At 43.2% G+C, this 144,179-nt stretch overlaps 1 protein-coding gene across 1 annotated transcript; it reads left to right on the forward strand.

Annotated features, from left to right (window-relative positions):
* The first annotated feature begins 9,217 nt into the window (after positions 1-9,217).
* ARID5B (AT rich interactive domain 5B (MRF1-like)) lies at positions 9,218-117,042 on the forward strand. The gene is made up of 8 exons (XM_010567902.1): positions 9,218-9,441; positions 45,270-45,500; positions 80,883-80,995; positions 87,478-87,682; positions 90,009-90,061; positions 97,649-97,746; positions 110,484-110,682; positions 114,634-117,042. The coding sequence occupies exons 1-8, from the start codon at positions 9,333-9,335 to the stop codon at positions 116,782-116,784; spliced, it is 3,159 nt and encodes a 1,052-aa protein (XP_010566204.1). The 5' UTR covers positions 9,218-9,332; the 3' UTR covers positions 116,785-117,042.
* Positions 117,043-144,179: the final 27,137 nt, after the last annotated feature.

Genomic DNA, 144,179 nt, shown 5'->3' on the forward strand with positions numbered 1-144,179 from the left:
TTGCTCATACAGAGGAGAGGAGAGAGCTAGTTTCCTGTAATTATTTCTCTAGCAGTATTTTGCATTTTCAGACTAATTGGGGGAAAGAAAAAAAAAAAGAAGTCACTCCATAAATGTATGTCATTTGTAACTTTCTGGAAGCATCTCTTCTGCAATTAAGGGAGGCATTGGGTTTGTTCTCTCTTCATTTCGGGACAGACGCTCGCAGCATCTCTCAAAAGCCCGATTCGTTTCCGAGGGGCTCTCCATGTGCAGAGTTCCTACCCCAGTGCGTAAAGGTAGCACAGGCTGGCCCAAGCGTGGTGTCTTACACCGCTAGTGCTTTATTGCCACCACCCTTGAAAAATATGCTACTCCCTTTGCACAGTAATAGATTTTTTTTTGAGAGATGTGGGAATCTGTATGCTCTTATCTGAAATGAGAACGGCCCCGTTTTAGTCTCTGTGGACGGTGTGTGCCTTATGCTCGTATCTGTCAACACTGGTAATGACAACACGTTTCAAACATGCAGATTATGATTATTAAAGGGTGCTTTAAAAATCATGCTAATAGCATCAATCTCCAATGTACACTTGCTCAAATTAATTCAGCTTTGGAAATCAGGCGCACTGTAATAGCAGTGTTAGAGAAATGGCATTTGTCATAAAATATCATGGTTTTGGTAATTGCATATCCACTCTGTATATTTTTATCTCTCACCACCAGTAGCATGTGCTGGCAAAGGAAGGAGAGGGCAGTGATATTACTCAGAGAAGCCACATGTTGCTAGCCATTAGCCAGCAATCTGGCATATCTGGTCACTTAAGGCAGATTCGGTTTTTTGTTGTTGGTTTTTTTTTTTTTTTTTTTTCCCTTTCCCCTTTCCCTCCACTTCCCAGTGCATTCAGACTGTAAAATACACCCACTGCTCTCCGGAGTTGCTGTTCCCAGTCTGATCAGTGGCACTAAACATTAAACTCTTGTCTTTGGAGAATAATAGGCCTCACATGGTACACCCTCAAGCATGTTGAGATACTGTGCAGGCTGGAAAATAAAAATGTTCTAATTGTGTCTTTTAAATAAGCATAGGAGTGAATTAATTAGACTATATTTTGTCTTTAGTTGCTTAGTTACACAATAGTATTCCTAAGCACAAGTAAGATAAATTGGCTCTTTTTGTGCTGCTTGTCCCTTAATCATAATTACTGTATTGCTCAGGAGAGTAACGCATACATAGATTTTGCATTTTTAATAATATTCAAACAATATGCGAATGATATAGAAAGTATGTTCTGATTCAAGCTCTTACATGCTTTTATTCGGGAAGAAGTTCTACTGCTGTGGGAGCAATATTTGCATTAGTTGCTCAGAGATGTAGTTCTGGGAAATACATAATTGAAATATTCTTGCAATGCTTGTTCTGGCCCTTTCATTCGCATTCAAAATAACAATGCCTTAAGTCTCCGAACAGTCATCCACTCTTGATTTAAGAGCTTTTTTTCTTTGTGTGTGTGTGTGTGTGTGTGTGTTTGTGTGTGTGCAGCGTGGGTTCACACCCAGCGTTAACCCTGCAGAGCCTAGACGCTCGCGTGATTCATAGTCTCGTATCAAGTTGAGCTTTTTATTTTGTAGCTAAAATGCAGTCAGAAGGTCAGATGAACATCAGCATTTTATGGCATTAATCCAATGACCTTAATGCTTGGCAGGCGTCCATGTTTCTATGCGAAGGTGCCAGGGTTATAGATAATAAAAAGAGTTTGTTTTCATTTTCTGGATATTTTAATCTTTCTTTGCAAAGCATAGCCTCGGGTTTGGGGGGCTTGAGGCTGCTCCCGGGGGCCAAAACTTTAATGTCTTCCTGGGTTGTTGAACGTTAGCTGCTAATGATGGGCAGATTGATACAGATACTGAACAATGGAAGGTTCTGGCAAGAAACCCCCTAGACATGCTCAGTGGATGTATGTGAAAATTGGCTCCATTGTTCTGCTGTATGAAAAGCAAGTAAATTATTTACAGATATTTGCTAATTAAAGCACATATTGTTTTACTAGCACAATAGAACACAATATAACAAAAGACAAAAGAATAAGCTTGCATAATTTAAACCTGCTAATGCAATGTACTCCTTATTAAGAAAAATATAATTATGTAATCTATGAGGAAAGCTTTTCTTACTGTAACTGTAGTAGGCAAAATTAGGAATGAATTGCTTGTCAACTTGCCTAAACTAAAACAGCTCTTCAAGATCTGTGAGCTATCTGACGAGAAAACATTTTGACTGAAGCCTATTTTCTCTTTGGTCAGAACTTCTATCTGGAATGACAGATATAAATTCAATTTGAACCTCTGCTCAGGAGTGGGAGGAGGGAGAAAAAAACCACCCCAGAAATGAAGGAGGAGGCTCACAGTAGAAATGTCAAGTCTAGCTGCTCACAGCCGTCCCTCTGTGTGCTCCACCTCCACCCCACTTCTGGCCCAGATGGACCAGTATCCCACAAAGCATCCTACAAAAACACGGTGCTGCCCTGCCCCAGGACATTTCGCGTGTCTCCTTTCGGAAATACCAAGCCACGCAGAAAAAGCTGCTTGCTAATACAAAGGAAGGCAAGTACCACAGGACTTCGTCTGCTTCACCTGTGTCCTTAATCTTGGTCCCTTCTTTGGGGTTTTGGCCCCCGGCAGACTGGATGAACACGTCAGGAGGTAGCGTTCTCCGTCGGCATGAGTTTCAGACAGCTATGCGCAGCTGTGCTTAGGCTGGGGAAATACCTGTCACCTGAATTTAACGAGATCATTATAGCCCTTTAAAGTAATTAGCGAAGGATTAACAGATGAAAGGTTCTGCCTTGGCCTCTTTCAAATTCTCCCGTGTGCCAGGTAAACTCCTAGGCTGTGCGTGTGTCCATTCTCAAGGCTCTGCCCATAGGTTTACATACAGGTGGAGAGCAGTGGTCTCTGTAGGTCCCTGCACGCTGACATCTTTGGGGAGCGTTGCAGGCCCAGACCCCAGTGGTCAGTTCTGCTCCACGCATCCCTTGGGACACCTCCATCTGTCCCATGCTAGAGACGCACGAGGAGACGGCACCAAATGAGGCACTTGGGGCAGGGAAAGGGGAAAAGAAAGCTACCCCTGCCCATGCCACATGCTGGAGCCTCTTGTGAGGCTTCCCCGTTGCTGGGTGATCCCACCTGCAGAACGGGAGCAGCGGTTCCCACCAGGCAGAGCTCTGCCCTGGCTCCCCAGGTCTGCAGCCTGCTTAGGAAGGTTGTACTGGAAAAGCAACATGTAATAAGAGAGTGGATGGCAGGAGAGTCCCTTGTGTGCCTCGTCAGGAGGCTGAACAGGGCAGTTGCCAGAGCCAGACCTTTTGTATGACGCAGCAACAGGTTTTTAGCTAGTCTGTGATCCTGCAGTCTTAAAAACCCCTACGTATACCCCCAGTCTACAGCAGGCAGCAGGGACAGGACCTTCTTACTCTGGAGAAAGTCTCTGGGAGCAAAGCAGTCCTGTACAAACGTTCTCTGCCCCTTTAGGCCTGAGCATGGTCCCTGGAGGAAAGCATGGGTGACATGCTGCTTGTAGGAGATGACTCTGGAGACCTGGGTTCAGGTCCCTGAGTGACTTTTGTCAAGTGCGTTAGGGCTGAATTGAGATGACCTGGTTTCCACCGCTGTCCCAAAGCCCTGGTAGCATCTGTAGGGCAGAGAATTGCTCTAGACTACAGACTCTGCCAACAGGGCCTCTTGGTTTGACGGTGCTGTCAAGTAAAGGCAATGGTGCTTTCCTCGAACACCCAGGTAAAAGCATTGCTGCAGGAGAGGTGCTTATTGGAAATAAGCCCCCTCCTTTCTTTGCAACATGACCTTCCGCTCCTCAAAGGGATCTAGGGCAGGGAACCGGATTCCTGGGGCGAGAATTGCGTTGTTGTGCAAGGTACAGGAAGGTCCTTTTCACCTAAATTGCAAAAAACTAAAAAATACATGGTTTGTAAAAAAAACCCCAGAATAATAGAGGCCTTCATGCCCAAATGAAATATGCAGTTCTATTATCCTCGGTGAATGCAGTCTGTAAGAGTCGCACTGTATTTTTTGCTCCTGTGGATGAATGTGTTTTCATCGGCAATCTACTGGGTTGTAAAATATGCATCCCCAGCTATCTACTGTGCTAAAGGTTTCAGTAAAAAGGCTTGAAGATGTTTTCTAATGCAAATCATAGTGATCAGATAAATGACACGCAGTGTCTCCTGTAATTATCGGCAAGAGTTTTTACAGTATGTCTCCTGTTTCTCTCTAGGCCACGTATTTGATGTTAGGAGACAGCCAAGCAGGTGTTCGACTCACTCGTGCCCTCCAGAATTCCTTAAATGACCTCTGGAAGCACTGGAGTGAAAACAGTCTCAGCATGTCAAAATTTTGAGGTATCTCAGTTGCCGTAATTCTTTTAAGGCTGCCTCGGCGTCTCTAAAATATAAATCTTTCCTAGTTATTAGCAATGAGTGAGGAGTTGTGACGTACCATATGCGGGTGTGCAATCAAGATGTACGACCTCCCTGTGCTGCCCTGTGACTCCCTGCCTTGTAAGAGTTAATATTTCTTCTAAAAAATAATTATCTACTTTAAACTATTACAACTACCTGACCTCTTTCCCTGAATGTATTTCAACCATCTGCTGAGTCAGGCAATATAGCATTCTGTGCTTTCGGGAGGCTGTGATGGTTGCTTAGACAACAGTGACATAATATTTAAGCATAATGGCTCTTGAGAAGATGCTGTCCCCTTATCCCTGGACAACTTCTCTGAAATGCAAATCTGATATGCTCTTAAAAAAACGAGAGAGGGATGAGAAGGGTTTGTATCACCATCTTTCTTAACCATCTCCCCATTTCCCACTTGGTAGGTGAAAGTATTGTACTTTGCTCAGGAGTCTTGTAAGATGTGCTAAAATTATAGGCTGACTAGATACTCGCTTTTATAGAAACAGAAGAAAAAGTGCCTTTTTTTATAGTCAGTGCTTATTTCAAGATTTAGACAACTTTGTGGCTGGGAAAAGCGTTGCCATTGGTTGGTCAGCGTCCAAAAAGGCCCATCCAAGATAAATCTCATTGCTGAGCAGAGCTGAAATCGGTGCTGGCTGTTTTGTCTTGCAAACCTCATCTTGCTGTAGCAGGAAAAAACTACAATTAAAGACTTAACCACCCAATGGAGACCTCATAAACATATCACTTCAGAGCATAGCTAATACGCAATGAGTTGATTTTTGTATAGATATATATATATGCACTGTATGCGACGTGGGTGGTTTTTCATGTTTACACAGAGATATAATTATGAATGACATGAAGGTTATACAGCAGATTTCTTTAATCTTCTAAAGGTTTGTTAGTCATGTGTCACGGTGTACCTGTTTTTTATTTATTTAACATCTGTATTCCTTTGTCATCTCATTGAAAGGGTTTCTCTAGAAGGGCTGTGACAGTAGGTGCGCAGCAGTTGATACCGAATGGCTATGGGGGCTCCTCTGGCTGGCAGAGCCCTGCAGATCCTGAAGCAATTTTTGTCGTAACATGGGGCTGTGAGACATTTTTGCTTAACAAAAAAGGAGAGGGTCACCTGCTGCTCCAAAAAAATAATACACCCCCCCACCCCGCCCCCGACTCATGGTTTGGGTCTGAGCACTTGGAAAGGTTGCTTAAGGATGTGCGAAAGCTTGGCAAGGCACATCAAAATCCCAGAGCTGATGAAATAGTTGGGTGACCTCTGTTTGGGTGGCATTGGGGCAGATGACCTCTTGTGTTAGCAAACTGCCGAGATGGGGGGAAGACAGCCTCTCTGGAAGCTGCCTGTGGCTCGGGCTCCTCAGGAAGAAGGGGCTGAAGCTACCTGCCATGTTTTGCTGGGTGACAGGCAGTGTTTGAATGATGAGGTGCTGGGGTGAAGACATCTCCGGAGATGCAGTCTCTCGCTGGCGAGATCGACGTTGGCAGCGGCGCTTGGAGGAGGACCGCGGTCCAACCTGTGACTGCTGTGGTGTGTGGGGAGTTGAGGAGGACGTGGCCGGTTGTCTCTGAATTGGGCCGAAAATGAGCAAGAGCTCAAAAAACAGGTGGAGAGAGGGAGAGCAGGTCTACCCAGTCCCACTGTGAGTAGGGCAGGGTGACCCAAGTCAGGCGCTGGAATACGTAGGGTAATTTTTCTGTTTTCTGGCTAAAAGTGAACTTGGCCGTGTTTCCCTGGTGCAGCCGTGGTGATCGCTAGCGGTACAAGGGGAGGGCACAAGGCCGCTGCTGGTGTGGAGGATGGCTGGGTGCTCCTGGGCGCTGGAGAGGCGGCACGGCCTGACCTCCCTCACGAGGGGCTCGTCCTGCAGCCGCCGCCTCTGCAGGCCAGGCCTGGCCTCGGCCCCGCTTCCTTTGGGGCAACCCCGAAACCCCACAGCGGTGTCTTTAATGTTGGCCACGGCTCTGGCTTTTGGAGGGGTTGACGGCAGCGGAGCTGCAGTTACAGCAGGTGCGAGATGGGCCCTCTTGGCCTGACAGCCGTAAGGTGGGTGCTGCCGCTGCTCGGCGGTGGCACAAGGTCCAGCTTAGCGGCCATGAGCATGAGACTTTGTGTGGTCAGCCACCCTCCTCGGGGCATCCCAGCCAATTTGGGGGCCAGCCTGGTGGCCCTAGGGATGTGGCTGCCGCAGGGGTGACAGGGACCAGGTGCCCTTGGGGACACAGATGCTGCAGGGTGACACGGGGCCGTCGCCTAGCACTGCCTGCAGGGAGGGGGTTCATCCCACAACCTCTGTCACAGCACAGTGACAGCCTGAATTTGTTTTATATTCATGTGCTCTATTTGTGTGCTCAGCTGCTCTGCGGTGCCATTCTGGGCGCCCCTTTGCGCCATGGTGGCTGTATTTAGAGACCCAGTGCCGTTTTGTGAAGGGCTGAGGCGAGCACACAGTGGTCTTTTTGCAGGGTCTTTTCCTGGCCCCTCACATCAGTGCGGAGATGCTAAACACCACATGTTTTCGTGGCCATGGCCGTGGTGCTGCCACAGAAAGCATATGGCTGGGGTGTGCTCTCCCCTGCCCCCCGAAAGCTGCCTCTCCGGTTCCCCTCCATGGCAGCCTGGGCAGAGCCAGTGAGTGCTCTGGCATTGCTTCACCCTTGTTACAGTAGGGTTTCTTTTTTTTTCTTTCTTCTTTTTTTTTTTTTTTTCCCCTCTGTACACATCATGTGCGTGTGTGCGAAGGTTGTATTCTCAAAAACAAGTTTATTCATTGATGATGTAATAGTGATTGTACTTTTCTTTTGGTTAATAAATTGTCTGCTCAGCTTACTTTGTATGCCAGCCAAAATTAGTCATACCAGTTCTTGGAAAGGGTATGAAGAAACTAGTAATTGAAATCATAATCATTTGATCATGAGAGCTATTTGGAAAATAATATTTTAACCAAAACCACATCTGATCTCCAAGTCAAGTTTTTTTTAAAACTGCTGCTAAATAGATTTCTCTAGTGTTGAATATTAGAAATTGTGTAGTAGCTGGTGATGGTATTCAACATCCTAAAAGAGGACTTCATCCAGAAATTGCTGAGACTGTCTGCAGGCAGGCTGATATTTATATATATGTATTACTTTTTTTCCATCCTGACATTTAATAATCACCATGTAATAGCTATAAAATACATAGCAACTACAGCTTTTATATTTCACATGGATGGTGTAATGAAATGGGGTGAAACCATCCATTGAAATTGTACTTTGTAATACCCAACGCTTGTTTACAAAGTATTGACGTTTGTCATAAACAGAGATTTAAAACATCACTGTTATTGTTTGTTGTTCGGTAGAAGCTCTTATGCTGTGCAACGATAAAGGAAAATATTTTATTACAAGCTTCCTTAGCATATAAGCATGCAGTTCATTTCTGACCAAATATTTGTTATTGCACTAAACATAATGAAGGTGCCTGCTTATAAAATGATTTTGTGTTATATAAGGGAGAGTGGAATATCAGATCTGCTTTTTTACTAGAGATACTTCAGGTTTTGTATTGTGTGTAACTTATCACAATAAAGCTTTTTTTTTCCCCTATTGAGCAGTATTTTATTTCCTGAGGAATGTGTTCAGTGGAAAAAAAAAACACAGAGAGAATCAATCTTGCTTTTCTCTTTGTTTAATAACTCAAAGAATTTCTCTGCCCTTTGCAAATACTTGTGTTGATTTGAGAGAAAAATTGGATTCCGGTTTATTTATTTCAAGAACCTGTAACCTTATTCAGTGCTAGAAATGTATGGTGTGCAAGGTGTGGTGTGCAGACAGCTCTCATTACAACATAAATTATTTCTGCTGTTTTAACTAAAAATCTGGAGTGTATCTTGCTGGATATGTGTGTATGTTTGTTTGGGGGTTTTTTTGAGGCTTTCTTGAGCCCCTGCTCACTGGAGTCAGCTATAAAACATTCTGCTTATTCATCATGACTGAGGGGACTTGATTGTTTCCTGGAAGGATAAAATTCAGCAATTAGAGCTGTTTAATTCGAGTATATGTTCTGGAGGCTAAACTAAGTTTAAGTGCTTTTCTTAGAATGTATGTTTAAGAAGGGAAAAAAATTACAGTTCTGATCTTGAAAAAGGTTTTAAGAAACATGAGAATGTGCAAGTTTCTTTTGGTGGGAAGCACATAACATTTATGTAGTATTTCTTTTGGGATTACATCACAGTTTTATTTAATTTTTAGGACAAAAGTTAAATTCAATATTTGTGTATAAGCCAAGGGAAAATGTACCATAAACATAGGAATTTTCTGGTGAGTCAGAGTTCCAAGAATCTGAGATTTACTTAGTCCATTTATTTCAGGACTAGCTATAACCATTAGTCATCCAGCCATGAATTTTTACATTTGCAGCTAATTGCACCTAAAAAACAAACTTTGCCTCAAGGCTTTGGGTTATACAGAGTGTGATTTGGCGACCTGTATTTCGGATTCATTTTAGGATCATTGTCCTGGTCCTAGAAATTGTCTTTAGATCATGTGTTATTTGCTTCAAGTAAACAACTAATATTTCCACTTAGGTGGCAGGAGGAAGAAATTAAGTACTAGCTATTCTGTATTTCAGTAAAATTAATCTGCCAACAGCAAGATAGGCTTTTCCAATAGCCTGTGTGAGGGGTGGCGTTACGGGTTTTTCAGTCATCGTGTAGCCCCACGTGACGTGTCGTATTCTCATTTGACCGCTTCTTGCAGGATGAAGTTATTGCTGTTTCAGAGAAAGTTACTGTGAAGCTTGAGGACTTGGCAAAATGGGCACAGTCCGATTTCTCCAAGTGGAAGTGTGGTTTCCGGGCTGAGCCAGTCAAGCCGATGGATGTGGGGAAGAATGGGCAGAAGGAGGCCTTGACGAGATACAGACAATCCACACTCAACAGCGGCTTGAACTTCAAAGACATCCTGAAGGAAAAGGCTGACCTTGGTGAGTATCCCTTCTTTTCCCCTGGGGGGGGGGGGGGGGCCCATGGGTGAGAGTCTTTCGAAGACAGATGAGCCCGATCCTGCCGAGCCGTCGCCGATTCCCAAGGTACGTCTGTGCTTCAGGCGGAGGCGTGGTGAGGAGGTACCCGAGCGGGGATGGGTGGTGGTGGTGGTGAGCTCATCGCAGGCTCCTTTGAGATTAGCATGGGGTAACTCATGTGATACCTGTCTGCTCTTTAGATGTGTCCCTGAGCACTAAGGCTCAAACCCTGAAGGTGCACATGCAAATAATTGTCAAGGGCTCTCCCTGGGGCTCTGGAGGCCGGGGGACCAGGTCAGAGCTGTGGGTTCTGAGGAGAGGAGCCTGACACATCTTCCTGAGGCCTCCTCCGACGGGCAAGGGAGGGCAAAGGCCTTTAATTTCTCCCGTCCCATCTTCCAGAAGTGCAGCATTGTCACCTGTGTTCGGTGCTTGTCCTGTCTCCGTACAGTCAGCTTTGTGTCTTGTTTGGTAGGGAGATGTCCCTTCCGTAGCCTTCTATGGCATTCCCTTGTGAGCTTTACGTTACTATGTAGCATAGGCCTCTGCCAGCACCCCACTGTTCTCTCCAGATAGACCTGTGCTTTCTTTCCGTGTCCATTTTTAGAAAGGGAAACGATAGCTCTGCTACTTTGGATGGTTGTAGACAGGCTTGCAGCTCTGGGGCCGCTTTGGTACGCAGACACTCACACCTCTAAAATCCGTGGTAGGGGCTCAAGGTCGACAGGTCTCCTGTTGGTAAACGTGCCTGCTTGTGGTATTAGGACCTCGGATGCGTAATAGCCGTCAGAGACGGTGCTTTGAAGTGCATCCCAGGGATATTTCTCTGTTGTACCAAGCTTTTAACGAATGTTCCAGGTTTGAAGAGCATGAAGTTTAGGCCATAATGGCTGGAAAGCTAAGAAATTAAAAGCTAAGGCTGATGCATGTGAGGAAATGCTTTTGTACCTACGTGAACAGGAGATGCAGGGCCAAGTTCAGTTTTATAATGGCACGACTGTGTTGGCATTGAAGCCAAGTGACACTAAGCTTAAGATCTGTCTTGGAGGATTTATCTTCTGCATCTCGTTTTTCTGATCTTATCAAATGGTGAAGTGATTTTGTCAGTCTCACATTTTACTGTTAGATACGTAGGTTGGAAGATTAAAGTCCAATTGGAAGTTGACCTTATTTTTCATTACATGTCCAGGAAAAAAAATAACCCATGTAATTCTTTCTTTTCCTTTGCTTTTCTGTGTGGATTTTTCTGGTTCATAATTATGTGCAGTAATTTTCTCTGCTATTGCCCTGGCATCTTCTTTACGCACTACATTTATTTGCATTTGTTTGTTGCATCAGAAGAATCTTAATGTTTTTCAGACAGGACTTTGTGTGTTAATGTTTTCTTGTTTTTGTTTTTAACAAACAAAAAACCCCTTGTGGTAAGTTACGAAATGGCTGTTATCTACCCTAGGAGCCACAGAAAATTATCTTTAAGCCTAAAGCATATAGTTGCATGGTAAGCCTTTGAAAGTAGGGTTTATATGGAAAACGCTTATGGAATGCAAACTATATGGTATAATTTTGATAACCCACATTCTGATGTTGTTCATTTTCAGTTGGTGGCTCTGGCTTTATTGTTGGGTCTTTTATTTTCAGTAGAAAAGGGTATTTTGACTAATGTTTGATTATGATTGCCTTTTTCAGCGGGAGTGAAACCAAAAGTTCAGGAAGACCTGTAGCTGATTGGGACATTGATACAGACAACTGATCTAGCCTATGAAAGGCAATCAAAGAAGTTCCTTAAATCTAGTACTAAGATGATTTTTTTTTACTGTTTGAAAGACCCATTAATTTAAGCATATTTTGCTTCCCGGGTCTGAGAAAAAATCCGAAGATCAGTGATCTTCACTGCTTGTGAAGCAGCCCTATTTGGTTGTGTCCTGTAGGCAACCCATGAGCTCTGGTGTTTGGCTTAACTATGGGATGAAGGTTTAACACCCACCAAGTGAAGAAGATTTACTTCTCTCACTCTGAGTGGTTGGTCAAGGTTGACATTGTGCTCTGGGAATTGTCATCTCCCTAGCTGTAGGCAAAGGCAGTAGCATAACGTGCAGTGTCCAAGGCATAGAGATTTGAGCTGCCAGTGTTGTATCTTCTCTGCTGTCAAAATGATAGGTTTACTGCCTGTTACGACGTGTGCCCACAGACCTTTTCCAATACTCAGCATCTTGCCAACAGAGCAATGCTCAGCTGCGGTGACCAAAGATTTATTAGCAATAACTTCTGCAGCAGGTCTCCAGCACAGTGGGATGGGGTAGTTTTTCTCTTAAAATGGGGTTGTAAACTGTGAGGGAGTGTGGTGCACTGTCATGCAGACGTCCCTCTGGTGAGAGCATCAGCACAGCTATATTAGCAAGGCTAATCAGCCCAAATGGAGAGGCGATCTCCTGCACATCCACCACTTCCCACCACTGCAGCGCGGTTCTCCTCCTAATCAGGTACTTAGTGCTGCGCTGATGGGGATGTTTCATGGAGGTCTTCCCCATCGGGCAGAGTGGGGTGGCTGTGACAGGGCAGACCACTTTGTACAGAACTTGGATCTGAAGGGAATAAATCCCTTCTTGTGCTAGTCTGGCGGGCCATGCATGAGTCTGTAGTGATGCCCATGTTTAACCCTGGCTGTAGACGGGGAAGTTGCTGAACCAGGTGTTGAAAAGGCCTAGATAAACAAGGTGATCTCGTGGACCCCTTTTTTTCCTATGAAGCGGCATGTTTACATTACAGGAAAATCCCATACAAGTGAGTAGATTCTGAAATTTTTCCTACTAGATGTTTTTGAACCGAGCTGTAGAAGGTAATAGGAAATTATATCCCTACCAAAGAGCTCAAAAAAACTTTACAGAAGAAACAAAATCAGTTTTCACACACTATCCAGGAGTAGTGAAGGGTGAAATAACCCGGATGAAATGAAAACATGGCTGGTACAGAACCACAGAAGAGGCACTGCGCAAACATACTTAATTAAACGTGTTGCTGCTGGGAGCAGGGCAGCTTTAAACAATAACCAGGCAAAGTGGGACCTCGTGTGAGCAGCATATACCCTGTGCCATATACTCTGTGGCACTCGCTTAGCCAAAACTAAGGCGACACCTGGTTAATCCACAACCCAGAGAAACCATGCACCTACAATTGAAAGTTGACCCTAATTCAAATTTGGTAGTTCTGTCTCCTTTTTTGTTCTCTTTTTTCTCTTCTCTTTTTTTTCCCTCTTATCTTTTTTCCCTCTTGTCTCTTTTTTCTTCTTTTCTCTTTGGCTTTCTTTTCTGCAGAACCTGGGTTTTTTTCTGTAAAATGCCATTGTTTTTATCACTAGTGAATTATGCAGAACTTTTCCTTAGGACTGTATTAAATAAAAGATCTAGCAATGGCAATTTTGTGTGAGCTTCAAGATTTCAGCCTGAAAAATGATTTTTAAGAATTATTTCTTTCTGCCTGTTGAGATATTTATGTTATACATTCTGTCCCTTTCTACAAATATGTCAATATTGAATGCTAGCAGTTTATGTCTTAAGACTATTTATAGCTTTCTGAATATTTCTTTCAAATATTGAGAAAAATAAAGAATAACAACAATGCAGCATATAAAAATAGAGTTGCTCGGAATGTATTATTCATAATGAACATGAGAACCTGTTTTTCCAGAAGAATTGGTCTGATTAAATCATTCACTACTAAGGCCGCTAGTTATTTATTTTTGTCTTTAGAATTATTTAGGGGATTTTTCTTTGTAATAAATGGACTTGTATACCCATATTTGGTAAACCAGTGGGAAGTCACTAAATGAGGAATTATTTCATTTTACAAAATTTTTAGCAACTAAGCAACGTAAACGCTATTGGTTAAATATGGCAAAGTTGCATATTTGTATTCCTTGGGCTATAGTTTGAAAAAAATTCAAATTATTTTATATAACACTGCTTCTTACAGACTTCCTTTAAGTGAAGTATGAAAGCTGCAGTGTAAGCTTTATTGGCCTATAAATATGTCATTATAGTTGGACTACATTTATATGCTTTGGATTGTTGTTTAAGCCAAGAAAATATGTCTCTACAGGTTGACTTTTTATTGAAACCCTTTGAGGCATACAACAGAATGTATTTTAGGCCAAGGTTATTAAAACAGCATTTTCATTTTTGCAGCAGACTCATTGTCAATTATGCTGCCACAAACTGTCTGTGGATAGGCAGTTATGAATGGTTTCATCTCTAAATGTGTCTTTAGAAAAAGAAATAAAAGATAGAGGAGTCAGAGCTGAAATTGAGAGAAGAGACTGAGGGAAAAATGACTGAATTTAGTGCTCACTGGCTCTGTTGGTTTGGGTTAGGCTGGGCTGCGGCGCTGCCTGGGTTTAGCTGAGGAACAAACAGCCCCTGTGCCTGTGCCGGGCCAGGGAGGTGGGAGCCGCTGCTGCCCCAGCCAGGCAATCTGCATCGCTCTGGCTCACAAGTCTGTGATGGCAGAGGTCTGGGTTTTGTCCCCAGACTGTCATTGCCACTCTTTTTACCCGTCCTTTATAAGTCTTTATCGTGCCAAAATGGATGGTTGAGGTTGCCGCGTGGTGGGCACTCCCTTTCCTGCACTGGCACCGTTAGTAATGGGGATGAGCAAGTTCTGATGCTTACTGAAGGGCTTTTTGGGGCAGTTACTGCTTACCTGTTTGGGTCCAGTGAGGGGGAACCCAAAGAAAATTTAGCAGTCAGTCCTGTCCTGTCTTTTATTCACCATAGTCATCCATTTGGGGATATAGAATCTGGATCTTTGTTCTCTGTGAAATCCAGGAAAATCAAGTACTACTTCTAGTTGAGGTTTAGATTTTAGCAGTCGCCCTTTTCTAGTCCATAGGTTGTTTTCCAGCAGTTGTTTCCTTCTTTGCTTTTTTGAACCCTCCAGTGGAGCTTGCCAGGCAGGGGCTGGATGCCACAGGACTGGCTCACCCTCTCATTTCCTTCTCTTCTTTACCAGTCTCATAATTTGCATAGCTTCACCTGGGAGATTGCAGCTCCTCGATCTTGTGTTGCCATATAAATTGGCCAATCCATGGCAAATTGCAGTGTGTTTGGAAGGAAAAGCAGAGCAGGGATGAGCTATCTTGCAGGAAGGTGCCGACCCCTCAGTGCCCAGGCAGCCACAGTGCCTGACCCCAGCAGGCACTGGACTGTTGCATGGCCTTTCTGATCTCACTTGTCAGTGGCCTTGCAACAGGCATGACTTCTCCAGATGAAGATTATCAAGTTGTAATGTAGTCAAATTGTAATATTATCGAAACTGATAATCTGCAGCTGTAGTGCGCTCAGGTACTTGCGGTGACTTCTGAACTGACGCCGACTCTGCTTTTTCATTGTTTGTCATGTGCTGCTGAGTTCAGGCTCGCCTGGCTTAACTTGATGCAATAATTTTCTGACCAACTAATTGTTAGCTATTCAGAGTACAGCTACTTCAGATACTTTGTGCCTAAGTCATGCCTCTCTCTTCCCCTCCCCTCCTTCCCTGTTTGTCTGCAATCTTTGCCTCTTCCTTGTCTCTTCCTGTCCCCATTGCCCTAGCTGAATGCCATTTTGGTCTTGATAAGACCCCTGTAAGTGTCCCATTATCCCATATTTCCCTCTCTGCCCTTGTGCACCGTATTTTTTTGTCTCGTGGGTCAGAGTGACCTCTCTAACTCATTTTAACCAGCCCAATTGATACAGCTCTTTTGCCATAGATGAGGCTATTACATGACTTGTCTGTTGTGCTCCATGGAGCCTGAAGAGAGCAGGATGGCTCCCTTAGGGAAAAAGGACTGTGGCCTGGCATTTTCTTCTGTGTTTGTGCAGCTCCTAGCAGGTGTGGGCACTGCTGCAGCAGAAAGAGAGCACCAGCAAGCTGCAGAGCAGCGCTGTTGGGATTGCTGTTCAGAAAGGCTGTGGAGCAGGAAGGCTTCCTTTGGCTGTACATCTTCTTTTGGTCTAATTACCGCTTACCTTTAGTGTTGACATGTTTGGGATCAGAGATAACCTGAGGTGCTGAGCAGACAGACAATTTTGCCTGGCCTTGTGTGAAGAGGGCAAGATAAATGTTTATTTTATTATTTGTCGAGCAGTTGGTTTAAGATAACTAATACCTGTTGGCTTGTTGGCTTCAGTTGCTGGCTGCCTTTTAAATGCTGAAAAGTGATGCTGTACTTAGGTGCGGTGTACCCCCAATAATCCTATGATAATGACATATTTTCTCCTGGAGGTGACCCTATCTCCAGTAGCATTTGGGGGCTCCCCCTCCGCACTTGCTCCTCTCTCTCTCGAGCCACTGCTGCTCTCCTCTGCACCTTCCCCAGCCACCCTGGGCAGAGGTTGGCAGGGTCCTTGGGAGGTTGTCTGTAGCCATCTGGTCCTTCCCAAGGCCACATGTTTGCCCAAGCAATGCTGGGATGATTTAAGTGCTGTTAATTTCTTCCTTTCTCTGGGGACAGCCTACTTCATTACAGAGGAAGTGTATGGGGGTGACAAAAACGTTTTAATATGCAGCACTGGCTATGGAAGCCTTTCATTTGCCACTGGATTGTGTTGAGCCTCATCTATTTGTGGCTCTTGAAAGGAGTGTTAACACCACACATCTCAAACTTCAAGCATGCCTTATCAAAGAGATAAAATTTGGATTGCTTCTCAAACTTTGACCTGCCTTTGAGCTCTTATAAAAGAGGGTGGTAGCGTTGCCCCTGGGAATTGAGGAGGTGGGTATTTTGTTCTTTGAAATGCAGAAGATCTGCCAAGAAATGTAAACAAAATCCCACGTAACTTCTCTCTAGGTAGCCCCTAATCACAGTGCCTGTTCCCCACCCCCACCGGTTCCTGCAGCAGGAGCAAGCTTACATGATTATCAGAATTGTGCTGATAGCAGTTGTCACTGTGTCAGCATTTTCAATTATGTATTGGTATGACAGGGCACTTTGTCGTTGGTATAGAGCACAGCCATTTGCAATTGCAGTTCTGGTCTATTCAGAAACATCAGGGAAGGAATCAGTGCTGCAAATCGAGAGGAGGAAGAGTTAAATTTTACTGCCTTGTGAAGCTAGAGGGAACTGCTCCACGTTCTCCTAAAGCCGAAGTTGCCGCAGTTTGCACCATCAATAAGAGTTTTGTTGCAGCCTCTGGTTGGAACAGGAGTAGCCTACATAATTAAAAAATAAGTAGATAAAAAATAAGGACCATTCACAGACAGCGTCAAAGCAGCCAGTGTGGGACAGTGTCCCTTTAAAAATGTTTGACGGCTTTTTTTATTTTTGTCTGTTTTTAGCACCGAGATTGACCTTGCCAGGCTGTGTAATAACCCACATGTGTCTGCTCTCCAGGATTTTTTCCCTTCTAGTCACTTTTGGATCACGCATTTAATTCTTACTGACCATGAGGTTTTGTTCCAGTAACTGGAAACGTGTGCCTCCTGGTGCAGCGCTGCTGTGCTCTGAATCTATCTCAATGTCTGCCTTTTTTTCTTTTTTAACTTCTGGGTTTAGAGGGTGCTGTTTTCCTCCCCAGCCTTCCCTCTAGTTTCCGTCCCTGCCCATATTGTTTCTGGGTCCCAGGGGGACCCAGTTTGGGATGTCTATTGTTTTGTGTCCCTGAGCTTCCCTTGCCCAGCGCCGTGGAGGGAGGTGGTCAGTGGTCTCCTCTGTGTGCCATGGTTACTGGTTAGAGCTGTTGGTCCCTCATAGATCATTGATGCCTTCTTCCTGCCTTCAATCCTTTCCACGCAGCCAGCCAAAATTGGCTGAGCACCGAGATCTGTAAACCAAGCACCTATATAACGTGGATTTGGGTGGGCCCTGAGGACGTCCTCTTTTTCCTGCCTGGCTGCTTTCCTGTGCTGTAATTCTGCACTGCTGGAGTCCAGGACTTGGAGTCCTTTGGTCATCTTTGACTCTGAGCGCTCCGTTACTCAAGTCGAAGCTGTCTTCATACCAGCTAATGAATCATTCTGGCTTGTGACCTGTGCTGCTGTGCTGAGATGCTCAGGCTCTTCTGTGGGTGCTCTTGACACCGTGGGCAGACCTGGGTGTCAGTTCCCTTCCTGGGGGGCGGAGGAAAGCCAAACCCAACTTATCCACCACCTCCCTTCCCAGCTGCTCTTCCGAGTTGCTCTTCGTTACTCCCATGCCCAGAAAGACTACGTGCCTTTTGTTTACAGGCACCCTGTGACGTGCCTGGCCTGTCATCATGTATCTTCCTAACTATCTTAGTCCGGTTCTGCCTGCCATGTTGCAGAAAGGCTAGTGCTTGTTCTCTGAGATACAATATTCATCTTCTTATAGATGACCAGTCTTGTGCCATGGGAGTTTGTCAGAGAAAGCATCCTTTGTGCATTTGAAATTGAAGGAGGAGACTTGCTTTTTCTCCCCCTTCTCCTCTTTTCACAAAATCATTTGCTAGGACAGAGGCACACAGGAGCAAAGGCCGGGCTACCGCCCAAGCTGTGTGGGGCTGTAACGCCAGCGAATGGCCATGTGTCAGCATTTATGGGGACCTCAGCAACAGGAGGTGATGGGCCCTCAGCTTGCCAAGGTGGAGTTTTGCTTGGGCAGGCAAGGGAAGGTGGGAGGTGGGTAGGCTAGAAAGAAAAGGCAGGTGTCGGGGAAGAGTGTGGGAAGGGGCTTGGCTCCAGCAGCTGTGGGCAGCAGCAAACCTGCCTTCCCAATGTGCGCAGCCCAGGGATCTCCCACAGCGTTGTGTGTCACATCTGTGAGCACCAAGAGAGGCTGTCTGGGGGCACACAAGAGAAGACTGTGGTTCTGGCATCATTGCCCTTGTTAAACTGAGTTGTAAGACTGTTGGTATCAATATTCTGACGGCTTAATCTCTTCTGGTTAATTTGGTTCATGCTTGTCTTTGCTGACTTGGTGATCCTTGCGTGATGAGACGATTGATAGATGAGGGTGTTTGGGAATGGAAGGGTTAAACCTAATACGTGTATAAATTCAGTGCAGTTTGTGGGAGTGAGTGATAGGGAAGGCGTATATTTAAAAAATGTAACAGCATGAATTGTAACTTACTTGGTAGGTTTTGTATTGGAGAGGATTGTGGCAGAACCTTTATTTACTTCATTTAGTAAAATCTGTACCATGTAAAATAAGTTCCTCCTTAATTTTACTGCTAATAATAGTTTGCTTGTAAAAATGAATCCTCAGCACCGTAAACCTTAAGCTTGGGTGTCTCTTGCTCTGTTACATTGTGAAGGACAAATAGTTAATGCCACAAAGAAGTTTTTGTTAGTGATAGATAATGTGTATTATTTTAGCAGGAGTATATTTTAGCAGCTTGTGAAAAATCAAGGTGAATTTCTACATCTGCGCGCTGCTGCATAATTGATATGTGTAGAAGCTGAAATTCAAAATAAGCTTCCAGAAGAGCACACATTTGATTTTCCTAAACATTTAAATATATGTATCACACCCTCATTTTAAGATGCTGGTTAATGACTTTATGAGCATGTTGGCAGCGAGAGCATTACATGTGGTTTGAGAAATGTGTCTGGATATGCTTGGTAAGCAGTATTGTTCTGACAGTGTACTAAAGGCCATCTTCAATTTGACTGTGCTCTACTTTGTTATGCTGTGAAAGAAAAAGATAATTCAGCAGAGCATTGTGCTGTCGGCTGGAGACGCCACACTTCAGAATACAAATATTACTAAGGATAAATGAATCATTAAAAGAACAGTAGCATAAAATATCTGATGAATGAACTCCAGGAGTCTCTGCTGGAATAAATTTAGCATTCACGGGCAGTACCATAATATGTGAAATAATAGTATCAGTTCTACATTCAGATGCCAAAAACATTTATGGACCCAGAATAATTGTGAATTACAAGGCTATAAATACATAGAGGGGATTTGGTGATATCATAATAAACCATGAGAAATTCGCTAGGCTGGTTTCTAATGTTACCAGAACCTTGAGATATATTTACAACCTTGTTCACACTCCTGCAGTTTTAGGGGGCAATTCTCCTCTCACAACACGTTCGTCATTCCCATTAGTGCCAAGGGGAGTTATGCATGTGTGTCATGAGTGGAATAGATCCCCGCGTGTTGTACAGTTCAAGGATCCTATAACAAATCGAAAATCTAATTTAAGAAAAAGGTGGGAAACATTCCCTCTCATCCTCCTCCAAGTTCCCCCATGTCCTGTTCTGCTCCTGTGAACAAGGCTAGTGAAGGGTAAATAGGTAAAGGATGACAAGGTAGCTGCTGTGTTCCTGAACGTTTTATCCACAGCTGCATTGTTTTTTTCACTCTTTATTACTGAGAAACAAAACAACCAAAGCCCAGATGTTCTGGTCCCAGGTTTCTTTAAAGTACAGGCTAATGCATTTTAAAAGCATGTTGTAAATACCCAGGGACGGCAGGGATTGTCAGCCTGTCCGCCGAAAGGAGGCTTTGCTGTTGTGATACCAGATCCGTGCCTGATAGGAGCAGTTCATTAGGAACTGGGGCTGAACCTGACGTGATATTCCAGAGCATGTTCAGCTTTCAGCATGTGCCATGTCACCTGTTTGTAATTAAGCCTGGTGTCCCCTGCCTTCCTGAATTGGGGCGGTGACAGAGTCTCCACAGGTACTTAGTGTCGGTTCACACGTCTAATATTAGATGGGTTACAGCCCCGGCGCTGCAGGACCCCTTCCCCTCCTAGCATCTTCCCCCAGCCAGCTGTATGGTGTTACTGGCCTCATCCTTCTTGTAAGTCATCGGCAAAATATGCACGTTTAGCGTGGTGCAGAGCAAGTCTGCTCAGTAATTCCACATTCCATAGTGTTGCAGGAGGTCTCTCAACTGACCAAGCTGCAGCCTTTCTGCTCATCCTTCTCACAGATTTACGCTCCTGGCTGTACATCCAGGTCTTCCAGGGCATTTGTGGTACTTGCAGTGGGAAGGGTCTATGATTTGGTTGACGTCCCTCCACACGGTTCCTGTGTTACTTTTTGTGTCTTGGTACACTAACACCCTGATATCAGCAGATGAATCGCATCCTTGAGATACATCCTGGACCTTCCATCCTTGTCAGCTGATGAAGCAAAGAGAAGATAATTACAAGACCCAAAAAAATAGTGAAGTGGTCGTCAGCAAGAGGGGCTTGGCAGCCTTTTATGTGTCTTGTAGGCTTTAATGTGTGTCAGTGATAAGTCCTCACCCAGCTGGTCACTGAGCCTGGATTTGCTTCGATCACTGCCAGTTTATTTTACTATCTTTCTCTCCTGAATTCATGCATGTTTTTGCTATGGCAAGGTCATGGGATTATTGATTATTTGTTTTAGTTAATTACTAGTGACTTTAACTTGATATTCTTAGCAATATCTGTGTGAGCTCTCATGGCAAACCCAGTAGACAGGGTGTAATGCAATCTTAATGCATTTTTTTCTCTTTAATTATTTTAAAACCACAGTCTCCACTTTCTTTCACACTGAGTATTTCCAGATTAAAAGCTTTGTGGGATGAAAATTAAATGATAAGGCACTATAAAAATCTATTTCAAGAATCTCAAATGTTTCAGCTCCATCTTTATTTTTAGTTTTCTTACTCCCTGAATGACCCTTACTTGTGACCGTCTTTGTCACTATACACTTCTACTTTTGTTGCACAGAGAAAACAGCTGAAAAAGTCCTTTTATGCTTGTGTTTTTAATCCTCTGTTCAGATACATAAGAATGTGGCCCCATAAGTTCTGTGGTACAGTAAAAAAAAAAAAAGACCCAACCCAAATAATTTTGGCAGTTCAAATGCAGAAACTAAAAATAATTTAATCTGCAGTGTGAACATAGTTTCATATTTATACTCGCATCTGGCCTCAGGAATTGAATACTCCATTCTTTAAATAGCTTCACTCTGACTCTTGAATGCTTTGTGACTAGAACATTACCCTACAGTCATACACCTTGTTTACATATTTCTGTTAAAAGGCAAAAGAACGTACAGTACTTCAAAACATCAGTACGAGCTCCCTCCTTCCCTCTCGCCTTGCAAAAGAGAAGTTAAAAAGAGAAAAATGAAAGAGTGGTCTGAAAGTGCATTTTAAATTTAGTTCTCTCAATTTGCTGCTGGGTACATATTTTACTGTCATTTGTATAAAAAACTGGAAGAAAAATTTTCCAAAGAAAATGTGTGCCATTCCAGATGCCCAACAGTAGTCAAACACATTATGTACACTTTGTTTGTATGTTTGTTTTTAATCTTGCAAATGTCTTTGTTTTTAAAAACACTTTGCCTAAAGGCAGTGGATCTTTTTTGTTACCCATATGGTAGAAATAAGGAGTAGGTCCCTGCGAAGGAAAAATACCAGAATAATGTAATAAAAAGGTAAACACTATAAACGGGTGGCTAATGATTAGCTTCTTGTAATCTTTAGGGACAAAGTATCTTTTTATAGTTTTATGATCCTTTCTCAGCCCGACTTCAGGAGGAATTGCATTTTCAGAATTATATATTTGAAACTTCAGCTAAGCTTTACAAATTTAGTAGATCCCTATTTAGTGTCTGTTGGTGAATGTAAGTCCAGCCTAATAGTCTTACTGCTATTTTTTCATTCACATGTCTTGAGGTGAACCTAGGAGCAGAAGAGAAAATATCCCATTTTTAAACCTTAATCCAGAATCCATTCGTATGAGTCACTAAAACAAAATCATAGTGGTTTGGCTAAAAAAGGCTTCATGTCCAAAGGGAATGTTCCTTAAAATGCTGGCACATTTTCCACAATGTTTCTTGAATGTGTTTTTATATGTTGTCTTTGTGCTATTGTAAAACATCAAAGATTAGATCCTGTAGTTTTGTGTGTGGGAGGCTCCTGGTATTTCAGTGGACCGGTCAGCTTGAATGAGGGCAGGGGGCTTGCTCCCTTGAGAAGTGTTCAGCCCCATCAGCTGCCTGCTCCACTCCTCCCTTAGGGAGCCTTCCAGCTTAGGTAGGGAGAATTTGAAGGAGCATTTCTTTTTCTTGTGGTAACTATTCAGTGATGTACCGCAGGCTTAGGCTTGCTGCTGTGACGCTCAGGAGCAAACCTTGCAGCAGTGTGAGTGGCAGGAAAATCGGGTCCTGTGTGCCTTTGTGAAAAACTTCGAGAGAGTGAGTTGTTTTTGTTTTTCCTACGCAGCTATTACATCCCTCACAGGAAAGAGCCTCCGGGATAATCATCCCACTCGGGTTTTGGGTGGTCAGTGCCATTTTCTTTAGGCTTCAGACTAGCCTGGGATGCTTGAGAAGGTCGGTGCTGAGGCCATACTCCACCACGACCTCCAGCTTTGATCCTCCTGTGATGGTACAAAGCTGGAATGGGAGCAGTGATGAGGATTGCTGGAGATAGCAATACGGGCTGCTTTGCTACCTTGCCACTGGGTTTTTTGGTATGCGTGACTGGGGTTTTTTTGTTAGGCTTCCCTGCAGGGAAGGTTGGTGCTCAGCTTTTACTTTGTTTTTTAGACCTGGGCCCTCTGACTTGCGTATAATGAATGTGAATGGTGCAGGATTTAGCCTTTGGTGATCTCGGATACCATGTGATTCCAAAGCACAAAACATGTGATTTATTGGGTAAACCCCATTTAATATCTTAAAAGCATAGAGTAGGAGATCAGATGTGAGCATAGGAGCCTTAAAATATATTCCCTGACAACATACTTAAGAACGTTTAGGTCTATATGAAATATACAGGAAATGAGGCCAATTTTGTCCTTGCTATTTTGATGGCAGGGTGCGCAGGAGAGACGGAGAGAGTGTGGACAGGAATTCATGTGTTTGATAACATGAGCCCAGCGTATTTGCACAAATGGAATAGGAGCGTTTTTCACCCTCTGCAGCAGAAACTCTGTCGGTAGTTTCTTTGCCTCATTGAGAGATTTTAACTGATCAGATATACCAGCAAATCCATATAAGTTAATATGAAGAGTCATTCCCTCATCTCTGGCCAGTTGTGTGCAGTGTTTGCACAAAGCAGTACCTCTTTGCCATCTCTGTTGGCTTGGGGAAGCACAGGGAGCTGATTCTTAATAACCAGAGTTGAAGAAGGTCTGCTATTCTGTATTAGACCCTTTTTCCCTCATCACTTTGTAGACGAAGTTAGTATAACAGTAAGAAAAGTTTTATGTACTTTTTACCAGGACAATACTTGTTAAGTGTTGTTTCTAAAGCAAGACCTTCGTGAACAGTGAAGCAGAACAGCAGTTGCCAGAAGGACCTGTAATGATTTCTGATCATGCTAATGACTGACCATTGTCTTCTGCTGAACAAATGAAATTTTCTTTCTTTTTCAAACAATGTCAGACTACTTAGTGTATGGCTGGTTTTCCTAAGTAAGCACTTCACTTTCTACTTTTTAGGAAAACAATGCAATTAAAGTTCTTATTTGAAGAGGAAGACTGTGATAACAGTGCTTGGAAATTTTATTGTCCCATCTCTGAAAACATCTGGAGTGCGTTTGTCTAAAAGCGTTATTTATACCTTGCTGGGCATGTGGCAAATTTCTTACTTAAAGTCATGTAACATTTTTTGGGCAGCAGATATTTTTAGTTGGGCATATAACTAAGGTTTTGCAAATGTTTGGTTGAGTGAGTAGAAACTTGAAAAATACACTGTGGTTCAGTTTTCTCTTGTTTTACGGTGGTTTTGTCACTTGTGCTTCTTAGGGTCATAGCACATCCAGCTGGAGCACAAGCTCTCGGGAAACAGAAGTCCTTGGGCCCAGTCCCACAATGTACTGAGTGTCACAGGTGGTGTAAGGAATGCTCTGAGTTTGATGTGGCTAACAGGGCACTTCGTCTTCATCACTGAAGGTTATCAAGATGTGACAGAATGGGATCGTATTTATAGAAAAAATGGGACTGCGGTTTCCATTTTGTTGCTCCTTTTCCTTCAGAGCATGTCTGCATGGACTGCGTGTAGGACTGGAGTTTTGTGCGTGCCTCCTTGAGATCTTTGCCCCAACTATCCGTAAGAATTTCCTGCCATCTCCATTTTCCAGTCAGTTCACTAGCCAGATTGCCCAAACCAGAATAGGACACAAAGCCCCTTGGAGAAGTAGCTACAGCAGCGACTTTCTTCGTCCTGTGCATTCACTTTCACCAGATGAAGTGACACCAGTTCCATGCCAATGACTGCTGACTCTAAAGCCAAGAAGCCCTCTTGTGTGTGACAGCCCGAACACAGAGACCAGATTTACACCAGAGTGAATCCTCCGTTTCATTTGGTGCAGGAACTGTTTTGATATCTCTACCTAAGACGCAGAGGCGTCATGGTACCAGCAACAGAGCTATAGTAAATCCCTGCCATTGCTTCCCCCATTTGCAAACTTGTAGGGATAATGGGTACCTTATGGGTACTGTCCTCACAGCTGTTCACAGTTCCTTCCGTGGTCAGAAAATGCAGGTGTTAAGCACAAGAACATAAACAAGAAACAAGAAGTACTCATCTAAATGGAAGCACGTTTTGACATTGGCATGCGAGATGGCCAGGTCTGGTGAGGATAACAAAGATGCCACGCTCTTGGAGCAGACTGTCCTTTCATTCCTTTTTTTACAAGGTTCCTTTGCAGCTTTTTCTCTTATGCCACCTCATCTGTCACTTTGACCAGAAGACAAGAGGTTCAGGTACCTAAATCTGAACTCATCTATACAGCTTTTTGCAAAGATGTGATGGTGCTAAAACTTCACCCAAAATCTGTCTTCAGAATGGCTTCAAGCTTCCTTTTAAAACAATTAGTTTACCTACATGGCTGGCATCAGAAGAAATGTAATTGCACATACTAGACTTGATTTTCCTTTCCAGGATCAAAATGTTGAGCTGACAGTCACTGCTAGGCAGTCTGAAGCCCAAGCCATCCTGCCACAGTGTCTCGAAATGAATGTCCTGGTCTATCATTACGTGTTGCTGGCTAAGTGTTGTGTAATTCCCACTGAGTTTGGAGACCTGCTGCAGCATAGCTCGGGTGATGTGCTCTTCCATTATCAGGAATCCACAGAGCAGCAAAGAGCAGGTTCTCCAATATCGTTCGTGGACTTGGCTGCGAGGTTGGGAGTTTGGGAGAGCGTTTTTTCAATCACTGTTTAACTGACAGAGATACAGCTTCTTTGTCCTATCAAGTGGAAAGGTGTGGCTTGGCAGTCACAGTGAGGACCTTGCTGTGGTACACACTGGCTTGAGTAAGAAGAGATCAGTTATTTGCCCTTCCCCTGCTAACTGTGACTTTTCCAGATTTTACTCTCTGGATACCATCCCTCCCTGTTTTTCAAAGCCCTCTGATATCGCAGGCTTGAACTGCTGGGGGGCTGTAGTGTCCCCAGGCTTGTCCTGGAGCTGATGGAGGAGGAAGCCCGTGGGCCAGCAATGAAATGCTTTGCATCTCTCAGAAATTCCCATCTCACTTGCATCTGGCATAAACGCACCCTGCAATTTATTGAGTTGCTCATCATGAACGCTGTGGTTACTGTGCGATAAGTAAATATTCTTTTGCATATTCTGTTCTTCCTGGGCATTGTAGGGATTAGCACGTCAGTTGAGTACCGAGGAGAATGAGTAGACGAGAGTGAAATGTTATGGGTCATTAAACAAACAAACAACCCCACCTTCATTTTATTGAAGGTACCTATAAATCTCATCAGGTTTTTTTTCTTTACAGCTAGTTGACCCGAGGATCTGTGTGAAAGATCAGGCTGTTAGCTTAGGCAAGTTAGATTGCTTTAAGCAGCTGTGAACTAGTTTTATAGCGCTACCAGCCTATTTTGTTTCCAGAAAGTGAAAGTTTGAAGTAGGTCCCAAATCTGGTTTCTCACATACGAGATCATTTTGCTACCCATGACCTAGAAACCAACAATGAATGTATAAATTACAGGCAAGAAGAAAATTCTGAATTGACTGTAAGGTGAATGGAAGTTGAATAACTCCCTGAACTTCAACTGGGAAAAGAAGAAAAGATCACTGAATTCTAAAACAGACTTCAATATAGACAAAGAAAATGTTATTTTAGTATAGATTAAACTTATGACTGAGATATAGAGGGATTATTGTGTCTGTTTCAGATGTAATTTCATGCCTGAGAATTTACGTTGAAGGCAAACTGGTCTGGATCACATTAGTAAGGGCCCTGTTTTGCTGTCAGTTTAATTAAATGGAAACTGCTGGCAAGGAGACCCGAGTAGGTTTATAGAAGCAATACTATTTTCTATGTTGGAACAGGAAACTGTTAGGTCTTCCAGTTTGAAAGGGACACAAAAATGAAACCTGTGATTCATTCTTGTTTACAAACTCCCAGCTAATATACAATGACCTTAGTGATAAATTAACCGCAATTACACGTTGTATGTAGTGGGCTTTACAATAGCTGCAGACTTTGTAGTTATGAAAACCATGACCTTTGACAGGGAGGTTAGAACATGAAGTTTTTCCAAGCAGTGCCTAGCTCTTCAAAAGTATTCACTTTTCCTTCCCTGTTTCATGCGAGTGGATTGACAAGATGTGTAGTGAGTGTTCTGTTTGCTTGCTGCAAGATTGTTGTCAGGCAGAAACCCCCCAAAACAAAAAAGCCCGCCCTTCGGGAACATTGATTTATCTGTTAACTGTGCCTGGCATGCTGCCTTTTGGCTTTGATTTCAGAGAGAAACATGTTTGGTTACTTTAATAGGCAAAAGCACTGAACCTGACTTGTAGGGGAAAAAATTGTTTTCTTTCCCTTTTTCAGTTCTGTTTATCGTATCCTGACGTTCTGTATCGTAATTGTGCAACAGTTCCAAGTTGGAGTAAAGAAAAGTAGAACTGGATCTCAGGCTCCATCAGGGTCATTATTCAAGAGCCAGCTTTTCTGGGTGACTCAGTGGGACTGAAAATGAATGTTTATGCTGGTTAATAGCCACCCTGTGACACCATCTCTGATTATATCAAGTGCTTTTTTGTTCTCGAGAATTGTTCACATCACCTATTTATATCTCCTTTTTTTATTTATACTTGTTTTTATCTTCTAGAAATTTTTGCTGAGCTTGAGTTGTCTTGCTTCTTCCTTCAAAATCTGTTTGTTCACCCTTTTTTGCTTCTTTTAGATATATTGAAAGAGAAGAGGTTTTTCTTCCTCTTATTCTTTGACTGAGGAAATTCAGGTCTTACCTATTTTCAGCTACTTCTCCAATTTATGATGTCACAGTGTGCGAGAGTAAAAGTTGAGAATTTGAGAAAGTGAGGTTTTTAATCATGTTACAGTAATTGTATAATTTATTCTGTGTGTATATACATGTAGTCATCTACAGTGAAACTGCAAGTGTATGTGTGTGTGTATACACACAACTATATGTTGCTGAGGTCTGATACCCATAAAGCACTTGGCCAAAAGAGTATCGTTATGAAAGACTTAGCATTCCTCACATAAGTATCAGAAGTAACAAAATACATTGTTTGAGACCTACAAAGATCAAAAGAGAAAGAAGGGAGGAAAAGAGATTTTAAAAAAACTGTAATAGCAGCAAGTAAAACAGAACAAGAAGGTTCTTGGAGGTCTCCGTCCCTGTGAATGCAATGATTTTTTTCAGTGAAGCTGTAGGAGGAATCCATATTTTAATATTAACTTCAGTCATGCCGTAGCCCAGTGCCTCCAATGAGCATGAAGCTTTGCATGGCTGGAAGGTAGGTGGGGATGAGATTTGGAGAACTGTTGCGTAACTGTAGGTGAGGGGAGGGAAGAAACGCCTTAGCCACCGTCAGTGCTTTTGCCTCTTACAGTAACACGATGCAGTCTGTCCCAAAGCGCTTTGTGGTGTTTTCATATGCTGGGGGGAGGCACCGGAGAGCATGTGTGCTCACCTCTGCTCTGTCCTCTGCCTCAACTGGGCGATGGTCTCACGAGGGCCAGCTCCTGATTGCAGTTGCTTAGCAATAATTAAAAATAAACCAACAGGCAGCAAACCCTCTTCAAATCCAGGGGCTGTCCATCAAAGCTGCACCCTGGCTCTTGCTTATATGTCTTGGGGGTAGAAGAAGAGCAAGAAAAGGGTCAGTTGGTTTTGATCCCGACTGTGGTGAGGTAAGAAGTGCAGAGAGGTCAGGAGGAGTTAGTAAATTATTTTGTGCAGATGAGTAGCAAAATATTTCACAAGTTGGGACAAAAAATGCTCAGTTGACTCTGCTTCCACAGCAAGGAGGGACTTCAGCTATCTCCCTCTAGGGCTTCTAGCATGACCAACGGCCCAGCAGCGACGGTTGATACTCGGCCCCTGAACCTGTGGCCCACCAGGTTTTTGGCTGGCTGTGGGGGGGCTCAGATCGCTTTGTCTCTTCCAGCCCCAGCTCCCCGTTACCCTGGTCTCAATGGCTGCAATGGAGATGCATCCATCATACTATGAATTTGCGGGATTCCTCGGTGCAGGCCTGCCAGTTGTGTTGGAAAGCTGTAAGGAGGCAAAATCTTTCTTGGAGGAGGTGCCTTTCAAGGCAACCTAGAAAGGAGAAAGACTTTCCCAGTTGTAGTGGTGGTAAGACTCAAATCCGGTAAAAACTTTCAGTCTCTAGAGAGTAAAATGAGATTCTTTACCAGCTAGTTTATTTTAATTTTTCTTTTCCTGTTCTCTTCATGACAGAACTTCAAATAATTATGTTGATTTATGCTTACAGGTATTTTAAAGCTGTAGTATGCTGTAACAAAGCAATGCCAGCTTATTGTTTCTGGCCCTATCCAATTATACAATTGAGTTTAGGCATGTAATAATGTTATAACAGAAATATCCATCATGATGGATTGAATTTCATGAAGTACAACACAAGAATATTTATAGCTCCATTCTTAAAGCCACTTTTGGGTCAGAATATGCCTCCTTGGTATGGCCTTTAAAAACAGGAGAAAATCTGAAACTTTTCTCAGTCCAGCCCCAAACCTACCACAACCCATTGCCTACATAGGGAGGGGGGTGTAGGTTGATGGTAAGCAGAAAATGATAGAATAGAGTAATTATTTCCGCTAGAAAATGAGGATCTGGCATTGTTTGTACAGTAACAGAAAGTCATTATTTGGCTATGCCACTGTAATGAAACAATAAAGATCATACTTAATTTAAGTATCATCTCTCAAGAGACTTCTTGCTCTCCTTCTACCATTTTGGCTATTAAAACAAATTTAGATTGCTGGTCTAGTTTCCCACTGCTTTTTAGAGAGCGGGGTGGGCAAAGCCTCCCCTCCTCCCAGCTCTGTTTAAATGTAGACCTTTGGCATTCCAGAAATCTGACCTTGTTTGTAAGGAATGGCTCATTTTTCTATAATGTAATATGAAGCACTCTTGTGTTTTGATTCCATGAACTAGAGTTTAATGTTCCAGCTTGCCATGATAAGGATATGATCTGGTTGAGATAGAAACACTAAAGGAAATTAGCTATTGTACTATTCTTTAACATATTGTTTCCCTAGCAGTTTCATTTAGAATCATTTGGAATAATCTTGGAGTACCTTTTAAAAAGGATTTTTTTTTTTTTAATTTTTTTGTTGTTGTTGTTGGCCCAGATAAAAAGTGGGGCTTTAAGATATTTCTCCTAAAATAAATGTGAGGCCGCCTCATTTATAGTCAGCATGCCTTGATTACTTGCAGACATGCTGGAAATTTACATGCGCTTTTCTCCATTATAAAACACTGATCTGTTCAGATCATTAGCTCCCTCATGACTAGAGTTTGGCAGCAAGCCAAGGCAGGCTAAATCTGTAGCTGTAAATCGTGAGTTGAAATAGCAGAAAGTGGATTTGTAACTTTAAAAGTGTAAACAGTTTGGAAAATGAAGTAATTTTAGAGTATGATTGATTGCCTTAAGATTGCACTTTAAATTAGCTTAGGGTCTCCGATGCAGATATAGGCACTAACTGCTCATTATATATTTTCACTTTTCTTTGGAACAATAGCATTGTTGGTAGGCTTCTAAACAATGTATGCTTCTCCTAGAGTGACCTTTGAGGAAATGAATAGTTTTATTGTGTGTCCATTACTTTGCCTGAAACAACATTTTTGAGTTATTAATTTGCCGTGGTCTATAAATAAAGGAATCAAAATGCAAAGCAGCTGTATTATGCTGCATGTAGTTCATCAAACTTGTGCTTAAACATCACCATTTGAGATTGATAATGCACTGCATAATTTTTTTCCCTCTGAAAAATAAGTAATGTTTTGCATAGCCTGTAGTTGGTAGGGATTGGTCCTTGAATCCTGTAGAAGCAAAAATTAAGATTATTTTTAGCACAAGCAATTAGTGAACGTTCTGGGGGACCAGCACACTGCGTTCACTTTTTCAGGGACCCTGGTTCACTTAATTGTGTAGTTGAGAGTCAGAAATGGACTGACAAGTGTGTCTGGAATAAGAAACGTGGGACTTGTACGGTCAGTACTGTTATTCTCTCATCTCCACGTGGATCTTGGGTGTCTTGCTGCTCTCAGCACCTCTCTGGAATAGGAGCGGTCAATGCAGCACCCTGCACTGCAGGGTCCTCTGTCCTGGCCGGTGCTGGGCTGTTACACGGGGGAAGCGTCGCTGGCCTGCCCGTATGAACAGGGGGCACATGCCAGTGTAGCCATTCCCCTGGCTGAAATGGGAGAAAGGTAATCCTGCTTCCTTGCACAGATGAGATTAGGCTCTGCAGCCTGTGACCGGCGGTCATCAGTCCAGGTTTCTGAGAGGCAGGCATGCCCAGGGAGCGAGAACCGGGCCGCAGCCGCCTGATGCTGGTGATCCCCGGCAGTCATGGCCGGAGAAGAAGAGCCCAGGGGCACGGGGACGCGATGTGGTCATGGGAAGCACAAGCAGTCAGTGGGACGGGGGGCTGCGGGCTGAAGGGGAAGGTGTCGCTGAGAGGCATGTTCAGGAATGTGAAAAGAGTGTATTAGATTTGGAGTCTTAGAAGTTTAGGGCATAATCTGCCCAGCTCGCTCTGCACTTGTCGAGAGGAGTAAGTAGTGGGAGATACAGCATGCTGTTGGTTCGACGAAGCATGTGCCACTTAATATCTGGTGTCTTGCGAGTCCTGGCTGTTCACGAATGGTGGCTAAAAACATTTGCTGCTCTTTCCGAATCTCCTAAAGAGATATAAAATCCATCATTTATGTGTTCCTGCCTACCAGGGCAGCGTGGTATCTAAAGCCACAAAGGTCTCTAGCATGGAACAACACCTCGGTGTAACTTTGTGGGTGTGGGCACATAACTTACATGTATGTACTAAGCATATATATTCTGCGTGTCCAGGACTGCTGCCTGCTGCCCTCATATGTTCTTTAACACTTGTGGCCATGCTAGAAATTAGGAGTCTAAAACTATTTAACTGACACTAGCAGTGGTTACAAATCACAATAGATAGCTATGCCTGCTTGAAGAGAATACATAACAAAAACTCTTACAATTTTGTATCAGAGTGTGCTTTTCATCTCTCTCCTTGTCCTAGATTTGGTATCTAGCGTTCAGTAGATACAAGGCTCTGTTTTGTTGTTCTTCTGGAAGCTCCGTTCTCAGAGAGTATTTTTTCCCAGTGTTATCACCCCTTCTTGATCTTCTTTCCTCTCCCCTCCATGTTTGAAATGAAGATTTTGCACTTGTGAAAGAGGTATGGCTGAGAGGTCTGAGCACAGGTCTGGGAGCCAGGACCTGCTGAGAGCTGAGCTCAGTGACTCATTCGGTGGCCTTAAGCAAGTCAGAACATCTCTGATGAGGTTATTTCATATGTAAAACAGGGGAAATAATACTTATCTATCTACCTGCTTCATAGGAATGCCCTGAGGACTAATTAGCGTCCATTAAGTGCTTTGAAATAGACAGTGCTATCTATTATTAGAGCACGCTCCAGACTAGTAGATAGTATGTTAGGATTGTTTTCTACTTGGGAGCCTTCCTCTCTGCTGGGTGTGGAACAGAAGCCCATCAGGAGCCAGGCACAAGCTGCCTGGTGTTTTCTGGAAGATTGGCAGTACTCTGCCAGGCCCTTCCTGGGCAGATTCACTGCAGACTGAAGCTCTCGCTGAAAACTTGGAAAGAGAGATTGCCTAGAGAAAAGAGTGGGAGGATACTTGCTTTTTCTCCTTAGTTCATAGGCATAACTTATCCTGAAATCCTTTCTCACCCTGCCTCCACCTGAGGCCTTTTCAGATAATTCAAGTAGCACGGTTTCTCCTCTTCTCCAGGAATGGTTTCCTGGTCCTGCAGAAGAGGAAGAGAAATCCTGTATTAGTTCTCAGGAGGAGCATGGGGCTGGGCTGGTAGGTTCCCATCGCAGGGAGCCCTTTCTTATTCAGAAGGCCATTCCTCTCTCTTGAAGAGCAAGTGCTTACATTCTTTTTCTTCACTGGGTAACAGACTCCTCTGCATAGTCCTTACAAGGCAAAATCTAATTTTGGGGATAGGATACTAAACTCTGAAGGTGTGTGTCTGCTGAAGTCTGGGAGTCTTTTCATCATCACAATGAGGAGGGTTGTCATCTGACCAGCAGCTCCTTTTGTTCTCTGGTGCATCTTCTCTCACTGTATACTTTTGTACCTCTCTTACAGATGCCATAATAATCTAGTTCAAAGGACCAGCCCTGTTCTCACTGAAGCGCACAAGCCAGGTCTTTCTTACCAGTGAGACTAGGACTCGGTCCAGAATAACTGGAGAGAAGCTTTGTTTCTCTCCATTTGCTCCTCGCACGTCTCTCAGGCCATGAGTAATGTGCAACGAGATGGGAAGGCCTGTGTGAAATTTTCCAAGGGAATTTTCTATGTTTTAATAACGTTAATGATATTTCTTAACGCTTCATCAGATTTTTCAGTGTATGTTGCTGGGATTTTGATGCCTCCCTGTTTGGGCACTTGGACTTTTCTTCAGTACCAGAAGACGCTTCCCTTAGAAATGGGACTGAGGGCTCATATCAGCATTTGGTCCAACAGTTGAACCTTAGCCCTGCAGAAATCTTTTTGGCACAGGCATCAGTAGATACCATTTTAAGGAGGCTCTCTGCACCTCCTCTTGTGCCTTCATAAAGGGGAGGGAATCAGGAGCAACTGGCCCACAAGCTCTCACATGCCTGCAACTAATTCCTTTTCCAGAGAAATGATGCTGTGCCACAGAAGGACCTAACAATATGACCTTGGTCAAACAGGAAGGCTCTGGCATTGCGGAACTTCAGCACAGTTGGTTTGTTCATCTTCTCCTGCAGATTGCTGAGTTTTTGGTCCTTGTATCCTAGACAGGAGAGTACATTAGCTCCCTTCTCCTTTACACCTTCTTCTTATTACTCCTTTTCAGCTTGAGTCTGCTTTGTTGTGATGCAGAATTGGATTAAATGAGCAACCACAGAGTTACTCATATACCTGTAACGGCTATTGAAGCTACGTTTGGTTTGTTTTTCAGAGCAACAATTTGGTGCAACATGAGAAGTTCAGTTAGGAGGTTAGACTCCGCGAGTAGCTGAGGGAGCGTGGTGTGGGGGAGTTGGGTCCGTTGCCTGGATTTCGGCAACTCCTAACTGGTCTTTCCTCATGATAGTCCTCATGTTGAGTTTCACCTTGTCACCAGGAAGGAGGGGAACCAGAATAAGGTTGTATTGGGGAACAGGTATGTACTACATTAGGATGAGATAAAGGACAGCAAATTCCTGGGGAAAAAAAATAAGGTGCTAGCAGTTTTGTAATTGCAATTTTTAGGGTTTTTTTTAAGAAATGGCATCATGCTAATTCTAATTCTGTGCCACTCCTGGATTTAAGCACTATTACACTGCAGATGATAACACAAGTTTATCTGTAAAATTCTTTAACTGTGGTTTTCGTTTCCCAGCTTGACTTCTTTTTCTCTTCTTGTCTTTGATTGGCTTCCAAAAAAGTTATTAACATGTTGCAAAACAAATACAAGGGGCCACTGAAGCTTATTAAAAATGGTTTCTTTTGTTCGTATCTGGCAGTTGACAAATTGTCTTGTGCTCTATCTTACCTGCTCCCATGTGAAAGGTTACATGAGAAAATGGCTGCAAATAAATTGCCATTGAATGTTGTTGAAGACTAAGCATACAGCTTCTCTATTAAGGACCTCTTTTAAAGCTCTCTATTCAGGCTCCCCCCTGCATGTCTCTCTAACACTTGTCTGTTATATTATGTTTGGCACAGAAGGAAACATTAAATAGAAAAGGAACGTCTGACTGTGGTGTTTCTAGACCCTATTATCCCTCTGTCAAATGTCCACATGAGAAAGGTAAAATTTTTGTCCATATTGATGATGATTTCTGAAGGTTTTACTAACCATCTTCAGAGTGAATTGCTAGAAACAAATGAAATCGAAAAGCATATTTTTGCAGCTTTGGAAATCTTACTTAAATCAGTGTAATGAGACGCACTGAGTAAAATGTAATTATTCTCACTTCTCCATGTGTCAAAGAAATCAGCAGTATGGTTAGGGAGCGGAGGGTTACAGTGAGCTTGTTATTTTTATACAGAGCCAGATACTGCTTGTGTGTAGTAAATTGTAAATAGTAGATAATGCAGTTTTTATGTGTACTAAATACCCTGCAAGAATTAACGGGGTTGTTACTTCATTAAGGGTTTCAAAGAGGGCATAAATGTCAAAAGCAGAGCTCGACTGTTTAAATCACTGGACCATTTCCACTCTCCACCTCTCATGTCACAGCTCTGAGGCCGGCTGCTTCTGCCGTTGCTATTTTGAGGAGCGTGCAGTTCCTCCGAATTTTCAGAATGATAGTGAAAGTTCCCTGTGTGAAACACCAAGATAAGGCTTTTGACTCATACTTTTGGGGGCAATGGAAAATGAAGGCGGTTGATTTTGCCATGTGGAAGAGGTGGTGTAACAGTCCCTTACAAGTAAGGCTGCATATGCTTCTCTCTCATTTGTGTTTGAATGGTGTGCGGAGGTGAGAGAGGAGACAACAGGAGACCTGGTTACTCTGGTATTAAGCCCAGTAACTCAGTTTAACTATCAGTGGCTTTCCATTCTTTTTTCAGTTTTTCATGCCTTAAAATTTTCCCAAGCAAGTATAGATTTGTTGCGGACCTCTTCAGCACAGAGGGCACACAACAGACCACAAGTTTAAAACTCATCGGACCACAGAATATCTTCAGGAAAAAAAGACTCAGTCTTGAGCACTGGATTGGAGAACCTGTTACGTCCTTGAGCTTGTTGTTCCAGTGGTTGTCATCACTGTAAGAATGTGTGCCCCTCCCTTGCAGGTGGCTCTAGTTGCGTGTTTCTCTGCTAGAGTTTTTCATTCTCCAGTATTCTACTCTGTGCAGTGCTACACTTCAGAAGAAAGGGAGACCAAGGCAAGTAATCATAGTAATAGTAATAATAATAATAAAGATGATGAGAAGGTGGTGTAGGAGAAGTTACTGAATGTGACCCGCATCACGAAGGTGCTTCAGGGAATGTGTAACTTCAGCCACAGAAGCAGTGGAAGTACTTATGTTTGTAGCATAACTCCCATGCTCAAGTATTTGCAAGATCAGGCTTTATGTGTAAGTACTGAAGTGTAGTTCAGTGGTATGTTGGATGGTGTTCAGAGATTGCTGAAAACGGTGCATTAAATAGCACTTTGAATTGCAAAGTGCTGGTTCAGTTTTGTCTATGAGAATGATAACACTTATTATCTGATTGTTCCCTGTGCAAATCTCACCTCAGGAAAAATTAAATTATGTTTGAATTCAGCTAAAGCAAAGTATATCATTATTTCCTTTCGTTATTAAAAGGGATTTTTACTGTTTGTTTGTTAAAACTGAAGCAGCTGCCATGTTAGAGCCTTAGATATTTAAAAGCAAATACAGAGGCAGAGCCATTTACAGTACAATTGGCTTGTTTAATGTGATTTAATTCCTCTTCTTGGCTTCGTCATATTACCAAATTACGTTTTCAGCCCTCCTCCCCTTTTTAATTCTTTCTTCTTTTTGTTATCAGCAGAATTGAAGCTGCTTATCAGTAACCACGACAACCAGGATAAATACTTGTTTTAAAGCTTATGCACATTCAACCTGAATGGTCCACATGACCCAGAACATTCAAGAGGACAGGCAGCACGTGCACCCTTCTGCAATCAGTCTCCCCCTTCCCTCCATCTCCATCTGCTTTAGAAAGCTAATAGGGCAGTTTAAAAACCTTTTATATCAAAGTGGTTTTCTGTAGCCAGCCGTGGCCATTTGGACATGGGCTGACCCACGCCTGTGACCTGAGGAGTAAGGAGAGAAGGAAATTCTGGGAGGCAGGGAGGCGATTTCACAGCCCAGTTCTGAACTTGGCCACATCCCCAGCATCAGCTCACTTTTCTTGTGCTCCTCCAGCTATCGCTGCGGCAGTCACCTGCTGTTCGGCGGGAGGGCACACCGCTGCTTTGCAAACCCTCCATGAAGGGGGAAGGTAATCCCAACCAGGCAGCAGCTAAATAAAATGAAGGAGTGACTGGGATTGTATGGGACAGGGAAAATGATTGTGGCAGGAGAGAAGCCTCAACACAGAGCCCCTGCTTGGTCCATCCCCTGCTCTGGTGGAGGCAGGCAGGCTGGCTGGGGTGGCTGGAGATGGCCACTTCCCTTTTGAGGAAACAGGAAACTCTCACTTACCTAGAAATCCCCCCGACAAGGATTTCTGCTTGGCCTGTTTGCTCTCTCCCTTGCTCTCCAAGTTGCCTGATGCTGTAGAATAAATCCTTTAAGCTCTCTCTGTCTCAGTTTCTCTCTCTGTGTAATGGGGATAATAATTTTTACTCACCTCCATAAAGCAGTTTGAGGCCTGTGGATGGAAGGGTTATATAAAAGCTGGAAATGACGATTGTCAGTCACTCTTCTTTTGAGTCTAGAAACACCTCATAAACCCGCTTCGTAAGGTGCAGGAGGATCCTGGGAGCGCAGGGTAGGAGCTGCAGTTATGAGGAGCTGAAGAATTAGGGTCTGAAAAAGGTTGTTGAATGGCTGATTGGAAACTTTTTCAGTATTAGATTTCTTTTGTCTTCTTCAAAACTTGAATTTATGATTCAAATTCAAAGTGATTTAACAAGATAAATATTATGGAAGATTTGGTTATGTGGACATACTGTCAGTCATTGATCAACATACTTGGTTTCGTCCCCGTTAACTAGGACTAGAACAACTCAGATCCAAATCACTGACTGTAAAATGTTCTTCCACCATGTGCTTTAAGTATGTATTAGGTGGTGCTGTCTTTTTCCTTTTTTTTTTTAATGACTGTATTGGTGTTGGGTTGAACAGTAGTTTCAATCTCCAGTAGATTTGTAAGTATTCTCTTTCTTTCAAATGTTAAACTAATCTTAGGAGTTCTTTGAATGGCTGACGCTCTGCTGGCACTGTGACAGAAAACGGAGGGCTGGGGAAGTGGCACAAAATTCTCAGAATTAGCTCTGTCTCCTCCTTACAAGGGAAGAAATATCTGATACATGCAGAAAGGCTGTGTGTTTTATTCTGTATATTGGCAGAAATGGCTTTTGCCTTTTGATAAATGTAAAAGCAAAATCAGGCAGGCAAAAGTCCACATAAGAATTACAGGCAACATGTTAACATCATCATTATCTGGTAAACATAGATGTAATCACTGTGTTCCATATCCTGCAACATGTTGCCTTTGTTCTTGATTACATTAGCATTCAAATAGAGGGGGGTTCTCAAAGCAAGGATGAGTAGCATGGGTCCTGCCAATGAAGCGGTATCCCTGTTGTGTCAATAATTTACCCAAATTTATTTAAACCCAAAACCACAGATTTCCTGTCCCATTTCATGGGGCTAAATCATTACTGTATTTGCATTTATCTGTGAGAGAAATATGATTCCTGGATTAATATTTTTAGGTCTTATGATTAATTAGCCAGCCAAGGCACACGGAGTGGTGTTACTAGAGCGAACAAAGACCGTGGGAATGAAAAGGCAGGGGGGATTGGAAGAGCTGTGTTTGATAAGTCTTCCCTAATCACGGGAGAGAGAGTGGATTGCTGTGCTAGAGCATGCAGAAGTAGTTTCGTGACGAAGATGCAGCTACTCCTCAGCTGTTGCTCCTAGATCACAGCAGCCTGGTGCAAAGGGACGTGGATTCCTACTGCGGTTCTCAGCCTTGTGTCTGCACAGAGGATTCGATGTGAGAAGTGGTCAAGCAAGGAGCCAGACATAATTCTCCCATGAAGGTTATTTCACTGGGAGAGCCATCCTTGCTTTCAAAGGAGTACCCAGAGATGTAGGTGATGATTGTCATTGCTTCTTGGCCAGCTGCAGTTATCTGGGTGATGATTTGGGGGTGTTTGGCAGGTTATGACTAGATGGTGAATTGGGAACATGTTCTCATTGCACAATTCCTCTTAAAGGTCTTTAGGTCATAAAGACCCAGTTTCTTCTTCCTCCTTCTGGTTACTCTTTCATCGTTCTGCTGTTTCTGTTGCTTTTGGACTTTCTGAAAGGTTCAGAGTTTTTAAGTAGTCATGTAGTAAGTTCTCTTCTGTGTGCTGGAAAGCTGTGCTATCTCCCTTTGGGTTGTTACTAGAACAGGCTTTGGGTTGTTATTAGAACAGGTAGCTTTGAGATGTGCTGCCTGACCTGCAGTCATTGGTTTTGAAGGGTCAGCTACACATGTCTTTGTCCCATCTACACCTGTGTTCTAATACCCGTACTGCAGAAAGTCCTTGCCAAAGGAGTAGGACGAGGGAATCATAGAATCGTAGAATCATTTAGGTTGGAAAAGGCCTTCAAGATCATCGAGTCCAACCATCATCCATGCCCACTAAACCATGTTACTAAACCACGTTATGGAGTACCCCGTCTACACACTTTTTGAATACCTCCAGGGATGGTGACTCAACCACTTCCCTGGGCAGCCTGTTCCAATGTCTGACAACCCTCTCAGTAAAGAAGTTTTTCCTACTATCCAACCTAAATCTCCCTTGCCACAACTTGTGGCCATTTCCTCTCGTCCTATCTCCAGCCACCTGACAGAAGAGACCAGCACCCACCTCACTACAACCCCCCTTCAGGGAGTTGTAGAGAGCGATAAGGTCTCCCCTCAGCCTCCTCTTCTCCAGACTAAACAACCCCAGTTCCCTCAGCGGCTCCTCTTAAGACTTGCGCTCCAGGCCCTTCACCAACTTGGTTGCCCTTCTCTGGACACGCTCCAGCACCTCCATGTCTTTCCTGTAGCGAGGGGCCCAAAACTGAACACAGGACTCAAGGTGCGGCCTCACCAGCGCTGAGTACAGGGGAACAACCACCTCCCCGCTCCTGCTGGCCACTCTATTTCTGATACAGGCCAGGATGCCCTTGGCCACCTGGGCACACTGCTGGCTCATATTCAGCCAGCTATCAGCCAGCAAGTAGAAGGAGAACTGGATCCTATCTTAAGAGCTGGAAGAGCCAAAGTCCACTGCCATAGATGAGATCAACCTTTTTTATCTTGATGGCAAGTGTATCAGCTGGGAGGGGATTTTTTAGCATGCATTTGGACCATCGCTTTGGCATAGGGCAGACTTCTTTGTCACTTACGTGGAATTAATTTCACTCACTCAATTTGATCTGCAAGTTAAGCCTCTAGACTAAGCTAGGTGTCATTGATGAGGGAGTAGTAGCTCCAGAGAGTGAGGTGATCCATGTCTTGCAAAACAGCAGGTTGGAAGGAGAGATCTCTGACTACAGAGGGATCTACACAGCTGTTGTCGACTAAAACTGCATTATTAGATGAAACGAGTCCCATTGTGTGCTCCAGTGGGTTGCTGAGGGTCTTGGGAGGGCAGTGACACCTGAACGCTGCCCTGAAATAGTCAAGAGACATCCCATCTTGGGAGTCACAGCTGTGTTCATTCGGCACAGCTAACTCTCATCATTCCCAGTCCCTCCAGACATCCAGATGCATCCTCCATTACCTCTGTCTCTGCTACATATTGATGATATGGTCAAAGCCATGCATACAAGCAATGATAAACTAATTATGATATGTGCATCCTCTGGGAGACCCCCTTAGTAACTGAGGGTAATGAAAGAAGGCGGAGTAGCAAGGGCACCGTGTGGGAGAGGAGCCTGACGGACAGAGCCCTGCAACTTCATTTTTGCTCTATATTCCAAATTACTCCCTTGCTCAATTTGCTACCCACACACCAAAGGCATTGTCCCATTTTATCTGGTTCCCCTGATACTTCCACTGCTTATCTTATGAAGATCTGTGTCAACATTTATCAAAACAAATGGCAAGCCTGGGACCTTTTAAGTAGTTTTTTTAGTTAATAAAACCAATCTTCTACTTCTGTTATGTTAAAAGTGCATTATCTTTTTATTACAAACTCTCTACAGCTCTGTCTGTTTTCCTTCTTGGCAATTTCATGACTGCTCCAGTTGATTGCTGTATGGAGAATTACAAAATCATTAAGGGTGGGGTTTTACCAGCTGACTTACAGTACAAGCCATTTCTCAAAATAACCACAACAGTGCAATACTGATGTGTAATTTACGTCACAGTATGTTTTTATGAAATAGTTTGTGGCTTATTCATTTAGATTTAGAACTGAATATCTCTTCTCTCACTTTTTAATCAAGCTTTCTTCTTTCTTTTTTTTTTTTTTTTTTTACTTTTTAATATTTTCCACTCCTAGGCTTGGCTTGCCTCCAATTTACCAGCTATACTGAGGAGGAAAAAAATGTGGGTTGTTTTTTTTTTTTTTCTTTTGCCTGCAGTTTAACTGCAAGTGTATTTTCCTATTCAATCTATATATTTGTGTTAACTGCCTTGAAAGAGATGGTAGATTTGTGGTAGAATATATTGCACAAAGGTAGAGCAGAGAATTGATAAAAGAGATGCAAAAGTTTGGAATTTCAAACCATACCAAATGAGTGACGCTATTTAGCCTCCTGCTCTAGTACATTTCCTTTTTAAAAATTACTTTCTGTATAATGTCTTGTAATTAGAACAGGAAATCATTGAGTAACTGTAAGAAGAATAAGAGCACTTAAACTGAAAAGAAAATTACCTTCCGAGAAATTATATTCACGATTTTTTTTTCCTTTAATTTTTTTTTTTCTTCCCTTCACATTACTGTGTTGGTAATGATAGTAACAGATGTACGTACCCTTATCTGCATCATTGTTCTGTTTCTGTTTTCTGGGGGAAAAAAATTGTTTTCAGTAATACAAAAAATGAATGGACAGAAAATGGGAAATGCCTAATTACAAAAAATATTCTGTGTCACAACAGAGTAGCAATTAAATTGAAACTTCAATATAATTATCAATAACAGTCGAGCCTGGAAGGGTGCCAGGCGCGTAAAGTTGGTGCTCAGCCTTTATGTGGTTGCTAGGAGCACGGCGAAAAGTATAAAGCTTAGAGAAAGGAATGTCTAATGTAATAAAGTAACAGAAGGTAGCATAAATCATTGTGAGAGCAGTTCATATTGACATTATTTTACTTAAATTGGGTCGAAACTAGACATTTACTCTTACAAGAGGCACAAATTCATATTTCTTCCGCAGAAATACCTCTGTGCTTTCTGGGAAGAAGTGGAGTGTGCTTTTCTAGCACCAGCCTCATACATATTTGGAATCTTTTAAGCAAAAATCTTTAAATGTTTGTTTCTGTTGGCATCCAAATGCATTTGCACTAATACGATTAAAAGAACTAAAGGGCAAAATACTTGGCAGCTTTTGCAGTTGAGGTAATTAGGTACAGGAAGGAACATGCATAGTTTTTCCATCAAGCTCTATAAAATCCTGGTGTGAAGGTCTTTTTAAAGAAAAAAATGCTTACTGATGTTGAGAGTAGATTATGGCAGTTAGCAATAACATTATAGGCTGATGTTTCCGAAACAAGCAAACAAAAAGCGAGTTACAGTTTTGTATTTCTCTGCTCGCTCTGTAAATAGTTCTGGATCTAGATGGATTTGTTAGGAATTCGTGCTTTTAGCGGGCTTTATTTTTTTTTTCTTTTGGGGCTTTTAATTGTCTTGCGTTACATATTAAAAATGGTTGCGCTGATTTGAAAAGTCAGTTCTTGCATAGATTCATTGTGTTTGGCATTTCATGCATCTCTTACTTACAAAGACAACTTGAAGAACATGTAATCCAACATAAATGCCAGGCTGTGCCAAATCCCAGCTCTCTTTACCCCTCACAAAGGGAACTGTTGGATTACATCTATGCATATATAGGCAGCACTTGGAAGGCAGGGGTGGAACCTAGCCTTCTAATTACAGTTTCTCTGTTTTCAGCCCTGAAATATATAAATAAATGAAAAATTGACATTGGAGGGAGTTATTAAAACACACAATTATGATATAAGCATGGGATTAAAGTAATTTCAGTTGAGCCTTACAACTGGCATACTGTAGGTATTATCTTTTACCATGTTCTCTCTGTTGAAGCTAAAATGAGATTCAGAAATACAGCATCTCGGTTTTCTGAGATCTCAGTCAAATGTTTTTTGAAATTATGTTGTTTTTCTTGATTTTAATGGAATGTGATCCACATTTTGATCTCTGCTCCTCCTGAGACTAAACTCTTTCTGATCATATTTATGAAAAAAATTCAGCAATATACACTAAGCCCACCATTAAATGGCACGTGTTAGATTTTGCTAGAAGGAAAAAATAGTTCTTCTTTGGGCTTGCACTTTATTAGGGATTTGTCTACTTTTATTTCTCTTTTCTCATGTGGGCGTGGTTGAGAAAAAAAGTCTTTGTTCCAGGAACACTCTGTTTGTCTTTCACTAAACAAATCTTCAGTTTATTCAGCCTTTGTTCATTCTTAGATTTATCTATTGAACCTGGAGTGAATAAGGAAGGGAAGCAAATGCATCATAAAGTACTTGTTGGAGCTGCACAAGTTTGTATAAAAGTGGTCCTGTAAAAAATGACTTGATTTTAATTTATGCCAGGGGTTTGAGTTAAGCCGTCAGTTGTCAGGGGTAGAAAGTTTGTGTAATTCTGCACAGGGACTTACAGCACATTTGTCTAGAAACTAATGGTTTACTACAAAGGCACATGGGACATACATTTATATACACCCTGTTTAAAAAGCTGACCACATCCTGGCATAAGAAAAGTGCTGTCAGATCAACAGATTCAGCTCACCACTATCTACACAAAGGTATAAAGTAGTAATAACTGTCAGACAGGCATATATGAAACTCTCGAAGGAGCTGAAGGATGGATCATGTGCTTGTTAATTCCTAGAACAGTTTTCCTGATCTGATTTTTAGAGTTTCCTAATAAAGAAGAGAGCCTTATTCCCAGGAGCAATTGGCTCAATCGTGCTGTTGTGTAGGCTTATGGAATACTTACTTGTTGAAAACAAAGAAAAACATGACCACATCCTTATTGACCAAAGGAGGTTTTAGGCCATAAATTTTATTTTCTTAGAAAAGTAATGAAAATGCTGTTTACCAAAATGTATTACTCTTACTTTTTTACACAAATTGTTTGATCTCCCCACCTACATCAGGGTAGTGGGGAAAGTTCTGATTTTTTAAAAGTGATGGCTTCAGGAGCTACGCTTGTAAAATCAGTACTTCCCAAGTCTGTCTGCCATGTTGATTTTTTTTTACGGCATTGCGTTCATCTGTAGTGATGACATTCTAGGTGATATATCTGCTTCCAGAGACTTCTTAAAATTTAGCCTTTTATGTGTCAACATTTCCATTGCCTCACGCGACTCAGGATGAGTTGTGCCATCATATTTAGTTGGGGAGAACTGATCTGACATTTCTTTCAATATCTGAAGTGATTTTTACTTCAAAGGTAAGAAAGATTATTTCAGTGTTGGTAATGGGATTAAATAGTAGACCTTTTGTCTCTGACAGAAGAAATAGCTGAGTTATTCAGTAATCAGAGTACAGCTTGAAAACGTAAAGTGAATGCTCTTGCTTTGTCTTCATTGGCATGCATGGAAAGCCATGTTCAGTTACCCCACCTGAGGAGATAAATGAGCATAAAAAGAAGTGCTGTTAAGTACTGGCTGCATACCTGCAAATGAATAATTTCTCATGTTTGTGTCTCTGGTTGGGGTTCTTTTGCTGTTAGGTTTCCTGCTGGTTATCATATGATGAAACTTGATTGTGGTATTTCAAGATCTGCTGCCCGTATGCCTACTATCATCTAAAACCTGGGGGAATGGAAAAGTCTGAGCTCTAGATTGCTTTATATTTTGGGCCCACATTTCAACATTATGAGCAGTTTGAAAATTCATTTGCTCGTTGTGCTCTGCAGGTGTTTTATTGAGTCCTGATGCATTTGCAGTTAATGTGAGGAAAGTTATTTCCACCTGTTGGGGTAGCTCAGCATCAATGGCCAGGTCAGATCAGTCCACCTCCCTGGCCCAGGGACTCATTGGTAGTTGCCAGTATCAGATGCTTCAAAGGAGAATTAATAGCTGTATGCTCTGGGGCTTGTATATTATCATTTTTAAAAGACGTTAGCTGGTGTAAACATGAGTTCAGTAAGGTTGTATAGGGAGCTGAGATAATGTTTCTATCAAAGCAGCCAAGTTGGCAAAGTATGGAGAGCACTTTGATTCAGACCATTGGCCAACTTCTGCAGAGCGGTGTTTTCTTACTCATCCAGGTAGAGTCCTTGTGGGTGAGCATGGGAGGACTGAACAGAAAGCCAGAAAAGAAGCTGTTTCAATAAACCTTTTTTTAAATTTCTGTTTTTAACCTTTCTTTCGAAAACTACTGTGCCGTAAAAGATCTTGAGAAAAGACTGAACCAGTGGGCCATGGGTTTTCTGAGATGCTCGAGTTACAGCTCTTGTTCTGTATTTTTTCTGACATACTAAAAGTTGTTTGTTTTTTTTTTTCTTCTTCCAGGTGAGGATGATGAAGATTCAAACCTGCTAATTCTCAGCTACCCACAGTACTGTCGATATCGTTCCATGTTAAAGCGCATTCAGGACAAGCCTTCTTCAATACTAACAGACCAGTTTGTTTTAGCTCTGGGAGGCATTGCAGTAACAAGCAAGAACCCCCAAATCTTCTACTGTCGGGATACATTTGATCATCCTACTCTAATAGAAAATGAAAGTATATGTGATGAGTTTGGTGAGTCATCTTTACAGCTATTTTCTTTTTCTCACAAGTAGAGATATTTTTCTCCTTTTTAAGTGGCCGCTGATTTCCAAGGGGAAGATGTGATTCCTTTGAAGTGAACCAATGCTATTTATGTTTGAAATGTTAAGTACCAAATGTGCTCTTTCCTCTGTGAGACTGAAGGCTTCTAGCCACTGATGATCTCGGTATTGCAACTTGAGTTTATCACAATCAAAGATAATGTTACATGGGTAGAGTGTGTTGCACAGTTACTTGGTATGAGTGAAGGGATCCCTTGTCTGGGTTTGAAATTTATCTACCTTAACCATTCACTTATAGCCTATGTCATTCCAGAAGCTTTACAAAGTGTGTTGGGTTTTTTTAAAGTTGTTGGTGCAATATGCTAACAAATGCAAAATAGGAGAGACTCCCTGCGTGTCCCATTGCTGTTGCAGAGCACTCATCAACTGCACGTATGCTCCCAGGGCCCTGAACAAGTGTCAGCTATAGCTGGTGTGTTTCTGGCCTTCCTGGAATGTGGTTTTTTGCAGCGGGGGCTTTGCCAGTGCTAGGAGCTTGATTTTACAAGTGCAGAGGCACTTCTGGGAGGTGACCTCTTAACTCAAGGGTGTAGAGAATACTCTGCAGCTCCGGAGGAGTATATAGCCCCTTAGAGCTGGGAGAGAGGGCTGCAAGATTCGACTCCTGATAGCTGCCAGGTGATTTCACAGCTTTTTTTTTTTGGTGTCAGATCAACCCAAGGGCAGCGGATGTGCTGCTGAATGTGTGGCAGAATGTATGTTGTGTACACACCCAGGGTAACTCCAGTAATGGGTCCAGTGTAATTTCCTTAGCAGTGTACCTATGCTGTGAGAATTAAGTTTTATTACCCATATCACCAGATGGATGAGCGCTGCGGCTAATGCTAGCAAAGTCTGTTTGCATAGTGGTGGGTACACCTTTGCTGTGCAAGACCCCTATGTCTCTGCAAGGAAGCTCTCGTGGTCTCTTAGAGAATTTCTGATTATGCATTTAATATATAATAATGGGAGTGATAGAGAAGGGGTTCGATGATGCCTGTGATGGCAGAATCATCTCCCCCTTTTTCCTAACTCTAGCACACTGGCTTTGATCTTGGCAGCCAGTCCAGGCTGGCAGAGAAACACTGACCCAACTGGTATCACTGGGGCATTTTGTGAGGTGGTGCAGGACTGCTCCTCTGCTGCTGCACCGATCAGCTCCTGACTGGCAGGAGAGATGATTCCTCATGTGCTGTCATCACTGGAGCACATTACTGCTGTGAATAGTTTTAATTTTGTGATGTCAGGCTTTTGCAGGATCAGGCCCAAACTGTCAAGTCTGCTCACGCTCACACAAAACATTACCGGTTTTGAGTGAACTATGAATAAATGTGTTGGTTGCTCTTAGGGCGTGGGGGTGGCAAAAAAAGTGAATGGAATGCCCTGGAAGTTTGGTCCAATAACACAATAGTATCATGTTGATTTTTATTTACTCTGAGCTCCAGCTCAGAATATAAAGTTCAGTTTTAATTGGCTATCCTTTTTATATGGGAAAGGTTATTTTAGGCTTGAAGGCGTTTGATGAGCATACCATCTGCTTTCTGTGGAGTATTTTATTCAGGGTCATTCCTTGATTACAGGTTTGTTGAAATAGTTGGATCCATAATGTAAGTGTATCATGGAATATTAGTAATAGATGAATCAAAGAGATGTGGAGTGATGCAGAAACTACGCTTAGTGAACCATAGCAAGTGCTTTGTTCAGTCTCTGAAAGCTAACTATGCCATTCTCTTGACCTTTGCGAGGCAATTATCTCATTATCAAACCAGACCCACAGAAATCTTAGCCATAGAAGTTAATAATGTGTATTTAAAATTTAGTTTGGTTTAAGAAGCAGATTTTTTAAAATGCCTATAAAAACAACAAAAAAAATTGCTACTCTTTAAAAGCATTTCTTATGAAAATAATTATGTGGTAAAATTTGCAAGCCCTGCTGTGTTAGGAAGAAAAAAACGGCCAATGTATGGTTCCGTTTCTGTATTGCAAAATGTATGGTGTCAATTATACTACCTTTGTTGAAGGCAACAGGCACAATGCTATTTTATCCTTCTCTTTGCTGGCAGGACAATAAAATGTACAACACTTCGTTATACAAACAGTTTACATTGATATCATGTAGATTGATGTCACATGTGGAAAGTGATGACTGCTAAAGCTAAACAGAGGCAGGGTGGTACAGCAGATAAATGGATTACTCAAAGGCACTGGTATTTATCAGTCAAATCTGAGGGGAGACCAGATTACAGAAATGTGACTAAAATTCTGAAAAGGTGTCTATAAGGAGATCAAGACACATTTAATTTGAAGGACTTGGCTATTTCTTACCTTGCAAATGAAAGAAATGTGCAGAAGGAGCAAGATAGGAACGTGTATTTCCCCGTCACCTGAAATTCTCCAACTCTAAAGCGAGTACAAAATTTGGGAAATACAGTCTACTAAAGTCTTTATGTGGGAAGTGCTGGCTTCTGATACGGATGCCAGGTCTTCTTCAGAAACATTGCTGTCGGGGAAGATGTTACAAGTTCTCTGCACGTTGGGCTACTGTGCAACAGACATAGCATGTCACAAGTGAGACACCAGAAGCACCTTTACAAAGAGCCTCATTCACCACAGCGTGTAAGCTGTTGTCCTTGTTAGGCAGTTTTAATAGAGAGAAACATTTTTCCAGGAAGTATTCTCTCTACTTCTATTATACATTTATAACAAAAACATTTTGTTCAGCTCTTCCTCCTTCTCATGCTACCCGCTTTCTTTCCCCATTCTGTAGGTTTTAACAAAAATAAATAAAGCAGGGAATGAGGAAGAAAAATCAAGTTTTGTTGACAATAAATAATGTCTTTTTGGTGTGGGATTTTTTTTTAAGTAGAGGAGGTATGTAGATGCTGCTGTGAGCTCCTGCAGACATGGCTGGAAGAGATGCTTTGATGTTTTGGGCAGTCCCGTGTGGACGGCCTCTGTATTTCCATAGAGCTTCTGTAAGGTTTAGGTTGCGGTAAGCTTCTCCTCCAGCTTCAGCGTGGGCTACCACAGCCAGTACCTGCTGCTGCCGCTGCCACTGCCTGGGTCTGCCTCTGTCCTGCCTCTGCACTGCTGTGTGGCACGTGCCCGAGTGGTTTGAGCAGGACTGTTCAGGACCGATCTTCTTGCAGAGTCCTTTTGTGATTCTCCTCTAACTTGGTGCAGTGTGCCACAACGTCCTGTCAAGGAGGCCACTGGAGAAGCGGGCTGCTGAGGAGTAGGCTCGGCAGCTGGAAGGCTTAAACATCTGCATCTATTTCTTTGCAGCCTGCCAGGGAAGGACTTGCTCTCCATTTACAGAGGAAAGACCGCTGTAAGTGGGAAGCCTCCTGCTCCCATTCTTGTTGATATAACTACTGATTAGTTAATCTAACTGCCTTGGGGGGTTCCCCTCCAGAATGCAAATAGGCTCAAAAGCTTGCTTCTGTTCAGAAGGCAGAAGACATAAGCTGTGCTCGGATGTCTTGATAGCCAAAGTTCATGGATATGACCACAGTCAGACTGTATACCTCTTCCCTTCCTGAAGTAAGAGCAATTAACGGTCCTCACCAGCACAAAACAGTCCAGGTGGATAATGAAATGCTGTTCCCAGGTGTTGCCGGCTGGGAACAAGAAATCTGAGATTTTGAACCTGCACAGGGAGGCTGCAGTGGAGTTGTCCACAGTTGAACTGAAGCACAAAGGCTTGAGCCCTGCCTGGCGGTGCTGCCAGCCAGTGCAGGGCTTGCAGGCGGCACTGAGCGAGGGCCATGGGGAGACCTCGGGCTGGCCCCGGGCAGCAGTGGCAGTGGCGTCCCTGCCGCGGCCCCACGGGCTGTGTCTGCCTGCCCAAGGGAGGCACTGGCTGGACGCAGCGGGGTGAGCAAATGGGATCAGTTCTCTTCAGTCTTGTTTTAGTTCTCTGCGCAGACCAGAGTTCACCTACGCATTCCTTTATCTAACTGCTCCTATTAATTGGCATGTGGAAAAAAAACGAAACCCTATTTCCTCATTCCCCTGCTCCCTTAAAATAAAAATAATACGCGCCAGCTGAACAATTTGTTTCTCTTCAGCTTGAGATCATTGGTGAAGACATTTTTCAAAATCTTTTTCATTTATCAGCCTCTGGGGTTACTGTTACTGAGTAACTTTTGTAAATGCATAAAATTTACTGGCATTTGCTGTGTGGTCATGTATGCTACAAGAGAGAAGGAATGAAAAAATAGGGATCCTAATAGTTTTCATTATAGACCAAAGAGATCTGGCCGGAGGCAAAGCTGCCTGTGCAGTGTCCGGAAGGTGTATCTGAGGATCGCAGGGCAGAAATCAGTGTGCGGTTGTTGCTGGAGCAGCACACATCCTTTGCGTTTGCTTGTCCAGAGAAGGTGACTTGGCCTTCTACCCAACTTGTGCCTGCTCCGCCACATGGAGTGACTTCCAGGGTGCATCGAGGAGCGTGGATCCTTCTGTGACCCAGTTGTGGGCTGCATTGCCAAATGCATACAGGCCCCTACAGCAAGAGAGCGCGCAGATGTGTCTGTCACCTTCTCCAGGCTTGGGGACTCACAGGGTGGCAGGGACAGGCACGCAGCTTAGAAGCAGGAGGGTCAGGTGCTTGGGTGACGGTGGATTTCTACAGCTCCATCAGCTTCGCCAGGTGAAAATCTCGCACAGAAGGATTTGTCATGGTGCTTTGCTAGATAAATATTATAAATCCTGCCGGCTAAAGATGAACCAGAAGGGTCTCTTTCATTTTGTGAGCATGGGGTTGCTTTTTCTAAAAACAGGAGTGTGAGAGAAAACTGAATACCTTATTTCTTCTCGATTTTTAAAAACTATTTGGTAAATTTTAAATCATTCTGGATTATTTTTATAGCATGCTGGGTCCAATATGCTGTTAAACAAGCTGTTTGGTCCCTGGGGTACTGTAAACACTTGTTGACCCCCAAAAGAAGGTTAAAAGTTTTATTTTTGTGTGTAAAGGCCAATTTTTTATAAAACATTTCATACCAAAAAGTGAGAGAACTACATCCTGCTGTTGTATTAATATCATTTTTTCTCTGAAAAATGGAACTTCTTCATTTTACCATAACATGAGCAATGCAGAGGGCAACTGCTCATTGAAAAAAATGATGTGTGAAGGGCATAGCAGTCCCCACTTCCCTCCCCTCCCCTTTCCCCCCAAAAAACCTTAACGATATATTGCTTGCATTGGGAAAAATCATCTACATTAAAAACAAAACAAAACCCAAAACCTGCAACAGCTCAGATCTCCCTGTAAAACAATGCAGGAAGCAGATTCTCTCACTTCCAGGGCTGGCAGGGAGTGGTTAGGAATGAGGGGCGACTTACCCATCCTCCCAGCCACCAGGGTTTCTGAGCCAACAATTTCAGAAGGACTTACCTTCCATCTTGTCATTGATCAGCGAAGCCATGGCAGGACAGTGCTATGAAGAAGGGACTTTTTAGGGATAGGTCATGTGCCAGAAAAAACGTGTAGGATGAAAGCTGATGACTTCAGGGTATAGAGTGGTAGCATTACTCCTGGTACAGCTGAAATTTGGTCTTTGCTTTTGTTATACATCTCAGTTTACAGAAGTTTGTGACTCAGATAAAATCAGTTGTTTAGGGGAAAAACATAACCAAACAAAATCTTGGCAGGGAATGAGACTTAAAAAAAAAAGGGGGGGGGAAGAAAGAATGTTTCCAGTCTAACTGAAATACAGTTTTTCTGTTGGTGACTTTCTTTATTTGTGTGAGTCAAAGCTGGCTTTTCTTTTTAAACCAGCTCCACTACAAAAATCATACTTAGGCCTGAAAGGGTGCGTTTTTTAATGTTTTTCAGCTGATATAAACTATCAGCATTATTGCTATTGACTATTTTGTCTACCTGCAGGATAATTCATGTCAGTGAAATTCAGAAAACCCTGAAGCTTCCAGATAGGTGCTTTGGGCTTCTTTGTTTTAACACAAATGTGATGTTAGAGTGGGATCTTTGTTAGTGCTCCTCTGCTAAGACTAGAACGTTTAAGCCTTTAGAAATGCAATCGAAAGAGTATGGAGGCTTTTTATTAGCATGGATACTGGGACCTCCTTAGATGGAGCTTTATGGTGGCATCTCCAACAGTCTGAAAAATATGCAAATCTTTTCCAAGGTCCTGAGCAGGGTAGCTTAGCTAAATATTTCAAATTTTAACTCTCTCAAAACAAAAACAGGACATAGCTGGAGGGGAAGTAATGATTAATGCATAATAGTGCTATATACAATATAGATAAATGTACATTTCCTCTTCCCTCCCACCCCACCTCTGCAAACATAAGCTTTTAGCTTGAAAAAGCAGATCTGGAAATGTTCTGGATTCTGGTCAGACTTCTTTCTTATTTTGTTAATTCAACTGTAGAGTAAGATATTAATGATCCCCAGATGTTGTTTATAACGATTGATTTTTCAGTTGTGAAAAAATACTTGCAGGTTTTTTAAACAATTGCTATTTTCTAGTGTGCTCTGCAGCGTTTGAATAAAATGGCTGAAGGCAGAGCTGTTTATGTGCCCAACATAATTGCTTCTGTTAAGTGATTTCTTCATTCTTAACATTTTTAGCTCTAATTGCTTTTTCTCCATACATCTAAAAATAAATATTTGCAAGTTTTGCATTCTGTCACTCATTGAAATGCATAAAATATTTGTATACTCAAAGCAAAAAGGCACTGATAAGGGGTCACATTCTGTCTCACTTAGTGGCGTAAATCCAAAATAACTCGATCCACTTCAGTGGCTCTTACTCAGGATTTTCACCAGTTAACCAAGGGCAGAATCTCACCCAATGTTAACAGCAAGCTGTTAAGTGAACATAAGTAATGTGTGGTAAAGTAAGATAAAATACCTTCCTGTCTGCAAGAACTTCAACAGAAACAAATGCTGTTAGCTTCTACCTTTTTTTTTTTTTTTGGTACATTTTCACTAGCAACCGTAGCTGTAACCAGGATAAATATTAAGCTAGATTATTTTTCACTTTATAATCAAAACTTCTTTACTGGAGACCGCTGATTTTATTCAGGTTGCGTGTTCCCGCTGCCCTCGGGAAGGCAGCAGATGCTGAGCGGAGGGGCGGGTGCTGCCTGAAAAGCTGCTTCTGCCCATTCCCTCTGGCCCCTTGGCATCACTTCTCAGCTGGGGCTGGTGGTGGTCCTCTGTCCTGCGCAGAGTAGCGGGGTAGCCGCCCAAGAAGCCTGCAGCGGCCGGCCGGCACGGCTCCCGTGGTGAGGGCGCTTGGGAAATCGGTAGGGCTCCTTGCTTCTTTGGGTGCCCTCGGGTTGCAGTCCGGGAGAGGGAGAGCCTTACGCCGTGAGCGTTCGGTGCCGCCTGCCTGCAGCGACTGTGTGGCTGCGACACGGCTGCTTGAGGAAGTGTCAGGGCTGTGAACTGTGGGGTGGCTGGTACGGCCTCCCTGCTGGGACAGCCCAGGCTTTGGGGCTCTCACGGGCTGGGAGGTGAGATATCCTCCCTTCTGCGAGCTCCCGTGGCAGAGCCGAGAGCCTGGGTGTGCCCGCTTCCAGTCTGGCACTTTTAACTTCTTCTCCTTTCTAATTTTGAATTGAAGAATGAAGACGTGATGCTATTGTGGGGCTTACGTGTTTTATCAGACGGAGTTTGGCAGAGAATTAATGTGTAGTTCCAGCAAACGAAGGGTTAGCAAGTGAGCTGTTCTTCTCTGCCTGATAAATGTAAAATTATCACGTGTATTTTGTCATCTGTTGCACATGTGTCTGTTCTATTGGTGTCCGTTCACTAAATGATTGTAGATAAAAATGACTAATTCCTCCTATGTAAGACTTCCGCACAATGGCTAGTTTTATGATTCAGCTATCAAAATCACTTTTTGTCATTATAGCGAAAAGTAAGCGTTCGTTGTGAGTGTGAGCCATGTCCATCATACATGTTCTCATTTCTGGAGCCATCATCTTTGTTTGTTTGTTTTGATATGCCTTCAGTAGAGCATCCTCGTTTGGTTGTTCCCCTGGTTTCAGTGCCTCCCTTGGACCACCAGGCCTGCTCAGACTCTTGAGTTTCGTCTTGGGAGAGCTTTCAGTCCACCAGTGTCCCAAGCCTCGTGAGCAGTGTCCCCAAGGTGCCGAGGCTCAGCAGTGACCGGCAGCAGGGAAGACCTTTGCGGCCAGGGAATGGCCCCTGTTCCCGCGCCCGTACAATGGAAAAGAGAAGTGGTTTATGTCAGAATATGGTCACATTCTTCTGATTAAACCCACTCAAAAAAGACAACATTGTAATATTTTCCAATGACTGTTTATCATGAATTACGTCAGCCTTAGTTTAAATTGCTATTATTTCTCCTTAATGCTTCTTGGTGCCTGCATAATTTACAGCATTGGCAGCTGCGGGACTATGAAATAACCTTTCACAACCACCATACAATAGTAAAGAACATGAAGTTTTTGTTGTTAATTATTATGGGACTCCTTTAACTTTTTTACAAAGTGACATAAAATATTGTTGAGGTATTTATGGTTAAAGCTACTTTTACATGGATCTATTTTGCTTCTGGCTAGTTCTTAACTAAAGCAGTCATTTGTGGTTATTATGCCTTGGGAGATATTATGTCAGAACTGGTTTAAGAGTATTATTATGTATCACATGTCATATATTACATGTCAGCACTTGAGGCTGTCTTTCAATAAAAACAAATGTAATTTTAGTTAATGGTCTTTTAGTTATAGGCCATTTGTAAACTTACCTGAGTTCATTTGAAGGTATACTAAAAAGCTTTGTTCTTCCAGAGTGCACTTGAGTAATTTCACTTTGGCTTCAGATGCAATTTCCAAAATATTTATCATTATTTCAATCAGAGGGTGCTGCCTCTAAAAAGCAAATAGTTTCCCAATACCGAGGTTAATGTACACATTTTAAGGAGCTGTAACTGTTACTCATTACTTTGTTTACTTTTCCCCCCTTCCGAGCTCGCGCTTCCCCGGTTCCCTACTGGTCAGGCTGATAGTAGTAACCCAGGCAACTAAACCACCTAATGGTGATACTTCACTGTGCTGCTTAAATGAATAGTTTATACCTTCTAGATAATCCGTGGGTGAAGGGATGTATAAATTAAAGGTTGCAGGCGAGTTTTTTCCTTGAAGTTTCATTTCAAATCTGGAAAACGCAAACTTACACAAAGCAAACTTCGAATTAATATGTCATTCCCCTTGGTTCCAAATACTGTGCATATTTTCCAGTACTTACTTATTTAAAGCAAGAAATGAAGCATATAGGGTGTGCCAAAAGTTTACAAAGAGTGAAAACACATAAATGACTCATGTGAACTTTTTCTGATTTTTTTCTATTTAATGTGTAATTAGTTAATTACTGCTAGGCAAAAAAAAAAAAGCATGATTTCTGTGTCCCCCCCAGTCTATGTTTGAGCACCATAAAAATGATCAAAGCCTCTATTTGTCTCTAGTTACATTTTCCTCCATGGGATTACTGGTTTTGGTGACTCTACTGTAGGGAACGGAAACCCTGCTGGTCAAAAAATCAGTCTCTATGCCCCCCCCAAATGCTTAGGCTGAAGATGTGAAGATGCAAACGTGAAATTAAAAAAGCAAGCAAAGAGCTGGGTGAGCATTTCGTGTGTTGCTAAGTTGGAATTTAATAAGAGCAACATAAAATGGAGCTAAACTTGCCTGGATGCCGTGAGATTTTTTAATATTAGGCAGCATGCTTGATTTCCTTGAAATGAGTGAGCTATCTGAATTTAGAGTTGTTTGGAGGGGGGAGGGGGTGTTTCGTTCTCTTTTTTAATCAAAGGCATTTCACAAGCCAATTGCTAGTGAAAAGGGGAATCTATCATTACGTAAGAATGTAGCAAACTTTTCCGTTTAATGAATGAATATTAGGTATTTCAGGAGCAGATAAAAGATGGTAAAAGAGGGAGACAGAGCTGACGTCTTAGAGATTTTAATAAAGATTGAAGTTAGTAGTGAAAAGGTCAAAGTGCCATTTGTTGAGCCCCTGCCTCTGGCATGGTTTCAAAGCTCGCAGTGCTGACTGGGGGGCTGTGATGTGTGTTAATGAACAGTTGTGGCACTTAACTGAGATCATGGGTTGGTCACATGAATATATATAAAAGATATGAGTGAAGATTCCCCCCCCCTTTTTTTTGCTGCAGTTTGGCTGTTGGAAGGACTAAACAATTAAAAGAGATGTTTGAAATGTTTGAACACCACATTAAGTCCCCTAGTCTGTAAGGAAAATGAGCTATGAATAATAGAATACTGCTCTAGTTAAATATAGTTATTCAAAATTGTTTTTAGCTACAGATGTTATGCCATTTTAGAAACTTAGACTAAATAATGTCAGATCTTATTTGCTTTTTTAGTGTGTTATTCATTTATTGGGAAATTCAAAATTTAAAACAGCTGGGAAGGGGTTTGGTGTTCACTAAGTAATCTTTAAAATGTGTACATTTCAGACTTACTCTTATAGAGCTGTTTAGAAATGACTGAATTGTATATTATAGTTATAAAGCTCTGTAAACATGCTCTACCATGTAGATGACAGGGAAACATGAAATGGGAAAATGAGATAATTCTGGAGCCAAATTTTATGTATTACAGACTTGATAAAACAGAAATGGTTTTCTCAATTTAAATAATTTGTAACTTTCCAGGAACATGCATGGGTGTTATGAACAGTATGTCTAAAATAGCAGCGGAAAATAATGTTCATTCTCCTTTAATTTTCCCTTTGATGTTTACGTCAAAATGAAGGAATTAATTTATCTAAGAGTTTCACTGCATGAGTTGGACTGTACAAAACCAATCATGTAGAAATAATAGACTACCATTGGAAGTGCTGTACTATTGCAGTTTTAATAGCTCTTCAGTTCTGCTCAACAATTAGTCCATACATTTTATAGCTGTGTCTTTAAGAAACTGGCACACTCAGCAAAATCACAGTAATTGGGAGATGATGCAATGTGGAGAGAAATCAGAGGAAGAAAATTAATTGAAAAATAGTGTTTTGTTCGGGTTTGGGTTTGTTTTCTTTTAAAATTTGAAACACTGCAGTAGTAATTACTGGTGGGTGAGACTTCTGCAGAATTTAAATTCCATGTGGCTGGGTTGTTGTGAATTTGTTTTTAAATCAAATTGCAAAAGAGGCAAAATAGGGCATTAAAATTCTTGCTATAGTTTTCTCTCTCTGAAATCAAGTGAGAGCATTAAGGGTCATCCAGAGGAGGGGGTTTTCCCCCTCTTGACACTAGTGCTGTTTGAGTAGGTTCTCATTACCTGTCAGCATAAACCTGATCAGACAGATCATGGACAATATGTGAATTAGTTTATCATTTACACAAACAGCTAAAGAGGCCTCAGCAATCCCTTTCTGCTTGTGTCCACTGGAGAAGGTACCAATGCATTATACTGTGAGCATCCATCTTCCCAGAGATAGCCAGGGGATGCTAGTAGTTTCTTCGTAGGACCTTGGTTTTATGCATAAGTACTGAATAGGAAGGCAAATAAAAAAAAGTGTTGCTTTTTCTTGTAAGTTTATCACTGGCAATTAGGACTTTGTAATGTTTTTTAATTGATTTATTGTCCATTATGGGCCAAAGGCCAGTGAAGCAGTGAGAGTTTACATTTCTGCTGAAGTTTGAGCCTTGGTATTATATAGCTGTATCTTGGTCTTTTAGTGATCAGACAAGCATTTCCTTGTGCCTCAGGGCTGTTGTGTTGGTCTTAATGCCATAAATTACTTGAGGGTAATGATAGATAACCAACTGAATAGAGTAGGAGAGCAAACCTGGTTCTTAGATGAATAAGCAGGGGAATAGTGAGAAGAAATAGAGAGGTGTTACTGCTGGTGCATATAACGCTAGAGGAAATCATTATCAAACCCCCTAAGAGCTAACATTTTTGGTAAGTCAGTCAAATGATGATGGCTTTCTGCAAAAATGGTGATACAATTTCATGGGATAACTGCAGTACTAATACACAAATGTATTATTCTGAACTATGGGCTGCAGAGGAGCATGGAAGAGCAGGAAGAGTTTATTAGAGAGATTTTTCCCCACTTTCAGCTTTGTGCCTGATTCTGATGGCCATGCTTTGCATATTGTATTGAAACACTGGACGGGGTTAAGGAAGGACCCAAAAAACAATTCATGGCACAGAAAATTTGCGTTCAAGTGAAAGACTAAAGAATGTCAATCTGTTTAGTGCATGGAGCAGAAGACTAAGAAAGGACTCGATCACAGTCTGTTAGTATGTCCATGAGGAGAAGACCTGTGATGGTAGAGGCGTCTCTAATTTGGCAAACAGACACATAGCAGGACCCCAAGCTTCAAAGCGGAAGCAGATAAATTAATGCTGAAACTAAGGCACAATTATCCAGCAGCGAGGGGTAATTAACCATGGGAACCACTTAGCTAGGAGTAACATTGATTCTTTATTACTTGAATTTTTCAAATCAAGACTGCTTTCCAAAAGACATGATCCTTACTCAAGGAAGAGATACTGTCTTCATCCAGTGGTTACTGACATTGTATAGGCAGTATTTGCAGAAAGTAAACAAGGTGCTAACATACTACCCATTCATTCTGGCCTTAAAAACTGTTACTGTGTTAATATATGTAATTTGTAGCATCTGGACCAGTAAACACTAGATTGTGCTGGATCTTGTGTCCATTATACAATAAAACAAAGCTTCCTAACATTTGCTTACATTCTTGAGTAGACGAGGCAGAGCTTTGCATCTGCTGTGTGGACCGAAGGCTGAGGAACAGGGTTATGGACGAAGCTGGAGCGTTAGAAGCTAAATGCCAGTGTCTTCACGTTGGTGGCTGTTGGTACTCCGTGTCCTCTTTGTTCTCCTTCCCAGTCTCCATCCACCATGACCAGTTGCCTGTCTTGAAGCACCAACTGGGCAGCGTGCTCCTCTGCTCTGGTCTCTGAGGGCTCATCAGTCCCTTGCGTGTTCTCTGTTGTGGAGATCAGCTGAAGGAGAACTGGATCTGGTCCATTTTAGGCCACTTCAGTAATTTCTACAAAGAGCTGTCTTCTCAGTTGAAGTATGGAAACTGTAACTCAATAGCATCTCCTTTAAATGTGCAGCGATACACTGAGACATCATCTGCAGACTTACTGTACCGACTTCATGAGTCTTCCCTGGTGGGTCCTTCACAGACATCTCCAGTCACCTTACGTGTTTGCGTAATAGCTTTAAAGAGCATGTTAATTAAAAAGCAGGTGTTAGCAACAAGTGAGTAATAAAAGAGGAGGAATTTATTTGAAAACAGCAGTTTCAGCCCACAGAAATGATGAGAGAATATGTGAAAAGGCTAATGGTAATCATCATGCTAACATGGGTGACATTCGCAGATGCTGCTATTGCTTCGACAGAGAGGTACTGTGTAACCTTCCAGCTCTGTTATCACCCTCCTGTGTTTCACTCTGGATTTGCAACTGTCCTAGAAGTTAAACTCCCAGTGAAAACAGCTCTTTGCTGTGGGGTGGCATGTTTACTTTTAAATAGGTGTTGATGATTCTACTTCTCACTTCGCTGATTAAATAAGTCACTTTATCTTCATCTTAAAGTCTTACAAACCTCAGCTGAACTTTGCAGAGATGAATGAGCCTGTGTCCCATTACCTACTTCCACAGAGGTAGAGCACAAGTTTGAAAAATGGAAAAGATTATTCCCAGGGTCTTCAGCAGCTCTTAGCTCAGAATACCATGTTCAAAATTAGCAGTATAGTTGCCCTCATTCTTTTATAACATCCTGATTTTGCAATGAACCATAATCATTTGACTGATTTGCCAAAAAAATGATGGTTCTTCAGGGGTTTTTTTGGTGTTGATTTTTTTGAAAGGCAGCCTGTAATTAAGATGAGTACATGTACATTGTGAATGTTTAGTTACGGTAGAGATGGGTTTGTTATAAAACAACAACAAAAAAAAAAAATTACCTAGCTGCAAATCCTTGCAGTTGTTTAGTTTGGAAGTTTAAGTCAATTTATGGAAGTCTGTGTTTACTGTCTTTAGAGCTTGATCATGACATTGGAATGTATTTTGGAAAAAAAGACCCTATAAAATGAAATCCACATTTACGGGTAGGGAGCACAGAGCACTTAGGATCAGCAGTGAGGCTACAGTATCTCTTTGAAGTGTAGTGGAGTACTTGGCGGTGCCGTTTTGGGTTTAGAAGGTAATGAGCTGATACGCTGGGTAAGTTCTAACACCATCTGTAACAGAAGCTGGACCCAATGCCATTAATTTCATGAAAATGTAGACGGTGATATCCCAATGACAGCAGTCAGAAGATAAAACTAGATCTGAAGCACTTCATTTAAAATAAAACTTTATTATAAAGTCAGGTCTCCTAAGACGTTTCTTTTGTGCTGCATTGCATGTGAGTAATCCTGGTGACTCATCTAGCCTCTGACATACTGCAGCCATCAACATTCCCAGCCACGAGTGTTGCCCTTCATAAAGGAAATATCCTATTTTGGGTATGGCAATGTCCTCAGTTTTAAAGAATTTTCCTCTTTTAAAGTGCTCAGACAATTAATGCCTCATGCATGTATTCAACAATAGTTGCCTAGCAACCATCAGAAATATTCGGGAAAGCAGAGGAAGCTGAGATGAATGAGCAGAAACATCAGCTCCCATTTCAGGTGAGCTGGAGAAGGCATCAGAGCTGTGCTGGCTGTTTGGGTCTAAGCATGAAGATCCATGAAAATCGGACAATCCCGAAGTAGCAAATACAAGCTCCAACTCGCAGTCAGTCAGGTGCAGAGACAAGACGAGTCACGCTGCCAGAAGCAGTTGCGGGAGGTTGCAGTTGGTTGGGCTTTCTTAGTTTCGGAAGCCTAGACCAAAACAATGTAACAATAGTTAAAATAAATTACAGAAAGTCAACAAACACTCCTTAACGGCTGAGGAAAGTTTTGCCACCTTGTGTTGTATTCCACCTGCAGCTAGAGAATGGGTAAGGTTTCCGCTTCCTTTGGTGGAGGTTTTCAGGCATGGGTCGAAGTGCCAGGCAACCCCCTTCCACGGGGCTTAGCTCCAGCCCTTCTCTTGCATTGCCACCTGGTTCCCACTGCTTGTTTTCCGTTTTAATTCTGGCATAACTTTTACCTTACAGGAGGTTTTCTCACTCTTCTGAGTCAAGTCGTTGATGCCTTTTTTAGCACTAGAAGATACCATTTGAATGAAATGGAAATATTTTTCATAGTAACAGCCCACACCACTATATGTGTGTTTGGATTTTGGTCTTTTTTCCTTTTTTTTTTTTTCCTTTTTTTTTTTTTTTTTAAATCAGAAAGGTTGAAATGAAATGCTTGGTCTAGGGTTGGAAGGACTGAACTTTATCATGCTGGGTTGACATACTCTTGGGCACAACTCTGCCACAGCTATGCTAGTGTGGCCACATCCTTTGCCCATCCCTTTCTCTGGATGAGGTTTGGTGCTGCTCCACAGTCTCCCCAGTGGTTGTACCATCTCAGCGGCTCAGGGCATTCAGTGCTCGACACAGTGGAGCATGGGAGCACAGCGCCCTGGGACCCACAGTTTGGTGGGATGCACTTTAATGTCAAAACCATTTGAGACAAAAGTGTTTTGAGCTGTAGAAGTACTTTCAGTTGATTTCTTTTCATTAGACACATTAAAATTAAAGAGCCTGGTAGTTACCCTCTAGTGTTGCTCAGAACTTTTTTGACTGCCTGTCCCAATTTGAAGAAAACGATGAAATTCTGACATTTTCCTGTTGGATAGAAAAATCGGATTTATGACCATCTGTACTTCAAAGGTAAAGGTTAAGACCAAGATTATGATCTCCTTTCCACTCATGTAAATCCACAGGAGTCAATTACTTTGGATTGACAGTGATGTGATTTAGATCAGAATCTGGCATTAAAGCTTTTTGGGGTTTGCTCCTACACCCATCGACTTCAGTACTACTTGACTGCCGACTCTTTGCTTTTGCTATGTGGTGGTGGTATTTGCATGTGGAAGTGCCTCAGGGGCCCCGCATAAAACATTGGTTCACTAGCTTTAGTGGGGTTTTTTAGATTAGATGTTAAAATGTTGAAATCAAAATATGTAGGGGGTGGTTGGGAAGTAGCAGACTCACAATGGTAATCAGAATAATGTGATTTTTGAGGTTGATATCTCATGACTTAGAGCTGAAAAAAATCCCTTGTGTATCTCGGAGGTCTGAGGCTTTTACTCTTTCTGATTATAAACGGCATTTATTTCTGGCCTTGATGGTTGATGAGATATCAAACTTAAAATATGCCATGATCCTATAGTCTGGTAGTGTTTTCTGGCACTGGTCAGTGACTAAATATAGCCAGTTTTGAACCACTGTGATAAACCTGGAAATAATGTTCAGCAGAAAATTCTCAGACAATTCCATAGACAAATGTGGAATATGAAATGACTTTTCTGGATCGCATCTGGTTTGTACTGTATATGCTTTTGTGCCCTGTGTCTCTCATCCCCATGTTTTCCAACTGCTATCCTATAAATGTTTTGTGGTGCAGATAAATCTTAACTGAAGCACCTCAGTGGTTCATGTTGGTTCATGCTAAAGCAACAAATAACATAAAGAGTTTTTAAACCCCATCTATTTCATGCATTCCTTTTGGCTTTGTAAACCTTTTTGCCTTGTTTTTACAAAAAGGAGGTGTATTTAAAAAAAAAAACAAAACAACATGCGTTTCCAAAAATCACTGATTGTCTTCAAACGAACATAGTCCAGGAACATGCAGATTCTTGCATTGTATTATGGGATTAGTGGTATTCATCTGTCAGGCATAATATGAAGGTGATATTCAGAGGAGGAAAAGAGCCTTTTTGAAAGGTTTTTTTTTCTTTTTTTCTTTTTTTTATCTTAATGATATACTCACATTTGTTTTCTTCTTATTTTTTTGTTAAACTCATATATACTTCTACCAGGCTATGTTTAATTTCAAGATGGTGTCTTTGCTAGAAAGATAATCAAATGTAATGTCTTCCACAACCTCTTCATATGCATGACTGCAAAAAGCTTGTGTAACAGTTTATTATTATAAAATTAGTATAGCATAGCATAGAGCAAACTGGGCCCCTGGCCAGATGAACTAGACAATGAATAGTTATATAAGGTTTTGAAGCACATGTATTAGAACACAAGCGCCCTGTATTTTCTTCTCAATTGTGTGCTGTTTGTTAATGTTTCCCTTTCGATGTGATTGCATCTCAATTTAATAGCACTTGCCATTTCAGGGTTTACTGTGCCAGCGCTCGCATAGTTACATCCCCTCTGTGCTGCAAAGCCTGCATGTATATTAAAACTGAACTAGGCATGGTTAGCTAATGGGTACTTCGAGAGATACGCACTTATAGAATTAAGTGATGTATGTAATTGTTAATTTTGTGTTAACAAGTATGAAAAATGTGTTTCACCAATAATGGTAATGCTCCGTTCTGTGCAAAGTGTGACATTTTAATTCTTGTTGAACAGTTTCCTACCTCTGCTTCGTGTTTTCATGGCAGGGGATTATTTTGCAATCAAGATAAAAGCATTATTTATTAAAGTTCTAAAATATTACATTACTGGAAGTTTTAAGCTGCAGATCAATCTCCTGTTTCATAAAAGCATTTCATTGATTTTATTTTTTTTAATTGGTCTTTGAATTTAAACTTAAGTTCCACATTATGGATTGTGTATGATTCCAGAAGCAGAGGGATGTTTTAGTGGAGACTTGATGCTGTTTTACAGGCAGCGAGGTACCTGTCACAGAACTGTGGGAAAGGCTTGCGTTTGGCATATGCATCTTTGGGACTGTCAGATCCCAGCCTGCTGCATTTTTGGCACAGGGAGCCCATTGACTTGGGCTGTGGGAAACCTACATTCAGCACTATCGGTCCTTGTGCCTTTTTCTGCACCTCCAAAGAACTTCTGTTAGAGACGTCATGTCTTTGGGAGTCAAATAAAAAGTCTTCCATGCTTTCAGTGGTGCAGGACAGCCTTTCCATGGCAAGAAGGTGCTCAGTAGCCTCTGGCTGCGGTAGCCCACATAGCTCCCGGTGGAAGGGTGACACTTGCACCTGGCTTGGTGGTGCTGGATTTATTTGCTTTCTGTGTGTAACCCAAACAGCCCAGAAGTCTGGCTTCCCCCACTCCCCATTGCTTCAGTCCTCCTGTTCCTCAGTTCCTCGTGCCAGGCGCTCACCTTTTGCCCCCCTTTGCTGCATGGTCCCCATCCCGGTCCCTCTTTCTTACTCCAGGATAATGCCATTTCTCTCGTGGCAGCCCTTGGTGGTTCATTCATGCCATTGCAGACGTGAGACCAAAGCCTACCTATTATTCCCTCTTGCAGAGAATAAATTAATTCTTCCATCCCTAGTAGGCCTAACTATGAAATTGCATAGGGTAAGGCTCACATTTTTCTTCCAGCTAACAGGGACTTTATTTGCACCTTCTGTGTCATCTCATCTGCAGAGTCTGACCTCATACAGACTTACTGGTTGCCAACCAGCGAGGGAAGGCAATTGAGAAGGGGGGACCACCGCCATCCCCCCACTGAGTTCAGGAGCAGCTATGGCTAGGATTTGACTTCCCAATAAAGTAAGATTTTCTCATTTGCAAGTAAAGATAAAGAAAGGGCAGGGTGGGAGGAGCATAATAGGCTCAAAACACAATAAAAATAGCAAAGGAAACAAACAGTTTGTGCCTAATTTGAAACCAGCTGATCTCCATGGTGATTGCAACAAATCTGTGCTATGTTTGACTGTTTAGTGAAGACAAAGGTTAGAAATAGGAGTTCACCCGCCATGCTAGACTATTTGAATGAACAGAGGAGTAGGGGGGTTGGTACCTTCCCGATCATTGAGTGGCCATATGAAGGTGCTGAGGGGAATTCGGGAAATAACCCCATTGAAACTCCAGAGGATTCAAGTGTCTTTCTTCCTCCTGCATCTTCAGAAAAGTCAGCATTTATAAATTTCCTGGAATTTTTGTTTTCAACAGTGTTGTTCTGTGGAAAGAAGAGTCCGTAGTGCTGTGGCTTCAGGCAAAAATAGCACGGTAGAAGACCTTCAGAAACCAGGCAGTAAGCTTGAAACCTTAGATAAATAATAGGTCTAATATACTTGCCACAGTAAATAATAGGACTATAACTCCCCCAAAACTCTTGATTGGCACTGTCTCAAAGTAATTCCTTATGTGAAATGGAAGCCTGAGATAAAATTTCAGCCTTACTTTACAGATATTTGAGATGGAGGGAGAAGGGAGTGTATTAATCCTTACCAAAGAAGAAATTCCTGTTCATGGTAATCTGAAATACTGTCATGTGATGAGTCAGAAAGTTTTTATTGTTCATGTCTTCAGAGGTCAGGGCTACTGAGTTTTGGCATGCGGACTGGGCAGATAGCATTTGCACATCAACACATCTCCTTTTGCTGAGGCCATAGGCACGGAAAGCTTCCTATTTGCAGTAGGTGTGTGTGAGTTTCTTTTTTTTAAAATATGAATTTTAGAAGGGAGAAGATTATACTTTTGAAATCCTTAGTCATAACAAAAAGATCTCCAGAGGCAGCTGATTAAGACATTCAGAGTGTACGTTACACTGCATCAAGATTTAGAGTTTCTTGAGTAAATATTGACCAATTTGACCTTTGCTTTTCCTCAGTCAATATTTATCTCTCGGGACAATGAATCTTCATATTCACCTTAGTTGAAGTCCAAGTCTACTTAATAGTGTACTTGTAAATCCAGGAGAGGCACTGGTTTGTCTTGGTGCTACTTTTATCTGTTTAAAATTAGATACACAGAAGGTTTGGCCACTCATGTCACTTTGTCAGGTTTCCTAAACAAAGCAGCGTCAGGTCATGGCTGGTGGGGAGGTTTCTAGGAAAAACCTAGATCCAGAAGCAGGCAGAGCGGGTGAGTCTGGGAGCGGAGCAATCCCTTTATTGGAAGTAAGGATGAGGATTCCCGTACAATGTGAAAGCCCTTCCAGATGCTATCAGGAGGAGGGGACTGATGAGAATTAGTCAATAAAATTCTTGCTGTGTATTTCATGAGGCAGAGAAAACAAGATTTTGAGCTTTCTGAACCTCCCACCGTCTTCCAGCAGCCTAATCCCACAGAGCACAACATCAGGTATTGTGCAGAGTTAAAGAAAGGCACAGCCCAGGCGAGCAGTCTGCAGGCAAGGGGGACCGTGGCTTGCCAGGCATCCCGACCTTCCCCTGAGTTACGGGTCTGGGAGCAGGCGAGCTCCGACACAGCCGGATTACGCTGGGTTCAGCAGCCAGTTGTGTCCCTATTGCAATGGCCTTTTACAGGTCAGTATTAAAGTCACTCCCAAACCTCTGTTCCCCTGCTGGGCTTGATACGTCCCCTGGCTTGGGAGCTGGGCTTGGAAACCCTACAAGCTTCCTGCAACTTGAGAGCCAGGGTTTGGTCACCAGGAGCATAGAGCAAATAGTGTAGCCCTGACCAAGCCCTGTCAAACAGGACTGTAATAGCCTCTTTATTATTTCAGTAGCAATTTTGGTATTTCGGGGCCCTGGCTTAGGTTGAAGCTGAGAGACAGCCTTCCCCTGAAAAGTGGGGTTGCTGGGGCAGTGCGTGTGGCTGGAGCCAGTGGGTCAGGGTCCCTGGACATGGGGTCTGGCACCTCCCTGCTGCTTCCTTACCCAGCTCTACCGTGTCTCCTCTTCACACTGTCCCACAGCATCACTGGGTGCTGCCAGCAAAAGCCTCCTGTCGCCAACAGGGGCAACGCTTGGGGTAGAAAGCACAATTACTGTGCTTGTGAGCTATGCTGTGAGAGCGAGAGCAACTGGAAAGTGCTATTCAGGCAGTGGAGAAAGGCGGTGCCTTACAGATACCTGCTTATGCAAATCAAATCATTTGTCTTTTCAAATGTTCATTTCACCTTTTCCCTGCTTATATTTTCTGAATTGCCATATGTACTTCTTGTGATATTTCAGTCTTGTCAAATTAAGAAGAGAAAGCCTTATAATTAACTTAGGATATATACCAAATAAAGTAATATTTGTCATTTTTACTGTGTAATCAGTCAATAATATTAGAGGTGGCCTGTAAGTTTCAAAAAAAAAAAAAAAGTCTAACATGGTTTTGTAATCTTACAGCTATCGAAGGTATTTGTTTGGGGAGGAGGCATTGAGAAAGAAGAGAATTTTAAAAATGCACAATTGCAGTTGAAAAAGACAGAGCAGGCGATGTCATGCATTTCTGAGGAGTACGCTGTTTAATTTTATAGTATCAGCGTTTTAAGAATGCTAATGGTACACAGGAAAGAAGTGAATAATTCTTATTGCAAAACCCTGATGGTTTGGTGCATTCAAAATGTTAAGACTTAATCAGCCCTGGACTTCTCTTAGGAAAAAACAGGACATTTGGAAAAAAAAAAAAAAAGAAACAAAAAAAAGCCGGCCGAAGCAGTAGTGATTTATCAAAGCAGCATTCGCATAAAATAAAGGTTTGGCGTCCTTACTTAGGATAGGCTGGAAAATGCATTTATGTTTTCATGTACCTTTTTTTTTTTTTCCTGATGTGCCTGATTGACTTGTTTTAATACCGGTGTTATTTACATTTCAGGGATGGGCCTCTATTATGCAGGAAATTGTCCAAACCCCTACAGCTGTATTTTAAATTGAAATTATTTTTTTTATGAAGTGATTGTGCAGACTTAATTTAGTAATCTATTATTAAATTTATAGTTTCAGGCTGTATAAAGTCTTTATATAGAATGAAAATGGGCACATATGAAGATCTAGGCTATATATACACCTGGTTCTGTATATTAAATCTTTTACATATGTTGTCCATTTTCAGAAACAAATAAACTGCTGCTTTTGAAAACTCAGCTTCTCTTCCATATTAGGGAATTCTGCAGACTCCCTATGTTCCTTAGCTTCAGTATAATGCTAAATCAGTTTGTACATTAGTCTATTTTTAGTTATGAATGAACTTTATGGAGTGCAGCATGCAGAGTGATTTCAGAGATTCTCGCTCATAAAACACGTGTGTCATGTGCTGCAATTACAGCAGTAAACATTATGCAAGCTCTGGGCTTCCAGGGGCCCAAGCCTTGAAATTTCCAGGAGGGAAATGCATCCCCCCTCACCCTTTTATACGAAATATTACACGTATAGTAAAGCTCATCTCATGAAATCAGGTTAAATTTTGTGACCTTGGCTGCGGCGAGCAGGCTGCCTGGCATGGCAGCCGGATGACACTAGAGGGCAACTGAGAGTTTTCTTTAAACCAACCAAGCTGGAGAGATGGTTTTAATATCAACTAAGTGTTTAAACTCGGTAAGGATTTATTTTCCTGTCTGCAGATTTCACATATGTAACCTCTGAGCTTCCATTGACAGCAAATAATAATCCAACTGAAGTTCTTCTGGGGGAAAATACAGCAGGAGCGGGTCAGAAGCTTGCTTTTGCCCAAATAAGGCTTTTTTTGCAGACCCCATGTGTTAGATAATGATCAACTGACAGTCGGTCATGAGTTAATAATGCTGGATGCTGAAATATGCATACCATGTGGTATACAACAGTTCTGCGGGGAGAGACAAACACAGCTATAATTAGACATCTGAAACACAAGGAAGTGTGTAAATTGTTTAATAGTCCTTCCACTTAATTCACTCAGATAATTTCCTAAGAACCAGTATTGACGACGAAAGAATATTGCACAACTGACTTCATATTTAGTTTAAACCCTTCCCTGCTCAGATAAATTAATGAATACGCCTCGGTTTTATTTGGATTTTTGTGAGTGCTAGAGATTTACTGGGGCTGTAACGCAGAGATGGGCTCAATTCTGTTTGTGTTGATGTTTCGGACAATTACACTGAGTTCACAGGGCTTGCACTCGTTTAAACCGGGCACGTGATCTTACCATCAGGACTTTAAAACCACCATTTTTCGTGTCCTTTGGTAGTTACATGGATTCCCTTTCTACTTGGAGACAACCTGACAAAGTTACCGGAGTTCCACCGCTGTGTTTTACCGGTGAAAAAGTGCAGATCCCTCCTCTGCTCAGCAACGCCAAGCAGCATCTCCTCCGCACCCCAGCATTAAACCGCTGTGTCAGGTGTGTGCAGGTCCCCAGGGGAGCAAGGGCTTTGGCCCAAGCTCTGCGCAGAAGCAGAGTTATTCCTGAACCTCTTCACAGCTGTGTGCACTGTGATGGGGTGCCCGGCAAGCCAACTGCTGCTGGTGAAGCTGGTGATGACCCAAAGAGGTGAATGGGAGGAGGGCTTAGGCTACGGCTGCTGCTCCTGTCTGCACCTAACGCACCGTGTAGTCCTCGCTGTGGTGGCAGCTGAGTGTAGGCATCAAGGGAGGAGCTTACTCTCTAGTTGCTGCGTGTCACTTTACTAATATCTTCATGCAGGTTGATTATGCCTAACATTTTGATTACTTCACAGTGCAATGATCAAGTGCAAAGAAAAAAAATGAAAGAAAATTATAATTCTTCCACTAAAAAAAAAAAATTTCTTTCTTATATAATCAGTTACAAATCAGAAATGCAAGAGATTTAAATAATATATTTGTCATTTTCACGTTGTGAACAACTGGGTGATCGTTGCTTCCTACCTGCTGTTGTCATTCCCAAAAGCAAGGTCTCAGGAAGCCATTCATTTTACGCTTCTTGCATGAATTTCTGCCTGTTTAGATTCATGCACAGTGTCCATCCTTTACGAGTCAATTAGCGCACCTCATCTGTCTGTCTACGTGGATGTGACTGGCTATGTATCTATTGTACTTCTGAGGTATGTAGGTCACGCCTCCATTGGGTACTGCTGACTCTGCTCGACAGCAATTTCACAAATGCTGGCTTTTACTGGAGAGAAAAGGAAATATTGCTTGGAAAGCCGCCTTAAGACTTGCCGTGTGTTTTTATTTGCCTTTTATTTCCTAAAGCCCTCTAATGGGAAGTCTACCTTGGGTGTTCTGCTGAGTTTTGATGAGAGGCTGACTTGCATGGGTTTGCTGTGCATTTTCACTTCTCGCTGCTGTGTTTGCGCTGCTTTTGCCTTGGCTATTACATAATCCGTTTGTGCCTGCTCACTCTTTCCTCTCTTTGCTTTTCCTTTTTTTTCTTTTTTAACCCAGACTATTCTGAGAAGTCAGATGTGCACGTCTTGAGTATTGCTGTGACCCTCCTACAGAAAGTGAAGCCCCTGTCTGCCGGGTGCAGCTTCCCAGGAGGTGACCTTTGAGGGCAGAGGGCTTAGAGGCTGGAGATTGACAGCAGATTTCTGAGGGAAAGGGAAACTTGATGACCCCATGTCTGATCCTGTGACGCTGCCCAAGCATGCGGTGTTTCATGATGAGATACGACGATTTCTTTGTTCAGGGCTTGAATGCTGCTTTCCTGTTAGTGACAGAGAGAGTCATGCTGGCTTGGTCGTGTTCGATGCTTAACACAGGCTCAGCCTCAAAGATGTGAATAGCCCCAGTGAGGTCATCAGAGGTCTTTGCATGCTCCAGGTCTTTACGAGTTAGGCATGTACTTTGCTGAATCAAGGCTACAGTTCTTCGTGTTCCTTGTCCTGCGTAGCACAGTACTTCACTGTATTTGATCCTATACTCATATGGTTTCTCACCAGAAGAACGACTGAGTCATCTAATCTGGTATGAACCCCCAGTAGTGGCTCATCAGCCAAAATTACCGGCAAATGCTTTCATCCAGTTCACCACCTTTTTTCTGAAGGAGAAGGGAAACAGCTGTTTGAGCAAGGACCACAGCCAGACAGCTGGACGCCTCCTCCGTGCAGCCAGCCAGGCTGCTGCAGCCACCCGCAGCGGCAAGGCTCTCCTGGCAGCAGCCTGGACCCGGCCCTCACCGTGGCTGAGGTGGGACGCCCAGCTCCAGTCTGATATGTTGACAAAGACCCTCAAATTGCACGCATTTCTTCCTGCACTGCACGCCAGCTTGTTGTGTCTGGCTCAGGCTTCTCCTGAAAGGTCTTCTGAAAGCTGGTCGTACACATGCCTCCGTATACTGGCATTAGATCATATATGTGGACTGCAGTGCCTAGGCATGCCTGGTTATGCCTCCTCGCTTCTGAGTACCAGCTTTTTCTCACCTTTGAGACGCTCGTATTACTCGGTGAAGTCACTTCTCAGTCATTTTTGCTTAAATCCAGCACAGCTTGAGTTATTCCGACCTCCTCCTTGAGGGCAGACCTCCCTTTGGCCACCACATCTTCCTGTCAGGGTATGTTGAATTTCCTGTGGGGGGTGGCCTGTGAAATGTCACCTTTGGCTTGGTCAATGGGACCTGTGGTCCTTGCTCACGGGTTTCATGCTGGAGCTGTACTGAAGAGCGTTGTGTTTGCGTGGTCCATTTTTCCTTCTGACTACTCGTACGTATGACCCAGTGTTAGCATTGTGCCAGTCCTTGTGGCAGCGTTAATGTTACTGTCAGGGACCTTAATTTTATTTCACTGACAAAAATGTTGAATACTAGCAAGGCTAAGAGCAACCCCTCTGGAATCCCACCAGAAATATTTTCATTTGATAGAAATTCCCTACTGATGCCTGCTTTTAGCTCTATGATTTAGCCAGTTCTTAATCCATTTAATATATGCTTGAATAAAATTATGTAGTGCTGTTTTTTAATCAAAGTGTTATCTAGTATTAAATCAACTGTCTTACTGAAATGCAGGTAAGTTCTATGCGTGCAGCTAGTTTCTCTAACCAAGCTTGTAGTTTCCAAGTATAAAATAAGGTGCTTTGTTTGTTTTTCTTTTCTGTTTTTTAAGATCTGGTTTCTGTAAAACCAAGTCAATTGACTGGCTTTAATTATATTCTTTTGCAAGCATATCATCTGGCTTCATTGCAAATATGGAACAAATATTTACCAAACACCTCTGCCTCTTTTTGAATCATTAATAACAATCCTGTCATCTGTAGCCAGTAATAGGCCTGCATTTTTTTATTATTATTTTAATTTGCTCTAAGGTCTACTTGAATGTCACGTATTTGTCAGGCATAGATTCTTCTCTGAAGTCTTCAGCTTCCCTTTTCAATTTACCACACTCCATAATTTCTAACACATGTATAGATTTTGTCCAAAAAAAAAACCCAACTTTTTCAATTTTTTTAAAACCCAAATTAGCAGGACATAAAGAAGCCCAGATCAAGCAAAAGTCTCCATTTCCAACCATGCTGAAATGAAGAAAATGAGACTCCAAGCCTCATCCTGAATCTTGTCCCTGTCTTCCATGGAAATGAAAAACATTCAATTTTTGGCATAATTAGCCAACCTGATATTTGCAATGCCTCTAAATTTTCTATTAAAAGCAATGCTAGTCTGAACTGTAATCCATGAAAAGTACCACCTTTTTGCTTTTTTCAGAGATTGTCTGGTCAGGAGGGGGGTCAAAACAACAGTCTGCAGCAAGTCATATGTCTCCACATTAATCCACACAAGGAAGTGTCTGTTTCACTTATTTCCAAATGAGGAATGTTTTCTTTAGAGAGGTAGCAAATTGATTTTCCCCACATGGAGCATGGGATATCTCATTTCCAAACCAAAACTTTCAGAAATGGCTACACAACTCCACTCTTTCTCCATGTGGGTTAGAAAGCAGCGTGGATCCTTAGTTTTCCCTGCAAGGTTGTTTGCTGCTGTACTCCAGAGTTTCCAGGTCAGGTCTGGCATGGTCAGTTATAAAGAAAGGAACAAACAAGTGTTTGCATTTAGAAAAAGTCTAGTAAAAATAGTTTTAATATTCAAATTGTTTTACATGCAGCTTGAGCAAGCAAGAGGTGTGTTTGAGGAGAGGCTATGTGACCTCCAGAGCTCAATGAGAGCTTTGGTTGTTGGTAGGTGCTCATCGCTGACTTCCATAGGTGTGCTTAGGATCCTGTAGAGAGATTCCCCAAATTCAGTTGATACTGTTGTTTCCTAAACAAAGGTCTGGGTTTTTTTAGTGTAGTCTGATCTTTTGCTGTGTTTTCTGGCCACTTTAATTTCTGACCCTTTGATGCAGTACTAGGTTGGTTGCAACTTGCTTCTCTTCACCAGCTCTGCTCAATATGCCTGGGCAGTAAATGCCTCAGGCCCTCCTTCTCGGACCTTGTTTCCATGAGGCAGAAGCTTTTAAATAAACTTTGAGGGGTGAAAGGAAAATAAATGAAATATAAGATCCTGAACTCAGGATGCAGAAAAGGGAATGAGGTGAAGGAGAGAAAACAAAGATGGAGGCAACAAGGAAATCAAGGAAGCAGCTGGGACTGCAGAACAGTATGCAAGATTAACTAACCTTTGAATAGTTTTTGAGACCGTGTTTAAATATAGCAATATGCTTTTCTTAACTTTCAGATATTGCAGAATGCCAGAAGCCCCCTAGAGGGGTAAGTGTTAAAACCATTAAAACTGTTAACTTTCTATTCATTACATTTTAAAAGGTGCAACATGTAAGCATGTTTTTCAGCCAAGAGCTAACTTTTACCGGGCTGCTTTAGGGGTGTCCTCAGCAACCAGCTATTTGCCACTTGCTAGCAGGCATGGTCAGTTCATGGATTTTCTGGAGATCTGGGACCATTCTTCTCACCTTGACTTTGATGGCCAGGCACCTCCATATGCCACCTCCAGCTTCTCTTTGGCACCTGAGTCATGAGTAGCTCTGCAATCTGACACATCCTGCCGTTTCCACCTGCCTAAGAGGGAAATTGTCCTAGTCTGTTCTGTATCTACTGATGGTTTTGCAGCTTAGGGCCAAGCATTCTGGTATCGCAGCTTTTGTACGTGTGCTGAAAACTGGAAGATGTATGAAGGACTGGCATAGTGCAAAAGGATTCTGTGAGGAGACGTTCTGCGAGGTGTCCTACAGGGAGGAGAGACTGTTGATGCATTTAGCAGGTGTGCTGCAGCTTGCCTCATGTGAGCACACTTCTCTTCTGAACCCAGCACTACAGTACATCCCTGTTTATTAACTTCTTGCACCTTCCAGTGCCCCACCTTAATCCTGGCTTTGTGATTACCTCCCTCTGGTGCACTCCCACCTCTCAGGTTTAGAGCTCACCTGACTGTGTAAGCCTACCTTAAATGTAGACCCAGATCTTCCACTGGCCCTTCTTTGCTGATGGCCCGGGACATTTTTGCAGGCTCGGGGTTTGGGGTTTTTTTGGGTTGTCATACTCTCGCAGTTGGCAAAAATGCTGTTGTTACATACTTTTCCTTCATCTTTCCACAGGACAGAAACACGGTCACAAAAACAACAGGCAGCCAGAATCTGGTTAGCAGTATAAGTTGTAAGTGCATTAGCAATGCTGAGCGGCTATCCTGGTACATTTCTCAGCAAATGAAGGCAATGGCTGTCCTTCCCTTTTCCATTTTTCTTTTTTTTCCCACTTCTGAAGTGTTTCTGAGAAACTGGAGTGCCAGCAAGCCAGAATCAAAAGTCATATCAGGAAATACTTATGCAGATCAGAGAGGCCTGGAAAAGGCAAGAACTTTGATCATGGGCATTACAATTGCTTAGATGTTCTCTAGAGTAAGTAATGTGGAGCAAGCAAGAAAAAGGTACATGTTTTAGGCATGAGTACAGTACTGTTTACTTACATGGTTTGTTGAGCAGCCAACAAGGTCCAAGGTTATTTTGGACTCAGCATGAGTAAGTGATCCAGGTATGACAAATGAGGTAATGCATTCCAGGCTCATTAAAAACTCTTGGCTACACCACTGATTTTGACAAAGTGCCAACATAGCTTGACCTCAGCTGTGTGAAGGCCACTGTTTTTTTTAACACCCTCCCTATAACAACACATCAGCCATACTATGTGTATCTAGAGAACAGTGTTATGGGGAGGGTTGAATTACATTGGACTTCCAATGATAATCAGACTCCTACAAAAGAGATAATTCTACTGTAACTAACCTGCTAAAGTCAGGTACCCCGAAACCACAGCTGTTCTCTCTTGGCTTATTTGTGCATCTAGGGGTGGCTGTGTTTTACATAGTATGTTGCATTCTTGGCATGGACATGACTCAAGTGAGGCTGACTTGGTAACAGGGAGATGGTAAGTGCAGCGATCACTTGCCTCCCTGGGGATGCAGGTAAAGAAGGTGGCTGGTGGAGGTGCTGTCTTCTTGTGGTAGCTTACCCTTTTCCACCATATGCAGTGTTTAACCATGGCTGACCTCGGCAGCTCCCGTTCTTGAGTACTTCTCTTTCCCCTGCACAGAACTTGCCGTCCTTGGGTTTAGCCCAGAGCTGGGAGTTGTACTAGGCGGCAAGGCTTGGAAATGCTCCTGTGTCCCTTGTCCTGCTGGGCAGACAGTGTCCCTGCAAGTTGGGCAGCTGAGAGTGGTAGTGGCAGGAGAGCAGTGGCCACAAGCTTGTCAATTTTCTGAGTGGGTGGGCAGTGTAGCCGTCTCCTTCCTTACATTCTGATCCTCTCCTGATCACCTGCAATGTCCTGATGCTTGCATAGACTGATGAGAGTGCTGGAGGGGAACATGTAATTTTTGAGCAATGATGCTGTTTTGTGGCTTCGTGAACAGAGAGGACCTCTGTCTTCGAGGAAACATCTAGCTGATCTGAGCAGCATTAACCCTGAGCTCCTCTGTCACTTGCTTTGTGGGTCAGAGCCTGCTACTGAGCTTATCTCTAACACCTGATCTTTAATTCTCTGGTGCACATGCCTCTGGATTGTCCTTGTTCGATTATGGTGGTCTGTAGGCAGCTCACAAGAACAGGCTTTGGGCTTCGGGATCATCAGGTCAGCTTCTTCCTGGGGTACATTTAGTCAGCGAAGATTTGCCGGTCTACATCTACAGATAATCTAACTCCCTATGCCATGCATAACACTGGGTTTGCATTTAACCTCTCAGGTGTGACGGTTTGCAATAAAAACACATAGGGCATTGCTGGTGTTTTGGCACCGCAGAGCTTAGCTACGGCTTGGGGGGAGTAGGCAAGGTACAAGTTTCCATCTAGGAAGAAGAAAAGAGTGATTAAATCTTAATTTCACATTACTGAGGGCAGTTATATTACATCAGAGACTAAATGCTTTCAGGTTTTTTAAGGCAGGTGTGCACGAGTGAGGATTTGCCCAGAGGAGGTGGCAGTGGCAGCTTCTGCACCTCACCTTCCCTTTCACTACCCACTTGTGATGACCGTGCCTGTGTGCTCCTCCTTTTGCTCTCCTGCAGGTAGGCAAGGAGTTTCAAGACAGCCCAAGGGGTGTTGGGAAGGAGCTCAGCGTGACTGTGGCCAGCAAAAGTTGTTTGCCCTACCCAAACAGAAAAAGCTGAGGGCATGACTTCTCCCCTCCCTCTTGCCCCAGTGAGCCACGTGCAGGGGAAGGAACAGCTCGGCAGGAGGATGGTGGCTGCCTCCTCCTGCACCCTGCTACCACAGCATGCTGGAGACTGGCACAGCATGGGGGGGCTGGCTGTGGCCCAGGCAGGTGTGGGAAGCGTGTGATTCGAAAATGCGACCTCTCCTGCCACACGGTGCAGAAGGAGCGGGCTGGGGGCATACCCCCTGCCTCTCCCCTCTCCGGCTCCCTGTCTCCCTCTCTCACTCCACTGGCACAGGGACAAGTTGTTTCCTCTTCTCTTTTCTCCTGCACAGTCTCCTTGTGTCCCGCTCGATCACGAGTTAGCGTCTGATGGTCTTCCAAGAAAAACCAATCCCGCATGTCGAATGGCAAGCAGCAATCTCGGTGTGATTTGCAGTGACTACCTATTTCCAGACAACACCCAGGGACCCTTTCAAACATGGAGGGGAAGAAAACATTCTTGTCTCTGGGCAGATTCCTATAAATAATTTTCTTTTCCCTGAGAATTCACAACCGAGATGGCAATGAGACGTATTCCAGAATGGGAAGAGTTGTTAAGATATGGTTGTCATCATGGCTTGTTGATATTCATGACATATCCATTTCACACGCTTTCACTTAATCGGGAGCACAAGACTTTTACCACCAAGTAGTAGTCAGCTGAAAAACAAAGTCCACACCACATGCATACTAGTTAATAATCACACCTTTTGTTCTTTATGGTTACAAATGCTTGCGTTTGAATTAGATCTTTGTTCATCTTGCATTCTTGCTTGATTCCTTGTGAAACCCCATGTTACAACCTCAGCATCCTCTGCAGTAGTGGGCAGCATCACAAATGGTGGTGGTTGCACTGCGGGGCCAGCCGGGTTGGTGGGCTCTGAGGGACAGGTTTGTTTAAACGACACCAGCTGGATCTGCTGCTCGGGGAAACAAGGAAGCAGCATGCTGATAGAAAACTGGCATCCAAGGAGTGCTGAAATGGTCCCTCTGAATTCCTGTTGATGGGTAAAGGTAGCAGCCACAATGATGACAAGTGTGGGAAAGATAACCAGCCCAAGGTGGGAAGCGTGCCCTTGTGCTCCTCCAGCTCTCCGAACACGAGGAGTGTTAGCTTGTACTGTGGGCATTTTGCAGCTGGCTGTGTTTTGCGTGGTCGTCCCTGAAATGTTTGCCAGGACTCAGCAGGTGAAGTGGCTTTCCCTGCTGGGCTCTAGATTGCTATCGCACCTACAGATTTTGCAGGGAAGATAATTTCTTGTGCGTTGCCATCTTCTAAATGCACTTGCCCTTTGTAATGATTAGCAAACTCGGGATGAGCCGTAATCTCAAGAAGAGGCTCCTTGAGTCAGCAAGGCACAGGCATGTTTGTGGGCAGGCTTCAAGTGGATCAACGCCCTTTTGCTTCCAAAGGTCTGAACTTGGAGGTTTAGGCAGTTTGTATTGTACCAGGTGTACGTCTCTGCTGACGGCCCTTCCATGCCTGCCTGCCGTGAACAGCAGCAGCTCTGCCCTCCTGGGGCATCGTCACCTGCTGATTGCAGGCATGGGGGTGTTCTGGTTCGCATCCCAAACCGCAAGCGTACAGGGCACCTATGCTGTGCTAATATTGATCCTTTGAATCACACTGAAGTAGAGGCAAAAAAAGTTCCCAGCAGCCCATCAAGGGTCCCAGTGGACATTCCAGTAGCTGAGTTTTCCCCTCCTTCAGATATATCAGGAAGCAAAAAGAAAGAAAGGAAGGGAAAAAAAACACAAACTGGCAAAAGCAAACATGTTGTCAAATGCACACAAAAGAAAGTGTTTGAACTGGTAGTATGTCGTATCTCTCATACTCCCGTTTCAGGCACTTAGACTAAAGAGGTGGCAAATAAATGCAAACTTTTTTCTGTACTTATTTATTAGATTTTTTACTTTAGTTTGCTTTGCTTATGTTCTCACCTTCTGGGAACGTACAAGTTTTCAGGTATCACTGCCACAAATGCTTTCAGAAAATGAATTTGAAAGCCATATGCACAAACATGAAGAAATTGAATTGTTTCAGATATTCTCAGGTAATCATGCCAGAAGTCCTTCTCCACCAGCGAGCAGAAAAAAACATGGGATATTCACTTAGCTGTCCAGTGCATACTGAACGTCCAATGTCATCAGGAAAACTGACTGGGACTAAGCCACAACATGTGTGTAAAATTGCTTTAAAATAATTATGAATAACAAATTCAAGAAATGTGCAGTGTGCTCATGAATATGTCATAAATTAAACAAAAAATGAATAAAATTAAAGCAAGTGTGTGACTTGTAAATTATTGCTTCGGTCCTAGTCATATTTCCTAGCTCAAGAGAACAAAATGGATATAGCTGAAATATAAATAATCTTCGAATAATGCATTTATTTATGATGATTTAGGGAGCAAATGTTAATGGCTTTGTTTCAAGTGTGACTGGAACTATTTCAAATGTTTTCTTTTACAGAGTAGATACTAGAGGCAGGGACCTTCTCTTCCGTTATTAATGCCTATTGATGCTTTCTTGTTAATTGTGTGTCTGATCTGGAATGGCTTAAAGTGATTTAAAGTCATACTGTGGGGCGTGTGGGACGGTCCTCGTGTGTGCTGCAGACAGACCTTCCCGGCTGCAGCTCCTGAGCCACGGGGAGAATGCAAATACCCCATTTCATAGTGGGTTTGTGCCAGTTCTGCTGTGGAAGGCTCCAATTCAAACAGTGTTTATATGCAAGCTCAATATACCTGGAATTTAGGAACAAATGCCTTCTTGCTTTTAAAGCTTTTAGCAAAACATTAGGAGTCCTTTACAGTGTCATACAAAGTACAGTGCCAAAGCTCAGGATAACAAGTATGTTTGGAAAACATTGAGCCTTGAACTAGTTTCTCTATTTATTAAAAAAGAAAGAAAGAAAAAGTAATTCACATGCAGGTGTATTTGATCCTAGCTCAACCACGTCTCTCTCCAGCCGTTGGCTGGACCGGGTCGGGGGATCATTGGTTAATGTTTCAACGCGTGTGCCAGGGTGTAGTAAATTGAGGGAACATTTCTATTTTCTTCAGTACCTTTTTAAAGAAGGTGCAACTGCTGAGGCTAACCATGGTCAAGAATCTGTCCATCCCATCCAGGTTGTGTGCAAAAAAAAAGTAGGCATCAGGAAGACATCAAAGGCGGAGGGATGAGCGGGGTTTATAAATAAGGCAGGGCGGCATGGCTGGGGCTGGCAGTCTGGCAGCTGGCGCTGGAGTCCTCGGAGCTCATCCCACGCTCCCGCCGAGTCGCTCATCTCTGTTTATATGAGTAATGGAGCGGCTGGGGGAGGGGATTTGTAAGCACGGAGCAAATACTCTTAGTGTTCATTTTGTGTAAGACTGACATCCACACCAAGTCAAGACTTCCAGCGACATAGTGTGCAGTCACATGCTGTAGCATTCATGAGTACAGATATAAATCAGGCAGATGTTTGTCGACTGGAATGGGTAATAATTTCTTTCTCTCTTTGTTTGATTTTGCATGTTAGCCTCAGATGACAATTTCAGAATTGCTTTCTGCAGTACTTTTCAATAAGCAGAATGTGCTTCACTGGAGATAGATGGAGATATTTCTATAGGGAGATAAACATATTTCTATATAGACACAAATATTGACTTACACATTTACGCACATGCATATATATATTTATTTATTTATTTATTTACCATGTGCCAGTGCTGGGGGAAGAAAAAGGATGTGTCTTTTGGACTTTGGGTTTTAAACCTACGGCTTTTCTTTTTCTCTGAACAGACCAAATATGACACTGTTACTCAAACTATAAAATCAAATTAGCACCCTTTATTGTGTTTGCAAACTAATTAAAATGTAAAATGTCCTGAAACCACTGGCTTACTGTGTGACAAATGTAAGATTAGAAACAATTAGAAGGCACTCAAGAGGTTTGTGGTGTTTAGATTTCTGACATTGTTCTAATCATCCCTTTAAGTAATGAAAACAATGGTTACCTAGAAATTAAAGGTTTAAAGGAAATTATCTTCTTCGGTTCCGTCATTAGTTAATGATTGTTTATCATTTTAAATGTTGCCATAGTAGTCGTAGGCTGATTTTTAAATCTGAAAGCAGGCAGGACACGTAATAATGAGCAAACATCTGCTTCATCTCTTATTTCTGTATGTGATCATAATTTATATTGTAATACCGCTATTGAAAGATGACTCTGATATTTTTTATGATGATCGATATCCCGTTCTACGTATGGCTCAGCGCGGTTAGGATTTAGTCACTGTGTTATTTCAAAGCTGTTTTATCTTAAGAATTGGACAAAACTGAAAGTGATTCATGTTAATTTATATGTGTGGTATGTAACCCTTATGAAACAATCAATCACTTATTTCAGTACTTGTCAACTTCCAGAACTAGTTGTTAAGGGGTTTTTTGATCCATTTCAGGACTTAGGGGTAATTTTTTTTTTTTTAACTTTTTTAAAAGAACTTTGACAAGAATGACAGGATATATAAACATTTCTTGGAGCTGTAAGGAATTTCAATATTTCAGAACATTTCCAAAACCAGATGTTTCTCAAAGTTGGAAGTAGTAGTTAGTGCTCTTACTTGAGGATTAGAAATAATAAACGCAGCAGGCTCATTAACACAAAGTTACCTATTAATATTCTATTTTGTTCTTTTTTGTACCATGGAGAAATATTTGTGCTTTCTCTCTGAGTCCTTTGGAGAACAGTGTTTGACTTTATATTAATTAGTTATGTAAAAGTAGAATAGATTAGCCTTGGGGGATATTCTGTAGAAATGTATAGTGTGTCAAGATGTAACCCATGGAGGATGGGAATCTCGTAATAAGCATTTACTGTAGACAGATGTGTACATTTCTGTGACTGATTGTAGTGGAATTATTTATTATGCTTTCAGCTGTTAAGAATCCAGTATAAGACAATGTGCTCAAATTGTTCTCCATTAATTTTTAGCGCCAAATCTTAAAGGCAGACCGCGCAAAAAGAAGCCTTGCCCACAGAGAAGAGATTCATTAAACGGCATTAAGGATTCCAACAATAATTCTGAAAGCAAAGCTGTTGCCAAGGTAAATCACTTACTAATACTCTTTTCAGTACACTCTCCTTTTTTAGGTACAGCCCTGCCTTTGTTTCTCAGCATGCTGTTTCAAATTTAGAATGTAACGTATTTTCTTGGGGAGATAAATGTATTTTTTTTCAATAGTTTTATTCTTCACTTTAAATCATGTCTGTGTTCAAAGTTACCAGCAACTATAATCACTGAACAACCTAATGCTATCAGCTTGTTGGTAACTGGTAGTGCTTAAGCTTTCTTGGCATCTAGTGTTAGTTTTCACATTCTGTGACACACAAACATAGTTTGTGACAGTATCTTCGAATTAAAAATAAACCTGGGAGCAGCTCACCCTGTTACAATGTACTTCTAAATATAAGTTTGAAGATAAACAGACTATGAAACAAGAGCTGCTTCAGTAATGGTTTCTAAGAAGCACGCACAAATGACATTACCCTAATGTTAAGATTTTGACTTTTTTTAAATTAGAAAAAAAAAGATAAAGGCAGAAATTCAATAGGAAAGCTTGAAAAAAAAAATCTGGGCTGTTTCTTTAATACTTAGTGCTGAGCTGCATGTTCCAGGGTTTGTTGAATAGTGCATGCTTTTACAGAGTCTTCTGTATGTGCTGCAGTGCTTAGCCCATACTGCAAGTAAAAATTGGATCACTGATTTGTGTTTATAGACTTAATCTTTTAGATATTTATGGGTTTGTATCTTTTCCTTAAAATATTTTAAAATGGAGTTTCTGTAGTGTAATTTACATCCTATTTTCTATGTTGTCTCTGTGGTTTTAAATAGGCATTTGGTTTTCTCTTTTTTAAAAAAAAAGCAGCACAAATGGCTACTTTCAAGATGATTTAATCTGAAACTGTAAGATGCAAAGATGGAAAATTACTTAAAGCAATAGTTGTAGATTTTTATCTGAGGCAGAACTTTGTGACTGTGATACTTTTGAGCTAAACAGCTAAACAGGTTTGTGTAGACTAATTTTTTAGGCCAACTCCTCCCGAATCCATTGTTTCAATAAATTAGATAGATGTGTATCTGAAAAACGATTCCATTGTTGTGACCAGCTCTTTAGGAAATACAGTGAATCTATAGATCCATTTGCATTGGTATTGTTGTATGCAGTGAATGTCCTGGGAGATTAGGAGGTTAAAGAGGTCAAGTGGAAGTGTTCTGTGCTCAGTTTCTCATAGGAAGGCAAATTAAATTCCACCTCCTCCTCCTCCCTAGGAGTTCAGTTAAAATTGTGCCTTCTGTTGATGATGATAAAAAAGGCTGAAGTTCATGATGAGGCTCTGCCTTTAAGTCACTGTTTCTCTTCTTTTTGTGCCCTATTGTGCTCAGTTGGAGTCTGTACTATCGTGTTAGACAGGCATGCTAAAAGGTGATGGAGCCTGGTGTGTTGAGTTGCGGGGTCCTGCCAGATACTATAGAGTTTGCCTAAATGTTTTTGGTCTGTGGAAGAACGTGCAAAATCCGTGGTGTGAAAATGTCTCAATTTGCCTCAATTCCCCCTTCCTCCAAGCCATTTTTTATGTTAAAATATTACCAGCAAACTGCAGCATAGACCGTGTTGTCAAAGCACCCCAGACTGTAGCATGAGTAGTTCTGCCTCTTCAGCACCTGATATATAGGTATTAGATAATTAAAAACAACAGTAACACTTCATACCAAATTGTTTATCCTCTCTGTTTATATTTGGGTTCACCCTACTAGTCAAATGGGAGGATAGTTCAGATAAGAAGTAATTCCGCCTATTTATCTAGTCATACTGTGCTCATCATTGTGCAGATATTAATAGCATTAATTATCTTGGCCAGCTTAATTTCATTATAAATAATAGACATGCTCATGATATAATGTCCTTGCATGTAGTCACACTGACTTCACTGTGGCTCTCCATATCAATCTGTGTCTCAGGGCTGAGGATATACTTTAGTAAGAGGAGGACAGTAAATCAGAAACCCTCTACAGCAAATGTATTGCACTTTTTACAGACCCGGCCTATGGGTTTCTGGGAAAGGAGAGAAAGTGTATTAGGGGAAGGGGGGGAATGGAGATCCACCTACTGTCTACTCATTGTTGGGAACAGTTGGGATGTCAAGTCATCATCTTAGGCTCCATGTTGGGCTTCACCATCAGTTTTCCTTCTCTGTCCGTGCTCCATCTCCGACTAATGCTGACAGTGGGTCCATGGAGAGCAGGGATGAACACTGCTAGTGTAAATGGGACAAATCCACTTGTGTCAGATGCTGAAACGTTTTGGCAGCGATCCTGACTGTATTCCTGTTCCGGCTAAAATCCCTTTTGTCCAGAAGTTATGCTGCTTTCACCCTCAGATCATGGCACCCAGCCTCTGACAGCAGCCGCATTTCTTGGGTGGCAGGGCGACAGCTCTTGACAGGCATGCAGTGGCTGTACAGTTTGGGTCAGGAACCGGCAGAAGTGGCATTCTGAAGACTGTGGGTTTGAGCCTGTCAGGACCAGCGCAAGCCACATGGTTGTAATGACTTGCTGAATTTCATGTTCTCCGCTGCCAATGACTAGAAAGCTTTGTACCTTCTTACAACTTGGTTCTCATTAGGCATGTTTACCTTAAACCCATCAGCAGATTGTTTTATAGGCTTTTACTGTTACCTGACACAGAAGAGCCTTTGGTTGAGTAGGAGCAGCTCTGAGTAAATTCCAGTGTAGATGGCTTGTTAAAAGTAGAGCGATAGTGGGACAGACAATGTGGTCCTGGACCTGCAGGTGGCGTGAGGGTCTTTCACGTACCACTTCTCGCTTTTGATCTCCTTGCTGGTCACTGCATCCATTTTAGTACCTCCTGGGGATGATCCCAGGGGAGATCCCTACCAGGCTGGGAATGTAAAAATCACAAGAACACAAGGCCATCTACTGAGGCAGGATCAGCTCTCCTGGAGAGGCATATATCAAGCTCTTCTCTCAAAACACTCCCAGGACTCTGGAGGCTTTCATACCTCGCGTGTCATTAGTGCTGGACCAGCTTTTGGGACTTCCAGGCTCCAGTGTTACCCTCGTCGTACCTGCTTCGTCCTCCCAAAGAGTGTTCCCGTTCAAAGTGTGCAGAAGTGCATTGTAAGGGTTTTTAAAACTGGCTGATCTGACCATTTCGAAGAGCTGAAAGGATTAACTTGTTAAACATGGAAATTGTCCCCAAATGAATCTACTCATTACATCTCCTAGTGCAAATGCTGAAGTAAATCTCTCACTTCATTTGTACAGCAAGATCTGGGAAATTAGTTTAAAAGTTGCCAGAATATGCTTTTCCTGTGGCCACAGGTGGCCTGGCATGCTCTCAGACCTGGAGATTTATTCCGAGCGCCTCAGCCATTATCTGAATGAAACTTTGAAACGCAGGTCTGTAATGGTCTGTGTTGTGTGTGACCTCTGGCAGAAGAAGACAAACACATGGACGTACCCATGAGTGTTCACCGGCCATTTGGTCACGGATCATCTGTCTCTGATGGAAGGCGGTCAGATGTTCCTAGAGCCCATCTCAGTACACCACCAGCTTATCCACGCTGTGGCGCAGGCAGCAGGGTTGCCTGTCAGGGCCTCAGCCCTCAGTTTCATTTTGGAGGTACTGTGTACATTTACTCACACTGCGGCTACAAATGAAGGAGCTTTAACTCCTGTGGAAACTGAACTCTCCCTTTGTAACGGAGTCATTCAGGCTTTCTGAGCAGACCAGAAAAGAGAGCGGAGCCAAGCAAAACTCCGCATTCAGGAACTTCCTCCAGATCTTTGCCCTCTAGGAAGATTCAAAACCGTGTTTTGAGAGAGAAGGGCGGTTTGTGGTGCCTGGTGCAAATACGACATCACTCTCACTGACTTTGATACTTTTATGCTGGATTTACACCAATGTTACCCAGAATGGCATTTGGCCCTTTTGGTTCTCATTAATCATTGGTCATGGCATTCACCTGTATCTCCTGTCAGATGGTGGGGAGGTTCCAAAAGTGAGGCTTGTGCCTTGAACGCTGAGCAGATGAAGCATTGCAGCCTTCATCAAAGCTTCGTTGAACCTGATGCTGCTTGGAGTCCATCCGTTGCATTTTAGCACCTTTGAGTTCACAGGTGCTTTGACCTTGCTTCTCTGTGCACTGGAGAGAAGGAGGTTGTGTGTAACACGGGGTTTGCTCACTCCTGGTGGCTTTTTTAATGTTTTTTTTTTGTTTTCTTTTGTCTCCTTGGGAGTAACATCCCTTGCCATTAGTTTGCTTGCATAGCAGTGAGCTTTGATTTCATTTAGCGTTTATGCCCAGGCTGTCTTTGCAAATACAGTTCTGAATTGTCCAGTTTGAAAGAGAAAATCCATTAAAAAGATTGATTGACTGACTTTACATAGCAAGTGGGTGACAAAACCGAGAAATTGTTCCCAGGTCCAGTGAATTTGTTCCAAGTCTCAGCTTGCAACAAATTTGCAGCTCAAGTTAAAAATCTTAAATTTATTGAAATCATGGGTTCATATTGGGAGTGCTAACCCAGTCTTTGGTGTAGCATTGAAAACTATGACAATGTAATCTAAACTTTATAAGGGGAAGCTGTTAAATAATTTTGTGAGGAGCCAAAGTAAAAAAAGTCAAGGGATTACAGCTCTGAACTGAAAAGTGAATGAGGAAATCCAAAGTTCATTTAATAGGAAAAAATCCCATTAGCTCCATTGAGTTTTGGATGAAACCCAGGATCTTTACAGAAGTTTAATCAATAAGCGTATCTATTACTAAAAGGCAAAGGATGGTGTCTTGTGCCATAGTAAGACAATATCTCTTTGAACCACGTAACCAGAGAATATCGAGCAGTATAGCGGACATACTTCAGCAGCAAGCGATCAAGAAAAATCCCACAGGAAGTCCATTTCCCAGTCCCTGCTGCATTGCCTGGGAGGAGTGAGCCTGTACCCTGCAGTGTCTAAGTGAGATTTTTCAGCAGCATCAATTACCTTGAAAAATTGTGGCCACTTCTCTCTGGTTAGGAGCTAGCGTTGCTTTGTCCAACATCTGTGGAAAACTATGGAGGCAGCTAACCTTAAGTCAGTGCTTTCTGCAGAGTTAATACCCTGGAGGAGTATAAAAGATTTTGCTTTCGCTGAGCCTGAGACACATGGTAGCTTTAATGAGATAAAATAAGCATATCATAGTCTTTCCAATGATATATTTGTTGTTTACAAGCACTTACGTAATGCTCTTCATAGAACTGACTTCCAAAATGTCAACAAGTACCCAGGCAGTACCTGGTTTAGAAGGGAGGAGAGTGAAGAAGAGTCAATAGCTTACTTGACCAAGAGCACCTGCCTTCCTGTTCAGCGAGATACCCTGCTCCTCTCTGCTGTCCTCCTAAAATACCAAATACTGGCTCTTACAGTCTCCCTGCTCCCTCTGGGAGCACAAAGGACATGTCTGGGATGGGGTATGGAGCTGCCAGAAGGCTACTCACAGCACTCATCATCATTGAAGGGACAGTGCAAATCCAAAACACATGTAACCATCTCCACTACCTTATATTAAAGGACTTCCAGGATTTCAGTGGAAATGTATCGATCCCTTCCTGGTCTTGGAGAGCTTTTCAACATCAGTTTGCAAGGTTCTGCTCTTTTGGGTTTTGTATACATAAATTATGGGAATGCTTGAGTTGTAATTTGCTTGGTTCAGCAAGAGGATTATCTTCAGGAGGACTGCAGGATTAAGCCGGTCTCGCTGGATATTTTTCCCCATGTTTGAATACCAATGAGAGGTAAAGTGGTTCCAATTTGTTGACTTCCTGACTGGCACACGTCTGCCGGGAGGCCAGTGGGAGACCTGGAGCTCTGGGACTCCTGTGCATTGGGGCTGCCGGTGTCTACCAGGAAAGGCTCTGGGTACCAGCCTCTTCCTTCTGCTAAATACTTAGGGCTGTGCTTAAGTTCAAGCAGATGCTCGGACCCACTTGACTTAAGTCTGTGGTGCTCGTGTGTGCTGAGAGTTCTGCCTGGGTAAGGCTTGCCAAGGTTTGCATCTATTTTGGTGGGCCAAAGGAGAGAAAAATGTGTCATTCAGAGCCGGCTGCTGAGCGTTCCTGGAAGGCACTGAGCACCCTTAGCTCCCAGGGTTGTCTATGGGAGTTGACAATGCTCAGTGTCAATCCTGGAATGAAGGTTATTATTAGACTTGCTAATGGCAAGTGTATGTGAGAGATGGGAGCTGTCTGTGACATAGCAATGTATAGTCATAAAAATGCAGATCTGGAGAGCATTACCAATGGGTTATAATGATTTAAAGATGTGGCTATTTAAAAATGTTGTGACTAAGATTCAGAACAAGACATTTAGCTCTATAAATAGCTTCCTTTGTTTTCCCCTCAAACACAGTTGCATGGTTTGGCCTTCATTTTTTCAACAATCCATTCTGCTAGGAGAGGGTGTTTATTCCTTAAGTGAAAATTAAAGGTTACCCAGATCTGATGTGACATCTTTTCTTTTCCCAGGTAAAATGTGAGGCTAAGTCAGCTTTGCCCAAACCCAAGAGTAACAACAGCAACTGTAAAAAAGGCTCAAGTGAGGATAAATCAAAGATTGCCGTAGGTGAAGAATGCAGAGCTGATGAGCAGGCTTTCCTTGTGGCTCTTTATAAATATATGAAAGAAAGGAAAACACCAATTGAACGAATACCCTATTTAGGTTTTAAGCAGAGTAAGTATCCTTTTTCTCACTTTCTTGTTGACATTTTAGAATGGTTTGGCTTCTCTGGAGAAAGCATTTGCACACGAAGCTTATTTTAAAACCTTATGGTTGGGGGGACCATGTTTATATCTACACATTTTCCAGTCCAGGCATTTCACTGTCTTATGCCTAGATTTGCATCTCTTCGTTCTGGGGTAGTTGCTGCTGGATATTTATAGGTTTAAATCCTCTGATTATGACTAGAAATAGGCATGTTGAAAACTCTGTAGTTTTCTGTTTTGTAAATCTGCAGCGTCTGTAATGCCTTTCTTCTGAGTTAATAATATGACGTATCTTTATTGTGCCCAGATGTTCTTTATGAAAGGACAAATATTAAAGGAAGACATTTAAAGGTGGTCAAGAAAGGCACAAAAGGGATCGTATTTTTAAAGCCCCCAAATGTGTTTATAGTTAATAAATTAGTGACTTTGGAGAATATAAAACCAGACTGTATCTGTTTAATACAGAATGCAATGTTTAGAATTGCTTTGGCATGTTCAGTTTGTAGTGCCACAATCTGTAAAGCAATTGTAGGTGGAGAAGATACAGTTGTAACTAAATTTTACATAAATATTGCAGTGCAATGTGGATCTTTTAGAGTTTCCAGCAAAAGCTGTAAATGGAGATATTTTTCGTTCTTATCTATAGATTGAATGATACTTTATTTCCTTAAAGGGAAAACTCCATCAATTGAAATATTATTTACTCTAATTTATCTCCCAGATTAAAGCCATGTGTTATTTTGATGAAGAATGTCAAACCTGTATGTTTTACATAACAATTTACATACCTAATAGCAATTGGCACTGATTGCAACAGGCCTCCAGCAGCCATTATAAACTTATATAACTCCAAATGATTACAGTGTTTGTCTGAAAACTGGCTGCTTGAAATGGAAGTAAAATTAATGTACTATGAACAGCTTCGTTGCATTATGCATTGATTCAGATTAAATCAGGGCCTAAGCAAAGCTCTTGATAGCTTTGAAACAGTACAAGGTTCAATGAGGCTTTCAGAATGTTTTTGTGTTGAAGACAGGATTTTTTTCCCCCCATTTTATTCTGCACTCTCTCAAGCATGGGGACATGGTGGGCTTGAAAGACAAGCTAAAGTATTATTTCTAAAATTCCTCGCCGGGGGTAGGGCCGTCTGCTAACATTTAGCTGAAATACCCTGAAAGTTGCCTGACATTCATTATAAATTAGGGGCCTGATCCAGCAAATACTTAAATGCCAAGAGTAAGTATGCTGAGAAGAGCAGAAATGTTTGCAGGACAGGGCTCTGTATTTGTCCAGCAAGACTTGTGCAAACATTGCCAGTATAAATAGGTTAGTGGGAAGAAGCGGTATGTACACTACAACAGAGCATCCCCCTGTGGAGGAAGAGATCCCATCCTCCGTGGTCCGCAGCGTTATTGCTGAGTCTGGCCTGAAGTATTTGTAGAATGTCCATGAGGAATCACTGTTTCTTGGTGGAGTAGTGCATACACCTTTCATAGACCTAAGACATCAATTTTTCTTGTAGCAATTAAAATAAAATAAAATAAAATACAGTGAGACACCAGCAGCAAGAGTGGCCCCATGAGACAGTGGGCCAGCATGAAAAGCATGTTGAGAGGGGAGGAGTTCTGCAGAAAGTAGCAAGCATCTCCCAACACATCTTTTGAATTGAGTTGCCTCTGTTCCTCCAACCCTACAGCCATGGGCAAGGCACAACCACCCATATCCATAGTTATTGCGGTAACTGTCACTTGTGCTCTCTCTGGGTTCATTCACACAGGACCTGTTAGAACGCAGCTTATTGTTTATTGATTATGGAGGCCATTATCTGAGCTGCAGTAAATATTGGTTATTTTTGTTTAATCAATAGGTTTTCTCTGTGAACCAGTGTGTGGCTCATGCTTGCTTGCTAATGAAATCAGTGTTAAACAAATAATTAAAAGCAACATTCTTCCCAATGAGTAAGTTTTATTGTCAGAGTTATGGAAACATGCTACAGGTATTATACCGTGCCTCTTATCAGCAAAGTCAAATGAACCCATTACCTTTGTCTTAGTGTATTTTTCCAGTCCTGTTAAGGCATCTAAGTGTGTTCTCTTATATGTAATTAAAAATATATCGTATTTACTCTTCAGATTATGTAAATACCTCTTTGGAGAATGTTTCACAGGAGCTTTTTCAGGGGCTGCAAGCTTTTTTTCTCTATTTTTCTTTTTTAAAAACTGCTTAATTTACATTTCTTTGAAATATGTTGGTTAATGCAATGCTTATCTAAATACTTATTGTCCCTCTAACAGTTAACCTTTGGACTATGTTTCAAGCTGCTCAAAAACTGGGAGGATATGAAACAGTAAGTGTTTAAGTAACTTAAATGAAATAATTGTGCAATCTAACTTTTCCCTGTTCAAAAAAAAAATGTAAAAGCAAACAATCATTTGCTGCATTTTAGGCTAGCTGTACACATTGTGGGTTTATTGGACCATTTTTGGAAACAGTCCCAATTAGTTCCAGGTTTGGCAAAATTGTAAACTTGTCGTAAAAACTACAAGTGGAAAACATATGTAACTCTTCCCTGTCAAGGAAATTAGTTGGGTCTGTAATTTTTTCCCATGTTGAGAAAGGGCTATTATTGTACAACAAGCCAAGATTGCATAAAAGAAATTTCACTTGGCAACATCCCTGACATCTGTTCATGTCTAATATGGGAAATGTATTAAAGGCTTTCAAAAGTAATCAGCATTGTCCATTAAGGAATAGTATGCTGCAGTATCTTCTCCTATTCCAAGTGTAAAAGATCTTTATTAGACAAGGGTCAGTACCACATAAACAGGAAGTTATCAAAGTAATTCAGAAAAGTCTCTGACACTTTTTATCAGCTAACCATGTCTGACAAGAGCAGTTTATTTTTAGCTCACAGGAAAATTTGATGGCCATGGATTTTACAGCATGTATTTTGAACCAATAAAATATTAGAGCAACAAACTTAGATTAAAATCTTGAAATGAGAAGAAAGAGCTGCTTTAATATGGCACATCGAGTTGACATCTGTAATAAAAACCAATTGACATAGGAAGATGTCATCATTGGAAATATTTTCTTTGCACACAATGATCAGATTAAGTTGTTCAGTTCCTGCCGCAGTTGGATGAAAGAAATTATTTTTGCTTTGTTTACAAAGTAATCTGGGACGTATCTGTGCTGTAGAGAAATGACAAGAAGAAATGCACTATCAAGAAACTGAAAGTCATTTGAACCAAAATACAAAACTCACTGTTTTCCTTCCATACAATAAAGCATATTGTTCTGTAAATCAGCAGCCCGGGTTGATTAGCATGGGTGTGGCTGGGATTTTGTGAAACATGAAATCTAACATTCTCGACAAAAATATATGCTTGATTTGGCTTTTATTGTTCCTCTGTCTTTCATTAATCAGTACATACCATGCTTACATACAGGGGTGTGCGTAGGTGTGCTCATGGGTATATATGAATGAATAGCTACCACAGATAGATCGTTACAGCAATTATGAGCCAACGGTAATTGCCGTGAGTTGTAAAGTGCAATGAAAATGAGGGCTAAAATCTTGAACTTGATCCAGAGCACAAGGGAAGGCCGGGAGGGAGATTGAAAGGAGAGTGGCGTGTTCGGAGTGCTCAGGGAGGCGCGTGATTTTCACAGCAACGTTTCAGATCTGCTTGAAGGGACCGAGTATAGAAGCAGGGATGCCAAAGTGGTGGCTTGCCGGAGAAATTTTGGTGCCAGAATGAGAGGGAGAGGGATGGATTTAGAGATGCCGGAGAAGGTGAACCTCTGTACCTGGGGCAGAACAGGAATAGGATGGTGAGTTTATGAAGACAAGGGCAGAGGTAGCAGAAACGTGAGCATCAGAGGGGGAGGATCACATATGTGAGAATGTCATCCAGAGTAGCATCAGTCCGCCCTTGTCTGAAAGCTCCTGCCCTTTTCTCAGTGACAGATGTTCTCTGTTTAGGGGCATTTGTCACCTTTGATGAAAATGTACCATGGCCCTTATTCTTAACAGAGAAGAAACTAAGCAATTGCTTGCTGGTCAGTAAGTGGCAAGGCAAGCATAGCTCATGCCCTCTGAGATACCTGATAGCCCAGCTTTGGTTTAAGGGTGACTTTGGCTGAAGTGATGGGCCTGATCCTGTTTTTATGATGTGAGTGGTGTCTGTGCTCTATGCAGAAGAGCTGAAGTTGGGAGGACCGCTGTGATGCAATTTAGGTTGTACACAGAGCATAAGGGTTCCTGACATCATTCTCTCCTGTTAACAATCTCATCCTCAGTATGGATCTGCCTTTGCTTTACATTCCCTGAATGTTAAACCAGTAGCTGTTGCAATACTTTGACCTGTGCGCACCCTGGTTTTTATTATTTTATGGCCAGTTGATATTCATTGAGTTTTCCAAACTGCATTTGTCTGTATATATTTTATCATGGCAAGCATTGCTGAGAAGCTTTTGTGTTTGACTCGTGTTTCATTTTTCAGCAAGGCAGTGGATGACTGGGGTGACATGGACCTCAGTATCAGTTCCAGAATTTTAGGCACGTCTGCTTAGATGTAGAAATTTTGAGTGAGTGCTGTAATTCAGTAACAACCAGAATCCATGACTCACACACACAGTGGCAATATCTACTGATGATGAGAAGCCATGTGCAGAGGAAAGGCTTTCTCAAACCTACCCTATTAATACACATTTATCTATATGGACCCTTCGATCTGACTTGGACCAGTCATTTGTCCGTTAGAAGGACTTCATCATCTTTACCTTGTTTTAAAGTTTCACAGGTTTCTGGTTTGTGCATTGAGATAGAAATGGGTCTTTTCTCTTGGAAGTGTTGTAAAGAAAGGAATATCTGAAAGTAGATATTTGGCTTCAGCATGTGACAGCCATTTATGCACAAGAAACAAGTAAAAGATTGGTTAAAATCACACATGGGAACTTAGAGTGGTCAGATGGCTAGTATTTTACTAGGAAGTGTAGAAACCTTCCCAGTTAAAGCAGTTGCAAACTTTTCATCCTTGTGTTTGGCAGAACAATGATAGTCAGCCCATTTTAAATTTCATGCCCTGCCCTGTCCACCTTGTCCATGTATAGATGCTTTAATAGGGTTTTAAAAACGTCTTTGAGAAACGAGCAGAGATTATGTGCGGTGTTTTCCAGCTTCTGCCCAGATTCACAGAAACAGTGCAAGACCTCTTGAGTCCAGTCCTGTTGGTTAAGGATCTAAAAGTGAATGAAAACAGCCAGGGATGGATATGAGATGCAAGGAACAACTTTCTTAGCCATCTGTCTGACTTTCCTTTATTGTCATGTGTCAGGGACTGGAATGGATCCAGTAAGGCTTGACAGAGAGTATTACCTGTACATACAGGCTATACATACAGGCTATCTTGTAGTGTTAAGTGATGATTGTGTGTCATATATAAGGGCTCTCCAGTTAGAGTACTTGCGAGGGTCATTTTTCATCTGTTCATTATCTGATTACTAGTTCTTAGTTAGTTGTCATCTATAACTGTGTAATGCCACACTCCCATGTACTTCTTATTGGACATAACACAGGCTTAATAAAAATAGCAACCTGTACAAATTGGCTTAAGTCCTTAACAGATGAAGCTGTCTCTTTGGAATGGGTGGGATTATGTTTCTCTTAAACAAAGATACATGAAATGATCATCTTTGTTACTAATAATAGGAGAGTGCATTGGAAAGCACTCTCGATAGCAGACCTTCACAGTATGAATGATTTTAAATGTCCCCAAATCCCTGGATGAAATACAAAACAATGTCACATTCTAGGGGGCTCAGCGGCAGTGGTATTTAACAGCCTTTGCCTGGAATTTTCTCAGTCACCCTAAGTCAAATGAATAAAAGGGTACTTTTATATACTGCAGATGTTCATAGATGGGAAACTTCCTGGACTTACCTAAAGAATTGTCCTTGGCAAGTCATGAAGTGGCATTTTTCCTTTTAAGCCAACACAAAAGGAGTGCCTTGGCGTGTTTGCAGAAGGCTGTGGTGCTGAATGGACTCTGCCTGGAGATGTCTTAGAAAGATAAAGGATAAAAAGAAAATTAGGTGGAGCTTAACCTTTGGTGTGTAGCAGCTTAAATTTTGCCGAAGGTCGGTGGGATCCCATTTAGCTGATGCCTCCTGGAAGCAACAATAAAGTGCTTTAGTTTTTAAAAATTAATGATTGACATGTACAGCAGTCCTGTGCCTGGGCAGGCCCAAAGAAACTGATGTATCAGTGGAATGCAAAGCTACCTGGGTTTGTTTCATACAGAGCTAATACCCAGAGCTCAGTTTTGAAGAGCATTGTGAATATCACATACCATGACCAGAAAATCCCCCATTGGATTTGCAGCAGGAAATAAGCAAGAACCCTTTTCATGGGATTGCAGTAGAGAAAACCTTAAGATTTTTCAGAGCAGAAGACATCATTAAAAGCATTTATATAAGCAGTCCTCTACTTTAGTAGATTAGATCATTACTTTTATTTGGTTGTTCTTGAATAACAGTCACTGCCTAATACTGTGCTTATAGGAACAAGTTCAGATATGCTCTTAGGTCCCTGGGCAGACCAATCTCTTGATTAACTCCAAAGTCTACTGATTGGAAAAGATGTCACAGAGGTTTTCAAAGCTCCTGGCTTCCAATGGGCCTAGCTCTATGATTGTGAAGCTGTAGGTTTGAGCCAATTGTAGGAGGGGTCTGCAAACGAGAAGACTACTTTAAAGCCAGCGTTGGAATGGGAAGCTGTCAGAAATTGCACTGGCCTGTGCAGTTGCCTTGATTAATGGGTGAGCCTGGAGCATCCTGACTTTTAGAAATGTGGCAGGCACTGGGAGGGATGTATATACTGGTAGGAGTAGGGAAAAAAAAATTGGAGAACTAAAGCAGCAAAGGTTCTTTGCTCAGGACATTTGTTAAAGCTTTTGCAGGGTCTTAGTTGTCTTATGTCACTATAGCTCCATGCCCTTAAAAAAACCCAACACTTGCTCCTGAGTGTTTATGGGAAATTCCCTGCCCAGGCAGCTAAAATATTTTACCACTTTCATACCTTTTGTTATCTGCCTTTCTGTTCCTCACATGCCCCGGTCATGAACATGTTGCTAACCGGGAGCACATATGAGCCCTTTCAAAGTTAAAACCGCTGTGTAAAAGCAGCCAAGGCAGGCATTTTTGGTAGGAACAGCAACCATAAGCAAAGCATGGCCAAGCACTGCCCTTTCCTGGCTCCTCAGGAAGTTCCTAGTCACTGAGGTGGCTGGGAGGGACTTGTATGAGAAAAGAAAGCAGATCTCGATTTGGATGTGGCCAGCGTGAGCATCCTGCTAGTGCTGCCCTGCGTGACAACCGTGAAGTCTCCACAGTGCAGCATTTTGTTCAGATTGTTTAAGAATGTAATTTATCAGTTACTTTAGTCCTTTGAAGTTTATTAAGCATAAAACCTAAACTTTCCAGAGCAGGGGAAAACTCAACCCCAGGCTTTGCTAGAATAACAATCGTTTCAGGGAATGTAAAATTTAAACTTAGCTCTGTATGTGGGAGGGCACAGCTCTGCTAATTGCTAAGGAGTTCTGGTCCATTGCAGAGGCAGAATTGGATAAAGCTGGGCAAATGTATGTGTAAATGCTGTTAGTCTAAGCAGCATAGAGGAAAGAGACACCAAAAATGATCCAGGGATTTCAAAGGGATTCACTTTTCCCCTTAAAGTTGGTTGTGTTTACTGATGTTCCAGCTTGAGTATCGACTCTTGAGTCAGCTCATAGTTAATGAGACTTGGGCTCCAAGGTTAACATTTTCCTTTTGAAAATGGAGACCATGCTTCTTAGTCACATCAGGATGTCTAAAAAGGGGAATTGCAGTAGTCCTCTTGCTGACTAATCCTTTGCTTTTGTTTATAGCTTCTGCACAGCATCACTGTACTTAGCCAAAGCATCAGGTCCTGGCCCACAGCCTGGCAAGCCAGCCAGGTTATGCTTGCCAGAGGGCCAGAGCACAGACCCCAGATTGGCTTTGTGCATCTTCATTCCCCTAGTCAGTGAGGCTGCCAGAGATTTGATTTACTATAAAGCCACTTACAGCAGTCCTCAGGGGATCTGTGATTTTGGGGAGCTACCAGAAGGCAAGGGCTGTCTGGCCATGCCTCTGTCCTTTGCCTGTCCCAAGGACCAGTGGAATAGGTGTGGGAGGCAGGACCAGCGGTAGCTTCCCATCCAGGCATTCCTCCACAGCAGGGTACGTGGTCCAATTCTTTTTTGACCTTTCAGGTTGCAGAAGGAGCATCTGTTCATATTCTCAGGAGGTGATGTTCTTTATGGCTCATTAGGACTCCAGTTCTTCAAGCCCTTTAGTAATAATAATGGTTAGAAGTGTGGGTAGCCTGGGGAAGAGACAGCATAAGAACTTAAACAAAATAGACTTAAAAAGAACCTTATCCTCAGATGAGTGTTTGATTTGTATTTAAATAATCCATTTGTGCAGAATTTATCCTTGAATTGCAGTTTCTCTCTTGTGCCTGTGGTCCTTGGGTTGGTTACAGAAGACAGAAGATAAAATTACTGAATGCAGTCAGTCCATTTTGCTTTAAATAAGGTTTACAATAAAATACTCCTTTTTTTTTTTTTTTCAAGTATCTATAGGTGCAAACTATGTACAGGTGCTAATAGTGAGTTGGAGATAGTGGTGTTTTCTAAGGAGAACTGTACAAACAATAAACTTGAAGAAATTGTAACATTATCAGATAATAAGTCTGCAGCCATGCTTTTGGCTTTGGAGAATAATTTCTTTCTTTGGAGAATAAATTTCCTTTTATATTGAGCAAAAAAGAAACACCTCTTACCCTGTAATATTTAATGACGGTAGCTATCTCCTCTTGTTTAGATTAAAATTACAGGCCTCAGATTGCAAGTTGTAATATTTGTTTTCTTCTGATTGCTGCCTTTAGCTCCTCAGTAAACACCATTGACTGCTCTGTGGGTAACTCCGAAGAAGCCTCTGGGGCTGAATATATTAAAATCCACAGCATTCCACAGAAAATGACAAAATTCTCCCCAAATTGCCCCACAATTTTCCACTGGCCTTCTTTATGAGCTGCAGGCAAAAGAGGGTGATCTGTTGTGCTTGTCCTATTCCTGTTTTTCTTCCTGTTTTAAATATAGCAGAATATATAAAATAATGAAGTGGTATTCAGAAACAATTCTTTTGCCAGGTCTTCCATCTGTTATTCTGTATAATCCTAATTTCTGTACAAAAAACCAGAACCATGGTATGCAACTCAATATGTTACAAGATGTTTATTTTCATCAGCGTGGTCCAATAAAGCACATAGCTCAAATATTAACATTGGAGTATGTTAAGATTTCATTACTATTTGATCTATATATTTTACTGACATAAATGGATAAAAATAAACAGCTTGTAACATATAGAGTTACGGACTATGCTTTTGTGGATTTACAGAATTCTGTGGTGGATTTGGGTTTTGCAGCAGATTTATTTTCTCTAATTCAGTTAAAATAACTATGTAATCATTATTTGTGCTGAGTATGGTTTGAGCTTCATTTTCATAATTTACTGTGGGATTTGTCTGCATAACTTCTGATGGTTAATGACCCTATATTGATTGAGATTCTCTTCTGTGAGGCCGTGTTGCTTGTGACTTGATAATGAATCAGTTAGATCGCTCCATTTTAGAGAGAAAGAAAATAGACATAGTGTTAACTTACCGGGGAAAAAAAAAAAGACACCCAAAGCTCTGTGCACTCTATATATTCTGTAGGGGTTTTGATACTGCTTGTAGTATATGCTGTTCTGAAAGTGTCACACATGCATTTGTTGTTGTGAACTCAAATGCTGTCGAATCTGTAAAGATGCAAGATTAAATTTTCCATTGCCATTTTTACAGATAACAGCCCGTCGACAATGGAAACATATTTATGATGAATTAGGTGGTAACCCTGGAAGCACAAGTGCTGCTACATGTACTCGCAGACATTATGAAAGGTAAGATAACAAATCTGAAATGCTTGTTTAATAATGAAAAAATTAATTTGGAGAGCCTTCAAAGTGTTTTATAAAGAATTAGAGAAAGAGAGAGAGAGAGAGGCTTCTTAAAGATATAGTAAATATTCCCCCAGCGGTTTAGTCAGATAATCCATTGTAATTTAAACCAGAGTGTATGTCTCCAGTGACTAAATAAATAAAACAAGCATCTTATTTCTCTTTGGGTACATATCTTAATTTTTACAACAGCTTTCCAGTTAAAGAAGCTGAAAAACTGAGCAAAACATACTCAAGGAAAAATAAGAAATGACAGCTAATTGATGCAAACACTTGTCTTCTGTTGTTTTTTAGGAATACCAATTAAGCAAATTGTGGTTGTGATCAAAATAATGGGGTGGCCCACAATGCAGGGTGCTGTTAACGTTGTAGGTCATGCAGAGCGTTGCATTCCTCTTCTTCATTGCATTCCTTCCCTCCTCCCTGCCTGCAAGCTGCTGCCAAACACTCTTTCTCTGCAGCCATTGTTGCTGGTCAGAACTGTTGATTTCTTATTCTTCCCATGTAGATAATAACTTCCAGGGCTTGTGAAGCCAGCACGCATTGAATAAAATACTGGAGCTGGAATGTTGTTTTGGTTTGGTATGGGTTTTAGCAACAACTCTCTTTTTTTTTTTCTTTTTTTTTTTTTTTTTTTTTTTTTTTTTTTTCTTTTTTGTTTCCTTAGACAATCAAATGTTAATAAAAGCTCTGCAGTTTCAGGCTCAAATAAGGAAAGTCCAGTCTCTTGTTCCTGGGCATAAACAAGTTCCTTTGCTGGGGTCAGGAAGAGATTGTGCTTGCCTGTGCACAAGGCAGCGCAGCAGACCTGTGCTCAGTGGGCAGTTTTTCACCTTCTTTTAGTGCCTTACGTGTTGGCCACTCCAAGGGAGAGGCTGCCCTCCTCATGGAGGGGGAGGTCAATCACCCTCATTTACAGGAGATATCTCCAACGTAAGGACTTGGGTGCACAAAGAAGTTGCATGTAATGCCACTATAAATGTTACAGTTAGAAGCTTTCTGGAGATAGAGCCAAGCAGCAGAGCAAATTGAGTGAGTTGCTGTGCATGTCAGATGGGGCTTTTCCCTCTGTCCTGCTTTCAGCTGGGGTAGAGTTGATTGTCTTCCTAGTAGCTGGTACAGTGCTGTGTTTTGAGTTCAGTATGCGAAGAATGTTGATAACACTGATGTTTTCAGTTGTTGCTAAGTAATGTTTAGTCTCAAGTCAAGGATTTTTCAGCTTCTCATGCCCAGCCAGCGAGAAAGCTGGAGGGACACAAGAAGTTGGCACAGGACACAGCCAGGGCAGCTGACCCAAACTGGCTAAAGGGGTATTCCATACCATGTGATGTCATGCCCAGTATATAAACTGGGGGGAGTGGGGGCGGGGGGAATCACCGCTCGGGGACTAACTGGGTGTTGATCAGCGGGTGGTGAGCAATTGCACTGCGCATCATTTGTACATTCCTATCCTTTTATTATTACTGTTGTCATTTTATTAGTGTTATCCTTATCATTATTAGCTGCTTCTTTTCTCTTCTTTTAAACCGTTCTTATCTCAACCCACGAGTTTTACTTCTTTTCCTGATTTTCTCCCCCATCACACTGGTGGGGAGGAGGGTGAGCGTGGTGCTTAGTTGCTCCTGGGATTAAACTGTGACACCCTGCCTTTGCATTGCGGACAAATGTTATAGATTGTTTTAACAGACTCATCAGATTGTGGGTATTCAGCTCTTCCCTCCATCATTGCAGCCCCGAGAGTCTCGGGGCTTCCTCTTGCACCCAAGCCAGCTGATGGGTTTCACGCTGGCAGTCTGGATCTTCCCTTGCCAGATGGGCTTTGTAGGATGTTGTTTATTTGACAGAGGAGACCCAGGCACACGTAAGAGTTAGGTCTCTGTGGGTTTAGGTCACGCAGGGAGCAAGCATTGCTGGGCTGTGTTGAAATCCTAGAGTCACCAAGAGAGCGCATCTCTTGTAGTTGTGGAAAAATAAATGAGCCATTCACAAATACTCCGTGAACCCCTGTCTCTCTCTTCTGCTTTCATGCTAGTGGGGTTTTTTTTTTACATGCAAAACCCTTGAATTGCACTCCTGTTCAATGCATAGAGACTCGTCCGTGTGACTTCACTCAGCAGTTACTCAGGGGTATGCTACAAAGTGCCACAAAGTCCATTGTGCTCACTAGAAAACCTGAGCAGACTCATGATGCCTTCAAGATTGAAAAGCCTTTCCAGGCTACCCAAAAGCAGTTCTGCTTGCCTTGAGTGCCTTGAGCCAGTCTGAGGAAAGACTCTTTTGGTTTATGGTTAGATTGGTCTTAGCGCACCAAAGAGCTCAAATCTGAGTTCTTGGATGCCAGTCTGTTGTGTAGTTCTGGGTTAGGTCTGCTATGAGGCAGCGTGTATTTTCCAGGTCTCTAGCAGGCTGCCAAAAGACGGCATTTGGAGGAGAAGTCTTGTAGGATTTTTAGGTTAGCCCTGAGGTTGCCTAAAATACGCTTTACCCAATCTGGTCTGAAAAAACAAAACACGTACACAAAAAGCCTCAGTGACTGGTTCAATCTCTAGATTTCTAGTGTTAGACACTTTTTTTTCTACCACAGGAAAGCTGTATTAAGCCTCAGACTTGGAAAAAAGTAAATGAAATTGTCATGGTTTGTTTCAGCTGGTAATTCTAACTACAGCACCTGTAAATGTAATGCTCATTTATAGCCAAAGTGCTCAGATGACATTTAATCTAAAACTAGAACTGCAGTGCAGGAATACATGTTCGTGATTCAGGACACACATACATTTTCTAACTTGAAGGTGAGCTGTAAAGCTAAACTGGAAATTGAATTTAGCCGGGAAGTAAATGCTGAATAAACCTCATGATTTTTCCTTTCTGAATCCCACTGGCCTTTCCTTGCTTACCGGAGGCAGAACAGGCAGTTCCCTGACTTCACTGATCCTGCTGCTGTTTGTCTTAGCCTTGCCATTCATCTCTACAACTAGATCTCAAGGGCATCCATGTTGTGTTAACTAGCTTTCTTCCAAGATGACAGAGAAGCTACTAGCTGTTTACACTGGCTTTAACATATCGAGGCTGCTTAGGTGGCAGTGACCTTTCAGTGACATCATTAGGATGCTGAGGAGTGGAATGGCACATACGTCCCATTCAGGTACTGCATCCCACCTTCCTGCCCTTGCCAAGTTCCCCTCTGCAAGGTGGAGTTTCACGCACAACTTCAAAGGCAGGGAAAAAAAAAAAGACATGGAGGAGGCAGAATTGTGCCTCTGTCTAGCAAATCCCATGAAGAAATGTTGCTTTTCTCAAAAGGTGCTTATAACCTTTAAAAAGCCAGCATGTTGCTGCAGTCCCATGGTACCAAGGATGGCAAAAGCTGAAACAAAGCCAGATTTAAAGGCTGTGGGGAATGCTTTGCTCCCCTCTCCACACCACCCTGTTTGCATGAGGGTATGTCATGGTTGCTGCTGCAGTGCTGTAAGTAGGCAGAGTGCTTCGGTCGGTGCGGTGTTTGCTTTGTTTCCCTGGTAAAAGGGAAAGAAAGATTTTGTGTGCATTACCAACTGATTCATTTTTCATGTAGTACTGTCTGTGTTTCCAGTAACTGGTTTCATTTTAAAACAAGGCGAGGCTGCCAGTGTTTCAGTAAGTGTTATTTGTATATTAGTTAGACAACTTTTGTTTTATTAATGAGTATAATAATGAAAGTGCAGGTTGCTGAGTAGAAGCAATGGGTGTTTTTATTTAAAGCATAGCAGGCATCGTATAATGCCAATGAATGCGTTATTGTCACTGTAGGCATGGCTGGTCTGAACCTGCCTCTGATTGGGTTATTCCAAATAGGCCCAAGCAGTTCATAAAAATGTCTTTGTCAGCCTAGTTTTCCTTCCAAACCTATTCATCTCTGTCAGTTTTTAATATTAGTACCAGGCTCTTGGCTATAGTCCATTAGTACTGTACTTAATTGCTCATGTTACAGATGATTACCAATATAAAAAGCATTAGTGTTTTCCCATCGTGGGGCTGTTGCTCTGTGCATGACTCGGACTGTACAGAGCTTATGAGTTGTTGTTGTTTTGGTCATTACTTTCTTCATTTGCGCTCCTTTAATGCACTTACCTTGCATGATCACAGAAAGCTAGAGGCATGTGTGGTTGGTATTCGCTGATTCAGCCTGAACCTTTCCTGTGAAACTCTTGCAGCCCTTGTCAGTACCCTAGATCTCTCTCTCTTATCAAGAAACCCTCAGAAACGGCTACTTTTCTGCGAAACACTCTTCTCCATGCTGCGTTCCCCTAATAATGCAGATGTGGTTTTCACATGCTGGGTTTGAGGTTTCTTTCGCTTTTACACAGAACACATCATCGGCAGCTTTAATTTTCCAGCGTGAACGATAGGCTGTGTTTCTGCAGTGCTGATGACGTTTTTGTTAGGGATTTTTCATAAATATTACACCACCACTACCCCCAAAAAAAAAACCCCAAACCAAAAAACCCAACCTGCTATTTTGCAAGGTATGTAAAGTTCACAATAAAATGCATTTAACAAAACAAAAATATGAGCAATTGCCTGTTGGGGCATTTTTCTGCCTCCAAGTCTGGCTGTGATTCATCTTGGCTTCCTCCGAAGCAAGCTTTGTGCACGAGCTATGCACAAACACGCACGGGCCGGGGAATTGTGGTGTGCAACAGCACGCAGTAACACTCCTCAGCTGCGTTGGTGGACAGACATGTTGGTGTTCAAAGGTGTCGTGGCAGGCAGCTGGACGGTCCCATACTGCAGTAGCCCTCCTGGCCTCTTTGGGTGCTGCAGGGAGCCTGGTTCCCTTGGGGTCTCCAGCAGGGATGGACCCAGAGCATCCCACAGGCCACGTCCTGGTCTTCAGCAGTGTGTCTCATATCCTGGCCCTTGCGCGTCACTAGCACCTTGAAAACCAGACTGTCCAGGTCAAACCCAGCTGGAGAGGGGTTTATTGGGCTTCATGCTCTCATCAAATTCGGGCGGCTGAGTGGGAGAGTGTTCTGCAGAGCCACAACCACCCGGGACTTGATGAGGAGCAGATAGGTGAGATGGGTCCCCAGAGTGGGTCGTGGTTCTTCACAATCTGGCAGGGTGACTGTGCCCGCACTTTGGACACAGACCTGCAGACGGTTTTGTTGTGGCTCTGAGTGTGGCCCCTGGGCACTTACAGAGCACCCTGCACGTCTGTCCCTTACCAGGGGACTGAACCCCAGGAAATAGAGTGTCTTGTACAGTTCAGAGCCCATTCTGCCATTTTTCTGCCTAAATCGCTGACATAAATATTATATATTATCAGAAACACAAGGCGGGTCAAAGTAAGTCCCTTACATGGTTTCCCTTTAACAGCCGTAAAGTCTCTCTACCCTAAGGATATTGTGCAGTAATTCAATATGCAAGAGAGCCCCGCATTCCATGCAAATGCTGTTTGGTTTTGTTAAAGCATTTGGATAACTTTGGTAGTGTGTAAGCATTTCAGTGGAGTTTTGTAGGAAATAGCAGCCAATCTTTTAGAGGGAACAAAAAATAGGAGGCTGGTATAGCATCTACATGAAAATGCTTACGGTTATCTTTTAATACACATTGTAATTATTGGAAGGTTTTGATTTACACTGTTAAGTGTGAAAACATCCCCAGGCAAAAATTAATCAAATGTTATGTCATGCTGTAAACTACAGCTAGCTCTTTGTTTGACCCAAAAATCTTGCCAGGCAGCAGTTTTTTCTTGTTGTACTAACTTCGTTGTTTTATTTTTGTCTTCACCCCACTTTCCTGCCCCCCTCCCACTTCAGCTAGTACCAGACTCCCGGAAAACTTCGCAAGTTGCAAATTGTCTCAATAGTTTTCCATCAAACACGAATTTAAGCCTGAAGATAGATGAGGTGTCTCACTTCTCTCTTTCTTTTCCTGGGTTTTTGGTTTGGTTTTTTTTCTTTTTGATAAATAACAAGAGGTTTCTACTTATGATTTTCTGCCCTCGGGGCTTTATCATTAAGATTAAATAACTGTACTCTCAAGCATACCACTGAACAAACATCTTTTCAATTATGTGAGTAACAGATGCTTTAACAAAGGAACTATTGAAAATTCAGAAAGCTTCCCCCCCCCTCCCCAAAATTTAAAAAGTATCAGATGACAGAGGAATGTAATTGTTTACCATTAAAACAGATCCTTAGCTGTCCATTCAAAACATCTGAGAACACACAGCTTTTTCAGAATTTCTGGGGTTTCAGCCTTGGAGACTTACTGGCCAGCACTAGAGTCAGCAGGAGTCCCTGGGTGCAAGAGTGCTGGACAGTTGATCACTGCCTTCCAGTGCGTGGAAACAGATGATCTCTCTCCTTGCAGGGAATTGTTTTCCCAGCCACATCCTTCTTTCCACCCAGGAGTTTTCCCAGCAGAATTGGGGGATGCCGTGTGCTACCCAGTGCTCCCAGGTGGGTTGTCACCAGGGATGGCGAGTAAGATCTTTCCCTTCAGATTCTCCAGGTCTGCTGGGAATCTCCACTTTGTACTTTAGTGCAGGACTTTACTAACATGGCAGGGCTTGCCCCTAGCCTGTTCAACTTTGTGCAAGGGAGATGGGGCTGAAATCTCCTGGGGAGGGTCGGCAGGATTTTGGAGTCCCTCCAGGAGACCTGCACCCCACAGGCAGTGCAAAATGGCATCTGTAAGCTTGTCCTGAGCCTAGGGACCAAGCACTGCAGGGTCTGTATGGACCTATGGAATAAAATGCACGTCTGCCTTTAGATGCAGAAATGGTGACTGTGGACAAAACAGAGGCTTGTAGCAGTTTTGGTAGAGTGACCTGGGGAAGCTGCTCTGTCCCCATCACCCTTCCTTTGAATCTTTTCCAATCTGTACCAAAGGCAAAAGAGTGGGGTTGTTCATCTCCCCCTGCTGAGCCATAGGATCGAGAGTGCCTGAGCTTCCCTCGCCTGGCTGTGCAGCTAAATCAACAGCTGTGTTTGTAATGTCACTAATTTCCAGTTTACTTAAAACAAAGTGTCTTTGAATTCTCTTACAGCAGCGCAGTTCCCACCTTTCAGCAGTGAGCCATTCTCATTACCCACCAGCACTCCCAGTGGGCTGTGAGGAAAGTTGTTGACGAAAGGATGAAAGAGCCATTTCTTTAAGGAAGGAAAGTTCTTTAGGAAGAAAATTGTACTCAAACATATTTTGTCTTTGCTGATAAAATACATGCCAGTTTTGTACTTCAGACAAATGCAAATAAACCTATTGCTATTGTGTTCTGCATAAAAGGATGCGAGGCTTGGTTTCATAACCCCTGGATTGTACAATGCGGTCCGGGGAAATCAGGCTTGAGGAACACACTGCTTGATTTCCTCCATGTATTTTATATTCCCATTTTGGAAAACAGGCTGAGACCTTAGAGTTTGGGTTATTCCTCTCCTCTCTTCTCTGGTGGGAATTTGTCACTGGTGCCCAGGAGACCTGCCTCCTGCTCCTAGCCATCCCCACCAGCTGATTGCTGTTGAAGGGGGCTTGTTTCCCGTGCTTACACTGCAAGTAATGCTCCAAGATTTATCCCTTTTGAAGAGCATCAGGGTAAAAAAGACCAGACTTCTCTTGGGATCAGAGCTCAGGCATTCCTGCTGGTCCCTTAAAACAACTGAATGTTTTGCCACTGAGTTTCTAGGGAACAAGAGTCAGGTTTCTCTCACTGAGGTTATCAATAGGGGCTCCTTAGCGTTACGGGGCCTGTTGCTGGAGCTGCCCCGAGCCGTCCCGGCTCAGCAGCCGCTCATCCCAGCCCTGCACTCAGACCATCGGGCTTCAGGGCATGCAAGTGGCTCTGCCCAGCTGCTGTGAGGACCTACTGAACCAGATGGTTGCCCTATTGAAGCAGGTGGACTGGCCGTTTATTCCCCACCTCCAGCAGTGCCTTCAGAGGAAGGAGCAACAGCCACCATGGCATAATGTGCCCAAGAGGGAAGTGTTTTCCAAACTCCTACCAATAAAGAGATTTATTGTCTGTCCCTTTTCACTGTTTTTGAAACTCTAAGAGCTTAATGTTCTCATGATTTACATTAGCATCTAATCGTTGAGTAATCTCACTAATCCCTTGGCCCCGAGATATCCAATGTCAGTGAGTTCCCCGGGTTAACCAGTTGCTATCTTCGTTTGGTGGAGCAGCTTTAAATCTTTCTTCATTCCTGTTGCAATCAACCTGCTTAACCTTCTGGCCAAGCATGGGAGTGGGGCAGCATCTCCCAAGGAACGGGCTTCAGTATTTTAAGTCCTTCCAAGGTTATTCTTGTGGCTGAGAGGCTCCACTGCACGCTGTTTCGTGTTGGGCTTGGAGCCCTTGAGAAAGCAAGATCGTGTCAGTGGGAGACGTGCTGGAATATTTTATTCTGCCAGAAAGAAAACAAAAATAAACACTGAAACAAGCGATATAAAAAATATTGTAGGGGTTGTGCTGAACTGTCTCCTTCCCTCGGTCACCCTGTGTGTCCTGGGCATATGGTTCCTCCCCAGCCCGAGAGCCCCATTATATGCATACACAGTGGGGAGAATTAGAGAGGAAACTGGCAGCCTTAACATTTAATTTCCTTCCTTTTTCTGGGCTGGTCAGATCCTTTGCATTATTGTAACTACTTTTTTTATCATGTCTATAAATAGATGTTCTCTCATGTGTCCCGTGAAGCAGAGTCAGGCCAAAAAAGTCATTCAGTCTCCATAATCAATACATGAAAATGTAGTGGTTACTGGCTCAGATGAGATCTTGTATTGTTAGTTCTGTAGCTGGGAAGAAAATGTTGACTAATAAAGATTAAGGGCTTTTTTTTCTTTTTATGAAATGCTAATGATGAAGACATGTTTGATATACTGTGAAATACGTTTCTCTAATGTGAAGTTTCTGCTTTTTGTTGGGAAAGAGATTCAGTCCCTGGAGGATTTTAGAATTTGTAAATATAAAATTATCTGCTTCAGTGTTTTTTAAAAAAAGGTTGGCAGAAAGCCAGATTACTTACATTACTGTAATAGATTTGCTGACCTCTGACATCTGCTGCAGAGAAGTACATTGAATTTTTCATAATATCAGATGATGCAGATCTAAAAAGTCAGTACACTCTGCACCATTATTTAATTCAGGACTTAGTAAAGCAAAATCTTTTTCTGAGTAGCAGTTTATACGTGATTAAACTTAATATTGCCGATTGTAATAAATCAGGATTAGTATAGTACTGATTTGTTAATCTAACTTGTATTGATTTTAAGTTGTCTTTATTTAAAAAAAAAAAAAAAACACAAAAAAAAAGACTGGCTTTTCACAGTGACTGAATTTAATAAGAAGCCCTGTGATAGCAAAGACTCCCCTACTGTTTCTGCTCTTGGCTGGAAAATGTTATTCTTGTATTATTCCAGGGAAAAAAAAAAACCTCATGCTGCTAAAAATCTGCTGCCTGTGGAAAGATTTTTTAATACACTAGTGCTTACATATTCTATTTATGTTAATTGACTTATAAATAATACATTTTATTAATCTTAATATTGGAATCTTGATCATGATAAAGACCCTTTTATTTGGTCTCCTCACAGGTTTTACAAGTAAATATTCTTTAGACCACAAAATATTCCCCCTCTTTTCCTTTTTTATGAATACTTTGATACTTCCCCCCCACCGTGAAATACAGCCACAGTTCAAAGCGACTGAAAACGTGGTTGTTTCCAAAGTGCGATACATTCGAGGTATCTGGCTCTGGTTTTTTGGACAATGTCTTTACCTCTCCTTGCACAAAGATTGATTAAATCTTACCTGCGCTGCAAATATTTGACCAAAAAAAAAAAAAAAAAAATCTCATGCTGGTTTCAGACATGTCACATTCTGCTAAACTATTTGGCTAACAGCAGATCGCATTCTTCCTGTGTTGGGCAATATTGACCTTAAATTGGCTAAGCCGCCTGCTTTCATGGCATGTGAGCCGGCTGCTTACATGTTCCGAGAGCTGTATTAGCTTTATTACTCCTGCGCTGTAAAAACTTCTAATAATCAAATGATAAGATCATATCCTGTGGGTAATTGTGTTGTACCGTGACAGGATAACTGAAAAAACATTCAGCGAAGATTGCAACTGACGGAAATCTCTACGTGGAGCGGCAATTGTTGGTGTTGCTCCACTCGGTGCTGCTCCCCAGGGTCTCGCAGCCCGCGTTCCTGCCCGGCTCCTCTCCAGCTGCCCCCCGCGGCCCGCGAAATCCACCGCGGCGGCGGCAGGGAACGGCAGCCCGCCGGCTCTCGTTTCGAGTGAGGAGGGGAAAATCCTAGAACAAGCCATCCTTGTGTTTTGATTCAGTTTTACCTTAGTCATGCCGCCTCCCCGATACATGAAACATTTAATTCCAGATTTCCTGCCGCTGGCTCCGGGCCTTTGACCGGCTATGTGAAATGTATTTTTACTGCTGTCGGCCTGCCAACTGCTGAGCTCAGTGAAAAATAACTAAAATGAAAACCTTGTACTCCCACATGAACCCTTAAGATCAGAAAAGGAAATTTAAGCCATGGTTACTAATTAGCGCCAAAGCTAATGAGTTCTGGTGAGGTGCAGGAGGAGGAGGAGGAGTTTGTGTCCCGCGTTACCCTACAAGGCTCGGCGGAGAGCACGCGAGCGGTGATTAATCGTGTCGGCCTGGGCCTTGCTCCCGTCCCGGCCGTAGCCACGGGGTTAATCACGCGGCATCTTTCATGGAAAGGCCCGCTCGTGGGCCGGGAATGTCTCTGTCTCCTGTGGGGCGCGGGATAGCATCTGAAATCTTTATGGATGGAATATGTAGATTTTTAATGGGCGACACATTCCCATGGAAACAAAACAAAGTCAAACACTCCCCTCGCAGTGCTAACAATTATTGTAATAAAATGTGCTTTTATTAAAAGCGATTTTAAATATTTAACACATGGCAGAGCGGCCGCGATGTTGCCCTGTGTGAAACCCAACCTTGCCTCCAGTGAAGTCCAAAGCGCTTTGTGCAGCGCGGGGAGGAATTCGGTGTTTTCACCAGTATTTGCGCTTTGCAAATGAAATGTAGCAGCCTCAAGTATGAACAAGATTATTTTTCTCTTATTCTGCTTAGTTATGCTTTTTATTATATAAACATTAACTGTAATATTACAGTGGGAAGCAGGTATTTGGCAACTACGTATTATTTTGCTAAGTTTGCATAGAGGGAGCAGTTTCCAGTTTTAGCAGCTGTAACATGTTTAAACTCAGTTTGTAATGGGATCTGAAGATGAATATTCCCTGTGGGCTCTGCTTAGCTTCATTACTGGAGCCCTGCCAAATTCAGGGCTAGAAAGTATTATTCACGCCTCTTTGCACATACCATGTCAGAGCATGCTCAGTTAATGAATTTTGTTTCTAATATAGCATAAATTAGGTTTATATTTTAACATAATTTATGTTGTATTTTATTAAAATGTAAAATATTATGATCACGAGCAATCTAATTTCTGCTCTCTTAAGCCCAAACTGTGTTTGAACATCTAAGTATGTAAATCAAAATTGCATGCTTAGAAACTGATTCTAGGATAACAAACGAATATCTGAACCAAAGAGGTTTCTGCCTTGGAGTCTCAGATTAAAGATAATTAAGGATTCCTGGTATTTGAACAGATTTATGTTGTTTATAAGCAAAGTACATTTTCTTCGTAGAGTCAGCTCATCTTTTTTTTTTTTGAACAAATTATGTTTGCTGTATTAAAGTTCATATTTTTAAAGTCTGAGTCTTGTATTAATCCCACAGTGAGTCATTAATCATACCAAATGCATTATAAAAACTTTAATCACTGAAGTTGAAACTGAGATTGTAATGCAATCCATCCCTTTTAATTATATCAGTTATTTTTCCTTTCAGATCAAGAATTGCAAAGGGAAAACAGATAGATTAAAATTCAGCGTGTTTGATGCTTTCGGGGGAGGCTATTTTTTGTTTGTGTTTCTTGCTTTTTTAAAGCGATTTCATGCACTTCGTGGAGGACAGTTCCACAGTGAAAAATTCCTTCGCTTTTAACTCTTTTCCTCTCTCCTCCTTCCTTAAAAAAGACTCAACTGGTGAAGGCAGGGAGCGTGGTGACCGTGTGGGTGCGTTGCAAGGGTGACGGTGGGCTGGTCCTGATTGCAGCATGCCGGGTGCTGTGCCCTCCGCTGCAGGTTTCCTGCAGCCCTGCCCTCTTGTCTTCTGCCGAGTTCCTGGCACTCGCCCTTGCTCTCTGGAACCGCCAGCCTGGAAATCGTGTAGCTGTTATCAAGTTGGCTGTGACTTTATAGGTGTTTTCCTGGGGTTTGCTGCATGCTTTTAAGGGTAGGGAGGGAAAATAAAAATACAAGGTGGATTTTTATTTTTTTTTAAATCAGTCCAAAACATAGTGGCTCACGTCCTCATTTGGTACAAACTGGTGGAGCCACACAAACCACTGCAGTGTTACTGACAACGGATCCACACCAACTCTAACTCCACTGAATTTATGCCACATGATAATCTTGCCAAATAAATTGATTTATCATACTTGGATTTATAGATGTAGAGTTTACACTGTTGCTTTTATGGCATGGAAAAAATGGATTTATTAAGTACACTGCTCATAGTAGATACATTTTGTTCTTTGCTAGAATGGCAAAACCTGATCAATTATTTGTTCCTTAATCCCCTAGATTAATCCTGCCATATGAAAGATTTATTAAAGGAGAGGAAGATAAGCCACTGCCTCCAGTGAAACCTCGAAAACAGGATAACAGTTCCCAGGAGGGTGAAGCAAAAACAAAAGTATCTGGAACAAAACGCATCAAAAATGAAAACCAAAAGAGCAAGAAGGAAAAAGATAATGCACAGAAACCCCAAGATGCATCTGAGGTTAGTTGCTTTCCTGCTTTTCAACTTTTCGATTGAAAATGTACAGCTTTAATCACGTGAAATCCAGTGACAAAATACATAATTTCAGCTGGAGAATTTCAACCAGTTGGCCTTTGAGTTTGCTCGGCAATGGAAATGCAGTTGTTGTGGTGCTGTCTGTGTTGGGATTTTGCTGGGCTACAAACGGCAACTGGTTAGCTCCGTATTGCGTAGCAGTGATGGCAGAAGACCAAGCACTGGATGTAACAAGTACCATTTCTGCTCATTGTATTATACAGTGGTCACCACTAAAAGATCAGCAGCTGCCAAAAGGAAACCACACAACTACCACAGTTATTTCCTAATCTAAGTATAGGGTGTGGGAACTTCTAATACTGTTGATAATGCTGTGGTAACTGTTGGACACAGCAGATTTTTATAATGGTAACCTCTAGACCAGCCCTTCTGTGCTCACAGATGTATGCACGTCTGTCAAGAAACATATCACTCCCCAGGATTTTTATCATGTTATACTAAATTTCTCTTTGGACTAAAAGGTCAGATTTTGAGGGAACCATCTTCCAAGCCCTAACTGAGACCAACTTCCCTCTCACTTGCCACAGACGGTTTTCAGCTGAGATAGGTTCCTATTCTGTCACCTGCTTCACATGGGCAGGCCCCAGTTTCCACATAGAGCCAGGTCACCTGCAGATATAGGACAGCCCTCATGGAATAGATTTTATGTTCACAGCCTGGGGTAAGATAGATCAGTAGAATTCATATTTGTCTGCAAATAAGGGTAAATTTCACGTGTTGCTAAATGATATAAAATCAATGGGGGTTTTGCTCCAGTGTTACTTAAGCACTTTCTTTTGCACATCCTGCCCACTTTCTCCTGTGCCCTGCTTGCACCCCGTGTGAACGAGGCGGTGAAGTTCCTCACACACAACCCCTACACAAGATGTTGCTTTTCCTGTCTGCCAGATCACAACAGCCTTCAAGGCGTTGCAGTGAAAGTAAGTATTTAAAGAATGTAGAAACACATGACGTGCCTGGCAGACTATGGCTGCTCCTTTGACTTCATTGCCGTCTGGCAGGTACATAAGTCCTGTTTCTAAACCAGTTTGGAAATTGGTATTGAGTCAGCAGCTACCAACAATCATCCTCCTCATTGTTTAAAAGAAAACAGTGCACTACCAGTAAACACGGATGCCTCTGAGACTTCGTGTACCTAGTTTTAAGAACAGAAAATTTTGATTTTCATGTCCCACTACCTCTTTAAGTTGTGCTTACAAGGACAATTTCATCTCCTGTCCAAACTGGAATTTGTGTTTTAAATTGCCTTGATCAACAGTACCTTTAATATCTAACGTAAGAGCACTCCACAGACAGGGGCGGGGTTCTCGTTTTCTCTCACACTGTAATTTTAAAGCAGGGAACCCCGTTGGGGGAAGACCCCTCCACTTCTGATGAAAAATACATAGAGAGGAGAGCGCACACAAACCTGCTTCAGTCACTGGAAGGTGGCAACACAAATTCCCCAAAGCAAGGAGATGCGAAGTGAAGGCTTGTGCTCCCTTCCCCTGTAATTCCTTCGTGCCTGGTTATTTATTGAAGGGTCTTGGATCAGCAAGATATGTTACACACTGTCCATACCGCCTCTGCTAAGCACAACATAACAAGTCAGCAACACAGCGTCAGCCTTAACTTTGAATTTCCTTGCTTTTGTTGTTCCCTATCTCAAACTTCCTGCTGCTTAAACTGCAGTTATTTTTGTGTGGTTTGCAGGAAGAGTTCTTAAACTGCGCTTATCGGAAATGTAGGGAGCCTAGACGAGACAATAAAAATGTACAATTACGGCAATTTCCTATTGTAAAATGGTACCTTTTATAGCAGAATTAATGTCTCCTCCCTGACTGGGGTAGGAGACATGTCCTGTCCCTGTTTAATCAGGGTGGGCAATTAAGGACCTCAGCCTTCCTTGCAAGTCACCGCATGGGTAGGTGATCACAAGAAGCCCAAGCAGCAAAGGAGCCTGCAGGGGTGGATGCTTACACCCAGGGTGGGCGCAGAGCTCTAGAGCTCATCTGTGCTCTGCCATAGGGAGGGCTCCGTCCCCTGGATGTGGCCCTTACAGGGCCAGCAGAAAGGAGATGTCCAGCTCCTTTGGGTGGAGCAAAATCCCAAGTCTGCTGGAGCCAGGCAGAAGGTTGCATGTCCCTCTCATCCCAGCCATCCCCCAGCTGTGGAGCCCTGTGCCGAGCTCCACATTTGGGTACGGTCCTCACCTAGGCACAGCAGTGGTGGTCAGGGAGCCTCTATAGCAACACACGTAGATGTGGAGGCATGGCCCCAACCAAGCCACCGCTTAAACCACTTCTGCGTGTGGCCTAGAAGCTGGCCGTAGCTGTGAGCTGTAGAAGCGCAATCAAGTTACAAATGTGTGGTCCTCTCAATTGCATGTTCAACTCATACACCGTAAGAAGTATGCAGGGAGAGAATATAACTTTAATTTATTAGGCCTGCATTTGCTTTTGTGCTCTTCGCTGTTTTCCTGCTGTCACGATGACATTGTCAATGTAACAAGATACCAGACAAAATGCTGTTAGCCTTAGACTGCACATTTCCTCACAATAGCTGAAACTTCAATCAAAATGTTGCTTAACAGAAACAAAGAGCAGAATGTACAGCTATTAAATATGATTTCTCTTTTTTTTTTCCTCCTCCTTGCTTTGCTCATCTGTCTGGTATTTTCCTGTAATTTTATAAGCTCAAGAGACGAGCGATGGTGCTTTGTAAAGGACCTAACGATGGTATTTGGCTACAAAAGGCAGCTATGAGTTTAAAAAGAAGAAGTTAGGATGACTAACAGACACTGTAACTAATAGGCCAACCGAACAGAGAGGAATATTTAAAAGCAGCTGTGAAGAAATAAATCTCTGAGAGGGTTAGATTCGTTAGGACCTTCTCCAATCTGCCGCTCCTATGACAGACCATAAAGCAGCATTTAGATAATAACTTTCTCGATGCGTCTTATCTTTACAACGAAGAAAGAAAGAAAACAATAATAATAAAGGACTCACACAATGCTGCTGTTTTATGACTGTCTTCTACCACAACATGTCAGAGGAGAGTGACAGCAGTTTTGAAAGGGGCTGTCAGTCAGCTGGATCGCAGATGGGACGCTCTGGTGACCTCTGCGGGTCACAGTTCAGCCAGCTACATAATGGGATGAATAGTGTGAATTGTGCACACAAGCTTTATTAATGGGGGAGCAGAAAGAGCTGCGGTCCCATTGACGATAACGTATAAAAGCCATGTTTGTAATAGCAGGCACACACACTTACTGAATGTTGACAACTTCATTTTAATCCGTTAATAAAAAAATGTGTGTCCTACTTAAGCTGTGGCAGTGATTTGCTGCCTACAATAGGGATTCCTAGTATGCCATTTCTATCGTTTTCACACTTTAATGCAGAACTGGGTGTGAATGATCTTCTCCGTGATCACTGAATTTTAAGATAGCTATACTGGAGAGACTTTATGTAAGAAAAAACATGGGAATTGTGTCATTTTCGTAGGTGAAGTTGTCTAGCAGGAGAAACTTCTATAGCCTTATTGTTCGTGGTATGAAATCTGCTCTCCTGCATTTGCTTAATTAATTTTAAAAGAGTATAACCTCAGCATTTAGCTATCTGGTCAAGCCACTGGTGCCTCTCGTCAGGTTACAAATATCTGCTGTTTTGAAAGGCCTTATTTTGACCCTGGCAGGGATGGTGTATCTCTTAATATTTCCAGGAGGTACGTCTCTTTGTTTGAGTCCGATACCTGGTGTTAGAGCCTTCACATTCCAGCGAGGTGATTGACAAGTACTTCTCTAAAAGTAGCCAACGGTGTACTGTGTATAATCTTATGAACAGTATGCCAAAACGTACTGCATTCTTATTACTGTCTGTTGAATCGTTTTATTAGGTTTCATCAGAACAAGAGAAGGATCAAGAATCAGCAGACCAGAAAAATTTCCCTGAACATCCTACAGTGGGAGAGATGAAACAACCCGTGCAAGGCCCTCCATCTCTTTTACCAGAGACAGCTCAGCCACTGCCTCTGGAAAAGACAGACCTGACAGAAAACAGCACGAACAGTGAGAAAGCCAAGGAGGAGGTTCAGCACTCGTCCTCTTTCTCAAGTATATCTGTGCCCCCAGAAGAAGACACCGTGCTGGATGCCACCATCACGAAACGATTACACCCGACAACAGATGCCCTAGAAGATGCGAAGCCTGAACAAAGACTACACAAAGCTTTTACTGACAGCTTAGAAAGCGAACCTCCAGAAATGTCCTTCACGGCTTTCCCAGTCCAGCTGCCCACTCAGAGCGACACGGAAGATGACAAATTGCCAGAGATGGCTGATTACATCGCGAACTGCACAGTGAAAGTGGACCAGCTAGGAAACGAAGATATCCACAACGCACTAAAGCAAACGCCCAAAGTACTGGTGGTCCAGAACTTTGACATGTTCAAGGAAAAGGAGCTGCCCGGGTCCATGAACGATGACTCCACTTTCGGTTACACACCGCTGCTCTACTCCAAGGGCAATCCAGGTATCATGTCACCCCTGGCAAAGAAGAAGCTGCTGTCGCAGGTCAGTGGGGCAGCCCTGTCATGTAGCTATCCTTATGGTTCTCCTCCACCTTTGATCAGCAAAAAGAAACTGAATGGCAGAGATGAACTGTCCTCAAGCATATCACAAGGTCCCCACGCCCCTAATTCTGATCCTGTAGCAATTAATAGGCCCTCAGTCATACAACACGTACAGAGTTTTAAAACCAAGGAAGAAAGGAAATCGATTAATGACATTTTTAAACATGACATGCTAAGTAAACCGGATCCTCAGCGCTGTGATTTTTCAAAACATCACCTCAGTTCTCTTGCCGAGTCATATGTACCGAAGACGGATATCCAGGACTGCAAAGATAAAATGAGTGAGAAAAGGGCACTGCAGCACTCCCATGTGCCCACTTTCTTGGCAGATTTTTATTCATCACCTCATCTGCACAGCCTTTATAGACACACAGAACACCACCTTAATAATGAACAGACATCAAAGTACCTCCCCCGGGACATGTTCAGAGAGTCTGAAAATATTTCTACTTTTACTCAACACAAACACCAAGAAAAACTAAATTTAAATTATCGCCCATCTTTGCATCAGCAAGAGAAAAAGGCAGCAGTGGAGGCCTCTTCAGATGATCAGCCAACAGATTTGAGTCTTCCAAAGAGCATACACAAACAGACTGCAAAGGCTCCGGGCTCCAGCCTCCCTCATTCATGCATGGCGCAGCAAGAAGGCAAAGGTATCTCCCCATTCCAGGCTGCGAGCAGCCAGGCGGTGAGCCTAGATTGTAACCCCAAAGCTTGCCGCGTGTCCCCCATGGCCATGACAGCCCCTAAAAAACACAGCGAGTTGCTCCACAGGTCTGGGAAGCAGCAGGCCCAGAGGCTGGAGAATCTGAGGAAGATGGAGGGGATGGTGCATCCTATCATCAGCCGCAGAACGAGCCCCCAAAACGTGGGGGCTGCCCGGCCTTTGAAACGGAGCCTGGAGGATTTGGACAAAGTCATTTCTGAAAAAAAAATCCGAGCTGTCTCTCCTCTGCACTTACCAAAGGACACCCTGGCAAAAGACAAGGTTCCCGACCCAGAGGGGGAAGGCAGCAAGCCGGTGCATGGCCTCCATTCTGGCAGCATGCTGGAAAGCCACAAATTTCCCCTTTCAGCCCCCATCTTCCCAGGCTTGTATCCGGGAAGCCTGTGCACGGGGCTGAACAATCGTCTCCCACCCGGGTATTCTCATCCCCTGCAGTACTTGAAAAATCAGACCGTGCTCTCCCCACTAATGCAGCCTTTGGCTCTTCACTCCTTCATGGTGCAGAGACAATTCCTCACGTCCCCTGCAAACTCTCAGCAACTGTACAGACACTTAGCTGCAGCAACACCTGTAGGAAGTTCCTACGGTGACCTTTTGCATAACAGCATTTATCCTTTAGCTGCTATAAACCCTCAAGCTGCATTCCCACCTTCCCAGCTATCCTCTGTACATCCCAGCACAAAACTGTAAGCCCCCTCACTCACAAAAAAGGTCTGAGGAGAAAAGTTGTTAGCAACATTCCTCCCCCTGTGACGACGTCTCGCAGATTTAGTGATCTGCATTTTTGTCAACCAGGATGCAGTCGTATCACGCCTAGAGGACCGCTTCAGAGTTTGACGGAGACAGGACTGCTTCTTTAATTCTGGCTCCCACATCAGCCCCCTCACCCCTTATCCCTGTCCCCACGAAAAAAGAAAACCAAAAAAAAAAAAAAAAGAACAAAAACAAAAAAAAAAAGGAAGAAAAAAATCATTGGATTTTGCATATGTGTTTTCTGAAAGGACTTGTATATGGTAAGAGCAAATGTTCAAAGGGAGCCGTGGAAATGCAGGCCCAGTCCTGAGCTCACTGAAATCGCAGGTGAGGGCTGCGTTTGCCTTTCACTGAGCCGAGGACCAGAGGCCATGCGTGGTTGCAAATGAGTCAAGGACTCGAGATGAACCTGGAAAGGAGAAGCGGGCCGAGAATCCATACAATCAGTGGATGTGCTTTTTTGGGTAACTTTTCCTGACTTTTAATTCAATCAATGCAATGTATAGTAAAACGGCAATAGATTTTCATTTTAACACTATTAGAACAGAAGGGTAAACACTGTTTAATTTGACTGTACATATCCACTTCGTAAACTACCAGTGTCACATTTGGTCACAATAATTTATATAGTTTTGTTTGTCCAGTATATTCTGTGCTCTTTATGTTTGGTTTTTTGTTTTGGGTTTCTTTTTTTTTTTAAATTAAACAGTATCATTTTATCTGCAACTTTTTTTAAAGGCTGTGGCTGTCCTAATTTTTTTTTTAATGTGTTTGTAATTTTTCCATTTTCTTTATACTTATGAGCAGCGTTTTTGTTTCGTTTTTGTGGTAACATTTACTGTTTACAAACTGAAGCAACTGGTTCAGATTAATCTTGATGGTTATAAACATACTGTAGGTGATGTTATGGTGCAAGGATGCAAACAAGTTTCCTTTCCCCACAGTCCGCCCCTGCAAGGTGCTGAGCACCTCTCACCCTCCTCCTGTTGTTGCGATGGCTCCTACGCCGCTTCTCCCCTCCCACCAAGCTTTGCTTTCCTGTATCGTGGTCCGTGAGTTTGTCGAGCGTTGTACTTAACCTTACCTAGGCTGTGAAGCCCTCCTGCCTACCAGAGAAACGGTCTAGAAAACAAAACCTCCCTGGCACAAGCTGCTGGATGACAAAGGAGTCCAGAAAACGGATTTGTGGTTTGCAAGAATGTCGAGAATTTCAGAAATTAAGATGGGAGCCTATGTTGATTTGGATCAGAGGCTTACGGGTCCTGTGCCTCACGAGTGGGCTGGGCTCAGTAGGATGGGTAGGGGGCTGCGTGCAGTGGTCGGGATGGTCCTTCCACACCCCCACGGGGATCTCAGTCTCTCCCTGGGCATCCTCTCACAGGGGGAAAGCCCGGGCATGGAGGGCCTGGGTTTTCCTAACGAAGGAGCTTCCCTGTGGATGTATTCACTTTGCAGGACATGACCACCAAGCAGCTGAGCATAGACATCGATAAAGTGAAGTGTGACTTGGAGGCTTTTTACAATGTGAAAATTGGTTGTGAGTCAAACCATCTCAGTTACTGTTCAAAGACAGCATAATCGATATGAAAAGAAAAATGGAAACTACTAAGAAACACTTTGCATGCTAGGCATGTCATTAAATTTTCCCGTGATATGAAGCCAAATACAATATATAATGTATCATACTTAATATCCAAAGGTGGAAACCAGAATAATATACTTGTCTACTGTTAAAGATCCAGCTTCTTCAATTAAATACTTTATATTCCTGTGGTAAAACTATATTTAATTGATCGATAAACAGACTAGTAGAACTTAGAACATGGATGTGCCAGTGCAGAGCATCCTGCTGCTCCACAAATTGTACAGGAAACAGAACCGCAGGCTCATCTGGGCAGAGGCCGCAGTGTGGAGGAACATCTCTAGTAAAGTTGCACTAGATCTGAATCACGTGAAAATCAGGGGTTTGGGGATGGGAGGGAAGAGGGCGGGGGGAGGGGGAGAGAATATAAAAATCTACAGCAAACGCAAACAGAAGCTTGTCGTGTGTTTGGCAAAGCAAATGCTTCTCTTTGTTTCGGTTGTGTGTCCTGGAGTCGTGCATTTGTTTACGCGAAGTGTCCAATTTCCCTTTTGGTTATGTCCCATTGGAGTTTGATGGTAGGCTTTCTGGAGCCGTGCTGAGGCAGCGCGGGGCGGGGAGAGGAGAGGAGAGGAAGGCTCCTTGTTTGCCCCACGAAGAGGCTGGCCGCTGCTGGCTGGGGAAGCTCATAATACACTGGGCAAAACGTCAGGGTGAGGGAAAAGAAATGGTAGCATAAACCCCCAACAGAAGCGGTGCATTATTTGTTTAAAAACTCTTAACAGAAATCTTGGAAATCTTTCAAAAGACTATTGAATTCTCCATTGGCTGAAAAGTCTTTTCTTTTTTTTTTTTTTTAATGTCTTAAATGGGGCTTTGTTTGCATTGTTTGAGTTCAAGGGGCCTTATTATTGAATGAAATTGCACAAGCCTTTCTTTGTGCAATCAGAGCATTGTTATTGGTAGGTTTGTAAAGGAAACTGTGGAATCTAATTGGCAATAGAGTCATAAATCTATTTACCAGGAGCCAGTTCCAAGAAATGTTGCAATTCAAACGCACTATGTCCAGGATTCATTAGGGATGCTAAAGGTTGTGAGATTCAAAGGAAAAGGCCCGGCAGCAAACAGCTCGCGTGTAGCTTCTGGCCGCACGCTGAGCCAGACTTCGCGAAACGCGTGGGAAGTAGGGTCTGACTCCCAGTAAAATCCTTACCCCTAGCAAGGCTGGATGGGAGCAAGCCGGTGTTTTGCAGTGGGTCTGTCTTGGCTGCGTGCTGGCCTGACACGAGAAGTTTGCCCAGCATGTCAGTGCCTAGGAAGTAGTTTGTCCCAGCTGCAGAGAAGTCGGCTTGGCAGCCCCAGGAGCTGGGGCAGGAGGCGAGTGCTGCGCCTGCCTCCGCCGGCACCTCTGCCCCATTCGGGGGGGCGCAGGGCTGCCACCTGCGGAGACCTGCGCTGGGGTCCCCTTGCCACCCCCCCGCCCGGTCTGTTCCTTTGCGGTGGTCAGCGAGGTCGCATCTGGTCCAGTTTTGCGGTTGTCGTGCTTTTAATGAGCAATGGGACTTCTCGCGCTGGTGTGAGGCGGGCAGCGTTGGCAGTGCTACCCTGAGCGCTTCCTGCGGTGTTTGCTGTACACAGGGTTGATATCTCGCTCGTTCTCTTCCTCCTCCTCCCCTCTCCCCCCAGCCCCACAGTTTTAAATATGTTCTAAAAATGGCAGCATAATCTACTAGCTGTTTATACTTTTTTAACTTTCTTTTGTTGTAAATATTGTATACTTTTTGTGATTCAAGTTATGTAGCCTATATGCTCTGTAAGGTGATGATTTGTATATATAAAAATGGCCCAGTAATATTATATAGTTTCCCATTTAAAAGGTTATTGAGTAACCTTGGCGTTAGTTTAAACACTACCAGAAATAAAGCTGAGCCAACTATAAACACTCAATTTTTGTATGTTTTCCAAATTGTACTTATTAATGCTTTTGATACTGTATTATGTGCCAATAGTTTCCCAATCACATAGCAGGCAAAAGATATTTTGTACTTTTTGATCCACTGTAATATTTAATAAAAAATGTTACTATCTGTTCCCTTTTGTGTTTCATTAATAATTCTGTAAACAGCCCTTATCACAATGGATTACATATTATCCCATCAGACCTTTCAGCCCTCTTATATTGGCTTTTCTGAGAAAATATCTCCTCCTGCAAATGATTAGATTAAAGAAATGGAAGTTTGCAATTTCCTAAAGGAGGAAGAGACAAGATCTTCAGTCAGCGCCCCTCTATTTTTCCAGTGTGCTCGCATTAAAGTGCAGCTGTGGTCAGGCTGACTGTAGGAATAGCTTTTGAGGGGGTTGCATCTGTGCTTAGCCAGTGGCTCCAGTAGCAAATTTGCTCCGTTTGTGTCTCAGAGCAGGATTTCTTTCTGCCAGTACTGCAGGCTTGAGCTGGGATCTGAAAATTGCCCCCCTGTTCTTCCCAGCTCGACCGTGAGTAAGATTTTTGGCATCGAATGCTAACTAGTAATTTTGCTGGTGACAGTAAACAACCACCAAGTAAAATTAATTTGTACTCTGTTCCTTGACAGGTCCAAAAAGCCCCCCCAAAACCTGGTGGCCCTTTGAGAAGCTGTTACCACAGCGAGCGCTGTTGGAGCGCTCCTACGCTACTGGTTTCTGTAGATGAGAACATCATTTGCTTGCCTGTAGGTCAGGACTGGGTACTGCCCTCACCTCCAACATCTCGGCAGCGGGGCAGGCGTGCCCAGTGGCTAGGGCCGGCCGGTAATCACACTGTGACTTAACTCTGTGGCTCTGGGGGGGGGGAGGTTAGGGAAGCCTTCCCCATCCCTGGGGGTACCAGAAGCTGAAGCCGTGAGTGGTCCTGGAGGCTGCCGCCGCTTTCGCCCTGCACCGGGCGCGTGGCTGAGGCTATTTGCAGCACTAGCGTTCACTGGCACCCAGGGAGCTCTTTCCCATCCAGCGTCTCCAAGGGCAGCACGAGCCACTTGCCGAATCTGGGGTGCAGTTACGGTACGCTGCTGCTGCCGGCGACGGAACCCCCCGGCCTGCGGGGAAGTACAGGAGCACGGCACACCATGGGGAAGTTGCTCCCCTAACCGTGCTGCAGCCGGGCGAGCAGAAACCAGGTTGACGTCACCATTAGATGCGGCTTCCAGATAGACGCTGCGGTTGAGGGAAAGTCTCAAAAAAAAAAAAAAGCATTTCTTGTGTGTGCTGGGAAATAAGGGGAAATACCAGCTCGGGGAAAGAGGCGGCCGTTGGGCACACGTGAAGCAGCGCGGTGTCGTTGAGCGCTGTGGGGCTGCGTTGATGCACAGGCTGGGTGTGCCCGGGGGAAGCAGGGGGGACACTTGCCCGGTCCCCGTACCCAGCTGTGCAGAGCAGCTCCGTGCAGCCCCGCAATGCCCCTCCAGTGGGGACGGTCCGGGAGTGGGGGCGAGGGCAGGACGGGCATCCGTGGTGTGGCCCACCAGCACAGGTTCTGGCGAGGTGCTTCCTGAGCCAGCGAGAGGGTCACTGCTGCACTTAACTGCCCTCGACAAGCTCTCTTCTTTTTTGATGTCTGAGTCCTCATTCAATCGTTTGCTTTTCAGAGCGGGCTGTGCAAGGACTTTCACAGTTTCAGTATGCACTGTGTATGAGCAGACAGAATAAACCTGCCTCTGCTTTAACCTGTTGCCTGATAATTTCCATTGCTACTTGTTTATTCTTGTATTGTGAGAAACAGTAAATAATCACACTGTATGTGCTGTCCCCACACCAGCTGTGAAGCTGTGGGAGACGATGGGACCCTCTAGCAAACCTCCCATCCACTTCTGTCTTTGCCAAGCTAAGGCATTTTATTCTTTTCAGATTGAAAATATTGCCTACCAGTGAACATCTGAAGGAGGTGGGGGAAAATGCGGACACATACAGATGCTGATCTTCGCAGTAGCTGCAGAGGTGGCCAGTGCAACTTGGTTTCCAGCACTGTGCTTACTTCCTTGCTTTTTTTTAGCCCTTCCTAGTCAGTGGATTAACATAAGCCAACACCGCGTGTTCCTGCTGTGCTGGGGGGGTGCCTGTTGGGCTGCCCTACCCACACCGTAGAGTGTGGCCAGGAAGATGACCCCCAGGAGCAGCACGCTGGAGCTTTTCACACCCAGACGAGCCTGGCCTCTGAGTGGCAGAGGGGTCACAGCATCCTCCCTTGGCTGGGCTGGGCATATCCCAGTGAGTTTGTCGGGGTCATTTGGGTGCTGGTGCAGCCCCATGCACATACAAGCGATGAAGCAGAGGACTATGTGCTAACATTACCCAAAGGGCTTGCAGGGGAACAGGGGCACCTCCTCAGGGCTCAGCAGACCCCTCCATGGGCTGGTGAGGTCTGCAGGAGGTAAGAGCTACCCCTGAGAAGAGTTTGTTACTGTTAGTAACTCGCAACCGCTTCTGGTTTTGAAAGAGAAATGTCCTGTGGTCTGAGTGAGGACGAGGGATGCTGTGCCGCTGGCTTGCTGTGGCTGAGGGATTTGCCACCTTGTCACACCGTTTTTTTAATTCAGCTGCCAGCAGTGGGAAATGAACAGTTTTGGGGGGGGTCTGAAGCAAAGCGGAGATGCAAACAGTTGTCATGCTGACTGCAGTTTAGTTCTCCTGACTGAGGGCTCTTGGTTCTGTCTCTTGCTGTCTTGCCTTTCTGCGATTACACTGCAATGCCCCATGCTGTGCTCCTTGCAGTCACAATCAATGCGCAAGAAAGAACGGGAGCAGCGCTTCTGGTTTTCTCTAGTTCCTGAGCCACAGCAGCCCACACACCTGATGCATGTGCCTCCCAAGTACCTTGAAGGACATTTGCAAGCCTTTTGCCAGCAGGCAGGGCTCAGATGGCTGGAAGTAGATGGAGGTCCTGGGGCAGGATCCCCTGCCCTGGATGGATCCTGGGGTGCGTGGCTGGTTGCAGATGCTCGGCCAGCAGCTGCATCTCCCAGCAGCCTCTTTGGGCCGACTGTAACCCTGTGGTGACGCTGACCTGTTGGGAACAGGGGCCCTTCCTCTCCGCCTCTGTCGCACCGTCCATGTCTCAGCTCCAGAAGTTTTCGGGAGCATTTCTAGGAAAGTTTCTGCTGCTGGGAGGAGCAGATCACGCACAGACATCACTGGTAATCCTCACTGGCACCATACTTGCTCTGGGAAACACAGCGCTTGCCCGCAGGCTTTCTGGGAATATCAGACACCTTTGGCTCCTCCCAGAGCAAGAAAACTGGAGCCTGTATCTTTGCCTTCCCGGGTTTGGGTAGGCTCACAACCGAGGTGCTGTCAGAGCATGTTGCCTCTGCAGCTGAAGAGAAACCTGGGAGGGCTGTGTGGCCTCGAGGAAAGCAAAAAGAGTGGCCACCAAAGCATCCCATCTCCCTCGTGTGCGCCTGGACCTGTGACCGCTGGAGGTTTGCATTTCTGCAGGAGAAAGCTGTGGCTGTGGCCCGGGCCCAGGCAGTGCCCCCTCTGCCCCCTGCACAGACACCTGCTTTTGAGGCGATGCATTTCGAGCGAGGGGACAGGGACATGAGGGCTGCTGGATACAACTTAATCTGTGTTTTCATTTAGCTTTTCAATTTATCCTTTATGGGATTAAAATATATATATATATATTCAAGATGTTAGATGCTCCATCTAGTGTCTCACCTGGGGAATGAGCCCGCAGTGTCACCGGCGAACCTGGGACGGGATGTCCCCTGTCCTTGTGGTCGGTGCATGGGGGACTGGACCCTCCTTCCCCGCAGCACTGGTACCGCCAGGGCCAGCAGGCTGGGGACAAACGTGTTCAAAACTGGATTAGACAAATTCATGAAGATTTTGGTGCCTGCTGCAAACCAACAGCTCAGGTACAAATGCTGCATTCAGGAGACCCAAAAGTCCTAAGCGGTGGCAGCTGTGAAGACCTGCCCGTGCTCACCAGTGGGCAGGAGGTGCTGGGAGGGGTGCCCATGGGGCTGCCATGTCCTTGGGTGCTGCACCCTCTGCCTCGTCTGCCCCACCATAACACAGGGGCACAAAAATCCTGGTAGCTCCCCTCTGCTCCTCCTCCTGCTGCTGCTGCTGGAGGCAGAGCTGCTCGACAGCTGCTTTTTTTTTTTGGTGATGAGCATAAAAGCATTTATCAAATTGCTGATTAGCCAATTAGTCATCTCACAGCAATCACTGTGAGCCCGGTCCTGCAGCTGGGGTGCAAACCTTGCCCACCCATGTCCCAGGTGCCCCCCCCAGAGCCCACCCGAGGGGGGCTGCTCTCCCAGGAAAGGAGGTGGCTGAGGGAGTCCAGCCCATGGGGGTCTCCTTTAAGGGAGGCAAAAGCCCCAGAACTTGCAAATTTTATTCAGTTAGCTCTGAAATTTACCAAAGAAAGAAAAAAAACATCCCCCTCTCCATGTCTGAGGTGGTCCTGCCCCCCAGAGCACCTGCGTGGCCGTGGGGCAGTGGTGGTGCGCTCCCCGCCTGCCCCCAACACCTCTCTTCTGCTGCAGGCCCAGCTGCGAGGCGACGCCATGCTGTGAGGTGATGCTGTGAGGTGAGGCGATGCTGTGAGGTGAGGCAATGCTGTGAGGTGGTGCTGTGCCATCAGGCGACGCCGTGCCATGAGGCGATGCCAGGCTGTGAGGTGATGCTGCAAAACTACACACCTTGTAAAAGCCAGTAAGAGAGGCTCTTCAGCCATTTTGGTGCCAAAACCATTTGTTGAAAGAGGCGGTTTGTGACCTCCAATCGCTTGTGTGGGCAGCAAAATGTCCCCTCACACTGGGAGACACCAGCGGGATGAGCAACGGCCCCTCTTTATTTAGGGCCCACCATGCCGGGGTGAGGGAAGCTGCGGTGCCAGCAGGCAATGCCACGTCCCCAGGGCCAGACACCGTGTCCCTCATGAGAGGAAGCCACAGGCTGCATGTGAGGAGCTCAGCCGCCGCAGCGGGGCTGAGCTGTGTAAGTACCATGGTGAGGGGAGCAGTTTGCCTGGGGGGGGAGCAGGGGGCAAAGGCGGAGGCCAGCCTTGCTGTCCTCTCGGCGCACACCCGAAGTGCTAAGGTAATGGACACCGTGGGATCCCACACTGGGTGGGTGAGCATCTCTCTTAGGTTGTGGATGGTTCGTGGATACACCTAAATACAACTTAACTGAATTTACAGGCAGTCCAGATGTGTTTAAGCAGAGATGATGTGGATATCTGCAGTGAGTGGTGCTGACTGGTATTGCGTGGAGCAGACTTCAGCTCTTGTGATTTATTCATTATGTGTGCATCTAGCTGGGGTTTAGCTACTGGTGGTCTGGGGTGGGAAGCCCAGGGAGGGCTAAACCCCTTGACTGTCCTGCACGTGGGTGTTTAAACCCCACTCTGGCTCCCACTGAAGTGTCTGGGACCTTGGCATGAGCAGCGTGTGTGGTTATACAGGCAGTTTTCCTGGGCTAGTGCCCTGCTCTGGCCCACTCCGCTCTCCAGTAGCAATGGGGGGAAAATATGGAGCTGCTCGCAAAGCAGGCACACGTGGGGTGCCTCGTCCCCGCCGTGCACTGCTTCCCGCACCGCTGCTTAAACCCTCTGTCCTCTGCAGAAATCACAAGGCACTCTCCTCCTCTTGCAGGGCTTCCTCGGGTTTTTCTGGCAGTGTTTTTGTTTGCAAGCTCCCCCAAAAACAGCCAGGCAAAGCAAGCTCTCCCCCCTCTCCCCCCTCCCCAATGTCTAGGGAGCTCTCAAATGAGGAATAAAGCCATTTGTTTCTAATTATATTTGGCAACCGCTCAGAGAATTTAGGACTAAAGCACGCAAATTTTTTGCTCCTGATTAAAGCACTTGACCTCATAAGCAAAAGGCAGATATTTCAACACACACCCACAAGTGGGCTAGGAACAAACTGCAGAGAAAAGACCAAAAAGAAAACCCCCTTTGCTTAGATACACAAAATAATTCATTATGAAACAAAAGGCAGAATATTTAGTGCATAACTCAAGCTTGCCTAGGGCTCAGCTAACCACCCAATTACTGCTTTTAAAGCAGAGAGCTCTTACTCCGAGCTAAGGCGCATGCGGTGAAGGCCCACATGCTCCATTGAGCCCATGGCGTGCACGTGACCGAGACCCATTTGCTGCCTGCGGGAAGAAAGTGTCTTTCACGGGACCACGCCAGCTCGCCTGCCCCCCCCACACCCAGCCGGCAGGACAGCTGGGACTGGGACTGGGCACATGAGTTGCCATCATCTTTTTTTTTTTTTTTCCCCCCTCCATATTCCCAGGCTGAAATACTTTCTGCCCATCAGAAGAAGGATGCGGCATCCTCGGTGCCTGATTTCAAGCACTAGCTGCCCTGGGGTGCCCGGGACGGCGAGGTGGACGCTCCTTCCTTCCTTCCACCCATTGGCATGGGGTGACGCGGCATCCAGCTCCCATGTTTACTCTTTTCCCCAGCTTTAATAACAGCGCAAGGATGTGTCGCAACTGCAGAAGAGTCAAGCTGGCTCCCAACCAACTGAAATAGCAATGATCTTGATGGCACCCTTTAAAATAGCAGAGAAACCAGCTCAAACAGAAATTAACTACCCTGCGAGGTTCTGTGGTCCATAAAATACTTCCCCCAGCTCCATGGTTTTAAAATAACATGAAAGAAATACTTTCCATAAAAAGTAGTTAACTAGCATACAGATCTTTTTTTTTAGTCATAATTCTGAGAGTCATACCCAAACAAAATAGTTATACAAGCATTAAATTATACATTAAAGAAGGCTGATAAAGACAGTGAATTACAGAGCTACCATATAAAATTTCAGATATACAGATAGCAGACATTATTAACATTTCTATTAAAGGTGACCTACAAAAGAGGGACAAAAATAATCTGTGCCACTTCTGATTTCTTGTGATGCAGGAGAAAGTGAATGTGAAATGGCTCCAGCCCAACTGCCACCCAGTCCCTCTGTCATCATCCCTGTCTGCTTCCCCTCCCTATCCTCCCGCCCCAAATTAATGGAGGAGAGCAGAGGATTGCTTTCTGCTGGGACTGCAAATATCTAGGCTGATGTTCTCTGGTTTAGCTGGGAAAATTCCTTGGAGGGCATAAAGTGGATGGTTTGCTCAGCGCTCACCTGAAACATTGAGATGGTGAATTTTTAGCAGAAAGATTTTTTTTCCTTTCAGCTTGATGGGGTAGCAGGGGTTTGACCATGCGAGCAAAGGCAGCAATGGGCAGAGCTGATTGCAGCAAGGCTGGGGAGGCTGCCTTCTGATGGGTGGCTCCTTGTGGAGGGCTTATTCTGCATCTACCCTCTGGTGGCTCTTCCCCTGGGCTTCCCCAGTGCCTGTGAGGGTTGGTCCTGGGCTTCTAGCTCTCCCTGGGCTGGGGGTACCAGCTGCCTCACCACTCTAGCCATCTGCAGGGTTTCATAATGCCTGTTGGCATTACAAAACATATAATTAAAAAAATATGTAATGAAATATATTAAATATATATTTATATAGATAACTATATATATACACTTTCATTATATAAACATATAACGAAATATATAATTACCTCTGAGACTGCTGCTCCTCCACCCCTCATGGTTGGGATGGATTGTTTAACAGGTTATTTGGTTGCTGTTACTTTCAAAATTTATTTGGAAGAAACCCACTAACAAATTGAAATACACAGGCACACACAGAAACACACCACAACTGCACAAGCAGCATGTCCATAGGTGATTAAGCTTACAAAATGAGGATGCCCAATGTACTTGATTTTTCCTGCAGCTGCTGGGCTTGGCTGTCAGAGTGCTGCCACTGTCCTGTCTGGGTTCCCCCACAGCCACCCATGGCATTTGAGGAACTGTGGCTAGATGGGAACTGAATTTCTGGTGGAGAAAACAGTCAGTAAGGAGTAGAAAAATATTGATTTATACAGTAACATACAGAGTGTGTGTGTGTTGTGTTCAGTGCTGCTACTGCACGTCTGCAAGACTTGAGTCCCTGTTGGGGTGGCAGGGACTGCGGTCCTTGGCTTGCGCCAGCCGGGTGTGAGGGACAAGTCATTTTCTACATGTCTTGTAAGCAAGGAAGTGAGACCAATACAAAATAACACAGAAAAGAGGATTTCTGTTAACCTCTGAAGTACTGAGGACTCAGCATTTACCATGAGGGCAATGAGGTTAAAACAGGATTGCTGGTGGTTTTGCACTGAAGTGGCTTTCCATGAGGAGCTGGTGATGGTTTCTTGTGGTGATATTATCCAGAAACGAAGACTTCAGCTCTATTTTTTCTGGATCTTTCGGTACAATTTTAGCAGGGCTAGGGTTGGGAAAAAGCAAGTGAGGAGGAGGGTTGGGGAGAGGTGGGTTCCCATGTGGAGCAGCTGTCGGCAGAGCCCAGCTCCTGCTCTCGCAGGGCTGTGGGATCGAACATCGACACTTTGAAGTTGCACACCCATCTGTGAGCGGTGTCACTCCTGCTCTGGCACTGCAAATCAAACATCTTTGTCCCATCAGGGACATGCTTGAAGCTGGTATCTCACTCTGGTGCTTGGTGTTTGACAGCATGGATCCTGCCTACATAACCTGTCTGTAGCTGGACTTAGGGGGCTTGCAGGAGGGTGAGGGGTGGGTGATTTTATACCAGCTTCTCTGTGCAATGCAGAGCATTTGGGCTTTAACTTTAGGTTATTAATATACAGTGAGTCCGGATTTCCAACTGTACCCTGTTTTTCTGTACTTTAGTTTCTGCTTTGTGGTGAGCAGAGCATTTCACGTATCATTAGTGTTTTCTTTCCTCAGAATTTCCTAAATCCTGTCATTCCTAGATTTTCATCAGAAGCTCCCAAATATTTCTAATGCCTAGATGGGCTCCTGGAAGGCTGGGCTCAGTTGCCTCTTGTTAAAAGTATGTTCCTCTTTCCACAGTTGTTCTAAAAAGTTGGTTTAGTGTTGTCTGCGAAGGCCTTGCTCTAAGGGCAGTAAGCAGACGGGTGCTCTGCTGCAGCCAGCCATCCTGGCTGAAGCTCTCAGGTGTGTCCCTAACTTGCTAGGTGGTTCCTGAGCTTCTGCCTGAGCTAGACAGGAGATGTTCATTTTCAGAGGCGAATGTCGGGTATCTCCATTGCTAGAAGCATAGTCTGGGTTAGGTCACCTCTTGCGTTGAGCTGCATAAGGTGCCTGCAAAGGAGCAAATAACACTCACATGCAACGTGTACCTGAAGCAGTGGTGGGCCAAGGCAACTCGTGCGCAGAGCAGCAGGTGAAACCCGCCAGTCCCCAGGAGGGCACGAAGCACGGGCAGTGGCCTCCAGGCAGCTGCCAGAGCAAGCGGGTTGCCTGGGAGGTTGCATGGACACTCCTGCAGGAGCAGCTGGAGCGCTCGTCCTGGCCAGCGGGTGACGTGGGATCCAGGTGGCCATGTGGACCACCTGGCAGGCTGCCTTCAACAAGTGCGAGAAGCCCTTTGGAGAAAGACTTTGTGAAGTGTTTTGTCAAATGCTTCATCTTATGATACTTACAAAAAAGCGTCGCCCATCACCAAAACCAGAAAAGGCTGCCGAAGCATGCTGTGGCGGAGCATCCATCTGCTTTGCCATCACACGCGTCTTGTCTCAGGACATGATAATTGCACAATAAAATCCTGGTCCTTGCTGAAAAGCAGGACGGGGGGTGTACGGTAAAAACTGCTGTACGGTTTTCTTGTCATTTACAGTAGCTTTCGAATTAGGCCAAGCAGATCATTCATTCAGCCACAATTTCATCTGATATGAAAGTGAGAAGCCGCCACTAGACCATCAAGGGATGGAGGAGAGTGGATTATGTTTTCCCACCTGGAGCTATATTGCAGCCCAACCAAACACTACCCGATAACTGATATAAAATAAACTTGAAATAAATAAAGCCTGACAACAACCCACTAATTTATGAATTTACCTTGGTGAGACCAGCCAAATCCACTTCGGTGTGGACAGGTTTCCGATCCGAACCAGTTCTCCTATAAGGCTGCTGCTGATGCTACTCTTCTCCAAACTAGTACAAAACATCTAAACAAGGTAAACGAGAAGTGTCTAAATTGCAGCGAAGGGACTAGCCTCTGAAGCAGGAATGGGAAGACAGGGGTGTCAATTCATTAAGGCGTTACATATGACAACAGGAAGGGGATTTTTCTCCCAGTAATTTACATTGTGACGTGAAAGGCCGTCAGGTTCCACCCCTCAGAGTACTGCTGCCTCTCGCAGAGGCAGACCCTGACCTCCCTTAGTCTCCATCTGCCATGCCCCAAGCTGCCAGCTCTCCAGGCTCGCAGGGTAGCTCTGAGAAAGCAGCCATTACCCCAACAGTCCCTCAGCCTTTGCCTGCGTCTTCTGCTTTCAGCTGCTAATGGAGACAGAGGAGCAACTCCAAGAGTGGAGCCACCAGTTGTATTTTCCACTGGCTGCAACTGGAGTGTGTGTTTGTTTATCCCCTTCTCTCTCCACTGGTGCATGATAGCTCTGCTCAGGAGCATCTGTTTTTCATTTAGAACCAGCGTTAAGCCACTTTTGCAGTGGGATTGATTGAGGAAGAAGGAGGTCAAATGATTTATCCCAGTTCAGAGGGAGTCCCACTAAATAGCTTGCCTGTAGCACCTATCGATTATCAGTCCTCCTCCGTTCAGAGGAAATACGTGGCTCAAAGAATTGAAATCAGCACAGTAGGGAGCAGCAGTTCCCAACTCTGTTCAGCTTTGGCTCTTTGGACAGGCCCTTATAAGGCCATGTAAAGAAAATCCCAGAGAAGCCAGGAGCTGTACGCTATTGGAATTGGGCTATATCTCCATATGGAACAGATGCAAATGAATTACAGCTGCACACTGGATACTTCAAATAAAACAACAAGGTTACTTGGACTAGAAATCCAGCAGCCCCTCCATCTCAGGTGGGCTGGCTTGAGCTCTGAACTTCTGCTGTGCCCTCCCGATGCCATCCCTCACCTTGGTGCCATCCCTGCTCTTCAACACTGCTCCTCTCTCTGGCAGAGCAGGGCTTGGATACGTTATTAATCTTCATTCTTACTATTCTTTCCAAAAATCAACTTTTCTTAAAATTCCTCTGCATCTCTGTATGCACAGCTGCTTTGCTGTCTCACGACCCAGTGACTCTGTGCTAGGCAGGGTGGTACAGCCGTGCATGCTCTCTAGAGGCAGGTAGGACGCCCAAAAGCTTCCCCAGAGATACCCTGTGTTCTAAGCAGGCACAACAAACCATCAGCAGCCTCTAGACACTGAGAAAGAAGGGGGGGGGGGGGGGGCACACGGACAGGACCAAGAGGACAGGCAGCAAGGTCAAAGTGATAAGTTGTGGTGGAATGCTTCAGCAATGGAAAATAACTTGGCCGGGCACCACGGGCAGCGATGGTTTCCTTGTACCCTCTGTGCCTTCCCCAGGGAGACACCCACACCCCCCCCCAAGTTTAGTGGGTAGTAGAAATGGGCACTTCCAAGTGGTTTTGTAGCCAAAGCCACTCTTCCCCCCTGTCTTCTGTCCTGGGTGATCTTTCTGTCCACCAAAAAATGCATACTCTCCAATTCTCCCCCTTCTGAGGGCTTCCTTTTTCTCTTTTTTTTTTCTTGTATGCCACATCACTCTTTGTTTTAATCTCAATTCTTATTTACTGTTAAAGGAAGGCCTGTCATTTTTTGCCGTCGAACATCTCTCCTCAGAGCCGGCAGACCGGTACCTGTTGCTCTGAGAGCAGCTTTGCCTGCTGAGGGCTGCATGCTGCTTGCTCTGCGGGGCAGGGGGTGCACCCACACCCGGGCCCTTGAGTCCTCTCTGTAAGATCCCTTTGGGTAACCAAGCTGCACAGCGTAATTCTGAATCAACTGGATTAATTAGGCTTGGGCTTGGGCTAATTAGGCCTCCTGAACGCAAGCTGTATTTGCTAGAACAATGGGATATATGATGCTGTGATGTCTACGCTGCTTCTCCCACCCAGGCTGGTTGCTCCGCGGGGCTGTAGCTATTGTCGTGTGCCAGATCATCTGGAGCTGAACTGGGCACTGCTGCACAGCACCCTGCTGCAGCATGTGGACATTGCCTCACCTCCACCAGCACAGAAAATGAAGCCGGCAAATTAGCAAAAGCAGCCCATGGCCAAGTGAGAATTGCTTCATCAACATGGCTGTCTTCACCAGATGAGCAGCCCTCAGTTTTGACATTGGTGCAATCTAGATAGATGGTCATAAAAGTTTGAAAAATTCTGCTCGGACCATTTTTTTAAATTTTATTTTATTTTATTTATTTTCCTTATCCAATTGAGAAAGCAGGAAGATGGGAAAGAATTAACATGTCACTTCCTGGATTGATCAAGCTGAGAAGCAACAGGCAGATGCAGAAGTTGCGTGTTGCATTTTACAAGCACTGGGATTGTGCTGCAGGGCAGCCTGTGCCCCACAAGCCCTGGCTGTCTGGGCTCCCACTGCGTGTGTCTTAGGCTGCTGACAGTGTTTAAACTTACACATGCACATGTGTGCACATACACATGTGGACACAATAGGCAGCACAAAGACTTTAAAATTTCAGCCTCAAGTTAATGGTATGATTATTATCTGGAATAGTACGGATGCAATCTCTGTTCCTCCATCCCTCCTTTTCACAGCCCCTGAATTACCTTCTTTATACTGGAGTGGCAGCTTCTTAAACAAGTCTGTTTGAGGTCATACTAACCTGTAACATTTTGATCTGGCTTTCAAACCTGTTCAGAAACGTTTGCAGTCTTTGGATAGTTGCACGGAGGAGAGTGACCATGCTGCAAACCTCAGCTCTTCTGAGGAGTTCAGGTGTGACCTCTGTCTGCAAGGGCTGGGACGTTTCTGCACTCAGCTGTCATCTCTGCCCATTTCTTGTGATTATAACCAACGCTTACTGTCAGTTATCCTGCAACACGTCACATAGGAGAGCTGCTGTGACCCACTCTGAAGAAACATTAGCTTGCACTGCCTACAGAGATAATCATGTAAGAGCTGTACTTCTCCCAGCTTGTACCATCCAAGTTAGCCTGGTGTTAACACCCTTATCTACCCACGGTGTTAGAGGGAGTTTGGTGGTGAAAGGATGCACAAGGGATGCAGAGCAAATGCTCAAACACCTACTACTGTCATGGAGAGCGGAGGGATATTATTCAAGTTCAGAATTTCGTATGAAGACAATTCATTGCAGATGTCTCACAGCTAAGCCGGGCACTTCTCCTCTGCTGGACTCTCTCCAGAAAAAAAGACCTGGTAAAGTATATGTGCTCCAACGATTTCTAATTTCAAGCAGCTTGGAGGCACCGTTAATGCAGTTTGCTTGTGCTTACTGCTGTGGGAGCATGGGAAGACTACGTGTCCACAGCCATGGTGAGAAACCTGACCGGCAACATTTCACTGACTTCCATCAAGCTGTGAAGAGGACGGAAGGAAAAAAAGAGCCTGACGAATCTCTCCAGGGCTACGGTGAACACTGCTGAATGCGAGCTCGTTAGCCTTCCCAGGGAAACTTGGATTTATCCAAATACCATGCTTTGTGGAGTCACAAAAAACAAACCAGATTTCACTGTAGTGCCCTGCTACGTGCCTTCCCCCTCCCCGGATGTCCCCGCGCCAGAAGCTGCTATCCTGCGCGGCCCCTCCAAGCTGTGCTGCAGGCGGGACCCACGCTTCACAGCCAGAAACCTTCCAGCTGGTCCCAAGTTACTTGGGCCTGGCTTTCTGTTTTTTTCCTTACGTGTGTGAACAGGCCTCACGCTTGGAGCCTCCGGGCATGAAGGCGGCGTAAATGAAAGCATAAACACAGCTATTCTCATTAATAGACGTGCCGAGTGCAGTGTGCCGCAACTTATGCATTCCTGCTTTGAACGAATGTGAAGAATTCATAGAATTCTCATAAATCTTGATCGTTTCACTTTCATTGAGGGTTTTTATTATTCCTTTTTAAATTTTGTTTGCTCCCCCCCCCCCCATTAATCATTCTCTTGTTCAGAAGTTTCCTCTCTCCAGTGAGGGAGAATTAAAAAGCTCCGCTTGGCAGAGCCAGTGAACCGCACCAGCTGCATACTAACGAGGACGAGAATGGCTCTCGAGCAACGTGTGGGCGAAGAAGGGATGCAGCCACTTGATCCAGCATGTAGCCTTCAAGGAAATCCTGGATGCTCTTTGTTAGCAACGCATCTACCCAAAGGAGTAACCTGGTCCTAACCCTGGTCCCTTGGTCTCACCAGCTTGGGGGATGCCATTGTGAGCATTGTGACATTTGGCCATCTACGTCATGCTCTGGCTGCTGGAGTCCTGCAATTAATCATATTTTTATGTGTATGATCTACCCTTTGGCTAACCGGCTCACTTTTATAAGGTCCAGTGCCTTGAAACACTCTCTTAGGTAACCACTGTCCTTAGATACCACACCAGGAAAAGCAGAGGTGGGGGTAGGAGGAAGGGGCAATCAGACGATCCCGTTATGACACTGGGAGCCAGCCAGGGGGGAGAGGATGAGGGGGACAGGCCCTGAAGTAAGCTACAGAGGAGATGAGGCTGGAGGAATGCTGGCACAAAACCACGGGGTTAAGCTGTAAGAGTGCCAACACTGAAGCACAGCGGGTTTTGCTTTAAACAGGCAACTTGTGGAGTTGTGTCTGAAAACACGGTATTTATGAGTCTCAACTTTCATTATAAAATAGCCTTGGAAGAGAAGAGCCCCCAAAGTGTGACCTACTGGACTGGATATGTCCAAAATGTCAATATAAATAATATTCCATGAATTTTTTTAAAGCCAGCTGCCTCAGTAGTAGGATCTGGGGTTGGCAAAGACAAATATTCTTAGCAAATAGTTGTACTTACAAACCTGCTTTACTAGCATATACCTGGTAGCCTGTAGTCCCGGTCAAACGCTCGTCTCGCGAAAAACATCAAGGAAGGAGCATCAAACTTGAGCCCTGCAGAAACCCAGTGCCATCATCCCTCGTGCTGGCGGTGGGGCACCCCCCAACGGTGGGAGCGTGGCTGCAAGGGAGCCCACAGATTGCGGCCAGCCCTGGGGCAAGGACTGCGGTACCCCCTCCCACCGCAGCTCCCGGGGCCAGGAAAGTGTCTGCCCATTCCTAAATTCCTGCTGTCAGGGTACGTGTGCCTTAGTCATGTGAGGACTGGCAGCATGAAGGGGTCTCATCCTGGCAGACGTCAGAGGAGATGTTCACCGCTGAGCTCGTGAAAGCTTTGCCTCCACCTGTCCTCCAAAAAAGCAAACAAAAAAAGAGCAGGTTTGGGCTATAAGCAGAAATGACCCCACAGCCTCCAACCACGCAGCGCATCACAGGTGAAGTAGCTTTGACATGTCCGTTGTCTCAGCAGTATGTGCCCTGATTATTCTTTTTTAATAGTAATTAGGTGGTTAATTACCTGAAGGGTGCAAGCTGAAGTCTTATTTTTCATACGTGACTTAGTAATTAAATTACCCCAGTTGCTATTACATAATGTAAGTAACAGCTACATGATTTTAAAAGAATAGTCAAATCTGGCGGACAGTTTAGAGTAATTTCATGTTATATTGGAGCCTAATGCTAAGAGTTTGCACAGAAAGTAGAAGGCAGCTGCCTGGAACAGTTTGAAATTAGTGTGTTGTAACCAACTATTATTATTGTATTACTGCTTGTAATTCCCAAATGGAGAATTATATTTCTATAATAGATACTGCTTTTAACAACAAGAACAAAAAGTATTTTCTTTTTCTGGCAAGGAAAACTCTTTTAGGAAATGATACCATTGAATGTACATTTCCCAGGTGAGGGGGGTGGGGGGAACCAACCTTGCTTATATTCCTTTGCACAGGGCTTCAGCTTTCCACAGATGCCACTGCAGGATTGTCTGAGATTTCTTCTAAAGGGCTGGCAGAAAGGTAGATTTATTATTTAGAGATGAAAACAAGCTAATTAGCTTTTTGAGCTATAATACACATTCGCTGTAACTGGATTCAGCTTGGAATTTAGCATTCACTTGCCAAAAAATGAGATGTTCCTTCTCCCCCATGAACCGATGAGGCCAAGTGCTCCAATTCTGCTTCTTAACACGCATCTGATCAAGAGCGGTGTGGCAAATTACAGGGCTGGTGACTAGGAACATAGCATCACATTTCAGGCTCTTGGAGCTTAATATTGGCCAGTAAATTTTTGACCTTAATTTTAACAGGCTTTTACTTCTGCATATCAGTTTATGTGGGAAGGCTGGCTCAGCCCTGGGGACCTGGGCACAAACTTGATCTCCCAGCCAGACCTAAAAGTAAGTCAAACAATCAATGCATCTTTAATTTGAAATGCTTGATGACTAATCTCTTGTTTTCTTTAATTAATGATCTACAGTTAATCATTATGAATGGTAAATAGCCTATTTCAGCATTGATAGCAAGATTTCCTATGGGAAAATCCTCCCTTATAGCTTTAATTTAAATATGCATTTTCACATCGCACTTACCAAATCCTTACCTTTATGCTATTGCATGATTACAGGTCCATTAACTAATCACATTTGACAACTTGTTTATTGAGGGGAGCAACTATTTTACATCTCTTGCCTGGGAAAGAAAATACTCTAACAAACAATTATTCAAGGAGCTGCAATCATGGAGCACTGAATTAATTGCTTTGAAGATCTCAGTCAAGAAGATCTTGATAAAAATCAAAGAAAATGTTGTTTGACAGAAAGCATGAATGAGAGCGCCAGAAGGGACTCCAGCTCGGTAAAGCTGCAGCCCTGCTCCAGGGAGCACTCGAGGATCGCACCTTGAAATGCCGGACTGAAACAGAGGAGGCAGCCGTGGAAAAGCTCATTTGCTTGTTTGTTCTTTTAAGCTTTAGTTTATCAAAAACAGAACTTACACTTATAATTTGATTATAGGCTCAGGATCAGCTAAAAGGGCAAACCAACCTGAGCATAATCAGGTCTATAAAGGCTGACACGCGGACATTTCATACATGTAACCTCTGTGGCTGACTTCTCCTGCCATATAAATAATTAACTCAGAGGGTATTGTGAGGCTTAATGATTATAAAGCACTTCAAGACTTTCTCTCACAAAGAGAGCTGCTGTGATTGCACTGGCACGGGCTAAAAAGCAGAGCAAGCAAGCGGGCGTCTCGGCTCTGGACCTAGCTGGGCAAAAGCATCTCAGTGCGCAGCCAAGCTTGGAGCCAGGCACTGGGGAAAGGCAGCCGCGCCAGCACCCTTCGCTCTCTGCCGTGTGTCCAGGGTGGTATCAGGAGCATTTGCATCTCGAGCATGCATGTTGGTGCTTCACTGGGACTAGACCATTGTGGAAAATAGTGGGATCACTGCTGAAGCTTGATGCAGGTACTGAAGACGTCAGTTGGAAAGGAGTTTCTGATCTCTCTTCAGCATCATTGTCCACGTGGCATTGACCAGCGTGACTGCTGCTCTTTCAACAGCACAAGGAGAATCACAGCATCTCACGTGAGAGTGCTCCACGGACAAGTCACAGCCTGCAACGCACTGGCCAAACACAAGGCCGTGCTTCCTTCTTTCAGCTGCTGTACCTTGCGTGCTTTGCAAGCCAGCCGAGATGAAATATGTTCCTGCCAGATAAGACTAATTCCTACAGTGACACTGAAAGGGAAGGAGCGCTCAAAGGTTCAAAACCCTCTGTAGTAAGGGGCTTCAAATGCGAAGGATGAGGACTAAACAATATCATCTCTGAATATTATGTCACCATAGAAAGCTGAAAAAAGTTGCCCAGTAAGCTGAAGGGTAGTGATAACATCAGGCAGCTTTACAGAAAACATCCTCCTAATTGAGCTTCTGTGGGCCACATGAAACTCCTAACACAGTCAGCTTTTCAAAACTGCCCTGTTCTTACATTAAAAACACCTTTGTTAGCATCATCTCTCTAGAAACGGGGAGAACTTGAATTCTTTTCCCATTCCTGCATGCCCTCAGTTCAGAAGAGCCTGTGAGGATGGTGGTATTTAGGTCACGGTCATGAAACGCACCATTTTGCCAAATCCAGCACCACTAAGGACTAATGCCTCAAAAAGCAAGATGGAAACTACTGTCACGACTGTCCCTATTTATAGGTGAGGAGCTGAGCAGCTGTGACCCTTGCATTGGCTCTTGTTTAATATAGGCAAGAGCCCTAACTGAATTTGTACACTTGTAATGATGCACCCCGATTCAAATAATTGTTTCTGCAGTAACCCCTTGGCTCTCTTTAATGCTTCAATAAGAGACAGATGGAGCCTAACTAAATAATTGGCTCTATCTTCTCTTTTTTTTGCAGGTATGGTTGACAGAATTTGCCCTGCTAAAGGAAACATGTAGAAAAAGGCAAATAAACAAATTGTTGCTGAGGTTTGTATTAATCACTCTAGCAAGCTGTAGAGTAGCAGAAGACTGATATTTTCTGGTTTATCCTTATGGAAAATGTAAATAGTGGGTTACGCATTAATGCTTGGAAATCACTAACTTTACTTGCCAAGGAATTATACAATTATTTTAAATGGATAAATGTAAAAGTGTGCATTGGTCTGTAGGCTTAACTGGCTATTGCATGAGCTGGGATAAACTCGAGTTAGTCCCAAGACAGCAGACCATTCTTTACAGAAGGATAATGATCAAGCAAATATTTAAGAAACTTTCTAAGGAGGTCATGAGTAAAATGTGATGTATTATTAGACACACAAATGAACTCTTATTAAAACAATAAAAAATTGTGACATATTAAAGGCATGGTATAGGAAAACCAATTTGACCTGGAGCTGTGTGTGGAATACCATTATTAGGATTTGTCCTTAATAAAAAGCTTTCCATTTACTTCATAAAATTGAAGTGAGACTCTTCAAACTTTGAGCTAAGTTTCTTCCACGTTTGAAGAGCTAGTCTGCCCTATGTCATTTCAAATGGCCCATGCCGTGAGATAAAGCTATGTTGGTGAGAAGAGCAGCCTTGTCCTCTGCGTTCAGTCAGTAAGTCTGGATTCAGGAGAAAGAAAGGCAGAGCTGCCATTGGTCCTCAATTTTCGTACAAGCCAAATACATGGGCTGAGAATCTGGCAGCTCAATACTTCAACAATTGTGATGCCGGCCGATACACCCACGTCATGAGGTAGTCAGTTAAATTGCTCTGTTTATTTAAAAGCTCTCAATCCTTGTGTACAGACATGAGGGACTGAAGAGTAATGATCACTCAAAACCAAAGTAAAGCAGCTGCTGCCATCTAAAAATCCAATGTTGTGTGGACGAAGCAGCTTACTTGTGCCAGCTACACACCCGTAACATTTTTCCTGCTATTGAGAAATTTGTAAGTCAGTTGTTAAGCTCACCATAACAGCGCTAGGATCTTCTTTTCTTTCCTAAGGTGCATCTTTACTTAAGCACAGACCATTCTGGCCATAGAGCAACAGAAACATTTTTGTTTGTTTTTCGCTAATGCAGAATGAGCTGCTAAAATGGAGACAATACTAATGAACGTATTATGTTTTTGCAAATCATGAGTCCCCCTGAGCTAGAAGTATGTGTTCAGCTCTGGGCACCCAACTCAAGAAAGGTATTGTCAAAACACATGTGGGATTTTGAAATAGACACTAATTAGAAAATGGAACATATAATTCCAAGAAATATGGAAAAGACTGGGACCATTTGCCTTCAGGGTGAAAAAACTTAAGCAAAGATATTTGTATTTTGGTACCACCTTTATAGAAAGTGACAAAAAAAGGGAGGTAATGGATGATTACTGACTCTTGCCCTCTTAGCAAAAGAAAATACACAAATTTTAAAGTTTGGAAAGAAAACTCTTGTGGCATATCATCAAAATGCAAGTTCTATGAGGCAACAGTGATGCTGAAATTTAAGTAAATTAAAAACTACAATTTTTTACTTTTAACTGCCACTATGAATTCATGTCCAGACACAGACATGCAGTGAAGCTTTGACAGGATAAAAGGCTTCCCACATCTGCATATAAAAGAGCCTGTAATTACTAAGGGCTCAGAAGAAGCTGTCTGCTGCAAAACACAACTCCAGAACTTCCTTCTGCAGGTATTCCTGTATCGCCTTCTGACACGGTGACACTGGACAACATCTGACAAAAACCCTCAGGTGAAATGATGTATCTTATAAATTATATTATTTTGTAAGTATTTTGGAAGAAGTTTATAGAAATGTGAAGAAAAACCTTAACAGAATCAAAGACACTTCACTATAATTTTTCTCCCTTTGGGTATGTAAAGAACATTTAGAAAGCTATCTTAATATAAAAATCTTGAAGGATTGTTTTTTCCCCATGAAAAGCAATTTATTTTGATGTCTCACAGATTTTTCTGTGAATATGTAATACATATATGGAAAGATTACAGTATAACCATTTGCTAATGGTTATATGAAGAGATCATCATATCTTACTTTACTATGATCCCTTAAAGCAAACTGCAGCAACTTTAGCTGCAGCATGATTTTCATTAAATCACTCAGCTGCATTGGCTTGCCTTGTAATTATCAATCACACTTTGTTTTTTTCATGGACTCTTAAATCAGTCAGATATTCTAAAAGTAAAATGTCTAACAATTCCCTCTACGTTTATTACACACTTTACTCGAGTGGCACAGTTAGCTTTAAATCAGCAGCGCTACACCAAGCTCTAACCGGTGAGGCAAACAGGAGCTCCCCTTCAGCACAAGACTGCCTATGAAAGAAATAAATTAATGGATGGTACTAGTAGGGTCAGTGGCTCATTTATGAAGTCACCTTACAAAGCAGATGGAATGATGTAAATCTGCTTCATGACACGTTTTCTTGCAAGACTATGAGAGAAGTAAGATAGCACCTAAACCAAAACATTTTGGCACATTTGTGGAAACAAAGTGCATCTCATAACATTTCTAACGTCATGTATTCACACAGAGATCTGTTGGATATATTGGACAACTAGCCAAGCAATCAACACTAGCTGCCAAATGTGGTTTTTTTTCTCCCTTCCTCCAGCTCAGAAAACTGAGGCCAATACTGTTTGCTACTGTCAGTAAGAGCCTAGAGGGTACATTCAGCAGGCCCAGTAGAAAAGTAGCTACCCATAAGTTCTCTGATTTTAATGCAGCCATCACCCATGGTTTATAAACTGGAGTAAAGCTTAATGTAGTTCTAGATTGAAGAAAATTACACCAAAACCCTTTTACTCTAGAAACATTTTTAATTTCACTTGCATATTTTAAAAGAAATACATTATGTTAGCAGCAAAAAAGGAAGATTTCTGTTCTAACATTTCACAATACATTAGTATCCAAATATGCATTTTTCTATTACGGTAATCTACACTAATTATAAATCAACTCTGAATACTAGGACAGTATTTCCAAATATGTACAAACCACCATAAAATAACTATTAATATAACTACCATAGAAAAAACCATAAAATCGCAATACTAGTAAAAATGTAAACATTTTAAGCTAATGTCTTTAAAATTGCAAAAGGTACCGTCTACCATTCCAAGACCAAGTGAACAGCTGAAAACATTAAGTATATAAAAAGTTACTAAATTAGGTCTTTGTTCAGTCAACATTTCAAAAGTTGTTCATGTTTTGTGAAATTTATATTCGAGTTTGGACTTGCTTTCAAGTTGTACTTCAGAAAAGAAGAGTTCAGGTTGACTATTGTCTCTGCCCGACTTCAAGACAGCAATCGTGCTACTTAATTCTGCTTTTAAGCAGCAGTTAATTCATTCCAGCAGCAAACAAGCAGGTACAATTTTGAGAGCGGGCCTGACACATTCCTCAGAAAAGTACCTAATCACACATATAGTTCAGCAGTATAAGGTGCCACCAGTGTCTTCATGGTGCTACACTGCGTAGTTAGAGCCGTTCATTCTGGGTGCAGTGTCTCTGAACACCTATTGTTTTTCTATGGACTCCACTGCCAGGCAGCAGCACACTGACTTGCCTGCACAAATGTGAACATGGGGCAACGGGACGCAAGGGCTGGGAGAAGCCACAGGCCTCCTGCTGTCTTCCAAGCTTCATCGCAGCTGGAGGCTGGCTAACGTGACCTGTGCCTTTGTGAAATATTTCTTATTTCAGCATGGTTTTTAGATGCTAATCAAATGACTTTTGGGTTTTGATCACTGATATTCTGAGTCATGCAATTAAAGCACCCTCATGATTGAATGCAACTGATAAGATGGCTTAATGGGTACATTCTCTTTTAGTGCCCAGAAGCAGCAGTTAAACGGTTTCCACCATGGCCCGTAAGGAACAGGCTGCCTTCCACCTCTCTGCCTCTAGACTCCTCCCCTGCATCCACTTTGAAGGACAAAAGCTAACAGCTCCTCAGCCCCACACACTACCAACGGACGGGCTTCAGCGACCACCGTGGGCCACGTCCTTAAAACCACACAGCCTGGGAAGTGAATCAGTGCAAAGTCTAAAACGTTACTGTACCACACTGTGATGTAGCTGGCTTCCCCCTATTAGAGTGCTTGGGTACAAGCAATTTATTGGTCTTAATTCCTGTTTTGAATATTCATCCTCATTACAGTCAGGAAAACTTGAGGAAAAGAAACAAAGGAAGAGTTCTAATTTCTGAACAAGCCTATGCAATGATAAGTAATAAAGTAATAAGTAATAAAGTCATAAAGTATTACAATTTGTCGCTATACGGAAAAGCCAAAGAATGTCCATTTTCCTCACAGATATATCTTCTAATTATAGTCCTAAAATTGTGCTCTGTTTTTATTCCTAATATTTATGTTCTCTTGCGTAGACAAAAGCTGAGTACAAATGTATTTCCTACAACTGACTTTACTGTATAGCTAAGATCAGCATTTGCTCGTAGCCCGCAGTTTTTATCAGTTAAACCAACTTGCTTAACAGAAGATGCAAAGGCAATAATAAATGGCAATACAGAAGGGGGAAGAAAAAAAAAGACTACGTAACAATAAATACTAAAACTTGAAGTCAACTGATGCTTCATAATAGGGATTATATAGTGGTTGTTTAAAAGAACAGCAACTACATTTGGTAGCAGAAGTCCTTCCAGCTGTAGGAGCCTAAATGTGCAATTAGTTAAACAAGTCTCAACACTGCCATGACATTTCACAGGACCGTAAGAACAACACTACTGTTCTGAAGCAGGATGATCAGGGCAATTAAGGGTCTAGTGATGAGGGCAATATAGTGAACTGGCTCATATGAGTCTAAGGATAGATATAAAATGTCAATCAACACAGCTTCATGAAGAATAGGTCTTGAACAACAGGATGCATTTTACTCTTTGATGTAGTAAGCTCGGCTTGCAAAGACAGCTGCACTGAGGTGTTACCTGTAAGAACCCTAAGTCACCTACTGAAAACCAGATGAACATGTTATTTTCTTTAAAATATCAGTACTAGATCCAATCTATATGGAATGCTATGTTGAAGACAAAACTAATTTCAAAATGCAGTATTAAGAGGGAATCAGCAAGAAGGGTAGTTGTTTTCCATCTTATTAAATTTTTTTAAAGGCTCTGGCAAAAAAGGGACACAAACTCAATGGCCTGTCTGTTTGCTTTTCCCCACCCCCTACCCATGTCACTGATGTAATAAAAACTTATCACCTCTCTCTACAAACCTTGCCTTGCATTCAATTTTAAAAATCAATGATCTGAAAGAAACTGTAAAAATCACTTGCAATAAATTTGCAAAGGACATGCAGACTGCTGGAGTAGTAAAGAATGAGGACAGGTCACTTACACAGAGCAATCTGGAT

This window comes from Haliaeetus leucocephalus, unplaced genomic scaffold, assembly GCF_000737465.1.
Source record: "Haliaeetus leucocephalus isolate CR32 unplaced genomic scaffold, Haliaeetus_leucocephalus-4.0 Scaffold229, whole genome shotgun sequence".
NCBI classification, from domain to species: Eukaryota; Metazoa; Chordata; class Aves; order Accipitriformes; family Accipitridae; genus Haliaeetus; species Haliaeetus leucocephalus.

Coding starts and splice junctions, on each gene's coding strand:
- ARID5B (XM_010567902.1), top strand. CDS start 9,333: ATGGATGTGGGGAAGAATGGGCAGAAGGAGGCCTTGACGAGATACAGA. Junction 9,442..45,269: donor GAAGGAAAAGGCTGACCTTG/GTGAGTATCCCT, acceptor TTCTTCTTCCAG/GTGAGGATGATGAAGATTCA. Junction 97,747..110,483: donor ACTCGCAGACATTATGAAAG/GTAAGATAACAA, acceptor TTAATCCCCTAG/ATTAATCCTGCCATATGAAA.